General features: G+C 37.2%; 9 protein-coding genes, 2 non-coding genes and 1 pseudogene across 12 annotated transcripts; 8 read left to right on the forward strand and 4 right to left on the reverse strand.

The window, feature by feature from the left end:
* Nucleotides 1-4690: 4690 nt before the first annotated feature.
* Nucleotides 4691-9093, reverse strand: LOC125583672. The gene is made up of 2 exons (XM_048751030.1): nt 8732-9093; nt 4691-8593 (listed from the first exon to the last, which is right to left on the reverse strand). Exon 2 carries the CDS (start codon nt 7264-7266, stop codon nt 4696-4698), a length of 2571 nt encoding a protein of 856 aa, XP_048606987.1. The 5' UTR covers nt 7267-8593; nt 8732-9093; the 3' UTR covers nt 4691-4695.
* Nucleotides 6518-6624, forward strand: LOC125584734. Its single transcript, XR_007321643.1, has one exon. It is a non-coding gene; the product is annotated as a small nucleolar RNA R71 (small nucleolar RNA).
* A 7200-nt stretch (nt 9094-16293) lies between the features above and the next one.
* On the reverse strand, nt 16294-17857 carry LOC106375179. Its single transcript, XM_013815048.3, has 3 exons — nt 17302-17857; nt 17045-17206; nt 16294-16920 (listed from the first exon to the last, which is right to left on the reverse strand). The coding sequence occupies exons 1-3, from the start codon at nt 17692-17694 to the stop codon at nt 16711-16713; spliced, it is 765 nt and encodes a 254-aa protein (XP_013670502.2). The 5' UTR covers nt 17695-17857; the 3' UTR covers nt 16294-16710.
* A 2029-nt stretch (nt 17858-19886) lies between these two features.
* LOC106377578 (two pore calcium channel protein 1) lies at nt 19887-25082 on the reverse strand. Its single transcript, XM_013817852.3, has 23 exons — nt 24824-25082; nt 24477-24620; nt 24276-24383; nt 23865-23960; nt 23639-23769; nt 23429-23489; nt 23172-23338; nt 22981-23086; nt 22822-22899; nt 22645-22706; nt 22444-22516; nt 22294-22359; nt 22055-22198; nt 21916-21973; nt 21668-21775; nt 21513-21576; nt 21256-21424; nt 21068-21132; nt 20822-20912; nt 20605-20691; nt 20447-20518; nt 20287-20324; nt 19887-20177 (listed from the first exon to the last, which is right to left on the reverse strand). Exons 1-23 carry the CDS (start codon nt 24941-24943, stop codon nt 20078-20080), a joined length of 2208 nt encoding a protein of 735 aa, XP_013673306.1. The 5' UTR covers nt 24944-25082; the 3' UTR covers nt 19887-20077.
* A 1822-nt stretch (nt 25083-26904) lies between these two features.
* LOC106377579 (thioredoxin M2, chloroplastic) lies at nt 26905-28037 on the forward strand. 2 transcript variants are annotated; one of them, XM_013817853.2, is made up of 2 exons: nt 26905-27327; nt 27543-28037. In XM_013817853.2, the coding sequence occupies exons 1-2, from the start codon at nt 27102-27104 to the stop codon at nt 27860-27862; spliced, it is 546 nt and encodes a 181-aa protein (XP_013673307.1). In that variant the 5' UTR covers nt 26905-27101; the 3' UTR covers nt 27863-28037. The 2 variants fall into 2 exon arrangements, with proteins under 2 accessions (XP_013673307.1, XP_013673308.1); XM_013817854.3 differs by having other exon boundaries at nt 26961-27327; nt 27546-28037.
* Nucleotides 28038-32246: 4209 nt separating this feature from the next.
* LOC106374155 lies at nt 32247-33281 on the forward strand. The gene has a single exon (XM_022693843.2). The coding sequence runs from the start codon at nt 32247-32249 to the stop codon at nt 33279-33281; it is 1035 nt and encodes a 344-aa protein (XP_022549564.2).
* Nucleotides 33282-42786: 9505 nt separating this feature from the next.
* Nucleotides 42787-48612, forward strand: LOC106377580 (cyclin-A2-4). The gene is made up of 9 exons (XM_013817855.3): nt 42787-43879; nt 46589-46879; nt 46969-47118; nt 47188-47280; nt 47353-47486; nt 47588-47740; nt 47822-48008; nt 48102-48236; nt 48305-48612. Exons 2-9 carry the CDS (start codon nt 46652-46654, stop codon nt 48356-48358), a joined length of 1134 nt encoding a protein of 377 aa, XP_013673309.1. The 5' UTR covers nt 42787-43879; nt 46589-46651; the 3' UTR covers nt 48359-48612.
* Nucleotides 48613-55335: 6723 nt separating this feature from the next.
* On the forward strand, nt 55336-58692 carry LOC106374156 (annotated as a pseudogene).
* Nucleotides 58693-64049: 5357 nt separating this feature from the next.
* LOC125575137 (protein ACCELERATED CELL DEATH 6-like) lies at nt 64050-68929 on the forward strand. The gene is made up of 4 exons (XM_048751033.1): nt 64050-65598; nt 66640-66946; nt 67020-67567; nt 67793-68929. Exons 1-4 carry the CDS (start codon nt 65059-65061, stop codon nt 68510-68512), a joined length of 2115 nt encoding a protein of 704 aa, XP_048606990.1. The 5' UTR covers nt 64050-65058; the 3' UTR covers nt 68513-68929.
* A 2637-nt stretch (nt 68930-71566) lies between these two features.
* Nucleotides 71567-81211, forward strand: LOC125583673 (protein ACCELERATED CELL DEATH 6-like). The gene is made up of 4 exons (XM_048751031.1): nt 71567-72233; nt 78295-79029; nt 79401-79939; nt 80226-81211. Exons 2-4 carry the CDS (start codon nt 78309-78311, stop codon nt 80835-80837), a joined length of 1872 nt encoding a protein of 623 aa, XP_048606988.1. The 5' UTR covers nt 71567-72233; nt 78295-78308; the 3' UTR covers nt 80838-81211.
* A 4222-nt stretch (nt 81212-85433) lies between these two features.
* Nucleotides 85434-85539, reverse strand: LOC125584790. The gene has a single exon (XR_007321698.1). It is a non-coding gene; the product is annotated as a small nucleolar RNA R71 (small nucleolar RNA).
* Nucleotides 85540-87257: 1718 nt separating this feature from the next.
* Nucleotides 87258-93486, forward strand: LOC125582967. The gene is made up of 6 exons (XM_048749456.1): nt 87258-87804; nt 87837-87843; nt 87906-89375; nt 92803-92822; nt 92875-92972; nt 93075-93486. Exons 1-6 carry the CDS (start codon nt 87310-87312, stop codon nt 93484-93486), a joined length of 2502 nt encoding a protein of 833 aa, XP_048605413.1. The 5' UTR covers nt 87258-87309.
* Nucleotides 93487-101161: the final 7675 nt, after the last annotated feature.

Below are 101161 nucleotides of genomic sequence, written 5' to 3' on the forward strand. Positions count from 1 at the left end.
AATAAAAAAATCATAATGAATTCTCGCAAATTTGCCAATTGGTCCAAATCATTGGTTTGGTGAGAAAACAAGGCTTCATGTGAAGAATGAGAAGGGCCAAATACTTTTTGCTATGTGACTTACACTCAAGAATAGGAGCTTGATCATTATGCAAATTTATCTAAGAAAAAAGCAATTAATGCATACATAAATCGGTTTCTCTCATTCTAACCCTTTTTTCCTAGACAATTTTTTAAGTTCTACTAAAAACCTTCTTTCTTTTTCTTCATCTCAAATCCCAAATATACACCCATTTTTTCATCTCTTACCCAATGAACACTCTTTTCTTCTTCTGAACTTTTTCTTTCTTTTTTTTCTTTGTCTTAACAACTATGTATCTTAGCTCAAAATTTTCTTTTCCCCATTCTTTTTTTTTTTTTCTTTTTGGGGTTTTTATTGACACAATCTGAGCTATCTTCTTAATTTTTTTTTTTTTTTTTTTTAGTTGTTTTAGACACACTTTTTGATTCATTTCCTTTACATAATCTTTCCCAATTCAATCCCCAAGATCAAAATAATTAAAGCACATCATTCCAACCACCATCCTAGATGCTAGCCCAAAAGAGGTCCTAATGCTAGCAAGAGATGAGAACAAATCAATGTCGCTCCTAATACTTTCAAGATTTTGCACATGACAAGCTTTCACAAAAAGACCTCACTCAACAATTAATGATGGTTTGAAAGAAGGAAGGGTTTAGGGTATGGACTACCACTTGAGTTGTCAAAAAGATTGGTAAAACGGTTTATACAAGCTCAAGTGTGTGTAAAGCCATGATTTAGTACTCAAGAGACCATAAGCAAGAAGCATTAAGTTCATTTAAGTCAACTAAGATCGGAGTTGGTTTCAAAGAGTAAGATTCAATGAGTCTTAAGAGGAGTTTTCAAGGCTCGAAGTCTACAAGAAATTCAGAAGAAGCTCAAGCTACTTATTATGATTCAAAAGGGTATCAACAATGAGTTCATTGCATGAGTCCTTTGTAAGGATTTTACCTATGCATTCTATATGATCTAGACTCAAACCTAAAGATGCAAATGATATAACTAAATGTTTTTTTTTTTTGTAATTTTTGGAATTTTGCAAATTTTTATGGATTTTCTATGCAAATGGATATGCAATGCTTATGACAAGTAAACAAAACAGAAAACATGTGAGATAAGTAGACTCTCCCCCCCACACTTACTTCACACAGTCTCTTGTGTGAGAGCAAGGTGAAAGAAGAGGTCTAGAAGAAACAAACATGAAAACTATATATTTCCAATGGTTGTAGAGACACTTAGCTTGGAGTTGCTAGATGGAGTTGAATAATTTTAACACTTGTAGGTTTGCTGGATGGCCATCTTTCTTCTTTGATTAAGTGGAGAATCACCTGAAAATTTTAAACACACTTATCAAACACACAAAAGAAAAACCACACAAGTTAAACAGTAATATATATAGGGATAGATGTGGGACTTCCTCCCAAGTGAGCTTGTTTTAAGTCTCTAGCTTGACTACCCCTTTTTGGTTTAGGCTGGTTTGGGATCGGTAAGTGGAACCGAGGTTCCTTCCTTCTCAGGTGTGGCCGCCATGTACAGCTTGACTCTTTGGCCATTCACTGTAAAGTCCCCACCGGTCTTGTTCCAAAGCACAATTGCTCCATATGGCCTCACTTCTTTGATCTTGAAAGGGCCGGACCATCTTGACTTAAGTTTTCCAGGGAACAACTTCAATCGAGAGTTGAAGAGCAACACTTGATCTCCAATGTTGAACTCCCTCTTCAGGATCTTCTTGTCATGGAATGCCTTGGTCTTTTCTTTGTAAATCCTTGAGTTCTCAAAAGCATCAAGTCGAATCTCATCAAGCTCATGGAGTTGGAAAAGTCTTTTCTCTTTGGCACTCTTGATGTCAAAGTTCAGCATCTTAACAGCCCATAATGCCTTGTACTCAAGCTCCACTGGCAGATGGCAAGCTTTCCCATAGACAAGATTGAAGGGAGTGGTTCCCAAGGGTGTCTTGAAAGCAGTCCTATAGGCCCAAAGTGCATCATCAAGCTTTGTAGACCAATCCTTCCTTGTTGTCCCCACAGTCTTCTCCAAAATGGACTTTATCTCCCTGTTGGAAATCTCAACTTGGCCACTTGTTTGGGGATGATAAGCAGTTGCCACCTTGTGCTTGACACCATTCTTCTTAAGAAGGTTCTCAAAAAGTTTGTTGATGAAGTGGGTGCCTCCATCACTGATCACAACTCTTGGGACTCCAAACCTTGGGAAGATAATGCTCTTGAACATCTTGAGGACAACCTTAGCATCATTGGTTGGGCTGGCTATAGCTTCCACCCATTTGGAGACATAATCCACAGCAACAAGAATGTATTCATTACCATAGGAAGATGGGAATGGTCCCATGAAGTCAATGCCCCACACATCAAACACACTTCCACTTCCAAGATAGGATTTTGAGGCATCTCATTTCTCTTGGTGATGTTCCCTCTCCTTTGGCATGGGTCACACCTTGACACAAACTCTTGTGTGTCTTTGAACATATGGGCCACACCAAAATCCTGCTTGTAGCACCTTGGAGACAGTCTTGAAGGTGGCAAAGTGACCTCCATAGGCTGATCCATGGCAGTGTGTGAGGATTCCTTCCACCTCCTCTTGAGCTACTACTCTTCTATAGATTTGATCTTTGCAAAGAGTGTAGAGGTAAGGCTCGTCCCAGTAGTATCTCTTCACATCCTTGAAGAACTTCTTCCTTGCATAGCCTGTCAGATTCAATGGTTCCCTTCCACATGCCAAGTAGTTCACTAGATCAGCATACCATGGGCCTGTTTCATCAATTGCCTTCATTTCTTCAATCTTCCTTCCAGTCTCACAAGCTGTGACCATTGCTTCTATAGCCATAATCTGCTCTTCAGGGAGTCCCTCATCAATAGGAATCCCACACTCCACTCTTAATCTTGAAAGGTGATCAGCTACACCATTCTCCACTCCTGGCTTGTCCTTGATTTCGAGATCAAACTCTTGTAGTATTAATATCCATCTGAGCAGCCTTGGCTTGGCATCCTTCTTGGCTAGTAGATGTCGTAGTGCAGCATGATCAGTGTATACAATGACCTTAGACCCTACCAGGTAGCTCCTGAACTTCTCGAAGGCATAGACAATTGCCAACAGCTCCTTCTCAGTTGTGGCATACTTCATTTGGGCATCATCAAGTGTTCTACTAGCATAGTAGATCACATGTGTCTTCTTGTCCTTCTTTTGCCCCAAGACTGCCCCCACAGCATAGTCACTGGCGTCGCACATGATTTCGAAGGGTAGACTCCAATCTGGTGGTTGAACTATTGGGGCACTGGTGAGCTCCTCCTTCAGCTTCTTAAAGGCTTCTAGGCATTCTTCATCAAAGTTGAAGATGATCTCCTTGCACAGCAGCTTGGTCAATGGTCTAGCTATTTTGGAGAAGTCTTTGATGAACCTTCTGTAGAAACCAGCATGGCCAAGGAAGCTTCTTATATCCTTCACTGTTCTTGGTGGAGCTAGACCAACCATGACATCTATCTTGGCTTTGTCCACTTCAATTCCTTTCTCAGAAACTTTGTGTCCAAGAACAATCCCTTCCTTGACCATGAAGTGACACTTCTCCCAATTGAGCACCAGGTTAGTGTCCTCACATCTCTGTAATACCCTGCAAAGATTTGACAAACAAGTAGCAAACGAAGAACCGTATACAGAAAAATCATCCTTAAACACCTCCATTACATCCTCAATAAGATCAGAGAAAATCAACATCATTGCTCTTTGGAATGTTGCTGGTGCATTGCACAGTCCAAATGGCATCCTTCGATATGCAAAGGTACCATAAGGACAAGTGAATGTCGTTTTCTCTTGGTCATTTGGGTGTATAGGGATTTGGAAAAATCCAGAGTATCCATCAAGGAAACAATAATAGGGATGGTTAGCTAGCCTCTCTAACATCTGATCAATGAATGGTAAAGGGAAATGATCCTTTCTAGAGGCTGCATTCAGTTTTCGATAGTCAATGCACATCCTATGTCCAGTTATTGTTCTTGTTGGTATTAACTCATCATTTTCGTTCTTAACAACTGTTATGCCACCCTTTTAGGAACTACATGCACAGGTGAAACCCAATTGCTATCAGAGATAGGATAGATCACACCAGCATCTAACAATTTGATTATCTCTTTTTAACAACATCTTTCAAATTAGGATTTAATCTTCTTTGGTGTTCAATTGAAGTTTTAGATTCATCTTCTAGATGTATCCTATGCATGCACAAAGATGGTGAGATTCCTTTAATGTCATCAAGTGAGTATCCTAGTGCTTTTCTATACTTTTTAAGTTCATTTAAAGCATAGACAATTCATTCTCAGTCAGCTCACTACTCACAATGACAGGATATGTCTCATTAGGTCCAAGGAAAGCATACCTTACACCATCGGGAAGAGGTTTAAGCTCCACTTTTGGTGCCTTGAGCTCACTCCAATCAGCTTCATGGAGGTTCTCTTGAATGTCTGCTGAGGCAGCATGTTGAGTCACTTGTGGCAACTCCATGAACTCATCTTCTCCATCCTCCTCAAGGTGAACATCTAGCCTTCTTACTAGCTCATCACTCTCCTTGTTTTCAATCATTTGGGTCTCTCTTTCAATGGTCAGGGCATGTTAAAGAGAGTCCTCAATCGCTAACTCCTCAAGGAAATCATCAGCCAAGACATCCATCTCATCAATGTAGAATATTTCTCTTTGAGTTGTGGGCTTCTTCATCATCTCCTTGATATCAAAATGGAGAGTGTGATCTTTTTCAAGGTGGAGATCAATTGTGCCATCTCTCACATTCACCATTGCTCCAGCAGTTGCCAAAAAAGGTCTTCCAAAGATCAAAGGATCTCTAGGCTCTTCATCCATCTCAAGCACTACAAAGTCAGTAAGCACTTCACAATTTCCTATCTTGACAAGAAGATCTTCTAGGATGCCAATGGGGAGCTTGACAGATCGATCAGCTAGCACCAAAGAGATCTTGCACTTTTTATATTGTGTAAACCCAAGCTTCTTGGCAATGGATAGTGGCATGAGGCTGACACTTGCTCCCAAATCACATAGACATCTCTCAAATGTCAAAGGTCCAATGGCGCATGGCAGGGTGAAACTACCAGGGTCTTCTAGCTTCCTTGGGACAGTCAGTCTCTGAATAATGGCGCTGCACTCATGAGTAAGAATCACCATCCCTTCCATCTCTTTCTTCTTTTGTTCTACAGCATCTTTCAAGAACTTGCTGTATTGTGGAACCAGCATAAATGCATCAATTATGGGCATGGTGAGATGAACTTCACTCATTTGCTTGTCAAACAAGGCTTTGTACTTCTCTAGGAGTTGCTTCTTGAATCTTCCAGGAAAGGGAAGCTTTGGCTCATAGGGAGGAGGAGTGAACAATTTCTCCTTTGTTGATGTAGCAGCCTCATTTTTGTTCTCAACTTTCTCCTCTCCAATCTTTCTCTTGCCCTTAGCTTCAACTATCTTCTCCAAGATTTCCTCATTAGTCTTCTCATCCACAATCACCACATCATCATCTACATTGATGACCACCTCCCCACCTTGTTTCTCATTATCCTTAATGAGAACTTTAGGAGGCAACTCTCTTCCACTCCTTAGGGTGATTGCCTTTATTGTCTCCTTTGGGTTTTGTTCAGGCTTTCCAAGTAGGGAACCTTGTTGGCGACTTGAGCTGGCTGTCATAGAGACAAACTGGTTCTCCAAGGCTTTGAACTTGTTGTTTAGATCATGGTAATTCCCATCAATCTTGTTGTGGAGATTTTCCAGCTCATACCCTAATTGTTTCTCACTTCTTGCTTGTCCCTCCAATAATTGTTTCAGCATAGCTTCAGTACTACTCTCTTGTGGAGGTTGTGTTGATGATCCAGCTTGGTCTTGTGCAGGTTGACTTGGTTTTGGTGAGAATCCAGGAGGGAAGTTCTGTTTGGGTTGGTAACCACCTTGGTTGTTGTTGTAGAATGGCTTAGGCTGATTGTTGTAGAATGGTCTTGGCTGGTAGTTGTTGAATGGCTTCTGTTGGTTGTTGTAGAAGGGTTTCTGTTGGTAGTTGTTCTGGTATTGATAGTCAGGCTCCTTCTTGTACCATGTACCCTGAGCATTGACATAGTACATATCTTCTTGGCATTCTACTCTATCAACTTCAGCAACCATATGTAACTCCTCTTTCTTGGTCTTTTCTGATAGTAGCATGTCAATCTTGTCTTGAAGTGCTTTCAGCTCCCTCTTTGTGGTCATATCTTCTCCTCCACCACCTCTGTCTCTTCTATCATATTCATCATTGTAGACAGAGTCACTCTGTGTCATGTTCTCCAAGAGTTCTAAAGCATCTTCCACAGTCCTCCCCAAGAAGTTTCCATTGCTTGCAGTGTCAAGCTGGCTTTTGAATTTAGGCAAGACTCCTCTGTAGAAAGTGCTTAGCAAGCTCTCATTGTTGAAGCCATGGTGAGGACATTGAGACAGGTAGCTTCTGAATCTCTCCCATGCGTCTAAAAATCCTTCAAGTCCTCTTTGTTGAAAACCAGAGATCTGATTTCTAAGGTTGGCAGTCCTTGTAGCTGAGAAGAACTTGTTGAGGAAGGCCTTCTTGCATTCATCCCAAGTGGTGATAGTATCACTTGAGATGTTTTTCTCCCAAGTGTGAGCCTTGTCTCCCAAAGAGAAGGGAAACAATCTGAGCTTGAAAGCATCCTCTGAAACTCCATTTGTTTTTGACAAGCCACAGTACTTATCAAATCTGTCAAGGTGATCTAGTGGGTCTTCCAAGGCAAGTCCATGGTACTTGTTGTTTTCAATCATGTTGATGAGGCTTGACTTGATCTCGAAATTGTTGTTGGCAACTGGCGGTGCCCTAATGCCCAACCTATTCCCATTTATGTTAGGTTGATCATAAGTGCCAATGGATCTTCCCAGGCGTTGTTGATTTTGAGGCCTAAGGTTTGCAGCTCCTTGGCCATGTTCCTCTTGAGCAGCTCCAGGAGGAACTCCTTGGACATTTTGTCTATGATCATCAACTTCATAGACACCTTCCGGTTGATTCGGGTTTCTCTCCATCTCAAGCCCCAATCTATGTAAGTGGGCTTGTATTTCTCTTTCTCTTCTCTGTCTTCCCAACTCTCTTTCTAAGGCTTTGATGTTGTCCACTCTTGGTGCAAGATTTGTTGATCCTTTGCTTCTCAAGTTCATGCACCTGTCATCCAAATAGAGATGAAGATAGATAATTAGTAACTTAAAAATGAAAAATAAGACTTAGTCTCAAGTAATGACCAAATCCTAATGTCAAAATCAATCTAGAGAATGGCAACGGCGCCAAAACTTGATAAAGGATAAGTTTAATCCTTAAGTGTTGTAGTACTTAAGATGTCAATCCAATCTCTAGTGATTCTAAGCACTAAGAATGCAAGCCATTTATCTCAATCTAAGTGCAATCAAATGATGTTTGTTTGTAACAAGTAATAGTGCGAAATAACTTGAGTTTTAATTCAAATATAACAAAGAAGAACCAATGGGTATATAGGCAATTGATTTCAAGGTGATAGTTCTAAATCAAGGCGTCTAACTTCAAATAATCTTAACTTTCTATTGGTCTAGATTTCATTCAATTTAGATTAATCCACTCCCGTGGTAGAAACCCTTATGCAATTATGAACTAAACATCAACTTCCGTTCGTTTTGTTCACTCAAACATACATTAAGTTCTAGTCTACTAACCATCTAGCAATCCTAACAACAATTCCTTGGTTATTCAAGCTAGAGCTTTACTAGGTCCATTCAAGCATTATGCAAACACTTTCGATGCCCTACAAACACTTAGAATCTAAATTAAAATGGCCAAAATTAATCTAGCATTAAGAATACTTAGTAAGCATAGAAATCTAAGCATTTAACCATTAGAACACCTTAACTCTTCCCTAATCACCCATTAATCTACCTAACCCATTGATCCTAAGAGTGATTACTCACTAATCATCTTGTTTACACTTAATCCCATGATGGATAGAAGCATAACCAAGATGATATGATATATGAAAACAAAAAAAACAGAAATTAGATGAAGAGAATGGCTAAAGGAAAACAAGACTTTATAACATAAACTTCAAGAACACTCCAAGAACAAATGTTTTTTCTCAAACTCTCAAAATACAAAATATGAAACTATAAAACTTTCACTCTCTACTCTTTGTTGTATTGTACTCTGTGTATTGTGTCTTCCTCCTTCCCCTTGCAGTCTCTTTTATAGCCTAAGTAAAGGAGGATGACAACACATCCATCATGTGAAAGCATAAAGCATAAAACACACTCATAAAAGTTATTCTCCACTTTCTTCCATTATAGAACACCTTTTGCCCCTTCATATGGCCAAAGTAGTCTTGCCTCTTCAGAAAAGGTAGAGAAAGTTAGGCCAAAAGAGCCACCAAACTCATGATAGACAACCCATCCCCCATGTTGCAAGCTTTAAAGAGATAAAACTCACTCATTAAAGTTTTCTCCACTTTCTCCATGTTGCACACACCTTTAGAATACCAAAAATAAGAAGAATAATGAGTAGTAATGAGTTTTATAGGTTTTAAGTGAATAAAAATGAGTCTAAAGGCTTAAAATTCGAAGGCTATTGTTGATGTTGCTAGGGTGGCCGCTAGGAATGTCATACTGATATGTGTGTAGTATTTTGATCATAAATCCCTCAATACAGCTCCAAACGACTTGAAACCACCTCCATTGTAAAGCTAACTCAATTTACCATGTCTTCCCAAAAGACAAGTTTCAAAAGATATCTTTAAGACCTTCATCCATGCTTGTCTTTCACACGTTCGGTTCAAGACTCCTCGAAAGCTCCTTTTGTGCTCTAATCACCTCCAAAACTCCAAACAATTCATCCAACACCTACAAGATGCAAATGTACATGCAATAGACTCTAAATGCAAATAAATGTAAGGTTAATGCATGAATATATATGAAATAACAAAGCTAAAACTATGCAAAATCACAACACATCAAAGAACCGTTCGACAGTGTGAAGAATGTTGAAGGATCTGTTGTTGTTAGGTATGGAGAAATCAAAAGTCTGGATTTTAAGCTTGTTAAACTTAAATTTCTCATTTGTTTATGTCTTGGCTTGAGTTTGAGTTGTTTTAATTTGATAGAGATGAAAGAGGTGAAATTGAAAGTGCTGAAACCATGGTTGAAACAGAGAAAAAGGACTTCGAAGAAGGGTATGAAACTGAGTATGAGTACGAGGAAAAGAAAAAATCTGGGAAAAAAGATAAGGTGGATGAAGATGAGGAAACTCTTGGTCGATATGAATTTGAAATCGAAGAATCAGTCGCTGAATTTGAGGATGAGGAGCCAACTGAAAGAAACCAGATACCAGAGAGTTCAGATGACTCTTCTGAGGATGAGATTGATGTGTGTGAGAAGAGAATGAAAAGAAGAATAAGTCATGATAGATTAGCTTTGGGGAGTAGCTACTACACCTTGTATGAGTTTAAAGAAGTTATTTTGGAATATGCTTTGAGCAAGAGAAAAAACATTAAGCAAGACAGGTGGGATAAGACAAAAGTTTCATTTGTGTGTGGCATCGGTAAGAAGTGTAAATGGCGAATTTATTGCTCATATGATACTGAAAATCATAAATGGTTGTTGAAAACGAAGTACAAGTTTCATAGTTGCACTCCGGATGGAAAATGCAAGCTGTTGAAAAGTACGGTGATTGCAAGACTATTTTTGGATAAGCTGAGACAGAAAGCGGATTTGATGCCCGAGGGGAAGAAGATGAGGCTGAGTTGCTCATTATCGATGGATTCGTCTCTGTGTTCCTCGTCGTTGTCTCTCTCTCTCTCCCTGTTCCTCGTCATCGTCGTCGTGTCTCTATGTTCTCGTCGTCGTCGTCATTCTATGTTCCCGTCGTCGTCGTGTCTCTCTGTTCCCGTCGCCGTCGTTTCCCTCTGTTCTCGTCGTCGTGGTGTCTCTCCTTGCTCCTGTCGTCGTCTGTGTGTTCTTCGTCGTCTGTTCTTCGTGTTCAAACAATAAAGTCGAAACCCTAATTTAAATTGAGCCCCAATTCGATTTCATTTTGTAATTAACTTCTGTTGGGTCTTTTTTTTTATTCCGGGCCGGGTTTTCCTTTTAATTGGGCAATCGCAATTTACTAAATGCAATTAAGTTATTTCTAATTTCTATTTCAAAATTGATTAAGGAGGGGGATTAAAAAAGCTCGGGGGGAGATATGAAGAGAATTCGTATTTCTGGGTGGATTGTTCAAGAGCCAAGAAGTTTGGGGAGGAATAGATAGGGTGTGCAAGTCTACAGCGAGTTTTAGGCAGCCAACCCTTGTTTTTATATTGAAATAATATTAGAGTGATTAAGGTATGTGCCCCTTCATAAGGCCCAAATTGGAAAAGTATACATGACGTGATGGAACTGAGCTGTGTGATGCCTTTTTGGTGTTGGATTGCCAAAAATACTCTTCCGTGTCTGACACATGATTTGCTGCGGGACTGACACAACAGTTCGGGTCTGATGCATCAATTCAAAAAGGCACTATGCATAATGTTTTTTTTATAACTTCGACAGTTTTTTGGCAGTTTTTTTAATTTTTTTCTTCAAAATTTTTTTTTTGATGTAGGTCATACTTTTCTCTGACCACTTTTTACATAATCATAATCTTAATCAACATGTTTACATGGCATATTATGCTAATTGTTATCTATCGGTAATATGTTTTTTTAACGTAGATTAAACTTGGAATGCACACGTTATCATTAGTGTGTAACATCATTCATATCGGTTCGTAAATTTGTTTAGAGGTTAACATGCATAGTTATATGCTACGAATAAAAGAAATGTTAAATTATAGGCTAACTATTAACATAGACAATAACACCTTAAAAAGTAATTGCTAACGTAAACTGAAATCGGGGATTTTTACTGTCAGAAATGTAAGTTCGAAGTCATTCCTTGACAAACAAACTGATGTTTTGACGGTTAAAATAATTTGTTAGATGCTACTGATAAGCATAACGCTAACATGAGAGTGTCGCAACAGTCGAATAGGTTCATCACTTCTAGGGATGTTAAGATGGGTTTAGGTTAGCGGGTTTTTAATGGGTTCTGAAAAAAATAAATGCCCATTTAGACCCATTAAGCTAGTCGGGTTTTAAATGGGTAACCCACTTGAAACCCATTTATTAAATGGGTTTTTGCTAAAATAAACGGAAACCCGTTTAACCCACTAATGTTTTTTTTTAAACGTTGTCGTTTGGTTTCTTAAGGGCCTTTAGTTTTTTTTTTTTTTTCCATTTTCATCTTCTCTTCCGTTTAACCCTCGCGATATCTCTGACGAGATAGGCCGTATCCCGACCCTCGCGATATCTCTGAACCTGAGCTGCAACTCCTTCGCCGGAGCAATCCCGTCGCGGTTCTCTAGCCTCGTCAATCTCGGAACTCTCGACATCTCTCACAACAAACTCGCCGGAAACCTAAACGTCTTGGGCTCTTGGCTGGTCTTCAGAACCTCGTCTCACTGAACATCTCCTTCAACGAATTCTCCTGCGAGCTGCCCAACGTCTTGGCTGATCTTCAGAATCGAACAGAGGACTCTTTATCTCCACCCGACCCGATAACAATAACGTCTCTCTTCTCCTTCCAATTTTGAATTTGATTTGTTTTTTGAATTTGATTCGTTTTTGAATTTGATTCCGTTTCTGAAAACCCATTTGGCCTTTGTGAATCATCTCAATATGTAGTAATCATATATATATAGATAGTGCAAAGCTAAATATATAAAAGTCTAAAAGTAAAATCTAAATGTTAGTTTTATTGTGATTTGGAAGATTTATATTTATAGAGTTCTTTATGTTTATAGAATTCTGGAGGATTTATATGCTTTTAATTACAGGATGGATGAGTTTGTAGACATGAATGAAGAAGATGCTCTCGCTGAGATAAATTTGGAAGCTACACAACTAGAAGAACAGCAAAGTGAAACTCATTCTGGGGAATCAGCTCAAGCTCAACGCAAGAGACGTAAAACATCACGGGTTTGGGAAGATTTTGTATCAGTGGGGATAGAAAATGATGGCAAAAAAAGGGCCAGATGCTTGCATTGTTGTATGAAGTTGGTGACACGTAATGAAAAGAATGTGAGCTGTGGAACTCATCATCTACAACGCCACTTGGAAACTTGTCCAAAGAAGCCTCCAAAATAGTTTTACAAACATAATTAAAACGAAAAAATAAATAAAAGAATCTAATTTAAATGGGTCTAAATAGGTTTAAATGGGTACATGTAAATTTCGCGGGTTCTAAATGGGTATCTCTAATAGACCTATTTTTAAATGGGTCTAAACGGATATGGGTTCTAAATGGAGTGGGTTCTAAATGGGGTGGGTCTAAATGGGGTGGGTTGTACCATTTTAACATCTCTAATCACTTCGTTTTAACGGTTAACATGATTAGTGATATGCTACAAACAAACATAACTGTAGTGGTCCACTGACTTATCCAACGGCCGCTCCATCACTTTAGGGACCTCCATCATAACATTGTCGGTTTCAGTTTCTTTTTCTTTTTGCTTTTGCTTAATCCTCGTAAAAATCAAATGTGCGCTTTTGAATCTACCTTAAAAACATTTTCTTTCCAGAAAACATTATGGGAACAATGTTACCCACCAAACCATCTTCCTCTTCATCCAACCACCCAAAGTCTGTACCCCCTCCACCAACCTTCTTTTGTGTCATCCAAAATAGACTTCAGATCCATTTATGGGATCATCCAAAATATACTCCGTTGTGATAATATTTTGACAATAATCTAACAAGAACATATCAATATTATTAGTTAATAGACTAGCTACACTGCTACTGCTATTATTTGTTAACACAATATATAACGAGTAAACAAATTATGGTTGCGCTGAATAATGATATGAGCAGGTAAATGCAATTCTAGCAATCAAATGTTTCGTTGTAGACTAGAATTGTTAGAAAAGACAGGCATATCTAATAAGATGTTAATGGATCATAGGAGTGAGATACATACTACATCAAGTAAAATGTTTGATAGTGTGAAATCTCTATATATGACAAACTTCGAAGCTTCTTCATAGAGGAAACAAAGACCTTTTGCAGCACCTACTGCTATCTCATCCGAATACACCAAAAATGTGGCAACAACATTTAAAGAAATAAATTTTTAGAAAATGGTGAAAAAAAAGAAGGAAAAGAAGAACCTTTTGAAGCACCTACTGGAATCTTCATGCCTCCACATCACTTTTACTCTCTACAAATCCTAGGTCCATAACCACTGAGAAGTCGATAGGTACAAAGAGAACAACACCGGATAAGCGGAGGCAGCGAGGCAACACCTCGCCTACGGACCCTTGGACCAAGCTGACCTCGTCGGAGCTCCAGAGAAACCACATGCAGCCATGGTTTCCGAGTAGATTCGTCGTATAGAACAGACCAAAAATTCAGATGCACATACAAAGATGAGAGGAGGGGACGAAGCGGCTAGGGGCTGAGGCAATCGAACTAAACAGAAAAAAAAAGAGGTAGAAGATCCCATCTCGTCAAACACAAAGACTTTTTTTTGTTTCATTTTTGGGTTATGCGACAAAAAATATTCTCTCTTTCTCAATAAGAAACTCCACTTTCGAATCTGAAATGAAAAAGTAGGTTTTTTTGCATAGGTTAAATATTACTAGTCTGACATTTAAACTTATACACCTATAAAGTAACTTACACGGTACAAAGAAGCTGACACACTGACACACTACAAATCTAGGAAGATAAGGGTAAATGTGGAATGAAAAATATGTGGGATTGGGTATGGTTAAGGTGCCAATATGAAGTCCAATCAGGGGTACGTAAGTCAATTGTCTTATAATATTATCTCTATTTTTTCTAAACATTTCATAAATTTTGATAGTATTTAGTAAAATTATATTTAAAACCACAATTAGTTTTTATAGATCATATTTCATATACCGGAAACAATATAAGAAAAATAATATTAAAGTGGAATTTCAAAAACTTAATTAATGTATATACAGTAAAATTAATTATTTTCTCATTTCATATTAAAGATATACTCTAAAATAGAAAAATCTAAAAAGAAAACTTTTTGTAAATTAATAACTCTATAAATTAATAAAGTATTATAGTCCAAATATTATTAATTTATAGAGTCTTTACTGTATCCAAAAATAATATAAAATGATAATATTTTAGTACAAAAGTAAAATTTGATTTACCTTTTTAAATTCTAATAACTAGTATAATAAATTTAATAAATAAAAATATTGTAAAACTTATACAAAATATAATGGTTTAAATATATGTATGTATGCATATAATAGACCAGATAAATGTTTCTAAAAATATTAGTATTTGATGAAAAAAATATATTAGTATTTGTAATTTTTTTGTTTTTTACTGATATTGCATATTAGTATGTGTTTTCCTTCATATAGTTACGGATATCTGGTTTTTCGGTTCAAAATGAATAACGAATTGAATCAAAATTTACAAACATTTTGTCTAGCCGTACACGATCAAGAGCAGATCTACTTGCATGGAGTGTGGGGCACGTGCCCCATACTAACTTTGTAATTTTTTTTGTTTCTAACATAATTTTGAGCATGTAAATCTAGCATATTTTGTTAATTAAATGGTGTCACACACTCGTTTGACCATACTTTCTCCCATCTTTTATTTAATTTATTTTGTTAATGCCAAATTTAATGTGTCTAATTACTCGTTGTTCTTTAAATTTTTACCATTTCTTGTTCTCTTAAACTTTATTAAATTAGTTATATTTGTCTGATTTGGTCAGTATTGTTGTGTGAAATATCAATCCTGGATTTCAAATTTCTTATTTTATACACCCTTGTTTAAAAATAAATATTTTATATTTTATGATTAATACAAATATATTAAGAAATAATAATAGTAAATATATTATTTCCGCGATTAACTAACAACAATTCAATATACACAATTAATTGTTCAAAATTTACATTTTATCATTATTATCTTATATAAAATGTATTAAAATGTAAAATATATATCTTAGAAATAACATTTTGTATTTATCAGAAATACATATTTTAAAAGAACTTTTATCTAACGGAAAGAATATTTAATTAACTAAGTATTTATTGTAAGCGTATATTATTTATAATACTATAATAAAATTGTAAAAATATTTTAAATAATTTATTCATCATATTTCTTTGGAAGTGCAAGTAAAAAAAATTTGCAAAAAATCACATGGGTCATTTGACCCCCCCCCCCCCCCATATCACATTGGCTCCGCCATGGTCACACATGTGTATAAATATATGATATGAATAATTAATTTACCAATCTCATCAAATGTTTCCACTGAGCTTCTATATTTACCAATATCTCTTTGCTCGCTTGACTTTCTGACTTGTTTCTATGTCTTTGGATATGAGACTTGGCAAAAGGTGCATATCATCTGAATTTTAGTGATCTACTGGTTGTATCGTTTTTTAAAACGTATATATAATATGTGTCTGTTTATGTCTTGTGATCATGATTATTGACACTTCATCAATATGTAATGGATGGAATCTTTTTGTAGTGCCATATTATCCATTATTATATTGATAGAGATATACACGTACGATACACATTTTGGAGTCCCAAGAATCTTCTACCTATGTACTTAATTTCACTCCTTTGAGACAAGGATTACTGGATTAGCATTGATTTCGCATTATTTATTTTGTTAGTCATATTTGAGGGAGTGCTCCAGTTTATAATAAAAGTTTTTTTTCTTGAATAGACGGTTTTATCAAATCATGCATACACAATGTCATCAAATACTATAGAGCAAAAAGGAACCAGTAGTACGTAGTCTGTAAACGTCATAAAACAGTTGCGACATGTGCCAGATACACACCACTACAAAAACGCATATATAAACACAGCATGATCTCTCATGGAGAATATCACACTTACAATACATAGCCATTCCGAACTACAAAAGGCCACAACAACACAAATGTAAGAGTTTCTAAGAATTTCATGATCCATTTTTCTTATGTTTGATATTCATTTATAAATAAATTGATTAAATACGGAAGAACCAAAAAATATTCTTAATGAAAAGATTTATTGGAAGAAATTTATGCTCAAACAATTATAAACAACAAAATAAAACAAACCTGTATATTTTTCTTGTGTGAATACAAACTTTATATATAAGCCTGTGATAATGGATCAAACCAGATTTCCTATTACTTTTGTTCTGCTATCAATATTCCATGCAAGTCTCTACATTTGCTATCTTGTGTTTTGCATCTTTGCATACAAACGCTCCTCCTATATGGCTAAAGTAGAACTATAGACTATAGTTAGAGCTAACAAAAATTATGATTTTGGAATGCGATTGGTACTCTTCATAGCAACATTAGGTTGATGTTTTTAGCAAAAAAAAAAAAAAAAAACATTAGGTTGATGTATTGCATTGCACATCACAAATCATTATCAAGTAGCTTGGACCACGATCCATTTAAAAAAATTGAAAGCAAGAAGTACGAAATAAAGGCCATATGACCATCAATTCAAATTAGCCTTGAGTAAAGAACACTAACATTTATAACTACATATCCTGATCTTGCTTGGGACTTGGCCTGCAGAAGATGGGATAAGACTTGCGTCTTAATTTCTTGACAATCTTGGCTTGATACTCCACAAGATCAGTAGCTTCTTCTTCCTCAGACTCTCTTGCCATGAAAGTGATGTACGAAATCCATCTACCAGAAGACGCTTCGGTCACTCTCACAACATGATCCACTCTAACATTCGTTTTCTGAAAGAAAACATACCAACAAAAACGAAAAAAAATATTATATATACTGTAAAATGGTGATCGAACCATAAAAAAAATGTATTTTGACCAAAAAAAAAAAACCAAAAAAAAATGTATAATTTACGTTTAAAGCATTGTATTTGCGAAGAGAGAGTTTGGCCATGTCTTGTGCGTATTGGAGCTGAGTCCTTCCTTTGACTGGAGAACGTTCACTGTCCAAAGATTTAAGCAGGATTGAGCCACTCCATACTTGACGTGGGCGAATCCCTTTTTGCACCAGAAAACCCTATCAATTTCAACACAAATATAATATCATCTTTAACTCGTTTTATTATTATTATTAAAAACTAAGTTTTTGATCGAGAATATGAATATACGAACGTGGCTGAAGTGGAGATTCCGTCGATAAAGACGGGCTTTTCGTTCATCTTCTTCGTCTGACCAACCGTCTTCATAAGGCGAGCAATATTCTCTTTCGTCGTGGCTATCCACTCCCCATTCCGGTTGGCTGTCTGTTGAGTCTCCGTCGTCCACAATGCTATCTCCGTCGTCTTCGTTTTGATTGTGATCTCCGTCGCTTTTGCTATCTTCTTCTCCGTCGCTTACGTCAGAATCTTCATTGTGGTCGAAGGAATCATTCTCCTCTGGATCAGAATCTGATTGTTCGTTGTTCAGAGACAAAGAGACAACAGATTCAGTGATTTTCTCTCTGGGATCTGTTGTGGGAGCGGTTTCAGCCGCCTCGGGCACTGTCTTGCTTGACGCGGAAGCCATGATTGATAGAGACAGGAACCCTAGATTTTGCCTGAGCACAATATTTTAAGACCGATATATGGGTTGTATATGTTACTACCAATGTTTTTAAACCCGACCCGGACACTGAACCGGACGACTTACCGGGTTACTGGGTCACTAGGTCGACCGCGGGTGAACAGCGAATTAATAAAAATTAATTTTATTATATAATAATATATTAGCTATGAAAATAAACATATAAAAACCAAAGTTTAATATTTTCTAAAAGTTAAAAAAAAAAATAATAGTTTGGATATGTATATATTTTATGTTTAAAAAGTATTTAAAAAATACTTAACTTTAGTTTTTATATTTTTGTTTTCATTTGACATGCAAAATATCAAAAAATTGTTTAGAGTATTTAATATTTTGTGTAACAAAATAAGAGTTATGAAATCTTAAAAAATCAAGATATAAAATTCATAAATATTTAAATAGCTAATGTGAATAATAAATTAAATTTCAAATTCAAAATAAACCAAAAGTAAAAGATCATTGTAATAAATTGTCAATAACGGAAATAAACTAACACCAAATCACATCAACTAATTTTGATTCTCTCTACCATCGTTCATTTCATTTTCTTTAGGTGACATAATGAAATCTTCATCAAAATCTAAAAATCACAAATATAAAACTGAAAAGAAAAACCTAACTTTTTTTTTGTCAGTACCTAACTTCTTAATTGGAAACTTAGAATATAAAATATAATCTAAAAACTTAAAAAAAAATAAAAGTTATTTATTGGTTCAACCGATGGTTCAACCGGTGTCAGGTTCTAGGTTTTAGTGGATTTTTGCGGATTTCTAAATATTGGATTTTTCACAAAACCAAAACCATATTTTTTTGGGTTACCGGGTTTGCCGGTTCAACTGCGGGTCCCGGTCGGGTTTCAAAACGCTGGTTATTACTGTATTGTGGTTTGTTAATAAATATGTGGGCCTTTGAACTTTACTCCTTTCATTTTATTTTTAGGGAAATATTTCTTTGATATCAACTCATTGTTTCATTAATAAGTTTATTATTGTTTAATTAAATTTATAATTTGTTTCGATGCATCCTATACCCCTAAATCATTGGTCATTAAAAACTTATTTAAAGAAATGTAATTTATTGTAATTTCTAACACAACAAAACATCAAAAATAAAGATTTTGCCATAAAACACCTTGTTTCAACGAGTAAGGTCTCGATTGATAGGGTCGTTGACAAATAAGTACCAGTATGCTACATAAACAATATGTATTTAATATATTAATTGATAGAACAATAAATTATTTATATATAAAATTATCATAGAAAATTAGTATATGATATATAATTTGTTTATTTCTAAAAATATAGATATATTGATATTTAAATTATGTATTAATTTTCATATTTTTATTTACAATAATGAATCATATTTAATTATATTTTTATTGAGAAATATTATTCTTTTAAACAATTTTGAAATATTTAAATACTTATTTTAAAATTTTAAATTTAACTTTTAGATATAAAAATACTTTTATGATATTATTAAATAAATTAAATTAATTATATTACATTATTTGTAAATTTTTATAGATTCTTAATGCAAATAGTCTATGAAAAACTTCATATGAAAACATAGGCAAAAAACATTCAGTAAGCATATGAATCTTCAACTGCTATTCTAAATAGGGCTAAATATTTTCTAATAATTATTGATTAGATAATAAACAGCATAATACTTATATTAATAATGCTCTCTCAGTCAGTCCCTAAATCTACCGGATGAACCCACTTTTTGTAGATGGATTTGTTTTTTTTGAACAACTTAGATGGATTTGTTTGGCACTAAGTTTACTTAATTTTTTTCGGACTATTGATAGAATTCTTGTGTTATACTTTCTAACTTTTTAGATATTTGTGATAACGATGCTCTCGCTGCTATTTTGTTAATTTATATATACGGCTCTTGATCACTTCATTTTTATTTTGTTTTAATCAAGAAGTATACTTAATTAGTGTAATTTCAAACAAAATTATAAGAAACAAATATTTTGTTTATTGTTTTGGCAGAATTCTAGATACATGATTCTCCCATAGGAGTAGACTACTGTCACTACTCCGAGTAATGTTCTCTGTTTCCAGTTTCTAGTTCTTTTCGGACATTTTCAATTTTTTTTCTTCCAAAAAGTCAATACGTTTTACAAAAGGGTAAAAAATCATTAGTCCATCATATTGTCATGACACCAAAGAGTACACGAAGAGGCACAAAACCATATAAACACAATCGTATCTTTTTTTCTTCACAAGGACGCAATCGTTATACTGTTAAATCTTCAACAAACAATTACACAGTTTCAGTAGAATCAAGATTTTGACCTTTTTACGAGCTATATTACGGTATCAGGAGTAGAACACTCTGGTTTGCTGAGTTCATCACCCAACATGTGATGAAGAAGTGTATCAACTCTTTGACTCCGAGACTTCGACCTTTTAACCATTTCACAAACACGAACAAGAAAAAAGAAAGCTTTAGATTTTTCTAAGTGTCTGCTGTAAAACAAAAACAAAAGTCAAGATTTGATCTCTCTCTACATACCCGGCATATCGACGCCTGTTTCTTCTTTCTTTGGAATCCTGCAACAATAATTAACATCCATTATGTTATTACACTTTCGTAATCTCCATGTCATATGTTCATTTCCCTGAACGTGAAGTAACGTTATGGCAATTCGAATAGTACTAGAATAATAACTAACCTGTCCTTGGCATTTTTCTTCTTCTTCAAGATCCAGCTCAGTAAAGAACGCCTCCAAGACAAAGGCAACGATCTGAAACAAAGAACCATGCATAGTTAGTCAAGAAAGTTTGGTTTTCTTACAACAATCACAACTAGTTTAGTGTTAGTGAATCTCACCAAATTCAACAATAGTAAAACAGTGATGATGTAGAAACTGACGAAATAAGTAATGCTCCACCACGTCCCTGTCAAATCTTTGTAGCTCTGAGGAAAACATCATCAAGAGTAGATTAAAGAGTTGCAACGTAGTGATTTAATTTGCAATAAAAAGGAAGCTGTTTATAATCACATCTATTATGAGTTTGAAAAATTGGGACTAATAGAGTGGTATTACCTCCATCCAGGCTTGCCAGTTCCCCATCACTAGCAGGTTGAAGAGTGTGACCATTCCATTGGGATAGTCATTGAAGTTGAACAGTAGATAGCTGAGTTTCTCTAGTCAAGCAAAAACATCATATACTGGAATAGTTTTCTCCTAACAATCAAGACTCTCTAGCAAGCACAAGAACATTACACATGTACCAAGTAAATACTGGAGTTAGTACGTAAAAAAGTTTTCATAAAGCCAAAAAAAGGATACTCGTTCTCAGCCAACTCGGTTTCGAATAGTTTTTTGTTTCCCGCATTCACAAGCCCGCCAAATACCTATGAAAAATATGAAACGAATGAAGTTTTATTTTTTGTAAAGGGAAAAGAAGAGGAGCCTAAAAGGCTAAAACAATCAGAGGAACTATAATTTTTCAGAGGTAAAAAGGTAGTATGATTTACCTGTACACCAATGGAACAGTAGATACACAGCACACAGAAAATGGTGCCTAAGTATGGCATCAAACTTGGAATGAGAGTAATGAACGTCGCAATAAATGCTCGGTATTGTTGGACATGCATAAGAAGCCTTATCAGTCTTAACATTCTTGCAAGGAGAAGGTATCGGATCCTATAAATGACAGAAGAAAACAGAGTTAGGATTTTGTACAGATATATAAAAGAACCATTGTAACAAACATTTCATAGTTATTCCTCACCATTCTCCGTTTGAGAAGAAAGTGTTCTCATCTGGAGTTATGAAAGTAGCAGTTTCTCCAATAACTGCGCTTGCAAAAAGTATCAATCATCTATAGCATAGCCATCAATCAATCAACAAAAAAAAATGATGAAGTTGCTGCTTCAAAAGGTTTACCTATGACCCATGTGACTAGAAAATCAAACCGGTTTTGACCATCCCTCCAATAATTCTCAAATCCATATGAATAGATCTTCAGAGCCATCTCCATAACATATATCCAACCTGAGACAACATTAAAAAAATAATTAACTAATCACATTTACGAGTAACATAACCATAGATTGCACACTTCCTACAGCATCAAATATTAGAAACAAGCATAAAAAATGTAAGTGGAGAGAAGGTAATATTTAAGTTCTTACCAAAGACAAACTCTGCAACCTGCCAGGGCTTCTGAGCAGAGCTTTCTTCAATATCAAGCTACATACAAAAACATATGCTTGTGAAAAAAACTTAGAAATTTCATGTCAATGAGGTACACCTTATGGGGACAGGAGATACCGTTGTTTCAACAATGACAGCAATGAAGTTCAAAACAAGTATGAAAGAAATAGCGTAGCCAAAGTTTGGGCTTCGGACAAAAGCTCTTAGTTGTTGTGATAAGGCTGAATGGTAAATTTCCGGGAAATTTTCAAAGAGAGATGGCTGCAGTAAAAAACACAAAGGATGGTTAATGTAAACACATGATGGAGGTAAGTAAATTTCTAAAAGAAGAGTGAAATAGAGTTACGTAGACTTACAACTTCCTCCTTTTGGAATCTTAGAGCAATGGCTTGGCAGAGGTCAGCAAACTCATCCTTGTTTATCTACTCAACAGGAAACAAAAAGGATAAAGCAAAATTAATCTTTAAGGTTATCCTCTTATCACGAGTTCCTTGGTTGATTTATACCTTAAAATCACGAGTATCATCAAGCTCGTCAAATATTAATCCGAATTCTTCTTTTGATATCTTTGGTAACGTCCTGAATATTCAGAAAAGGAACGCATATCAGGTCTCACAAGTTAACAAAATTAAAAGGAAGAGACCACGAACAAAGTAGATAGATACTGCATATAGTAACATAGAAAAAAATACAGAAGATCATAATACCTGTAATTAGTCAACTGTTCAAAAAGCTTAATGCATTGCTCCTTATTAATCTCCCCGGTTCTCTGTTAAAACACACAAAATGGAAGATGACAAAAAGCACATATGCTCAGCTATGTCGTAAACTAACAAGGAACTTCCCTGTAGGAGAGATTTAATTATTTGCATGAATGAACTTACGTCTGTGTCTATAAGACCAAACGCTTTCTCCAACATTCTTCTTTTCATTTGATCCATACCAATTACTTGCTTTGCGAGCTACCAAAAGAACATATAAGTGTGGAAACTTGTTAGTGCTTTTGTTTTTCATTTTTCCATAAGAACCATGCAAACATCAACCTGTTCTTTGAAACTGTCATAAACAACGGCAAGAATCAAGTTCGTGACAAAGTAGACGCCAATTAGCACGTAGAGCACGAAGAACAACGAAGACCAGCGAGAAGACCTTACAAAAACATAACAAAATTAGTCTCCCATGCAACTCAAAAAAGTAAAACGAGAGACAAATGGACGTTTCACCATATACTTACTTGTAAGCACGAATCCAGACGTCAGGATTGTTGGATGTTGTGAACAAAATAAACATCTGATAAAGAGTTGCACCGTAAGAAGTGAAGACGGTGAGGCCTTGCTTCGTATCCTCAAACATAACAAAAGCAATCCAACTAGCAAATAAAAGGAACAACATCCATAGAGCCTGTGGAAATATTCAAAAAATTAAGCATAGAGTATTAGACTGACAATCAATACAATCTCTAAGTCAAACTTGAATAGGAAGGCCACTAACCAAGATATTTAAATATGTGCCAAGCATTCCAGAAAGAAGGATGAGGCTGTCTCGTAGTCCCCTGTACAGAAATTTAAAGAAACATATATATAGGTGAAACAAACAAACGTGGACTTTTATCTTACATGGCATGATCTACTCAATTCTTTGTCTATAGATGTATTTGCATTGAAACCATTTAATAGAAAAGAAATATAAATCAATTGTCACCTTATGCTAAGGATGAAGATGATAACTCTCACATATGGGGCGACTCTAAAAGGAAGAAAATCAAAAGCCAGTGGAGACAGGTATAGAAAATCAACCAGCACATCAACAATCAAAACTACTACGCAAGCAACCTGGAATCAAGAAGACAATCAATATTTTAGGTTCTGGCTAATTTTCAACAAATAGAAGCAAGAAACAGTGAAGAGGCTTGTAGGGGAATGATTACCTTCACTAGGTTCAAGCGGCTTGTCCAAAAGATTCGAGACCCTTCATAGGAGATTGGAAAAAACGTATGCACAAGTAGTATAAGCAGAGTAAGTACCTATTTTGACAACGTAAAGTAAAATAATTTCAGCACATTGAGAAAGGATCCTTGCCAGTCCCAACAAAAGACACCATGAAAGATAAACTAGTCTTGTCGGAATGTAAATAAAACATTACATGTCCCAACAATAGACACTATGCAAGATAAGCAGAGTAAGTACTTATTTTGATAAGTTAATACAAACAACTAAAGGATAAACTAGTCTTTACAGAATGTAAATAATACATTACAAGTCGTGAATTTTCAAGTGGATGCATATGTACCATCTATAGTGAAAATGAAAGGCCAAGAAGACATAAGTTCAGTACTTGCCTCAAAGATAATAGATTCTGCATTGGTCAAGTAGGGTAACTCTCCCAGGTAATAGTAATCTCTGTCTTTGCACGACGGCGTAGGCTTATTTTCACACCACAATGGTTGCTGCAAAAGATAAGAGTGTTACAGTTCATTTACTTCTTTTACAAGGTTGGTGTATATATAGCTCAAGACATTGCTTAATAAATAAGTGATGACCTCAAAGAAGTTTAACAAAATGAGAGCGAAATAGTTGAGTGACCAAATGAGATCCAGGCGTGTGAAGATAAAGTAGTACTTTGCAGCCTCTCCGAAGCTAGACTGGTCAAGTATTTGCTCAGGCAGACCAATACCATCTTCAGCCTACAAAACAAGCACATACATATGTACCACGTTCAATCCAAAAATCTCCTTTCGACACAAAACTAAAAAGGCTCACAAAAAGACAAAGAAACATGGTACGAAGTAAAACCGCATGATGTCACGGTCGGAGAAAGATGCATATATAGAAACTTATTCCAGAAGAAACCAGAACAGAACTAGGGTTTAAAGAGATAGAAGAGAACCAGATCGACGAGTGCAGCAGCTATCTGAAACGTGGAACCATGGGTGATAGCTTCTGAACGACGGACGATCCGATCCGTACCACCTCCACGACTCTGTCTACCAATCAAAGGGTCTTCCATTTTGTTTCTTGATTGAAATCGAAGCAAAGTCCAAGGACCTCGTAGTAGCTTTGTCTGAGTTATTATTTGACTCTTTAGGATTTAATTTAATGATAAGATCAGAAGAGTTGAGAAAGTAGAAGTGATGGCCCAGAAGTAGTTGAATTTTTTAATTGAATAAAACTTACGAACTTTTACCGTTAGATCAGTCGCAAATGATTGATAGATCTTGCAGACAAGACAAACACGTTGGGTCCTTGACGACTTCTTGACACGTGGCTTTAATTCATTTCAAGCTTTTCTCAATTTCTGTTTCTTTTTCTCTCTTTCAGTTCACATTGTTTTTTTTCCTATAACGGAGCCAAGAGGAAGAATGAAATCAGACAGAGTGGTGTTGTGGTCAAAATAAATATTCATTTAATTTTTTTTTTGTCGTCATATTCATTTAATTTATTTATGCAGAGACAGCTAAGAATTTTGGATCAGATCTGATGATAAACAATAAAAATAAACAAAAAGAGTTTGATATGGATAAGCATCTGAATACTGCTCACCAAAGTGTTGGATGCAAGGGGTTAGTTTCTCTTGTTTTGGGATTCAAATCACCATTAATACAAATTACTATTCTATAAATCTAAATTTTCAGGGACGGACTTCGTGCATATGAAAGATTTACACGAACGTAAGGTAGAGAACTTCCATAATAGTATAAAAAAAACTGGTCTCCAATCTTTGAAAAATATAAATAAACCTCCGCAATTGAGACATTAATTAGAAATGAAGTAAAATGCTCTAAAGCTCTACGATGAGATGAGAGAAAGAGAACAAATCATACACAAAAGCTTACTTACTACACAACATGCTGTAACTTTTCACTTTTCAGACAAAACCCCACAGAAGAATCAGTGTCACATTTTCACACTCTATATATTCACATTAACCGAACAACCAACTTCCAAATCCCATCACCGTATACAAACAACTTCAACTACCATTTACTTTACACAAGTTAAAAGCTTGCATTGGTGTTGGAACTCAGGATCCAAATAAACAGAACATACCAATGTTGTGTAGAGAGGACTCAGAGGAGCTTTACCTTATCTTAATGCTCTATTGGACCTATAAGTTAATTATTATATGGCAAAAATAATTAATCGGCACATGGGATTATAATCCATGAGATGGAATCTTCCTTTTCTTCTGACGCAACAAATGGTTGCATCAAACTTCAGTCAAAAATAAAAGTTCGCATGTAATATCATTATAAAAGTCGAATACACTGGGGTAGGACTTGGTGAAGCACATGCGACCAAACATTAGTATATTTGTCGACTAATTTGAGGCAACATTAACGTTTCGGCCCTTTGTACACATCGCCAAAAGAAAAAAGAAGTATCAAGAAAACATTAACACTACTGTGCCGATGACTGATAATCTTATTTTTATAAATTTCCATTCAGTACAGGCCAGTTCGGTATACTAGCTAAAATAAGTTGCAACACCACCACGCTACACTTAAAATTAAGGTGGTAGTTTACCACAAATTGACGAACTAGTTAACCAAATATGGGTAACATTATTAATGAAGGACACCATAATATTCAATTTATTAATTACTATTTACTCAATTTAAATGGATTAAACTCAATATTAACAGGAAAAAAAAACATTTAAAAGCTGGAAATTAGATATGAAAATCAGCTGACCATCCAAATTCTCCTTTCTGTGCATTATTTTCTTTCTTTATGAATAAAGCTATAATATATCAATTTCCATCTATTTTCTATTTTAAGCTCTAAATAAGCTTGTTGCCAAACAACAACTCAAGAGAGTCGTCATATGAACATGGGCTTATGTTACCACAGTTTTCTGGGCTTACATATTGTTAATCCATCTACAGCTCAATCTCATCTCAACGAATCAAAAAATTAAAGTATATTTTATTTGCCTACAATTTTTAATACATTTTAAAAGAAAAAAAACAATTCCCTAATTTTATGTATATTTTCAAGACGTGTAATTAGTTGGAGAGAAAAAATATAAAGAAGCATTTATTTGTTAAAAAAATAAAATCTGTTTCAGTTTCTGCCACCACACTCTCTCTTCCACAGTTTCGTTATCTAGATATTATTTTAGGAGGATCTCTCTCTCTCTGCTTCTCTCCATCTCTCTCTTAGCCATGGCTGCTTTCACTTGTACCTCTCGTCCTCCTGTTCCCCTCCGTTCGGAGTCGAGAATGGCATCCTCACCATCTGCTTCACTCTCTGCTCGGCGGATGTTCGCCGTCTCGCCTGACTCAGCAGGATTGAGAATCCGTCTTTCCCAGTCTTCGTCCTTGTTGACCTCGAAGGTTCCTCGACCACGAAGAGGCATCGTCTGTGAGGCTCAGGAAACCACTACAGATAGTATGTCCACGCTCTACTCTATGTCTCTGGCTTTTATCTATGTGGTTCTTGATATCTTCTTGATCTGAAGCTTGATTCGTGTTGGCTGATAATGTATTTTGGTAGTTTTTATGAACTGATTTGGTGTTGATGATTGATTTCGGATCACCTGTTTGAATTCACACTTTGCTCGTCATTCATATTTTAAAGGGTTTTGTTTATTTGATGAACAATAGTAGTTTCAATAGTCAACGACACAACATGGGACTCTCTAGTTCTCAAGGCGGACGGGCCTGTTCTTGTCGACTTTTGGGCTCCATGGTGTGGACCTTGCAAAATGATTGACCCGCTCGTGAATGAACTAGCAAAAGATTACACCGGGAAGGTCAAGTTCTACAAACTGAACACCGATGACTCTCCTTCAACCCCAAGCAAGTACAATGTTAGAAGCATCCCAACGATCATGATCTTTGTCAATGGGGAGAAGAAGGATGCAATCATAGGTGCAGTGCCCAGATCTACGCTCGCGTCTAGCATTGATAAATTCTTGCAATGAGATTAGACTGGTGAGTCTGTGAGATCTGTTTCTCCCCCCCCCCCTCTGTCTTGTGTTCTCATTCTCTCTTGTAATTTGTGCTTCTTTGTAGCTATCTGCTTCTTCTATTGTATCTTTTCTTCATCACTGAACATCTAGACATGGATAAATAAGATGATGTCGTGTTTTTATGTTATTTTTATTGTCGTTTAAAGACATTAAGAGATCGATCTTGGACTAGACTAACGGAATCAAGAAAACAATAGTGAAGTCTCTTTTAGGCCTGAGAAAGAGAGAGGTCTTAAGATGGTTCGGTTCTGCAACTTTTTTTTATGAAAACAAGCTAAGCTTTTGTCACATCTTCTAAAACTCTTTGTATTGTATCCGGTGAACGCTTGTTGTATGCAAAGGGAGTAAAGGTTATAATCTAAAACTGAAAATATCTTTTAGAGTTATATTACGTTTCAAAATATTTATCTAATTCAGCAGAGTTTATGTGTACCCAATTTATAGAAAAGGATGTCAATTAGGACAAAATGAATGAAAGCCAAAAGAATTGAACATTCTTGGACTGATCCACAGTTCCCGACAATGTTCTTGCACTGTTCTACTTCTTTGCATTATTGAGTTCACGCTCACTCTGTTCACAAGTTTCCGTTCAAGTATATGGCGGAGTTTTTTGTCAAGCTCAGATCGCGGATCTTCTCTCCTTCCATTCTGAATTTATTCCGATGAGTCCATAGATTAAGAAGAACGCCACTAGCATGTCTCAAGAACAATCGAGGAGATTTTATTCTTCATCTTGCTGCTACATGGAGTACTATTGAACTAGTGAGGAGCATTGTCTTTGAATGTCCGGGTCTTTTATTGGATCCAAAGTCAAAGGATCAGCTTCCAATCCATGTAGCCCTTGTGAAAGCAATGCTTAAAAACGATATAGCCCTGGAGGCTTGGTTCAAAATGGCGCATGGCGAGGTGAGGCGATGAGTGTCTCCCTTCTCGCCTTGCGACACAAAGCGAGCGCTTTGTGTGTGAAGGCAAAAACTATAGTGCAAAAATATAGGTATAGATAGAATACAAGTTTAGAACCAAAGTGCAAAACAGAGTACTTATTAGTGAACAAAAAGATCAGGAGAAACATCAAACATCAAAGTCGTGAAATAGAGAGAAGAACAATAGCACATGGAACCCTAACTTTAAACTTAGGTTACGGTATATAAGACTAACTTAGGGTTTGAAAAGAGCTTTTATGTGACGCCAAAGATGTGTTACAAATCTAACTCGGTTTAGCAGTTTAAATTTGGCAAACCGGTTTGACTTAAAATCAATTAAGGCGTTGCTTTAGGAGCCTTAGGTTTAGTAAGAAAGCATAGAAAGCGCTCGCTTTGTGTAAGTAGCCACGCCTTGAGGTGCTGAGGCGATGAAGACATCGCCAGGCCTCGCCTAGCGCCATGGCGCCAAAAGCGAGCGCTTTTTTAAACCAAGCCTGGAGGGGGAAGTCGAACTGAGATTCACAGTCGGAAGGGAGAGAATATCTTTGCACACACAGCTTTAAAGACTTTCGAATTGATTCAAAGCAAGAAAAAGGTTAGAACATTGTTCACATTGCTACTAAAAAGTTGGAAAATTGAAATATTACAACACTTACGACATAATAAACAAACAAACTATCTTGTTAACGAGCAAGATTTGGATGGGAATAGGCCTCTACACCTAGACACCACAATGTGGCGCCCTAGAGCTGCTCCTTGCCTTACTGGACAAAAACCTGTTCATAAAGAACTATAGTAGCTCAAGCTTCCCTGGATATTGCCAAGCTGAATCACTACATCTTTCGGGAGGTATGTCTAAGTTCTAGTCATAACATTACTTTTTAAAAAAAATCTACACATCGTTATTTACCCTTATGTTTGAGTAAAAAAGTTGACACTGATAGTCTCAGTATACGGCCATGTTCAAATAGATGTTAAACTCATGAAGATCATGAAGCTAACAAGACCATCAATGCCATTGCCCATTGGACAGTGGCAAAAACAAAGAGTACATCAATGCTCATAGTGTTGGCTGTTCTTGTAGCAACCGTAACATTTTTACAATAACAGATAGATATAAAAGCTGTGCACAAATGGCTATGACAACGAGAGCATTTCAGTATCGCATAGGAAGGTTATCAGTCTTAGGGTTGCTGAGTTCGAACAAATTTTCGAACTCTACATTTTTTTTACGTTAAGTTTACTTTTACAGAGTAGTGGTAATTGAAAGTATGCATGAAAATGAAGTTCATGTGTGTTAAGATCACATTACTTTTCACAGAAACAGGATCGTTGACCATGATAGAAAATGGACATTCTTGACCATGAAGTATCAAGTAAACGCTATTAGAAATAGAACTAACAATCATATCAAATGTACATTTCAATTTCCCACACCAAGGTTTACTACCCTGATCTTAGAGGGTTGCCGTGCTCGAACAATTTATCATGTACGGTTCTGTTATAGTGATGGTAAATGTTTGGTACTTTAATTTGGTATACATGAAGTTCTTGATCTAGTGATGGTGTCTTCCATCAGTTGTCACAAGTTTGTCTTACTGTTCACTTTCTTGAGTGTAAAGAAAGATAGTCAAAGGTCGTTCAAAAAAGAAAGATAGTCAAAGAAATGTACATTTTTGTTTGTTGGGTTCTAATAGAACCGTTCTATCTTTGCTGGAGGACTATCTTTTATCATGTACCACGTGTGAGTAATGTGGAGGCTGATGCTGTGGCAAAATCAGCCGTTTCGTTGCTTAACATGTCCTCCGATCATGGAGTGTAGACTTTATTGAATGAATGAATGAATGAACTTGTTTGATAAAAAAAAATAGACATTGTTATAAACCATTTAGTGATCGACCCATTTATCAGCCCGTGTAGCAAGACGGGCTAAGCCCATCCGCAGGATCATACTGGCGCCTATCTACTCTTGTGTTTATCTACATTATAGTTGGTGTTTATCTTACGTATTGCTAGTCATTATCTAGTTAAGGATAAGTACGATCTCATGTCGATCCAGTACTTAGACTGCCATTACCATATGTATATAAAGACCAGTTGGTCGACCTAATAATACACACAAGTTCCCCTCTTCATTCACAACACGTTATCAGCACGACCTTGTTTCTAAACCCTTCCAAAAATCCACCACCCATAAATCAGAAACCAAACGATCTCTTGCTATTTTCCGGCGACTCCTAAAGCTCTTCCAGTCGCCTCCTTTTCTCTCTATCAGCAACCAGCAGCAGCTCTCTCTCCTCACAGACCGTTCAACTCATCACAAAAGGTTCATGTATCTTCAGAAAACTCAAAACAAAACAAAAAAAAAAGGATTTAAACCCTCAGCCGCATACATACAGCTACATCTAGCCGTATGTCTTTGCAGAATAAAATTTAAAACCCTTATCTATTTTCAAAGCTTAAATCTCGTCTTGTTTCACCCTGTTTAAGCTTGTTTGATTTTTTTTTAATCTTCCTGATGTAAGTTAATTGCTAGAACCTTTTAGGTTGACAATTACACCAATTTTTTTTACATATCCGACTGCTGCATCAACTTAATCTGATTGTTTGCTTGCATTAGAAACTTGTTCTTGAAAGTTTAAAGTCTTTCTCTGATATGTTGATATCGACTAGAACCTGTCTCAAATTTGAAAGAATTTTTTTTTAATATTTTTAAGATAAATCCGATTTTTCTTATATATAAATCTGAAATTTTAAAGATAAATCCAATTTTTTTGATAAATCCAACTGAAACAATATATTATATATTTTAATTCGATTTTCCTATTTTTTTAAAAAACTTTATATCTTTATCTTAAAAAAAAAAGATTTTGAGCATTTATCAGAAAAATATCGATTTATTTTTTTTCCTAATCCTACTAGGAATAGAAATTGCTAGTATTTATCTGAAAATAAATAAATTTCGGATTATTACTGATATACTAGCATTATCAAATCATTATATTTAATCTGATAAATATCGAAAACAAATAAAAGTAAGAAATGATTGTATTTTTTGAAAATGTATACTAATCTGATTTCATGCATGGATTTAACTTTATCTCGATTTTGTATAGGTTTAACTTTACCTTCCTGCATATCACATGAAATCACCTGATTAGGATAGATCATTCATACTGATTAGTTTACTTTCATGTCGAAAATTGATAAAACTGATCAGATTTCATGCAATGGATTTAACTTTATCCTAGATGTATAGGTTTAACTTTACCTTCCTGCATATACATGAAATCGTTTGGATCATTGAAAAAAAATATTGTTATTTACTTGCATTGCTTGTATCCGACTGAAAGAGTATGTGAATGATCCGATTATTTTCTTACTAATGGGGATAAACTACAAATATTTTTCAGATGTCAAAGATTGCGAATCTTGATTTCAGTGCTTTGAAAAGCAATGGTGACAACTACCTGGAATGGGCGCTTGATGCAAAGATCATGCTGCGATCAAAAGATCTTGGTGACACAATCACCAAAGACAACAATTCCAGTGACAAAGACAAGTATAGAGCTATCTACATGATACGCCACCATCTCCAAGAGAACTTGAAAACTCAGTACATGACCATGGAAAATCCATATGACCTTTGGATCGCTTTACAGCGAAGATATGACCACCAGAAAACGGTGTTGCTTCCAAAGGCTCAATATGATTGGAAACACATAAGGTTCTTGGACTACAAATCAGTAGACGAGTACAACTCAGTCCTGTTCAGAATTGTGTCCTTGTTAAGGTTATGTGGTGAAAAAGTAACCGAGGAAGAGATGCTTAATAAAACTCTCTCCACGTTTCCTCAAACCAACATGGTATTGCAACAGCAGTACAGAGAGAGGAATTTCGCCACATATACTGAGTTGATAGAATGTCTCTTGTTGGCTGAAGCTAACAACGAACTGTTATTGAAAAACAGTGAGATGAGACCTCCTGGTACAGCTCCATTACCCGACATCTCTAAGCTGGCTATAGAGCCAAAGAAAGAGAGTAACCTTGTCCAACACAATGACCATCCCGGTCCAAACCGTGGAAGAAGTCAAGGACGAGGTCGTGGTTCTTTTAAAGCACACGGGCGAGGACGTGGTCGCGGTACCACACCCGGCTTTAGCCGTGGTCGTGGCCGAGGCCGTAGTGTGTCTTTTAAACCACAGATCAAAGCTGATCGATGCCACAGATGTGGTATGGGTAATCATTGGGCAAAGAATTGCCGAACTCCTAAGCATTTGTGTGAGCTTTACATGGAGAGCTTAAAAAGAAACCCGGAAGCTAACATGGTTCGAGACCCGGGATATGATGGTGATGATGATGATGACTTGGAAGACGTCCAGGATCACCAGCACGAGTCAGACAAAGTTGATCACATGGAGTTTGAAACTTCAGACATACTGAAATAAGGAATTAAAATTCCATATCGTTTTTTTTTATTGTTTTCCCCTGGATTTGGTGTTCTTTAAGATTGTTTATCAGTGTTTGGCTTTGGATTTAACTTTATCCTTATGAATGAATAATTTTTTTTTTCATTTCTCATATGCCTAAGAATTAGATCATTAAAGATACCATCTCTGAAAATTGTATTACTGTTCATTAACTTTATGATTATTATTTTTGAAGAATGAAAAGTGGAATGGATACAATCGTGGTGGACAGTGGCAGCCACACCATTTTGAGAGACAAACGATTTTTCATACATCTCACACATAAGGTAGCTAACATCACCACTATAGCTGGCACGACTAGCTTAATTGAAGGCTATGGCCACGCCAATATCTTATTGCCAAAAGGTACACATCTTGAGATTGAAGATGCTTTGTACTCACCTAGCTCAAACAGAAGTCTATTGAGCTTTAAAGACATAAGACTGAATGGTTTACACATCGAAACAATGGGTGAAGGAAGTCAAGAATTCCTACAGATTAATAAAATCACCCAAGGCAATAAGAAAGTCTTTGAGACTATACCTGTGTGTGGGACTGGTCTTTATTATGCCCAGACCAGTCTTGTTGAGGCTAATGCCGTCTTGAATAAAGAATTCAAAGAAGAGTTCACTCTTTGGCACAATCGGCTGGGACACCCCGGTTCGAACATGATGCGAAAACTCATATCAAATTCAAATGGTCACAGTTTGAAAACAAAAAGAGTTATCCCTAAGAATATCACATGTGAAGCATGCTCACAAGGGAAACTAATTACTAAGCCATCACGTACCAAAGTGAATAAGGAAGTGACAAATTTCCTAGAAAGAATACAAGTTGATATTTGTGGACCAATACACCCACCCTGTGGGACATTTAGATATTTTATGGTCCTGATTGATGCATCCACAAGATGGTCACATGTTTGTCTCCTATCAACTCGTAATCTAGCACTTGCAAGATTGCTGGCTCAGATAATAAGACTGAGAGCACATTTTCCAGATTTTCCATTAAAGACTATACGTCTAGACAATGCAAGTGAATTCACTTCCCAAGCTTTTAATGACTATTGTATGTCCATGGGGGTAAGTGTGGAGCATTCTGTAGCACATGTCCATACTCAGAATGGCCTGGCTGAATCCTTTATAAAACGGATCCAGCTGATTGCCCGGCCACTCTTAATGAATACCAAACTCCCAGTATCAGCTTGGGGACATGCAGTACTACATGCAGCTGAGCTAATTCGCATCAGGCCATCTAGTGAGCACAAATACTCGCCATCCCAACTACTAACGGGTCATGAGCCAGATATATCCCATCTAAGAGTTTTTGGATGTGCCGTCCAAGTGCCTATAGCACCACCACAGAGAACAAAGATGGGACCTCAGAGGAGGATGGGAGTATATGTTGGATACGATTCCCCTTCTATTATTAAGTACCTAGAGCCAACAACAGGTGATTTGTTTAAGGCCAGGTTCGCGGATTGTCATTTTGATGAATCCCAGTATCCAGCATTAGGGGGAGATTATGGTAAGCTGGTACAGGATATAAAATGGAATCAAACATCCTTAACATGGCAGGATCCTCGGACTAGAGATTGTGATCTAGAAGTCCGGAAGATTATACATCTTCAAGAGCTAGCTAACAGATTGCCAGATTCCTTTGCTGACCCAAATAGAGTAACCAAGTCATACATACCAGCTGCAAATGCACCAATAAGACTTGATGTCCGTGATGGACATAATCAGGCTGCTACTACGTCTAAACCACAATTGAAACGTGGTAGACCAGTAGGTTCCAAAGACAAAGAAGTTCGGAAAAGAAAGAGTGCAAAGAAATCCGACAAAGTGGAAACTCTAGACATGGAAAAGGAAACTCATGTACCACCAAAAGATACTTGGGACGCTAAGAATCAAGGTAATGAAGTTCCTGACAATAATGAGATCTCAATAAATTATGTCATGTCTGGAAGGAAATGGAACAGAAAACATGTCGACATGAGTGATATATTTGCTTATAATGTAGCAGTCGAATTGATGGATAATAAGGATCTAGAACCCACATCTATACTAGAATGTATGCAACGACCAGATTGGTTGAAATGGAAAGAAGCCATTAATGTGGAGTTAGAATCACTGAAAAAGAGAGGAGTGTTTGGACAGATCATCCGGACACCTCACAACATAAAACCAGTGGGATACAAATGGGTTTTTGTGAGAAAAAGAAATGAGAAAGGAGAAGTTGTGAGATATAAAGCACGACTTGTTGCACAAGGATTCTCACAAAGACCAGGAATAGATTATGAGGAAACTTATTCCCCTGTGGTGGATGCTACGACCTTAAGATTTCTAATAAGTCTGGCTGTAAGAGAAGGTCTTGATATGCGGTTAATGGATGTTGTAACTGCCTACTTATATGGTCCACTGGATAATGAGATATACATGAAAATTCCAGATGGTATTGAATTGAAAAACAAAGAGAGTTCTCGAGAACAACATTGTATCAGATTGAACAAGTCTCTTTATGGATTAAAGCAATCAGGTCGAATGTGGTACAATAGACTGTCCGAATATCTCCTGAAAGAAGGATACAAAAACGACCAGATCTGCCCATGCATATTCATAAAGAAGTTCAATAAGGGTTTTGTAATCATTGCAGTATATGTAGATGATTTAAATATCCTAGGAACCTCTGGAGAAATTTCCCAAACTGTTGAATATCTCAAGAAAGAATTCGAGATGAAAGATCTTGGAAAAACAAAGTTTTGTTTGGGATTGCAACTTGAGTATATGAAAGATGGAATTCTTGTGCATCAAAAGGCATATACAGAAAAAGTACTCAAAAGATTTAATATGGACCAGTCTCACCCATTGACTAGCCCCATGGTCGTGAGAAGTCTTGGTCCGGACACTGACCCATTTGGTCCGAAGAAGAAAAATGAGGAAGTCCTTGGTCCCGAAGTGCCTTATCTCAGTGCCATAGGAGCTCTGATGTATTTAGCTGGCCACACACGACCAGACATCAGCTTTGCTGTGAACTTACTTTCTAGGTTCAGCTCCTGTCCGACCCAAAGGCACTGGAACGGGATTAAACATATACTTCGTTACCTACAAGGAACGAAAGACTTGGGTCTTATGTTTACTGACAAATCTAAGGAAGATTTAGTTGGTTTTGCTGATGCAGGTTATCTCTCTGATCCACATTATGCTAGATCTCAGACTGGTTATGTTTTTACACACGGTGGGACAGCTATATCCTGGCGGTCCATGAAGCAGACCATGGCAGCCACATCCTCTAACCACGCAGAAATATTAGCCATGCATGAAGCCAGCCGTGAGAGTGTATGGATGAGATCCATGACACAGCATATTCGTACCACTTGTGGTATGATCAAAGGAAAGGATCCACCGACCATCCTATACGAGGATAACACAGCATGCATCGCACAGCTTAAGGATGGATACATTAAAGGAGATAGGACGAAACATATTCTTCCTAAGTTCTTTTTACACACGAGCTTCAGAAGGCAGGAGAGGTCCAAGTATTGCAAGTCCGTTCGAGTGAGAATTCAGCCGACCTCTTCACCAAGTCACTACCAACCTCAACGTTCAAGAAGCTCATATGGAAGATAGGCATGCGTCGACTGAAGGATCTTCGGTGATGCATTCATCAGGGGGAGTTCATGTGTTGTACTCTTTTTCCTGTCTTGTTTTCCCTTTTACCACATTGGGTTTTGGGTTTGTCAAGAGAGGTTTTAATGAGGCAACATCCAAAGCATGAATGAACCTTGACCGGATGTGTCGATCAAGGGGGTGTGTTATAAACCATTTAGTGATCGACCCATTTATCAGCCCGTGTAGCAAGACGGGCCAAGCTCATCCGCAGGATCATACTGGCGCCTATCTACTCTTTTGTTTATCTACATTATAGTTGATGTTTATCTTACGTATTGCTAGTCATTATCTAGTTAAGGATAAGTACGATCTCATGTCGATCCAGTACTTAGACCGTCATTACCATATGTATATAAAGACCAGTTGGTCGACCTAATATTACACACAAGTTCCCCTCTTCATTGCACAACAATTTAAATGTGAGAGTCTGGTTTAGCATGATCGGAAAATAACGTTAATTAAGTTTTAATTTAAGGTAAAATGAAAAAGAATTAAAACAGAGTTATAATAGTAACCGTGAGCCTACTAATTAGCAAATACGATTTTCTCTCCATTATATAAACCATTTGCCTTTGTTTCAATGAAATAAGTAACCACTGCTTGATCTCATTCCCTATCCTCCAAATTACAAATCTGTCATCATCACCTTCTCGTTGTCGATGGAGCCAATGCAATCTCCGTCGGAGGTTCACTCTGGCGAGGACTTCGTTCACATGGAAGACTCCAAGCCTACAGGCGTTATGTCGTTAAGCGACAGCATAGTCAATGTGGAGAAGGCGGACCTGCTCGACAAGGCTGTGGAGGAGGAAGAAGGAAACAAAGTCTCCGATTCCGTGGTTAGCGACGGAAATGGAGCGGATGTTGGCGAGTGTTCACCGGAGACGAGGAGAGTGGACCTCCCCGAGGATCTGACGAAAAGCCTTGTGATCTTAACGTGCGAGTCCATAGGGAATAATGGATCTTGCGATGTGTATCTCATCGGGACTGATCATGCATCAAAGGTATTCTTTTAAAAAACAAATGATTAGAAGGTTATGGGCTCTAAGGTCCGTTCAGTACAGTGGGGTAACATCCATACTATGTTATGTTTCATTAATTCTCTTTAGTAAAGCAGATCCTCCCAATGAAAATCGAATATATAATCATAATAGATTTCTTAGACTTTAGGGTTCGAAGATAGGACGAAACATATTCTTCCTAAGTTCTTCTTTACACACGAGTTTCAGAAGGCAGGAGAGGTCCAAGTATTGCAAGTCCGTTCGAGTGAGAATTCAGCCGACCTCTTCACAAAGTCACTACCAACCTCAACGTTCAAGAAGCTCATATGGAAGATAGGCATGCGTCGACTGAAGGATCTTCGGTGATGCATTCATCAGGGGGAGTTCATGTGTTCTACTCTTTTTCCTGTCTTGTTTTCCCTTTTACCACATTGGGTTTTGGATTTGTCAAGAGAGGTTTTAATGAGGCAACATCCAAAGCATGAATGAACATTGGCCGGATGTGTCGATCAAGGGGGAGTGTTATAAACCATTTAGTGATCGACCCATTTATCAGTCCGTGTAGCAAGACGGGCCAAGCCCATCCGCAGGATCATACTGGCGCCTATCTACTCTTGTGTTTATCTACATTATAGTTGGTGTTTATCTTACGTATTGCTAGTCATTATCTAGTTAAGGATAAATACGATCTTATGTCGATCCAGTACTTAGACCGTCATTACCATATGTATATAAAAACCAGTTGGTCGACCTAATAATACACATAAGTTCCCCTCTTCATTCACAAGACTTCATTCACAACAGACATGATTTGCATGTGAATAATTCAACCCATGGGTAGAAAATTTACTTTTTTTGTAGAAATTTTTATGGTGGAGAAATCTCTCCCATAACAAGCGAGTAACAACTTTATTATGCACATTTGTCAAAGTAACCGTTGACAAAGTTAGCTATAAGTTCTGTTCTACCACTACAACAAATATGGCTTTTAATAGCATACGGATAACGCTATTATATGGTATCCATAGCGGTTTTACAAATGCTATGAAAACGACCGCTATAATAGAGTCCCTATATACGATAGCGTTTTCGGATGACGCTATCGTAGAGTAGCCTTTAATAGCGTTATGTTTTCGCTGTGTTACGGTTATTTATTACACACAATTTATGCTATAGGAAATTGTATAACAGCTATATTTATCTGCTGTATTAAACCTATTAATAGCTATTATTTTGTGCTGTTCTAAATTATGTAATAACTTTTTTATGTTGCTATATATTTTTGTAAAATAGCTATATTCTGTAGCCATCAATTACGTTGTAGTAGCTTTACATTGGTGCTACTTTATGATGTGTTGCAGCAGTGGTATTGAGTTATGTTCATATGATTTATAGCATTTTTTTCGTGATATCAAGTGAGTGTATCATAACTTATTTTATATGCTATTTCACCCATTAAAATATGCTATTTCGCCCAATAAATGGTTCACTATAAATACACAAAATGCTCAAAAAGAAGTAAACAAAGTCTGAAATTTCATAATAGAAATACCATATCATAATTAAGTTCAAAAGTAAGAACACAAGTGTCATTTGCACTAAGTACCATAAGTTCATAAGTTCTAAAGCAATGAAAATAGAAGACCATACGTTCTTATTCATCCTCACACGATGACAACCTTGTCTTCAGGCCATGCTATAGTGGTACCAATAGCATCCTCCATACACTCGATTGCAGATGTAGGCCTCCAAACCATGGCATCATCCACCTTGACTACATCAACCCACACACGAACTGCATTTTTTCCCAAAGGAACAAAATGCACTAACTGTTCTGGGTTGTTTGAAGACCAGCGTCCTTCTGCAACAACAACTTTCTGACCGGTAATGTCGAGCAGTTTGCACTTCTGACCTTCTTTCACAATCTGTGTATGAGAATGATGTCCATTAGTGTAACACATATGAAAGCATTACCAACTTTATTAGATATATCAACACAACCTACACTACTACTTACCTTCCGAGAGCTTGAAGGAGTTTGTGCCACTGGTTTTAAAATATTAGCAGGAGCCGGTGGAGTGTGTACTTGTGACTGCGTAATAGGAGATTCTGTAGCTGGTGACTCAGAGTTTAAACTGTCGAATGAAACTCTGCTGAGAGGCCATGCTACATACGACTTCAAACAATCACCGAGGGTTGAGTGTTTTTCTGTTGGCCTCCAAAGAAAAGTCTGAGGTAACGTCACCGCATCTACATATACTTTCACAGCATTTGGTCCAAGAGGAAGGCCATCCACCAAGGCTTTGGGATCACGACTCTCCCAACGACCTTCAGCAACTGTTTCTTCATCCTGTGTTAACCAATGTAGAAGTTTGCAGTTGTTCTTCTCTACTGTCTCAGGGCTCTGTCAAAACAATAAATTCAACACGTGAAATACATTACTAGATTTTAGAAAACAGAAACTTAGACACCAAAGTGAGATGAGGACTGAAAACCTTACTTTACCAATCCCATCTGTTGAAAGCCCAAGTCGCAAATTCCTCTCCTCCGCTGCAAACGACGGATACTTGTCATTCATTGACTGCCAAGTAACAGAGTCTACTGGATGTCGGAGTTTCCCATCTGTGCTCTTGTTATTGAAATGCCATCGTAAATCCATTGCAAGTTTCTCCGATCTGAACATCCTTTTCAGACGAGGTATCACCGGAAAATATCTCAAAACCTTCTGTGGAACACCCTTCTTGATTTCACCAGTATGCATGTTGGTCTTCCATCTAGACGCTTTACATGTTGGGCAACTCTCAGCCGTCTTCAGCTTCTTTCTAAATAAGCAGCAGTCGTTAACACAAGCATGAATCTTTAGATATCCCATATCAAAAGTTTTCAAAAACTTCTTGACATCATAAGTTGATGTGTGCAGCACATTGTCTTCAGGTAACATATTTGGCAATGTTTGCAGCAAGTCATCAAAGCTCTTGTCTGACCACCCATTCTGAGACTTAATCCTAAACAAAGAAACTACAGCTGATAGCTTGCTATGACTAGAACACGTCGGATACAAGGGGGTTTCAGCCTCTGCAAGTTTTGCTAAAAACTCATCTTCTTTCCTGTCCTCACCCTCAACTGACTCACGTAACTGTGAACCCCGGTTGGCTAAATCCTCATCTACAAAGTTTGCAGCTTCATATAAACTAAGAATCTCAGCATTCCAGCATCTATCTTTAACATCCACTACATCAACAGAGCTACCATCTCCATGGTGAAACCAATCCGTCCGTACCTTGTAAGCATCATCCATTCCATTTATAACCAAATGAGAGACAACCTCCTCACTTGTATGGCGATACAGATTACGACATCGGGCGCATGGACATACAATCTTCCCATTAACTCCTAACTTATCAGTAACACCATTGACAAAAGCTCGGGCAGCTCTCTCGTATGCAGAATCAACTCTTAAGTTCATGAAAAAAAAAAGTTATGACGCGAATTTTTGGAATTCTATAACCTGAACACTTAGGGAAATGTACATACCTACTTATATGAACCCACGACTTGTCCAACATTATTAGGACCCTTGCCAAAATTCCAAAAAGTGTACATGGTTCAAGCAACAATGACAATATAAATTTTGCTTCAATGTCTAAACCGCAAACAACTAGATAAATGTCTACAAAAGTATACAAACTATTAGATAATGTGAATAAGTGATCGATGTGTCTAACCTCGACAGAATATAGAAGACGCAAGCTTGTGAAGTCACGAACCCGCACCTGCAAAACAAAAAAAGAACTGATTAATGGAAACAAATATGAACCGATAACAATGAAATTAATCAGAACTTGAATCAATCGAATCTAACACCTATTTACTTTCACAACTTCAATCAATCAAAACTAAGACCTATATACATGCACAACTTGGATCAATTGAATTTAAGACCTCACTCTTAAATTAGAGTCTCGGATTTGAAATTGGAGATGATGATGGCTGAATCCAATTGTATACTCTGTTAGGATGAGCGACGAGATTACGGATGGTGAAAGATGAGAGATCGAGGCGGAGATGGTGGAGAGAGGTTGTGGAGAGGAATGGAAGATGGAGAAAACGCGGCGGAGATGGTGGAGAGATGATGTGGGGAGGAAGGGTTGGTGGGCGATGGAGTCGTAGATGGTGGAGAGAGGATGTAGAGAGGAAGGGAAGATGGAGAAACGAGTCGGAGATGGTGGATAGAGCTTTGAGCTCGATGGAGGTGGAGAAGAAAGGGAAGACGGAGAGAACGAGGTAAGTAAATCCGATCCCTTTCTTTTTTTTTTTTAATGCTATGAAAAGTATATGTTCTTAAAACATACCGCCTAAATCCATTTTTTTCACTAAGTGTTGGCGCTTATTCTAAAAACTTGGGTGATTAGTGAGTTTTTTTTTTCACTTTACCGAATTTTCGGCATAGCATAAGTAAAGTGCTATAACTTTGCGAGGCAGACTTCCAAATACCTTTCCATAGCAGTTAGGAAAATTGTGCTATCTTAATCTGCTATGAATACCTATATTTGTTGTAGTGTACATGAGAAATAAAAATGTTGATCACATAATGTTATCTTTTAATCAGTACATAGAGGGTCCCAATACATAGACCACGACAAACTCGAAGTACACTTTTAAAAGGAAGCAAATCCAATAGAAATAAAAGTACAAAACAGATTCTTTAATCCCTACCAATTAGCATATGCATGGTGTCCAAATAAGTTTAAGCTTCAAGGATAATAAAAGAAATGTAGAAGGCGGGGGGGGGGGGGGGGGGGGGGGGGGGGGGGGTAATTGTATCATTTCAGCATTTGGTCTTTGTTTTTATATCACTAGTTCGGCTTTTTATATTTTAAAAGCCTAAAAAAAATCAAAAGCCTAAACTCTACTGTTTAAAAATAACTGGTTGAATCTTTCTTCAAATTTTCAAATTATGAACATACAGTACTTCTAACAATAACTAACAAAAATATATAAAAGTATGTAAAATGGTTAAGTTAATTTAATTAGTGGTAATACATTAATATGAACTATTGCCTATTTCCCAACAATAAACCATTATTGTTACAAGATTCAACACTCCAAGTACACTATTTTACTCACTATCTTTTTAACTTTAAAACAACATGATGTTTTATAGTCACTTTTATCTACCTCTGGATGAATAACCAAGCTGTCTAACAGTGACACCTTGGTTTAAAAAATGAGTAACAGCGCATTCCTTGGAAAACGTAAGCTATTCCACGATCGATCTTTTGCTTCTTCTTTTGTCAAACATCATTTACTTTAGCTGGGTTTAGGTAAAAAAAATACTAACAGAAATAATAAGAAAACATTCCAAAAAATAAATCCTTATTAATTACAAATTTACAATAGGTTAGTGGAGAAATGAAAATGACACAGAACCTACAAATTATAAAATACCAAAGGTGATTAAGATGAAAAGGTAAATGATAAGTTACCAAAATGTAAACAAAAATTTATCATGTTCAGTCACATATATAGTGAATTTGAAAAAAAAAACCACTAATCACTTGATCGAAATTTCATTTTAGTGTTTAGATCTGTTGTTTCTCCCTTATATAGTGGAGTCAAACTAGTCAAACGAGTTTCGTTGGAAGCACATAAACAAACATTTTTCTTCTTTCCCCTAAAACAAAGTTTCTATTACAAATGAATATTTAATTATAACAAAAAGAAAAGAAAAGAAATAGTATTATCTTTAAACTCTCTCTCTATCCCGCTCTCTTCCACAGACGGTCCCTTTGCACAGAAGCGAATTGACTATACATTTACTCTCTCGATCTGTCTTAAGCTTCCCTTTTCTTCCTCTTCCAAAAGGTCATCTTTAAAAGTTTTTTTTTGAAGAATTTTCTGGAGCGTGGTAAGTTCTCTGCGTACTCTGTCTTCATCTTCTTGGTTTTAGGTTTTCTTTCTGAAATGTGATGTTATTATGCATCTGCAATGTTTAATTTTTTTTTTTTTGCTGAATGCAATGTTTAATGTTAGGATTGTAAATATAATCTATAGGTCTTGAAGCTTTTGCGTTATGGGTCACTCGGATATAGTTTTTTTTTTTTTTTTGGTGTAAATGTTGAATCACTCGGATATAGTTCTTCATAAATATTTGTGTCTTCTCTTTTACGAATGGATCCGTACGGTTTCCTTTGAATATTTTAGTTTTGGAGATCTTGCAGCTCTAAATCACAGATCTGTTTGTTTCTTGGATGAAATAATTTTTTTGTCCAAAAAGAAAATCAAATTAACTTAAGGTTCAAAAGAAAAAATTAAGTTGTAAATTTGACCTTTGAAACTGACTGATTTTGAAAAAGTTTGAACCTTTGGAACTTAAATGTAACCTCTTTGGTTTGGAGATCCAATTTCCCTGGAGCAATACTTGCAAAAAAGAAAAGGTCTATGTAACAATAAATTATCATAGTTTCTCATAATTAGATGAAACCTTTTTTTAAAGAATAATAATCATATTAACTTCTTTTCTTAGGACTCCAGTGGCTCTGAAATGAATTTTTATAAACTAATCTACATTTCCACTATTGTTTTTATAAATTAATGTTTTATAATTTTTTTGTTTCAGTTAGATAATTATTTTATATTTATAATGTTAAATTTATTTTTTTTATAACCATTTGTATTTTTCCGAAAATTTAATTATTGATTGAATTATTTGACTAGGTAATTAATATGTTTTATGTTTAGAAAAAGTCAAAAATTAAATGTACTCTTAATTTGTAAATAAATAAAAACTTTTGGAATATTGTTTTTACCATAAAAGAAACTATGCATTTCCATTCATCTCTTGTTTTTACTATATACTTCGTATTTTTTAATATGAAACTCATATGCATGGTTCCAATAAAACTTTGTATTTTTCAGTTTGAATCAAAACAAATAACGAATCAAAAGCTAAACTATATGTGTATGTATATATATTATTTTTATTTTTTACGGATAAAGTTGGGCAAAGTATTTATAAATTTTGATTTGATTCGTTATCCGTTTTGATTTGAACCAAAAAATATGGATATCCGTAACTCTATGAATCAAATCAAATGCTAAAATGCAATATATAAAAAAACAAATCACAAATACCAATATTTTTAGGAATGAATATCTAATTCGATCTGTTTTATGCATATACATATATGTACATAATTATATATATATATATATATATATTATAGTTTATATAAGTTTTACAATATTTTTATGAATTAAATTTATTATATTATGTATTAAAATTTAAAAGCTAAATAATATTTTATTTTTGTAATAAAATGTTATTATTAAAATTTTCAATTATTTAAAAAATTTTATTTTATTTACGGATCAAATCGGATATTCTTTAAAATTCTAAATCATTTCGGATATCAAAGTCACCGACTACCTAGGTGGCTAAAGATTGAATCGACATGAATGCCTCCAAATACCCGGATATTCGATCTGTGCCCACCTCTATTTACGGATATAATTTATTTTTCTTTATATGAAAAAATTCACTAATGTCAAGGCCTTTTTAATTTTTAATTTATTTTAATTTTATTTTTCATGTATAATTTTGAACAAAAATATCATTTAATATTAATTAATAATATCTTTATATATTTGTCAACTATTTTTATATACTTTACATACATATACATGTGCACTTTGATGTGAGCACCTTGTAACTAAGTATTTACCACAAGTGAAATATCTTTTTTTTTGGGAAGTTGAAATATTTTTTTTCTTAATGCTTCTTCAATACCGACCAAATTATAGTGAAATGATTTGTCTTAATAATTTTTTTTTTCTTTTTCTTGAACTATTACCCGTTTACAAACTATGATATGAAACCATTGGTTTGACATGACGATTATCTAAAATTCATAACATAAAAAAACATATAATAGTAATTTTTGGTTTTTACTGAAAAAACTAAAAAATCAAACATTCTAACCGAATAAACCATAATAAATAATAATTTAAAATAATAGTTATATTTTAGGAGATTAAAAACAAAAAAATAACTTAAAACCGAACAGATATCCATATTAAACAGATTTAATGTATTTTTATTAAAAATAACGAAACTAATAATCACATTATTACTTAGTTCTCCCTTATTTCATGGAATCATCAAATTAATCAACGAGTTTAGTTGGAAGTACATAAATAGAAACACTGTCTTTCTAAAAACAAAGACTGTCCATGTTTAAGCAGTATATAAATCTCTTTTCGTCTGCGTAGATACTACTGTATTTTCTATGTGCTTTCGCTGGACATCGATCTCTAAGTTCTGTCTTAAATTGTAAGCTTTTTTGTTAGATCATTCTTTCTTCCTTATTTCATGGAATCATCAAATTAGTCAACGAGTTTAATTGGAAGCACATAAAAAAAACATTGGTTCTTTGTATAAACAAACCATGTCCATGTTTAAATCTCTAAATAGACACCTCTGTATTTAAGTTGAATATAAATCTCTTTTCATCTGCATAGTTACTAGTTTGTATGCTTTGGCTAAATATTGATCTCTAAGTTCTGTCTTAAACTTTAAGCTTTTTTTTACCATTGATATTGACTTTAAATTCCACAGATCCAGTGATGATGATGTGGTACTGAGGAGGGGTTGGAAACTGAATCATTTCAAAGGGCAATCATGAAGGAAGAGAATGCTGTTTCTGGCATCACCATACCGCTCCATGCTCGCCCTCTCACTCGTGCTTACTCTAAGATGATAACATCATCAGAAGTGGATGCTACAACACAGAGTCTAGGACATGTCGCGAGAGCAAACACAAAGAGAGCAGCCTTGGATGAGAAGAAAGCTAGTGCACCTAAGAAGCTAGCTGTTCTTAAGGATATCACAAACGAGATCTCACCTAAGGTTCATGTCGTTAAACACACACAATACTTCTTGCTTCTTATACTCCTAGTTTATATCAAATAATATGTTTCTGGTTGCTGTCCATATAGTTGGAGAACATCAAGCAGATAGAGAAGGTGGACGCTGTATCCACTGTGGCAAATATTCTGAAAGTCATTGACATTGATTCAAATGAGAAAGATCCTCTATTGTGTAGCCTTTATGCACCTGAAATCTACCACAATCTGCGAGTTGCCGAGGTAATAAAAAATCTTACAATGTTGCATTTGAGGCATCTGATTCCTAAAGACTTTTCCTACCCCTAACAGCTTCAACGCAGACCATTTCCGGATTATTTGGAAAGAACACAAAGAGATCTGACTCAGACAATGAGAGGAATACTAGTTGATTGGCTTGTAGAGGTTAGTCTTTTAGATCCCTTTTTTTTTAAACTTGTTGCTAAGATTTAAAGTTCTGTTACATATAATTTTCAGGTCTCAGAGGAATACAAACTTGTACCGGACACACTCTACCTCACAGTGTATCTCATAGATTGGTTTCTCCATGGGAACTACATTGAAAGGCAGAGGCTTCAATTGCTCGGCGTCACCTGTATGTTCATTGCTTCGTAAGTTTATAGACTCTCCCCTCCTTTAAAATCAAACAATGCTGGTAAGGAAGGCATCATCTGAAAAAGAGTTTGGTGTTGTTTCTTGAAATATTTTAAAGAAAATACGAGGAGATCTTTGCGCCACGCATTGAGGAGTTCTGCTTCATCACTGATAGCACTTACACAAAGGATCAGGTCCTGGAGATGGAGAGCCAAGTACTAAAGCATTTTAGCTTCCAGATTTACACACCAACTCCAAAGACATTCCTCAGGTAATCTCATAAGACAGTGTCAACACTTCATATGTTGTTCTTTGTTTCTAGTCTTTTTGATGATTCCATTTTTTTTTGCAGGAGGTTTCTCCGAGCAGCTCATGCTTCTGATCTGGAGAAACCAAGTGTTGAGATGGAGTTTCTTGCAAACTATCTCATGGAACTGACATTAATAGACTATGAGTTCTTGAAGTTCCTTCCTTCGGTCATCGCTGCTTCAGCTGTTTTTCTTGCCAAGTGGACACTGAACCAATCAAGCCACCCTTGGGTCTGTTCTCTCTCTTTTTTTTGTTTAGACAAATCTTGATTCTTGAATCTTGAACCTCATACAGTTTTTATTCTTCCATTTTTTTGGGTCCAGAATCCAACTCTTGAGCATTACACAACTTTCAAAGCCTCAGACCTTAAAGCATCTGTTCACGCCTTGCAAGATCTGCAGCTTAACATCAAAGGGTGCTCCTTGGCATCTATACGCATGAAGTATAAGCAAGAGAAGGTAAAAAAAATAATTCAAGTTAGTAGTTCAGTAGATTTTTGTTACTTTACATATTTTTGTTACTACAGTTCAAATCCTTGGCGGTTTTGTCTTCTCCGGAGCTACCTGACAGGCTATTCTGAATAGAGATTAAACCAAGCGGTTCATCTCCTAACCGAAGCATATGCAACTTAGAAACTGATGGTCTGGATCGTCCCTCTCTCATTTATCTGTTACTGTCAAATAAAACGATAACCTTTCCACGGTCTGGATTTTATTTAATACCCAGTAACCGGATTAGTTAGTGTTCGTTTATTCCGGTTTAGTGTAGACTTGTTTGGTTCTTCCAAACCAAGATTATTTTAGTTGAAACGGATGTACATTTTTTCTCGTTCTATCAGGCCGTTTCTGGTTACATTATTTTGTTCTGCCTTTGTTATAACCTTACAAAAGATCTCTTGCCGTATACACCGATCAAAATCTGTGTTTAAAAAGTTGATTTTTTTTTTATCATATTACTCGGTATCTAATTTTTTTGTTCAACATTAGATGTAATATATACTCAATAATACGTCCTCTTAACTGATGCAGAATGACAATTTGAGGGTATATATATTTATTATTTTTTTTTTTGACATCAAACATTTATCTTTGACTCTGTAAACTTATATATATTTATATATTTTTTATAGATATTTATCTATGTTGTTAGGTTTAAGTATTCATGTCATCTTTTGCATCAAATATTTCAATGAAATATGAGAAATTTTATGAAATAACCAAGATCTCAATAACCATTAAAAATATAGCATATATAATTGTGAAATGAAGTCAATAACTAAAATCACCATTTTTTTTCGTTTTATCTTTCTCATTGTAACAGAAGGTTGTTATACCATTTGAATATTATTATGATTTCTTTATATAGTATATTAATCTGCGCCATACGCGGGATGAGATTATGTATACAGATGATCTTTACATATTAAAATTTATTTTGTGTTTATTTATATATTATTTACATAATTAAATTAGTGTAAGCACATAAATCAAAATAATACCTCTTGTTTATTGACAATATTGTTTTGGTAAGTAAATCAAAACTACTTTTTATTTTATTTTATATGGTATATAATTAAATTTCAATGATATTTTTTATTTTTTAAATTATATTAATATTAAAAGGCCTTAAACCGGCCAACGGTTAATGGTTACATAAAAAATCTTTAACCGAAAAACGAAACCGGATTAAACCGGAGATAAGCAAGGAAAATCCTAGAAAGGATGGCTTTGATCGTCCCCAAATCGCAGCCACCGCTCTCGCCGGAAACTTGTTCATCGTCTTTAACAGCGGGTCATACCGATCTCTCCCGGCCAGTTGAAACCACTCCGACGGCAACCACACGCCGACGTTGAGGAGCGCGACCCATAGAAGCCTCTGTGGACCTCGCCGGAGTTGTGGATCTCGCCGGGGCAAGCGCTATCCGCCGGCCAATCTTGACTTGCCGTGTTTCCCTCCAAGCCGATCTATACCCGGAGCTGCTTGATTCGACCACTGCCGTTTCTGCTCGAAACAGATCTAAGAAACCACCGCTTCGATCTCGCTGTCCTCTAGCAAAACCATGAAGAGGAGAGAACCAGATCTGTGCCCGCTTCCATTGCTTCAGCCGTTTCATACGCAGCTCCGTCGGACTCCACACCACACACGGCCGGAGAAGGAGAGGGGGTTTCGGAGAAGACATGCAACCAAAAACTTCAGTTCAGCACCGCCGAAATACACAGAAAAAAAACGAGGAAGACAATCCCTCTCACACCGCGGCGGAAGCTGACGGCGGAGAGGCAAACATGGTGCCTGTTGAAGAGAGAGGTTAGAGAAAAAAGTTTTGAGAAAGAGAGAAAGAGAGTGATTTTACAAATTTCAATGATATTGAGATAGATATATAGTATATATTAATATAAATATTTATTATTGAGACTCTCTACTCATATGATTTTATTAACATTTGTATATTTGTTGTAACAAAAAATTTAAACTATTAATCACAAAATTTTCAATGTGAGATTTTTCAATGCAAATTTCAAAATCAAAATATTAATCTCTCAATAAGTTTTCAATGCAATTCCAAATTAACATATTTGCGTATTTTTATATGGTACATTGTTTAATTTAAACCATATTAAAATAGACATATATATATATATTTATTTATTTATTTATTTATTTATTTTTTAATACGAATATCTATAAATAAGAATTCATACAATTTCATGATCATTGGTGTCTTGTTATAACAAAAAGGGTTAAACCATTCATCACAAAATTTTCAATGTGGGACTTTAAACATTTTTAGTAATTTATAGTCGTTTTAAAAAATTCAAAATATAACATAAAAAAAAAATCTAAACTTTTTATTACATGGTTCATGTGACTGTTTAATTTCTTTTAAGTAATATAAAATTAAACAAAAAGGAGAAGATACAAAAATTGTTATCAAATTTTTATTATTCATAATCATTAATTGTCATAAATATGTTAATCATATTAGGTAATTATGTAGCTTTTATTTAAGGAAAGAATGGAGAATATTCTTTTGTACATAACTAATCAATTTGATAGTTAACTTAATAAAATATATAATATATGTTTATATAGACCAACTTATTTTCTAATGATTCTAAGAATCATCTTAATGATAACACGTGGTTACAAAAAAAAATTGTAATGTTTCTCAATTAATATATAAAAGATGTACATAATATAATACTATAAGGTGTATGATATTATAAATTGATAGTTTTAAATATAACTAAACTACATGTTAAGGATACACACACTTAACTAATGTATAGATTCTATTGAAGTAAAAGCCTCTTATAAATAATGTAACCATTGGCATATATAATGTGATATATCATTTCTTTTAAATCTCATCTAGATGCCCCACTTTTCTTTTTGTCCCTGCATATGTAGCCTATGTTTTGTATTTTCTCCTTCTCTGTTCTACATTGCATCACATCATGCCAAACTCAAAAACCAACTTCCTTATTCCTACTGCAACTGAAACTGTCTTGGTTTACTTCATTAATCAAAATAGCTCTCTTGCTAATATGTCTGTATCTAAAGTTTTAGTTTGATTAACAAGATTGATTTATTTTGTGTATGTGGCTAAAACACACAGAAAAATAACGGGACAGTGTAAGACTACACTGAAGAACTTCTCAGCTTGGTTAACCACGATGTTCGATTGGCAGTGGGTGATTTACTGTGTCGACTCCCTCTTCATGTTATACAGCTCATGGTGGAACTAAAACCGGACTCCGAGATCGATATTGACCAAGAATGTTTTTCCAGGGTGGGTGAAGAATATAAACGGACAACATATGCTTCTTGGATCAAACACAAGGTACTAGTTTTATCACAGTTAGTAACAATGAACTTTTAGAAAGACAAAATTTTGTTAAATTTTTATTTGGTCTGGATTGTAGCTGATTATCCCAGATATTTTGAGAAACATGAACTGGAATGAGATAATAGGTACACTCAGAGATCAAAAGGACCATTGTAAGTTTGAGTACAAAACGATTCTTTCTTCTGATAAATATTTGTCAAAATATTTGCTGGTGAATCTTTTGTTATTGAGATTTTATTAGTGGTATGTTGGGCAATCATAGCCACTGAGCTTATGCAGGCTGTGAGACGTATCTATAGACGTGATACAGACCCACCACACTGTACTGTCCACATGAATTAATTGATTTTGCATGTCTAGAGAAAAGAATGCTATGCAAGAAGAAGCACTTATGTTATCTCTATAGTACATTATTAGCCCTGGTGTATGTAGTCGATAATGAGATCTCCAAAGAAGAAGACATGTCATTTACATGATGTTTTTCGGATATTCCTGGACGCATTAAAAAAACGTGCTTATATCCGAGACTTTGTCACATGTGACCAAAACAGCTAGCCCAGAAACCAATTGGAGCCATGATAAAAAATGGTAAATGACTTGTATATTAACATCAATATGTGTTATGTAATCTAATGTTAATTTGTTTTTTTTTCAACTGATATACCGTGGACCTACTTCCCTTGGTTCTTGTTTGTGTTCTTTCCATGTAGTCTCTCTAGTGGTTGAATGTGTTGATTAGAATAGTGAGAGGTATATACTAGTAAGATCAAGCCATGTAGATGATTTTGGCAATGATGGATGCATCAAAGTGTCATTTGACACTGTGATCTTTGGTTTGGAAACCGGTCACTATCCTGATTCATACTATTATAAGAGGTTCTCCCAACATTATCCCTCCTCTTTTAACTTTATATATCTGAGACTATTAAGAAAGGATGGAGAAAATGATGTGAAAAGGAGAAAATTGAGTGAAATCAAGTAATTATATTGATATCTTGGTATTATGATCACTTTTGGTCCATTCAAAATTTGTACATTTAGTGATTTGGAAATTGATACAGGCATGCATCAGCTTCTATTGTCTCGGTTTTATTTACTTCTTGTATTATCTGAGGTAGCTCTGGACATGTAGAGGCGTAGTGACCAAGGTTATCACATCGCAAACAAATTATTTTGGATATATCCTTCTTCTCTTTGGAATGATCGGCTCGATTTGTTGTCCTTCCTTTACCTCGTCATCTACCTCGTGATGATGTAAAAGCCTTGTTGTTGATTGTTTACGTATAGAAGTTTCCCTTGTGTTTCTATGTTACTATCATCATCCTCAATTATTTCTTCGTATGCTTTTAATCTTCCAATAATATCTTCAAATCTCATAGTTTTCAAGTCTAGGAATTATTCAAGAGAAGATATTATGTGAATTTTTTTTGGCAAGCTATTGAGAAAATTTCTTACAAGTTTGGATTCTTCTATTGCTTGTCCGAGTGAAGCATATTTTGATGCTAGCTCCGATAACTTTTCCGCAACGCTATCGATTGTTTTTGAATCCTTCGTCTTAATTCTTTCAAAGTTAGACCTTAGGGTTTGAAGTCTTGCTTCATTGACATGATAAGCTCCTAGGTTTCTAGATTTGATTCTGTCCCATATCCCTTTAAGTGTGTCTTGTTTGTCGACTTGTAGAATAAGACCTTCTGGAATTGCTTGAAACAATAATCCTATCGCGATATTGTTTTATCAGAATCATCCGTATCTTGTTCAATCATATCCCATACTGTGTAGTTCGTTGTGCTTAACATAGGACATTGGATCGTTGTGGTGAAAACTCTTTTGAACGCGTTGTGTTGTTGCCTCCTATAGCTCTAGATTAACAACAGTAGGTCTTCAAGATCGTTTTAAAACCATAAAACTCTGATACCAAATATATATTTTTAGAACAGACTTAGCAATGGTATAAAGACAACCTTCTTTATTAATGTTTAGAAATTATCTCAAAACTAAACACTCAAAAGCTCTTGTATTCTTATTATCAAAGTCACAACTCAACTTTGATATTTATAGGAATGTTAGACCCCTTTTGCTAATCGTATTCCTAATTTAAATAGAAAATTTTCTTTTTCCTATTTCTAATACATGTAGATAGTTTTCTTTTATCCGTAACCGACTTGTTAAGAATCACTTGAGCTGCAAGTTATTGAAGCTTATTCAACAAGACAAACCCATACACCATTCAAGTAATGCAGACAGGAAAGCAATAAAATGAATAACCTGTGGGGGTAGGGTAGCTCAGATGTGAGCAGACTGAACATATGAAGATTGCATATTCAATTCACCCTTACCGCATATTATCTTTCAATTTCCCTAACAATGATTATAAACGATGTCGTATAAGTAATAACTTAGGCTTTAACAAGAACGGGTCCTAAAAGCCGATTTTCAAGCTAATTATCCTACCGACCTTGAATATAAACCGACTATTTCATCCCTTTATAATTTGTTATCTGTATTATTATCCTTGACGTGAGAATATCGACTTAGGCCCTGTTCGTTTGATTATCCAGATGATCCATCTGGGCGAAGATGCAAATCGATGTTCGTTTTGTGCATTATAATGTTACATCCAGATGGATCACCCAACTGAATTTTTAAAAATTCATCTCAAATTCTCACCCAAATGAAGGTGAATCTTGATGGTGCATCTGGATGCAAATGCATTTAGTTCAGTCCAAAATGATTAATGACAAAAATGAATTTTTAAAATCAAAATATTATTTTCAAACCCTAAACTCTATTTTTTTTTTGCATATACATTTTTCTGCTATAACCAAAAAATGCATTTTCTCGCAAAAACTGAAAAACACATTTTCTCGCCAAAACCGCAAGATGCGTTTTTCCGCAAAAAAACGCAAAACACACATTTCCATAAAAACACATTTTTCGGCCAAACCAGTAAAACCACACTTTTCGACCAAAACTGAAAAACGTATTTTCCCGTCAAAACAAAAAAAAACACATTTTCCCGCCAAAACCCAAAAAATACATTTTCCCGCCAAATTCCAAAAAGCATTTTCCGGCCAAAATCACAAAAAGTATTTTCCCGCTAAAACTGGAAAAACACAATTTTCCCGCCCAAACTGGAAAAACGCAATTTTCTCGCCAAAACCGGAAAAACGTATTTTCCCGCCAAAACTGGAAAACGAAATTTTCCCGCCAAAACCGGAAAATGAAATTTTCCCGCCAAAACCAGAAAAACGCGTTTTCCCGCTAAAACTGGAAAAACGCATTTTTCGCCAAAATCGGAAAAACACATTTTCCCGCCAAAATCGGAAAAATGTATTTTCCCACCCAAAACCGGAAAAATGTATTTTCCCGTCGAAACCGCAAAAATGCTTTTCCTGCCAAAATCATGAAAAAACTTTTCCCGCCAAAATCGCGAAAAAACTTATCCCGCCAAAATCGTGAAAAAAACTTTTCCCGTCAAAAACATATTTTCCGCCAAAACCGCAAACACACACTTTTCCCGTCCAAACCATAAAAACGTATTTCCCCCAAAACCACAAAAACGTATTTTCCCCCAAAACCACAAAAATGCATTTTTCCGCCAAAAACACATTTTCCCTCAAAAACCGCCAAAATATTTTGTGCCAAATTCGTAAAAATGCTATTTTTCTGCCGAAACGTAAAAAAATATATTTTAATCATTTTATTAACTAGTCCACCTGGATGTAGATAGAAGTTAAAAAAATGAAAAACAAACGAACATAGTTGCATTGAGATGATTCATCTGGATGCATGGACTAAATGAAGAAACAAACAACACCCAGATGGAGCATCTGGATAAGACATCTAGATGGATCATCCGGATACATTTTCCAGATGTACAAACGAACAGGGGTTTAGACTAAAGATGGTGTTTATTTCGATCCCCAATGCAACGACTCTGTCGATCGATGTAAACCCTAACACAACCACCATCTCAGCCTTTGAACAAATCGTTCAGCAACGTACCAACGTTCCTCAGCCTCTCCTTCGCTACTCGCTCCGTGCTCAAAACCCTAGCCGCGTGTTCCACGACTCCCTCCTATTATCAGATCTAAGTGTTTGTCGTTTCTCTACTGTGATTATCCACGTTCCTCTTTTGGGTGGGGACGAGGGAGCGCTTCCGCCGCGGTTCCCCGAGGAACCAGTTATTTGGATCACCGTTGCTAGGCTCGAGGAAGCTGATGGGCACACGGCTATGGTGTGGAACACTATTGAGATGTGTGTAGAGACTCTTCAGAGAGGTGGTGTTGTTATTGACAGAGAATATTGGATCAATGCGGCTAGGGTTTGTGAGAGAGGTAGGTATGTCGTAACGTGCAAGGCAATCATCAAGAACTTTATCGGTATTGGAGTTGATGAGGAGGATAGAAAGAGAACTTGGCTTGCTGATGCGGAGATGAGCAAGAAGAGAGGTTTCATTGAGACGGCAAGAGCGATATATGAACATTCTCTTACTGTCTTCTTGAACAAGAAAAGTATATGGCTTAAAGCTGCTCTTCTTGAGAAGAGCCATGGGAGTAGGGCATCTCTTGATGCCTTTTTGCGCAAGGCAGTGACAAATGTCCCTCAGGCTGAGATTCTCTGGCTCATGGGTGCTAAAGAGAAGTTGCTTGCTGGAGAGGTTACAGCCGGTCGTGCTACAAGAGGCTTATGCTGTGATTCCTAGCTCTGAGGAAATCTGGCTTGCTGCTTTCAAGCTGGAGTATGAGAACAAGGAGATGGAGCGGGCGAGGATGCTTCTCGCAAAAGCAAGGGAAAGAGTAGAGAGTGAGAGGGTATGGATGAAGTCAGCTATTGTTGAGAGAGAGCTTAGCCACGTAGAGGAGGAGAGGAGATTGATTGATGAAGGGTTGAAGCAGTTCCCAACATTCTTCAAGTTTTGGTTGATGCTTGTGCAGCTAGAGGAACGGTTTAATAATCTGGAACAGGCCAAGAAAGCTTGTGAATCTGGTTTGAAGCACTGTCCTAACTGCATACCACTGTGGATCTCATACGCCAATCTTGAAGAGAGAGTGAATGAGCTGAACAAAGCTCGTGAGATTCTCATCACGGCAAGGAAGAAGAATCCTTATGTGGCAGACCTATGGTTAGCTGCTGTTCGAGTTGAACTGAGGCATGACAACAGGGGAGAAGCAGAGAACTTGTTGTCAAAGGCTCTTCAAGAGTGTCCCAAGAGTGGTATCCTCTTGGCTGCGGACATTGAGATGGCGACACGTTCTCAACGTAAAACAAATAGTATGGATGCTATGAAGAAGTGTTTTCGTGACCCGCATGTCACTGCAGCTGTGGCCAAGCTCTTCTGGCAAGAAAAGAAGGTGGAGAAAGCTAGAGCGTGGTTAAAACGGGCTGTGACCTTGAACCAAGACATTGGCGATCACTGGGCCTTGTATTACAAATTTGAACTTCAACATGGAACTAAAGTGAGGCAGAAGGCGATCCTTGCCAAATGTGTAGCTCGTGAGCCGAAGCGTGGTGAGAAGTGGCAAGCTATCTCTAAAGCCGTGGAGAATGCACACTAGCCTATTGAGGCCATCTTGAATAAAGTCTTGATTGCATTGAGCAAGGAAGAGAAAGCTACTTGAGAGTAACAAGTTCCTTTTGTTTTCCATGATCATACTATTCTCATAGCACATTACATTTTCGATCTTGTTTTCTCTTTGCAGGCTCAACTTTTAGCAGTTGATGTTTTTCTTCAGTAGAAACAACCCTTCAGCCTTATTTGTGAGTTTCTGCGTTTAAACTTTTTTGTGAGTTTCAGCGTTTTAATTTTTTTGTGTGCGTGTATTTCTGATCAAATGTTGTTTCTTTAATATGCCCTGGCCGTCCTTCTAACTAAGGAGATTTTGTCTTCCTGGTGTCTAAGATTGGCGTGTTATGTACGAGTCATGACATCCACTTCAAAGCTTGTTTAGACAGTGTAAGCAACTAATAAATCCAAACATAGTTTCTGGAGTTATTTTTTAACGCTATTGATAACACTAATTGCGATATAGTAAATCCCTGGTAAATATATTAAACCTCTTGCATGTTTAATTCAACCAACTTGTTTCTTGCTAACCTCTCACAATTTTGTTTGCCTTCTCTACACCCTGCTTCTTTTGGAGAGCTGGTTCTCAAAAAATAAAGACGAGCTCTTATATCAGCTGTAGTATACCCCTGACTTTGAGTCTTGGGTTGCTCAGCCTTTGTAAGTTAACTACAATATGTGTTAGTCTTGGGTAACTTGTTTATTAGTGCCAACGTTTCGCTAGAGACCTTTTTTGCTTGTAGATATACTTGTGGAAAGGAAGATAGAGAGTCTCCATCTGCCGTAATTGATGGAGAGATATTTGGATATATTCCAAATATTTTTATTATCTTGATTATAGTTATTTTAGTATTCATCTTAATTAGTTAGAATTATCTTAAGGATTTTTAATAGTTTTATTGTTATTTAGTTTCTATATAAATAAGCGTCTTATCCATAGAGTTGTATTAAGTTTATGATTGGATTAATAAAAGTTAAAAGATTTCTCTTTATTCCTTTAAGAAGACATTGATCTTAGGCATTTTTAGACTAAAATCTCTATTTCTATCGCTTTCACTTCACTGCATCAGTAATGCATGAGCACGTTCGCAGTCAATAGTTGTGATAGAGGTTACGAAATTAAGATAATTATGTTACGAAAGTCAGAAGAAAAAATGAGCCGCTTTCGTTGAAAATATAAAAGATGTGGGGTCCACTGCATTATTTGCACGGTAAATTTCCTTCTATATATACGAACGTTTGCGTTCGTTTGTAAATACACTGAAAACTCTTATCTTCCCTTTAATAAGAAACACTCTCTCTCTATATAAGTGTTATCTTCTCCTACGAGTATAAATTTTTACTCTTATTTAAATTTCTCAATACTATAAAATCATAAGTTATTTTATAACACGTTATCAGCACGATCACTCTGCGATTCGGTAAAATTTATTTGTATCATTTATACCCTGTTATAATGGTCGGTATACCACCTCTACTATTATTTATATTATGTTATAATGGCCGGAATACCGCCTATATTATTTACTAGTAATTTAATTTATTTATTGGTCGGCCGAGCCGCCTTATATCCTGTTTATTATTTATTGGTCGGCCGAGCCGCCTTATATCATGTTTATTATTTATTGGTCGGCTGAGCCGCCTTATATTCTGGTTATTATTAATTGGTCGGCCGAGCCACCGTATAATTTATTTATTATTCTGCATTGATCGGCTGAGCCGTCGCATGATTTGTTGTCATATATCATAAATATTTCATTGTCATAATTTTTCACTTTTATGAAATTTTATAGATTTGATTGACCGTTTAATACGATATTTTCAGACTAATTTTTGGTGTACTCGATTTAACCCCAACGGTCACAAAGAAAATTTTTCAAAAATTTCCCCTTTCTCCAACAGTCATGAACATTAATTTTCATCTATAAATACAACTCATTTTCACTCCATTTCATCATCTAAAACATTTCATCTTCTCTCAAAAATTTCAAATCGCTCTCCTCCGATTTTTCATTTCAAGAATGATGATTCGCGCACTTTTGTTTTTATGTGCCATTTTTATTAGTGTTTCTATTTATGGTTTACTCGTTGGAGAATTTACTCCGAGTGAATTTAAGATGAATATCAGTTTAATTTTCTTTACATCGCTTCTCCTTGTAATTGCTTGCATGATTAATGTAAACGGTTTTTAAATTATGAGTTCTAATAAAATATTTTATTTTGTGTTTTTAGAAATACAAATGGCAAACATCGAGAAACTCCAGTTCCCGGCCCTAAAAATAACTGGCGAAAATTACGTCGGATGGGTCACAAACGTGAAACCATATCTGGTGATGAAAAAGATAACCGAAACAATTGTAATCGGTAACAAATCACCACCCGAGCATATAGCCGAAGCGATAATCTTCCTGAAGAAGCATTTAGATGAAAGTCTAACGCACGACTATGCAAACGTCGAGGACCCAGCTGAACTGTGGCAAACTTTAAAAGAAAGGTTCGATAACCAGAGACAAATCAACCTCCCTCACGCTCTAGAAGAGTGGAAAAATCTGAGGTTCCAAGATTTTCAAAAGGTTGAGGATTACAATTCCGCTGTCCTGAGGATAGTTGCACTCCTGAAGTATTGTGGTAATCCTGTCTCTGAGGGAGAAATGATGAATAAAACATATATCACTTTCCACAAACAGCTTCACTTCTTGCCCGAAATTTACAGAAAATGCGGGTACACGAGATTTTCTGAATTGATGGTGGCGCTCATGTTAGCTGAAAAGAACAATGAGCTCTTAATCAAAAACCACAATTCCCGACCTACGGGGGCCAAAGCATTCCCTGAAGTGAATGCTACAACGATAGAAAATTCGGAAAGGAGAAACCAGGCCAATCGAGGTCATGGCCGCCGTTTCAACAACAAACGTGGAAAAACTTACAATCCCAAATGGAGGGGATCTAACAAGTGGGTTAGACCTGGGCAAGTTTCCAAGGGTAAAGAAACTCAAGAGGATACCACCCAGAAGCGTGAGACAGTGTGTTACAGATGTGGTTGTAAAGGACATTGGTCCCGTACCTGTCGTAGTCCTTCACATCTCTGTAAGTTATATCAAGAGTCCACGAAAGGAAAGGCTAAAGAGGTGAACCTCACGGAAAATGTTGAAGGGACCTCATACCTTGAATCCTCCGACTTCGCTAATGAGCTGGACTAGATTACTCCTGAAGAGAATCGAAATGCCTATGATAAGAGTATTGAATAGTTTTCAGTATTACCATGTATAATTATTATATTTCATGTTTTAAACAAATAGTGATGTTTTTAACATCATCTTATTGTATAATTATTATGTGTTTCCTTATATGAATGAATTTTATGTTTTTCTTTTATTAATATTTATGACAATTTCAGAAATGGATCAGAATGGTAATGAAGCAAAATCCAAGAAACGGATTCGTGAAATATGCATACCAGATAGTGGAACAACGCACACTATTCTGAGACAAAAGAGATATTTCTCTGATATAAAACCGACAAGAATTGTCGTCAATACAATATCAGGTCCTGCAGACGTGATTGAAGGAACTGGTAAAGCAAACTTTACTTTACCGAATGGAACAAAATTTTCCATAAATAATGCTCTATATTCTCCAAGTTTTAAAAGGAATTTGTTGAGTTTTAAAGACATATATCTTCACGGATATGATACTCAGTCTGCAACTGAGGATGGAAAGAAATACATGTATGTAACTTCTGAGAAATGTGGCAGAAAACACATATTGGAAAAGTTTCCAGAACTTCCTTCGGGGTTACATCATACTTATATCGATGAGATCGAATCAAATCTTGTAGTAGAACGGAACCCAGAAGAGTTCACGTTATGGCATGATCGCCTTGGCCACCCAGGAACTACAATGATGCGTAAAATCATAGAAAGTTCACATGGTCATCCACTAAAAATCCAGGAGATTTCTCAAGGGAATAAAATGACATGTGTTGCATGTTCTCTAGGAAAATTGATCGTAAGGCCATCGCCAACCAAAATCGATAAAGAATCACCAAAGTTCCTTGAAAGAATTCAAGGCGATATATGTGGACCTATACACCCACCTTGTGGACCATTCCACTATTTTATGGTATTAATTGACGCATCCAGTAGATGGTCACACGTTTGTCTATTATCATCTCGAAATGTTGCATTTGCGAGATTTCTAACTCAGATAATCAAACTGCGAGCACAGTTTCCTGATTATACTATTAAAAGAGTTAGACTAGACAACGCTGGTGAATTCACATCCCAAGCATTCAATGACTATTGTATGGTAATGGGAATTGAAGTTGAACATTCGGTTGCTCATGTTCATACGCAAAATGGTTTGGCTGAATCTTTAATTAAGCGTCTGCAATTGATTGCAAGACCATTGATCATGAGATCAAAACTTCCAACCTCTGTATGGGGACATGCCATTTTGCATGCAGAAGCACTCATTCGGATCAGACCGAGTGCATACCATAAGTATTCCCCACTACAGTTAGCGTTTGGTCGAGAACCAAACATTTCCCACTTTAGAATCTTTGGTTGTGCGGTATATGTGCCTGTAGCACCACCACAACGTACAAAGATGGGACCACAAAGAAGATTGGAATATATGTTGGTTTTGATTCCCCATCAATTATAAGATACCTAGAACCACAGACTGGTGACGTCTTTACAGCACGTTTTGCTGATTGTCATTTTGACGAAAATGTATTCCCAGTTCTAGGGGGAGAAAACAAAAATGTTGGAAGTGATATAAAATGGAGTGTACCATCATTGTTATATCTTGATCCTCCCACTAAAGAGTCAGAACTAGAAGTTCGACGAATTATGCATTTACAGAGTATAGCTAACCAGCTACCTGATGCATTTGTAGATACCAAGACGGTAACTAAATCTCATATACCAGCTGCAAATGCTCCTGCTCGTATCAAAATGCCAAATGAACAAGAAAAGGAGGATGACACACGAGAGCCAAAAACACGCCTGAAGCGTGGTAGACCTGTTGGTTCTAAGGATAAGAATCCTAGGAAACAGAAGAAAGCTGAAATATATGATGCACCCAAAATAGCAGAAAATATTTTGGAAGAAATAAATGATAAGGATTCTGATGAATCAGAGCATCATGAATCAGAGCATCATGAATCGAAAGATAATCATGAGATTTCTATTAATTACATCCATAATAAAAGGATATGGAATAGAAATGAACAAAATGACCTTGATGATGCTTTCTCATATATTGTGTCAAGTGAAATAAATGAAGAAATCGATGATCCAGAACCAAAATCTGTCTATGAATGTCAAAAGAGACATGATTGGGAACAATGGAAAAATGCAATACAAGCTGAACTTGATTCGCTTAATAAACGAAAAGTATTTGGATCTATTGTGCTCACACCTGCAGATGTGAGACCAGTTGGGTACAAATGGGTTTTCGTTCGAAAGCGAAATGAGAAAAATGAGATTACGAGATACAAAGCTCGTCTAGTGGCTCAAGGTTTTTCTCAAAGACCTGGAATCGATTATGAAGAAACGTATTCTCCAGTTATGGATGCCATTACATTTAGATTCCTGATGAGTCTAGCAGCTGATAAAAATCTAGAGATGCGTCTCATGGATGTTGTTACAGCTTATCTATATGGATCATTAGATACTGATATCTACATGAAAGTTCCTGATGGATTTAAAATGCCAGAAGCATTAAGTTCCAAACCTAAAGAGTTATGTGCAATAAAATTGCAAAGATCATTATATGGGTTAAAGCAATCTGGACGTATGTGGTATAATCGTCTCAGTGATCATTTAACAAAAGAAGGATATGTGAATGATCCTATATGCCCATGTGTTTTCATCAAGAAAACAATATCCGGATTTGTAATAATCGCGGTATATGTTGATGATCTTAACATTATCGGAACTCAAAAGGAAATACAAAAGGCATCAGACTATTTCAAAGGAGAATTTGAGATGAAAGATCTTGGACAGACACAATATTGTCTTGGCCTACAAATAGAACATTCAAAAAATGGTATATTTGTACATCAATCTACATACACCAAAAGAGTGTTGAAACGCTTTAATATGGATAAATCTAATCCACTTAGTACTCCGATGGTCGTCAGATTACTTAACATTGAAAGTGATCCATTTCGACCACCTGAGGAGAAAGAAGAGATACTTGGTCCGGAAGTACCATATCTAAGTGCAATTGGAGCGCTGATGTACCTTGCAAATTGTACACGGCCTGATATATCATTTGCTGTGAATCTTTTGGCAAGATTCAGCTCATCTCCAACTCGAAGACATTGGAATGGGATTAAACATGTTTTTCGTTACCTCCAAGGGACCATTGATTTAGGCTTGTTTTATCCTAAAAGTTCAAAAGGTCAAATGGTTGGTTTTGCAGATGCAGGATATCTTTCAGATCCACACAAAGCCCGATCGCAAACAGGATACGTTTTTACGATCGGAGGCACTGCTATATCTTGGCGTTCTCAGAAACAAACGCTCGTGGCTACTTCTTCAAATCATGCTGAGATCATTGCACTCCATGAAGCAAGTAGAGAATGTGTATGGCTGAGATCAATGAGCCGACACATCTGTTCAAGCTGCGGGATTGGCGAAAATACGGAGCCAACTATTATATATGAAGATAACGCGGCATGTGTTGCTCAAACGAAGGAAGGATATATCAAAAGCGATAGAACCAAACATATACCTCCGAAGTTCTTCTCATACACTCAAGAGCTCGAGAAGAATAAAGAGATTGAAGTAAGATATGTTCGATCATGCGACAATGCAACCGACCTCTTCACAAAATCACTACCTACCTCGGTATTCAGAAAACACATCCATAACATTGGGATGCGCCATCAGAAGGATCTATGACTGTTCATTCGAGAGGGAGCTTACGTAGTTGTACTCTTTTTACCTTACTATGGTTTTTCCCATTGGGTTTTCCTGGAAAGGTTTTTAACGAGACAACAAAGACGTTAAGCGAGAGCGGATAGTGACACCGGCCCCCAAGGGAGAGTGTTACGAAAGTCAGAAGAAAAAATGAGCCGCTTTCGTTGAAAATATAAAAGATGTGGGGCCCGCTGCACTATTTGCACAGTAAATTTCATAAGAACGTTTGCGTTCGTTTGTAAATACACTGAAAACTCTTCTCTTCCCTTTAATAAGAAACACTCTCTCTCTATATCAGTGTTATCTTCTCCTACAGGTATAAATTTTTACTCTTATTTAAATTTCTCAATACTATAAAATCATAAGTTATTTTATAACAAATTAAACGTTTTCGTAAATGGATTTGAATAAGTTCCTTGAGGATCAAATCCATCAGAGCACAGCTGACTTGTTAGTTACTTGGACGTCACGTCCTGCCAACAGACTATATGAACTAGTAGGACGAGACGACTTCAATAAAATTTGACGAGTAAGTCTTCAGTTTAACTTTCTGGATCTAATGTTAGACCTTAAAATGAAACGGAATTTGTTTTGGCCTTTATTATTATAATACTAACTATTAGGTGTCACATAAGACATCAATTAATAATTTACTCATATCTTCCGTCTTCGGGTATTACATTGTCATAATAACATTCTCTATCTCGGTTGGCGTGTTAAGACATATTTGGTTTGAAGCTGAAGGAAGACGACAACAATGGCTTTCTGCGTTGACTTTTTTCTGTAACTATACGGGATGACCGGCATTCACATGCTGAAACATCATAACATACTATTGCATCTCTGATTGGTATGTTGATTGGCTGTGTCTTTCTTTTCTTCAGGGAACTTAAAATTGCGTTTTCAAACTATTTGTGTGATGTTTTAGGCTTTAGATGGATTGTTCTGAAGCACGTACAGATAAAATTGAGGCACAGCGGTTAACGGGTGTGTCTCATGACATTGAATCTGTCCCAGATTTTCTTACCAATCTCAGGTTGTCAGATCTTTACAATCTCCCGGGTGAATATGTGGAGATGCATCCGGAAATCTTTAGTGCAATGAGAGCTGGGAACATAGAATATTTGGAGAGGATGAAAAGCTACGGAACACCAATGGCATGTCTCAAGAGTGATTTAGGAGACTCAGTTCTTCACCTTGCTGCGGCTTGGGGTCATCTTGAGCTAGTTAAGAGCTTAGTCTCTGAATGCCCATCTCTTCTGTTGGAGTCAAATGGCAAGGGACAGCTTCCTCTTCATGTGGCGGCTCGTGCTGGCCATTCAGCAGTTGTTGAGGCTCTTATTTTGTCCATAACATTTTTTGCTGATAGATTCTCTGAAGAAGGTAGAGAAAAATTGAATCTATTTGTTCTGAAGGACGAATATGGAGATACTCCTCTGCATTTAGCCTTCAAAGACCTTTATGAAAAAACAGAGGTATTGCATATTTTTGTTGAGATTTTGGGTTTGTGGCCCAGAACTGAATTTAGGGTATAAGAGCACACACTAGTAAAAACATGGATATAGCCACTGTTTATGTAAACATTTCCTGAGCTTTTTGTTTTAGCCAGAAAACAAAAACAGCGAATTTTATTTGTATGTAGCAAAATGGTAGTTAAAATAGCCACAACTTAGCCAAAAAGTTAAAAAAAATTATTCAGGGTATAACAGTATAACAACTAAAACGGAAGGGCAATTCTAATCCTAGACCATTTTCAATTTTTTATCGCAAAAATAGATGATAAAGAAGAAAATGACCAAAATGTTTCAATTAATAGGTAAATGACTTTAATACCTTAAATATATAAATACAAAAAAATATATAGTTTCAGATTATATGTTTTCAAATTCGAACTTTTTTATAATTTTTTTTCTTTTTATACCCTTAATACCCTAAATGACCTTAATACCCTAAATACAAATGTTTTTTTTTTTCTTTTTATTTTTTTTCAAATTTTCTTTTGTAATTCGAAATAATTTTTGAAACTATTTTCATTTTGAAATTTTAATATTTATTTTTTGTTTTATAAAATTTTAAAATTTAATACCAAATTTCCACTCTTTAACTCTAAACTCTTAGAATTTGAATTAGTTAATCTTAAGGGTATAAGTGTATATTTATCTCAAAACAGAATCTATACTGATTTTTTTACTACTGACTAGATTCACTCCAGAAGTTTGTTATACAGTTTTGTATATGACAAATTCAAAAGTATCTCTGAGGAGAAAGCCTTCTGTAATGTTATATGGGTAGATTATTATTGCGTCAATTTCTCTATGCTTAATCCAAACTGGACTGATACTATTTTCACTCCATGTTTATATGTAATGTTGTATTGCTTTACGATTCCATACATAACCTCTCTGCTAAGTGAAATCTATTTACATACAAATTATTTCTATATTTCCAAGAACTGGTGTCTTCTCAAACACATCTGACGCATTGATAAATTCCTTTCCTTGCTTTTGAAGTATCAGCAACGCTCCACAAAATCATCCTTGTCTCATCTTATTATGCATTGCTTCAGATCCATTTCAATTTCTGATCCATCAACACACCTGATGGAAACAGCTGCCTGTCTGGTGAGTGCTGACCAGCGAGCTTCGTTCCTTGCGAATAAAAATGGAATATCTCCTTTGTATTTGGCAATTGAAGCTGGTAATGTATCCCTTGTGAATGCAATGTTAAACCGTTCTGGTAATAACGTCCAAAGCAAGAACTTGACCTCAGAATTAGAAGGGAGAAAATCGCTTGTGCATGCCGCCCTAATGGCCAAGAGTACAGGTGTATATCCAGATGAAGTTATTCAGATTTCATTGCCAGAAAAACTAATCCAAGTTCCTACTTGTTTGGACAGATGTTCTTGACGTTATTCTCAGTGAAGACACGGATCTTCTAAACGAGCGAGACGAAGAAGGAAGAACTTGCCTTTCTGTTGGAGCATCCATGGGGTATTACAAAGGAATATGTAAGGTATTAGATCGATCAACAAATAGTGTTTATGAGCGCGACGAAGATGGTTCCTTTCCTATCCATATGGCAGTAGAGAAAGGTCATGAGAAAGTTGTTAGGGAGATTCTAAAACGTTGTCCAGATTCTGTAGTGCTGATTAACAAACAAGGTCAGAACATTCTTCACATTGCAGCAAAGAGTGGGAAAGCTGTATCTTTTCTTTTGGGCTATATAAGGAGACTTTATACAAAGTATCATCTAATCAACGAGCAAGATGTAGATGGGAATACACCTTTGCACCTGGCCACCATAAATTGGCGCCCTCGGACTGTTGATAGTCTAACTAGCTTTGCTTCAACCACAACAAACATTCTGAATATTCAGAACAAAGATGGGTTGAGACCTCTTGATCTCGCAGAGTTAAATCTACAGTCTGATTACTATCTGCGGGAGGTGTGTAAATTTATCTTTCCATACAGTCATTTATGTTTCCGTATCATACTAGATAAAAATATCACATCGAAAATTGGAAGAGATCTTAATAATGTATAAGATAAATGGGAAAATTCACTTTATCACCAATTGGTTTTAGGTTGAAAATCCATCAAAATTCATATATCAAACCATATAGTCATATAGAGCTAATTGCCTTTGCTTTCATCTTACTTTGAATGACAGAGATTGACATTAATGGTATTGCTGTGCGTTTGTGCGCCTAGAGGTGTTGCTTGGCTTCCGACAAGTGGGATGACGCTAAGAAGTAGATCAGAGCATCATCTAGATGCAAACAAATACAAAGACCATATCAACGCTCTTCTACTGGTGGCAGCTCTTGTAGCCACTGTTACATTTGCTGCGGGATTTACAATACCAGGTGGCTTTAACAGTTCTGCTCCAGACATGGGTATGGCCGTTCTGGCCTATGACTCCACCCTCTTCTTTTTCCTAGTATTGGATACATTGGCGATGCAGAGCTCAGTTGTAGCAATAGTTGCTCTTATCTGGGCGCTGTTGGGGGATCCTGCAATCGTTCACAGAGCATTTCATTTGGCTTTGCCATCACTCTTCCTTGCTCTTCTCTCCATGTCATGGGCATTTGTTGCTGCCTTGCAGGCTACAATAAAGCAAAACAGCGTGCTTATAAACGTCATTTCAATTACTTCTATGGTCTTCTATGGTTTGATAATATTCCTCCTTACCCCTTACGTTATCCCTCAGGTTCCTGGCTTTCCTTTTCTTCAAAGATTGACTCGTATATATCTTATCCTTCTTTTGATCTTTGTTAATGAAGACGATTCTGGAAGACATTACACCTCTGGCTCTGATAATATGTGTGTGAAGAGTGTGGCAGAGTCTGTGGGATCCTCAGGCGCGGACCAAGTGGGAAAGTCTGCTTGAAAACTGATTGTAGTAATAACTCCATCTCCATGCCTGATCACTTAAATAACTTGAGTTATCGTGGTCCCACATGCAGTGTTTTTCCTTGTTTCTTACGTTATCCCACATGTTCCTATAATTTTCCTCTTCTAAAAGGCTTCACTAGGACATATGTCTATCTTTGTTTGTCGTTTTTAATGAATATGTTGATGATGGGAAACATTAGAGCTCAAAGGTGGGGTTTGTGGGATCTTAAGGTGCAGGATCATGCTAGAAGCTTGAAATCGTTTTTGATATGATGTTTGGTTTCAATTTTTGAGTCAATCAAATGTGTAAATGAGTTAATTATTGTTTGAACAGTGTGTAATACGTGGTTGTAGTAATAATCACATATTTAATTTACAAGAGTTATTCAATCAGTTCTGTTGCAGCACTTTGTAAACGAAGCTCTTCATGAGCATATGGAAAGAAGTCGTTTGGATGGCAGGCTTTGTCAAACTGGACTCTGGTCATCGGTGTTGAATTTTATAGCCAAGTATATCCCTTCCAACGAAAATTGAACACATAACCTTTTAGATCCTGTTCCTATCAGATAATCCAATAGTTTTAATCGGTAGCTAGGTCAACTAATCGCTGGTGATCATGCCTTGCTTTCTTTGGAATAAAGAAAAAAAGTTGACTTTTAGGAACAATTTTATATAACAAACATATATAATAAAACTTTATTGTGTGTTTAATCATTATTGTAAAAGATATTGCACTATTCATTATTCACTCCGTTTCATAATAAATGATGTTTCGAAGAGTTACTGATGTTTCAAAATACATATGTTTGGATGGCACGCTTTGTCAAACTGGACTCTGGTCATCGGTGTTGAATTTTATAGCCAAGTATATCCCTTCCAACGAAAATTGAACACATAACCTTTTAGATCCTGTTCCTATCAGATAATCCAATAGTTTTAATCGGTAGCTAGGTCAACTAATCGCTGGTGATTATGCCTTGCTTTCTTTGGAATAAAGAAAAAAAGTTGACTTTTAGGAACAATTTTATATAACAAACATATATAATAAAACTTTATTGTGTGTTTAATCATTATTGTAAAAGATATTGCACTATTCATTATTCACTCCGTTTCATAATAAATGATGTTTCTAAGAGTTACTGATGTTTCAAAATACATATGTTTGGATGGCACGCTTTGTCAAACTGGACTCTGGTCATCGGTGTTGAATTTTATAGCCAAGTATATCCCTTCCAACGAAAATTGAACACATAACCTTTTAGATCCTGTTCCTATCAGATAATCCAATAGTTTTAATCGGTAGCTAGGTCAACTAATCGCTGGTGATTATGCCTTGCTTTCTTTGGAATAAAGAAAAAAAGTTGACTTTTAGGAACAATTTTATATAACAAACATATATAATAAAACTTTATTGTGTGTTTAATCATTATTGTAAAAGATATTGCACTATTCATTATTCACTCCGTTTCATAATAAATGATGTTTCGAAGAGTTACTGATGTTTCAAAATACATGATGTTTGATATTTTTTAATTAGTTTAAATTTCATTGAAAACTGTGTGAGCAATGATGTTTTATAGTATTTTTTATGATTGGCTAGATTAGATTTATTTAATATTTTTATTGTTACTTTTTAGGAAAATATGTATGTTTTAATTCTTTTGCCTTCATCCAAAACATCAATTATTTTAAAACAGATGGAGTATTAGTTACAGTATATATGCTTTATAGAATACAAAATCATTTAAAATAAATACCAATTGTGGCGTTTTAATTTACCAAATATGTAGTTCTAATTGATTTGTCGCACAAAACTAATCACCTTTCAACAATATGTTCAAACTTTTATATTAGACAAACTTAAAATTATACAGTTAAAAACGATGCACCCATTGTTTGTTTTTGCACAAGACTTTGTCCATTAATTATATATCTTTAACTGGTCCATTAACTCAATGCATGTATTTAGTTTGTCCAAATATTTTCTTACAGCAATTGATATTTCAGTTTTATATTGCAACAACAAATTCCCTGTTTGATTTTACAGTATTTAACAAAATATTTTATCCAATTTTTTATCATGCGCAGATCTCTACCTAATTAGATATTATTTGATAAATACAACATTTGAAATATGTCATGTGTTATCATCATAATAATTTTTAGATTTTTTAACTAAATAGGTTAATCCATCTAACATATACTATAGTTCTCATTAAATTAACCATAAAATTAATTCCTAATGTAAAAACAATATTCTTCATTATTTCCTTAAGAATAAGCTACGGAATTTCCTAATGGATCAAGATATATATGATAATGAATGATTTTGAATAATAAATATTTGATAAAAATTTGTGTATCCTCTATCACTTTTTGTTTAATTTTTATATAAATAAATTAAATAATCACATTAAATATATAATTAAAATTTTAGACTTTTCCAAATATGTTATATTTTGATTTTGTAAAAACGATTATAAATTACTAAAATTGTTAAGTCACACATTGAAAATTTTTTGATTAGTGGTTTAAATTTTTTGTTATAACAAGATACAAATAATCATAAAACCATATTATTAAGAAGTCTTATTTACTAGATTTTCAAATTAAAACATAAATCTATTTTAGTATCGTTTAAATTAAACTATATATCACATAAAAATACATAATATTTTTAATTTCAAAATTTTCATTGAACAAGTATTGAGAACTTTATATATATATTATAAATTTTTTTACTGAATTTAAAAAAACAATTATAAATTACTAAAATTATAAAAGTTTCACACTGAAAATTTTGTTATTAATAGTTTTTTTGAAAACACAATGATCATGATCATAAAATTATATGAGTATAAAGCCTTACATAATAGATAACAATATTAAAATATTATATATATATATATATATAATTTTTTTAATATCATTTAAATTTAGTTATATATCATATAAAACAAATAAAAGTGATTATTTCAATTTATTTACCATGATTGTAAATAAACAAGAATAATTATTTTGTGTTCATGCCAATTTAAAAATACATAATAGTTGCTTATTTTCAATTATTTAATATATATTTATTATTTTATTAATGTAAAATAAATAATGCGTAAAAAGTTATTTTTATATACATTATCCTTATAATTGGGTCCAAGGCAGATCATAAACTGTTTTAATATTTTAATGCTTACATGATATTAGATGACTGTTTCTTTCTTTTTTTGTTTTTTTTTTTTTGATTAACCTGGAGGTATCTCAGATCCATAGAGAGGCCCAGACTAATCCCAAAAGGGAGGTGCAGCCCATGGATAGACCATCTCTCCGGATATTCAAATGGACCCTAAAGCATAGGGTTATATCCGTGTTAGGTGACTAGGATAATTGTGACTTAGTTTCGCGCAGCAGGTAGATCGAACCTGAAACGTGTTGGCGTCTTAGTCCCGTATCCTTACCACTTGACCACAATCGACCACAATCACCCGGTCAAAACTTTTTTGTTTTTTTGAAAAGACTGTTTCTTTCTTATTCGAAGGAAAAAGAAGAAAGGTACGTACGTGTTTGTTTCCTTTTCATTTAGACCTTCGACTTTCCTCGAAAGATTAAAGGTGGATTTATTTTCTATATCTTCAGCATCGTGGGGTTGGTTCTGGAAACACGGGGGTTTATTGAAAGTTGGGCATCACGGCGCGACGTTGCTTCGATAGAGTAAAACGGTGAGAAATAACCTCAAGCTTTCCTTGATTTCATTCTTTTCATTCTTGCAAGTTTCCATTTTACATTTCTCTTATCTAAAGTTTAGGGATTTATATATATATGATAAAGTATGATAATCAAGAACCATATGATATTCTATAATTTTATGGATCAGTAAGAAGATTCCTTATTTTAGAGTTTAATCTCAGGCTCTCAGCTTGGTTGGAATCGCAAGGAACCTCTTTCTTTTCTTTACAACCACAATATTACTTTGTCATTATTGTAGAGTTTCTGTTTTGTCTAATCTAATTCTATCAAGACTTCCTTGTAAGAAATCTTGATGAACATAAAACAAACGTAAACTTTTCAAGCTTGAGATAGGTTTTATGTCAACTCAGAAAAATGCGTTTTATTTTCCTTATTAAACAAAAGAAATGAATGCTTTGATCTATATCTGCATGTGGCTCCAAAGTCAAACGAATAGTTTAGGACACGGTGACTATGAAACTATCATCATCTATTTCTGCACTTGGTCATAGAGGTATTGAGTTTGTATTATTAGATACTTAATAGTATCGTTACATGTCTGGCTTTATACAGAGAGCTCTACCTACATACATGGTAAGCAAATATACAGGACTTAATGTAGCGTAATTACAGAGAGGGAATATATATGTTTCTATATCTTATCACGCCCCCTCAAGACGGACGGGCGTCAGTGGAGGCCGATCTTGATAGAGAGACTGTCAAAGCGAGCACGAGGTAGTGGCTTAGTAAGGGCATCAGCTAGTTGATCAGCTGTGTTGATATGAGAGACGCGCAGTGTGCCACTTTGAATGTATCCGCGAACAAAATGATAATCAAGTGCGATATGTTTCATACGAGAATGGAATACCGGATTTGCAGCAAGGTAGTTGGCACCTATATTATCGCAGTAGATGATTGGTGTTGTGGAAACTGTGATCCCGAGCTCCATGAGTAAGGCTATGGTCCAGGAAACTTCAGCTGCGGTGTTTGCAAGAGACCGATATTCAGCTTCAGTGGAAGAGCGAGCCACCCCCGTTTGTTTCTTTGAAGACCATGCCACTGGATGTCGTCCCACGTAAACAATATAAGCTCCTGTGGAGGTGTAGTCGTCCTTATTTCCAGCCCAATCCGCATCAGTGAAGGCATGAAGAGTTGGAGTGTTGTTGGCGTGGAAGAAGACACCTCGGTTTTGTGTGCCAGAGAGATAGCGCAGGATCCGTTTCACTGCCGTCCAATGTTCATTTGTAGGTCGGTGCATGAACTGAGACATTTTGTTCACCGAGAATGAGATGTCCGGCCTCGTTAAGGAAAGATATTGCAAACTGCCCACGACTGATCTATATTCGCTGGCGTCATCTAGAGGAGTGCCTGTGAGAAGTGTCAGATTAGACGTGGAACAGAGTGGCGTTGCTACTGATTTCGCATTCTTCATGTTTGTGCGATGAAGGAGATCTGCAATATAACGTTCTTGAGTAAGATGGAGTCCAGAAGCAGTACGAGTGCATTCAATACCAAGAAAATATGTAAGATCACCCAAGTCTTTTAATGAAAAGCGATGAGATAAAGAAGCGATAAACCGTGTTATGTGTTGTTGGCTGTTGCCAGTGATGATGATATCATCGACGTATACGAGCATGTATAGGAGGATGCCACCGTTGTTGAAGATGAAGAGAGATGCATCTGCCAAAGAGTTCTTAAAACCAGATTCAAGGAGAAATGTGCGTAGCTCATTGTACCAGGCACGAGGTGCTTGTTTAAGACCATAGATGGCCTTGCGTAACTTGCAGACAGCTGTTGGATTGTCTTTATCCTGGAACCCAGTTGGCTGCATCATATATACTTCATCATCGAGACGTCCTTGAAGAAAGGCTGTGGTGACATCGAGCTGTTTTAAAGACCAGTTACGGGTTACTGCTGTGCTGAGAACAAGACGAATAGTTGCTGGTTTAACCACCGGACTGAATGTGTCATTATAGTCAATGCCGGGACGTTGATTATATCCTTTCGCAACTAGTCGAGCCTTGTAGCGTTCTATGGTACCATCAGCCCGTCTTTTTATTGTAAACACCCACCTGCAACCAACAACATTGGTAATATCAGGACAGTTAACAAGATCCCAAGTACGGTTTTGAAGCTGAGAATTAATTTCATCGATCATGGCTTTGCGCCAATATGGGTTTTTGAGAGCTTCTGCTACTGAAGTGGGAATTGTTGTAGGTGGTGATGGAGACACTTCAGTATGGAGATTGAGTTTTTGAATCGGCTTGGGAGTTCTATTGCTTGTGCGCCGTGGTGGGAGCACTTGAGTTGCCAGTGGTGGTGCAGGCTGTCTTATTTGATCGGTGGCTTGTTGTTGTTCCAGAGAAGGAAGGTTTGTGGCAGCAGGAGGTATTGTGGTCTCTGTTGAAGTCGTGGCAGTGGGCATTCCAGCAACGTTTGGTGGTGGTGCTTGCTGTTGTTGCAGAACTGGCTGATGTGGTGGTTCTGGAGCTGTCTGATGTTGTAGCGATGAATCAGATGGTGCTGGTGGTGCTGGAGGCGTGGTACCTGCAAGAGGAACAACAGAGACAACAGGAAAAGTAGACACTGGAGGATCCAGTTCATTAGTGGTTTTGTGAGACATAGCAGAAGTTGGTGTTGCAAATGGGAAAACAGATTCATGAAAAACTACATGCCTTGATGTGTAGACTCGAGATGTTTCTCTATCTAGGCAGAAATAAGCACTTTGAGTAATGGAATAGCCTAAGAATACACATGGTTTTGATCGAGCATCTAATTTGTGAGATGTATAAGGCTTGAGCCACGGAAAACACAAACATCCAAAAATACGAAGCTTTTGAAAATTCGGTGGTTGACAGTGTAAAGACTGATAGGGGTTTTGAAAATGCAATGGTTGAGAGGGCATCCTATTTATTAGATAGACAGCAGCCGCAAAGGCAAATGGCCAGTACGTCCGAGGCATAGATGCATGAGATAATAGGGCGAGGCCCGTTTCGACAATATGTCGATGTTTACGTTCTGCAACACCGTTATGCTCGGGCGTATGAGGCGGACTGGTCATATGAGAAATGCCATTGGACGATAAGAAGGAAGCAAGACCAATGTACTCGCCCCCATTGTCCGTATAAAGAGTTCGAAGCTTTTGACAAAATTGATTTTCGACCAAAACTTTGAACCTTCTAAAAACTTCAAAAACATCAGATTTTCTTTTTAAAGGGCACAACCAAGTGTATCGAGTGAAATGATCAACAAAAATAACGTAGTATTTAAAACCGTCTAGAGAAAGTATCGGAGAAGTCCAGACATCCGAGAAAACAACATGGAGAGGATGAGAGGTTTGTAAAGTAGAATTTGCAAAAGGTAACTTGTGCATTTTATTAATAGAGCAAGCATTGCAAGGGTGAGCAAGCAAAACATTTGAAGAAACTGGTAAATCAAATTGAGAAATAACTTTTTGAAGAATAGAAAACGCAGGATGACCCAAACGTGAGTGCCAATCCGTCATAGTAGTTTTAAGAACTGAAGCAAATGAAAGAGAAGGAGACTGCGAAGTATGAAGTTTTGGCCATTCGTAAGTGCCAGCTTTAGGCTTGCCTTCCAGACGAAGAGCCCCCGTTTGCAAATCTCTCACCTGGAAGTATGTAGGGGTAAATGTAACAGCAACACCATTAGTTTTGCACAATTGAAAAACAGATATCAAATTCTTATCTAGCGATGGAACACATAAAACTTGATTAAGGAAGAAAGGTTTAGTATAAGATGGTAGAGAAGAAGAACCAGAATGAGATATGTGAAGGCCTGAACCATCGCCTAAAAGGACATCATCACCTCCACTGTATGGATTGTGCAGAGAGAGATTGGCTAGGTCAGATGTCATGTGATGTGACGCGCCAGAATCCAAGAGCCAAGTAGAGTTGTCGGACATCATTGCTGGGTTTGCACGAGGCTGCCAGTGGGAGTTTGTTGGTGCTGCTAACCACTGTGATTGTGGCGTAGATGATTGTGACCACTGTGGTGCTGGAGTACTTCCTTTGACAATACGAAATTCAGGGCAGTACCTAGCACTGTGCCCTTGTACCCCACATGCTTGGCAACGACCCAAGTAAGGCTTTGAGAAGCGCTGCTGCTGACGGTTATTGTTGGTGGTGTTGCGTTGTGGCTGATTGCGGTTATGATTCTGGTGTTGAGATCGTGGACGAGTGTCTGTAGCATTGGCTACGATGGGAAGAGGAGTAGTAGACTGAGTGGTGAGTATGATGGCTTCCCGATTCAACAGCCGTTCATGAAGTTCTTGAAAGGAGATGGGGCGATCTCTAGCATTGACAGCATCAACTTCAGGTTTATAATCTTCACCAAGTCCAGCTAGGATCTGTTCAGTAAGGTCTTCCTGATCTATTGGTGCTCCAAGTTGCGCAAGTTCATCTGATTTGGTCTTGATGCCACGAAGATACTCACTGATTGTTTGTGTGCCTTTAACACATGCTCGAATCTTCAGCCGGAGTTGACGAAGATGACCTCGCGTTGGATTACCGAATGTTGCAGCAAGGAGATCCCAAACTTCTTTAGAGGTGGTGGCACTGGTAACAACCGGTTGAACGTTGAGAGAGATCGAACCGATGAGAGCAGAATACAGCAGGCGATCTTGTCTACGCCAAGGAGCGAAGGCTGGATTTGGGACTGCGACACCTTCATTCATGACTGTTGCGGGTGGGGCATCACTGGTGGAGTCGATGAACTGGTGAAGTTCATGGCCTTCAAGCAAAGCACGGACTTGGCGACTCCACATGAGATAATTCTCATTGGAAAGTTTTGTAACACTCGTCATATTGACAGAAAGCAGAGTATTTTCTGGGTTTTGAGCATTAAAAACTGATGTTCTCTCAGCTGTAGCTTCAGAACTCATTGTTTATGGTGATAAGAAATAGATCGTGAGAAGAAGAAGACGATAGAAGAAGAGATGACGGCTATAGAGAAAAAAAAAATAAAAAAAAAAATAAAAGAGGTGTTAACCTAGGTATTGCTCTGATACCATATTGAGTTTGTATTATTAGATACTTAATAGTATCGTTACATGTCTGGCTTTATACAGAGAGCTCTACCTACATACATGGTAAGCAAAATATACAGGACTTAATGTAGCGTAATTACAGAGAGGGAATATATATGTTTCTATATCTTATCAAGAGGAATATTCAAGTTGGGGTTATAAATTTGTAATCATCAAGTCTCGATGTGGTTAAGCATATTTGATTCTACACTTGTATTGTATTAAGCCATGTTCGTATTTGTATGTGGACGCAGCATCTAAATACGATATTTTGATGTTGCATCCAAACATTGTTAGTTCTTATAGTTAGTATTTTCATCCAAGTACAACATCCAAACTTTAAGTTATTCGTTAAAAAAAATAAAATAGCACTTAAGTGCTAGTTTGTGTTAAAAAAAAAGAGAATGTTACTAGTTAAAAGAGACCAATAGGACAACTTGATTTTATAATAGAATTTAAACTGATTTTACCGTTTGGCGGGAAAACTCGACTTTATGGTTTCACGAAAAAATTCAATTTCATGATTTTGACGAGAAAATTCGATTTTGTCGTTTTGTGGAAACTCGATTTTGTAATTTTGGTGAGAAAACTCAAATTTTGATTTTGGTGGAAAACCCATTTTTTTTGTTTTAATGAAAAATTTTGATTTTGCAATTTTGGCGGGATAACATGACTTTATATTTTAAAAATATTGTCTAATAATTACAATAACTAATCTAATTTTTTATATATTTGTATTGAGGGCATTTAAATCTTTTGGATTTTAAAATGCAAATTTTACATTCAAACTCTCTATCTTTGCATCTTAAATATCTAAATATTATAAATTTTGTATTTGGATTTCACATCTAGATACCGATGCAATAGTATTCTGCATTAGATACAACGTGTCAAAAACGAACATGACCTAACTATTCATATATAGTTTTTTTTGCTGCATTCCCCATCCCTAAGTTCAAATAGAATTAATGATATTCTCAATTGGTTCACTACAAATATTTTTCTAGGTGTCGAGTTACCAATGGGGCGATCTGATGTGCGATATGATGGACAGAAGAAATACATAAGTTCTCGGATGTATCTGGCACATGAAACCGACTTTCTCAATTTGCCAACTCTCTTCAGTGACACCGGTACCACTGTGCCAATGAGTCCAAAGACCATTGCTGCAGTAAGAGCAGGTGATGAAATTTACGTGAGAGATATGACAATTGATGTTGAGCTTGCTCTAAGCTCAGTGAACGATCATGGAAATACAATGCTTCATCTTGCAGCGGCCGCGGGTCACACCAGCCTTGTGTGTTATATACTCTACGCGTACCCAGGTCTTCTAATGAAGTCAAACCTAATGGGCGAAGTCGCTCTCCATGTTGCAGCAGGCGCAGGGCATCTTGATGTTGTTGAGGCTCTGGTTAGTTACATTAATGATAAAATCACACGTGCTGTTGCCAAAAAGATATATTTTGCTAAGAATAGAAACGAAGACAATGCTTTACATGTTGCCTTAAAAAGGAAACATGTTAAGGTGGCTTCCTGTTTGGTTTCTGCAGAGCAATGTTTGTCTTTTGTTCCAAACAATGATGGGTTTTCTCCCTTGTATTTAGCCATTGAAGCTGGACAGGCAGATCTTGCGAAACATATGTGGAAACATTCAAATAATGGATCAAGTAGCACATATTGTTTAGCTTCAAAGGTAGGAGGAAGATCCATAGTTCATGGCGCTATGAAGGCTAAGAGAAAAGGTTTGTTCGTTCTTCCGACAAACCTAGACTATATTATCAACAATAAAAACCCCTCAAAAAGTCTCGTCTTATATAATAATAATATATTTAAATTTTATTGGTAAGTTTAAATATATAAAAAATTGAATCAATAAGAGAGTGACATAAGCAGGAATTTCTTTAAAAAAAATAAATGAGCAAGGAATTTAAAAAATAAATAAAGTCAATTAGTTTTAAAATCATTATTTCTCAAACTTTGTTACTCTCTCCTCTTTTATCATTTATTTTCATTATCTTTAACTTGAGAGACTGGGTCAGATAACCTCACTAATCATGCCTTAAAGTTTCTTGTTCAAGTTATTAATAATGCTTAAAATACCATTTACTGGCAGATCTCATTGCTGCTATACTTAATGAAGATGCAAGTCTTATTAACTTGAGATATGAAGGAAGAACTTGTCTTTCTTTTGGTGCATCCATTGGATATTATGAAGGGGTTTACTATCTGTTAGACAAATCTATAGACAGTGTTTATGTCAGCGATGATGATGGCTCCTTTCCGATTCATATGGCCGCGAAGTATGGACATGTCAAAATTCTTAAGGCAATCCTTAAGCGTTGTCCAGATGCACTTGAGTTGCTTGACATAGACGGTCAAAACATTCTTCATGTTGCAGCAAAAAATGGAAAAGCCGAAGTCATCAAGTTTATCTTAAGATGTTATAAGGATAAGAACAAGGAAAAGTTGATTAACGAAGAAGATGTGAATGGAAACACTCCATTGCACTTGGCCACCAAAAATTGGCACCCTAAAGTTGTCAGTATGCTTACTTGGGATAACAGAGTTGACTTGGAAACACTGAACCATAACGGTCTCACAGCTATAGATGTCGCTGAGGGGAACATGGATTCGAGCTACACATTTTTTCAGGTATGGGTGTGTAACTTTTTCATTATAAACCGGTAATTCTGCTTTGTTAGTTTGCATGTCGCTGCGATTTGCGACCAAGGCCTACAACCGAATGTTGTTCGCTTACAGATTAGGCATTTAGTCCCTGCAGACATTAAGTCACTAAAAATTTAAGCTATAAAAATTAATGATTTGCGACTAGTTTCCATCAGTCACACAACAGCAAAACAAACAACAAGCTGCGGCATCAAATGAACAAGACCTTCTAATGTGTGTATACAAATTTGATTTATTTGGAATTCTTCAGAGGTTGACTTGGATGGCACTGATATCTGCTGGTGCACCAAGTGGTCCCAACCCAATAATATCCACTCCCGTAACAGACAATCCAGACGGTGGGAAGCACAAAGATCGGATCAATACTCTTCTTTTGGTGGCCACTCTTGTAGCCACAATGACTTTCACTGCAGGGTTTACACTTCCAGGGGGTTACAACGGTTCTGCTCCCAACTTGGGGATGGCAACTTTGGCCAAGAAAACAGCTTTCCAAGTGTTTCTTCTATTTGACACCTTGGCGATGTACTGTTCTATCGTAGCGGTAGTTGCTCTCATTTGGGCACATTTGGGAGATATTTCCCTCATAATGAAAGCGTTCAATCTTGCATTGCCACTTCTCGGGTTTGCGCTTATATCTATGTCGATAGCATTTATGGCTGGAACTCATGCTTCAATAAGCCACCTCCCCTTTCTTGCATATTTCATATTAGGCATCGGCCTGTTCTTCCTATTGGCTTTACTGCTGATCATTATTCCTTATGTGTCCCCGCATTATACTACGAAACTCTTTCTTCGACACATGTTTTACTGCCCCTATTTCCTTATGCTTTTAGCCGCTGGTGACAACCGCAACAATGATTGAAAGAATCCGGAAATCACTTCCCACTTTTTTTTTCCTTTTAACAAGATACAATTTCGTCAATGTACATTGCGTCAGATAAATGAATAAAACGTTAGAGTTTTGAGTTTGAAGTCTCGGTGGCTTGGCTTGGCATTTTGTAAAATCTTGAGCTCTATTTCTAGAGGTCTCTTCTCAATTCAGTAGATAATTTGTTGCTATGTGAAAATGATACATGTTTATTTCTGATATGTGGAAACACTTTGGTTATTGGTTTGTGAATTTTAATAGATTTAAAAATTCAAATTAAATTCAGTGTTATTCGATTTATGATTTTAAACATATGTTGTAGTCGTCTGTTATTCACTTATGATATATATATATATATATATAGGGTCGGCCCGTCCTACGGGCAGATCAGTATATGAAAGAATTGCATAAATTTATCATCAGTTCTAGTAAATATTTCAAAATAATTAGCTTATTTTAATTTAAATTCTTCTTAAATTTCACAACGTATATTTGTTATTTTTATTATAGTATATTTATCTTAATATTAAAAGGAATGAATTACAATTTCATTCATATATAAATAAAAATTTCAATTATTTCAATAGTTAATTTTATTTATTATATTTTATAATATTTTGTTTCTAAATTACTTTTAAAAAATATATTAAAATTAAGTTATTCCTCTGTTTTATAATATTTTGTTAGTTTATCATAATTTTTGTAGTTTGCACCGAATATTGGTTTTGTACAATACATTGTTATTTTAAAATAATTTTTTATATTATTGAAAATTATTTTATAAGTTTTTTACAATTTTTTTGTATTGTTTACAATTAGGTTATTCATTATTTTTAGAATCATATTTTTGTTAGAAATATTTTCACGACCGTGACTAAGAAATTGTATGTTGTTAATTTTTAATTTTAAGAGTAGTTAACCAATATGGTGTTCTGATATGTTTTAAGTTTGATGTATATTTTTATTGGATTTGTTTTATGTTAGCTTATTCTTTATTGTGTAGAATTATTATTTTTTTCATCTTAAAAAAAATGCATTGGTCCTAAAATATTTTTTATTTTAGTATATATTTCATTATTACCTTTTCACTATTTTTGTGTATAAAAGCATAATGAAAACATTTGTAATTTGATATATTAAAATTAAGTGTGATATATAATTATATAATGGTTTGAAGATACATTATGTGTTATACTATTAATTCATCATAAAAGATGTTAGTAACCATTTCTGAGACTGGAAAATATGTATCACAGATCTGCAATATACAAATCGTTAAGGTTTTATTCAACATATTTAACTCTTTGTTTTTTCTTTTGTGCAACACTCAAAATATTTAACTTTGTTTGATAATATTTTGACAGCAAATTTTTATATACAATGTAATTCTAACTTATATGATTTAATGTATATATATTTGTCATTTGGGCATCATGTGTGTTGTTCTGTTGTGTCAAGTTGTGTCAATTACCACTTGATGAGTCTTTCTCTGCAAATGTTTTGGATTCGTTGTATTCAATATACGCAATGTGTATCTAAATTCAAAACAATCCAGTTTTTTTTTGGATCATGCATGGTTGAAGTTTACAATCTTCGTTGAAGTTTACAATCTTCGTTGAAGTTAAATATCGATTAGTATTTTTCTTGTTGCAATAAGAAATAACTCTATTCTGTGTTGAAATACTGGACAATGTTGAGTCACTACTGGGTCAATGTTTTGGTAAAGTTACTGCAAAAAGTGTTGTTGCTATGCTGGTTAGTTTCGGCGAGGTTATTTCTAATAGAAAGAGATCACCAGAGATTTTTTTGTTCTTTTAGATATTTATGAAACAGTGAGAGGGTCAACCTAACCAAATGTTTTCTGTCTCTCAGAATGTTTGTTCTGTTAGAAATTAACATGTCACATTCAGATGTATCAAATTCAAAGACTAACAATAACATTAACTGAAAATATAAATTGAATCCCGGTGAAAATTTACCATAGCAAATCATCCCAATCCTCATTACTCATAACTCATAAGCACATGATACATATGGATATGGTTTTTCATGTATTAGTGACATTCCTATTGTGTTGACTAAGTGTCCGAACCTAAATGCCATTTTTTGCCTTGGCCCCTTCCGCTCTGGATACGTCTTTTGGTGGTCTGTGCTTGCAGGTGGTAGAGAATCGTCTCTCCTCTATTTCCTTTTTCTGCTCGAAAACCCTAAAAATTTTGATTGGCGCCTCTCAGCCGGTGACGGCCTCCGACGAATCCGTCACTGTCGTTATCGGCTCTCTCTCCCTTCCTCTTCTCCTTTCACTTCTCTGTCTCACCTCCTTCTCCCTCTCTTTGATTTGCCGATATACTTTCTATTGTGGTCTCCTTCTCTCCTCTGGTGTCGCTGCTCGGTGGTTTAGGGTTCTGGAGCGGTGGTGAGGTACGTCTGTGAGAGTGGGGCTTGGTGGTTTCTCCGAGGGTTAACTTTGAGGCATGGCTCAGATCCAGCCAGATCTGGTTTCAATGGAGGACTGATATTCCGTGTTTTTAACGGTTTTAAACTCGTTTTGGAGCAATTAAATGGTCGGTTTTAATTAATGTTTTGGTCTATTTGATGCGTTTTGGTGTTCTTAAGTGTAATATGCAGGTTACTAGATAGCTTGAAAGAAAAGAACGCATTCGGGATTTATTCAGAAGCAAGATGGACCGAACAATGGACCGAACGAGAAGTATTGATCGCACAGAGCCACAGATCGACCGATCCGTTCCATGTGGATCGACCGATCCACGGTTTCAGCCACAGATCGACCGATCCGGTCTATGTGGATCGACCGATCTCAGGCGCTACGGGCTCCACACGCACAAACGAGCTTTTCACTCCTTTTTACCCACTCCCCTCAATAATTCACGAGAGCACTCGACTTTGGAGACTCAGAAAAGACCAGGGGCGACCAAGGAGGAGATTTACAAGTTCTAGAGAGAGATTTGAGTGTTTTGTACTTGTTTTGGTGTGATTTGTGAAGATTTGTAAAGGAGTTCATCTCAAAACCATTTGGAGAAGATCTTCTGAACCTTTACTCTGTTTTAATACAATCTTATCATGTTTTCTTCATCAAAATCGTTTTGTTCTTGCTTAGTTATGTGTGAGTAGTCATCTAGTTGGGTTTAGGGGTTCTCATAGGGATTTCTTGATGTTTTGATCCATAAAACGTGTGTAGACTAAGGGATTACGTTTTGGTTCTTCATCTAATGGATTTCTTACTGCTTGAACTGAATTGATCACTTAGTTCATGATATTAGATTGTTTGATGCACCGAAAGTGATTGTTTGAACTTCCGAAAATACTTTAGATGAGCAAAGTGTCCTTAACCCTCGGAAGTTGATGTTATTGCGCTTTGTGAACATATTGAACCTGTTCTTAATGCTTGTTTAGAAATTGAAACTCAGCGGAAGTTAGTGTGGAGATTTCTATAACATAGAGAATTAGCGCTACGGAAGTAGGTTAATTCTAATATCGTGTTTGAGTTCTAGACGGTTCTTAATATATCCCTGTGTCTTCCATTAATTGTATCTTGATTAAAAAGAAATCCCTGAGAATTCCCAATGCCCAACGTTTGTTTTAAAATAGTTTTCAAATCGTTTAAATCATCTTTTTACAACTTGTTTATGCTTTGTGACACTAGAGAAAATTAAATAAAAACCAACAAAAATATATCTTGTTTCGCTGTAGCTATTAACTTGTCTGCAACTCTACGTGTGATCATCGGTCCCTGTGGATTCGATCCCGTATTACTACTGCGTACTTTACTGTGCACTTGCAGTTAGATAATCGGGTTAAAACTCGAGACATCAAGTTTTTGGCGCCGTTGCCGGGGACCATTTGGTCACCCTAGAGTTAATGATCAGTTTAAGACTATAGCATTTTCTTTATTTTGTCTAATGTTTCTGTCTTTCTCTTTTTGTTTGTGTTTTCAGGTGAATGAGCGGATTTCATACTAGAAGCAAAGGATCATCGAATTTAATACCTTTGGAGTTAGAGCTCGGCCGCCTAGAGAGACAAGTGAAAAAGAAAAGACTTGAGTCCGCTGAAGAGGTTGAAATGGCTGAACACCAAGAAGACCAATTTCAGGACAACCCGCAAAATCCAATTCCTGTAAATGAACGAGAAGGCAACAATGCCGGTGATAATCAGCAGGCTGGTGTAGCTGCAAGACAACAAGCTGGAGACTATGGCATGCCTAGGATGACGCTTGCACATTATGATACACCAGATGCATTCTATGCCGATCGTTCTGGGATTCGCCCACCTCCCATTGAGAGAAGAGACTTTGAGATCAAGACTGGTCTCATTAATTTGGTGGAGAAAAATCCGTTTCATGGAAACCCGTCTGAGGACCCGATGTATCACTTGGAGCATTTTGAGCGAGTCTGTGACACCAGCAGACATAATGGAGTTCCTCAAGGCGCTTTGAAATGCAGGTTGTTCCCGTTTTCCTTAGCTGATAAAGCTATCAGATGGTTAAAGTCCATCCCTCCAGGATCTCTTACTACATGGGAAGAGACAAGAGCTGCTTTTCTACAGCATTTCTTCACCAAGTCAAGGTCCACATATCTGAGAGCAGAATTGGAAGCTTTCAGCAACTTGATTCAGAAAGCTTTCATGAGGCTTGGGAGCGTTTCAAGGAGTACACACAGGACTGCCCTCACCATGGTTACACCGATGTGAGTTTGCTGAACATTTTCTATAATGGAGTTCATGAAGAGAGTCAAGATGCCATGGACACAGCAAGTAATGGTGATTTCATGACCAAGACTGTTGAAGAAGCTTACACCTTGTTGAACAACCTGTCATCCAGCAAAGCAAACCGCAAGTCAAGGTTTGATACCAGCCAGAAGGGTGTTGGTTATGAATCCAAGAAGATAGATGAGCTGAATGCCAAGATTGAGATGCTTCTCAAGAGAGATCAGAAATCTGTGAAATTTGTGGAGGAGCAAGGCTATCGTTCCTCACAAGAAGCTGTTGGTGATGATTCAAGTGATATGCAGGCTGATGTGAACTACATTGGTGGTCAAGGAAACTACAACAGAGGCTACAATCAGAACCTTGGGTGGAATCAAAATCAGCAAAATAATCTGTCTTACCGGAGCAACAATGTGGAGAATCCACAACATCAGTCCTACCCTCAGGCAGGAAACAGGCAGAACCAGAATCAGAACCAGAGTGTGTTCAACCAAGGATTTCAGAACAGAAATCAATATCAGGGGAACAACTCGGCAACTCAGGATTTCAGCAAAGGCAGCAGTACAACAACTATCAGAATCAAGGAAATGCCTCTTCGTCACAGCCTTCTCAGGATAACGAAATTAAGAAGATGCTGCAAATGGTGCTAGAAGGTCAGAAGAATAGCACTGCAGAGATAAACACCAAGGTGGATAACATGTATGGAGAGCTTAATGGGAAGTTCGAAGCTTTGAACACCCATTTGAAAGTTTTGGAAAAGCAAGTTGCTCAAACCGCCTCTAGCAGCAGAACAGCACCTGGATTTCTACCAGGGAAGTCAGAGACGAATCCCAAGGAGTTTGTGAATGCTATAACACTTAGGAGTGGAAAAACGATTGAGGAATCGAAAGAGAAAGAGATCGACCGATCTCAAGAACAGATCGACCGATCCAAGGGGAAGGAGATCGACCGATCCGGTCCATCTGGATCGACCGATCCCGTGTCGACAGAGCCAAATTCCTCTGAGCCTGAAGAGGTGTATGTGGCGCCTCCTGCTTATGTTCCTAAGGCTCCATACCCATCCAGACCAAGGCAGAAGATCAAAGAACGTGAGTACGAGAAGCTAAAGAACCTTGTTGGGGAGTTACATGTGAGATTGCCATTTGTTGAAGCGGTGAAGATGGTACCTTCTCTTAAAAGGTACATGAAGGAGATTCTTACCGATAAGATGAGCCTAGAGCGGGGTGTGTTGATGCTCAATGAGGAGTGTAGCGCAGTTCTACAAAATGTCATGCCTAAAAAGCGTGAAGATCCCGGAGCATTTGTTCTACCATGCCGCATTGGATCACTTACTTTTGAGAAGAGTCTCTGCGATCTGGGTTCAGGAGTGAGCCTAATGCCTTTCTCTGTCTCTGAGAGGCTAGGCATGACGAACTACAAACCTACAAGGATCTCCTTGGTCCTTGCTGACCGATCAGTGCGAAGACCAGTCGGTGTACTAGAGAACATCCCTGTTGGTGTTGGAAAGGGATACGTGCTTACCGATTTTGTAGTTCTGGAGCTGGAAGAGGAACCTAAAGATCCTCTCATTTTGGGCAGACCATTTTTAGCTACTGCTGGAGCCATGATTGATGTACAGAATGGGCATATAGACTTACGTCTAGGAGACATGGCGATGAGATACAATGTGGAGAAGGTGCTGAAAAATCCGACTATTGATGGACAGACTTTCTGGGTTGATACATTGACTGAACTGGTGGAGGAAATGGATGAAGAGTTACACACTGATGATCCTCTACAAGTCGCATTGACCCAAAAGGAGAGTGAGTTCGGGTTCATGAACCAAGAAGTGGTTGGATTTTCTGAGATTTTAGATTCAGCCCCACCGATTGAGAAGCATGTCGCCTATGTCAGCCTTGAAGACTCAGGCACCGATAAAACCGTCAAACCGTCATCCTCCCAACCAGATTGGAGTGAGGAGAATGCTCCAAAGGTGGAACTTAAAGCCCTCCCAGCTGGGCTGAGGTATGCATTCTTGGGACCGAATTCCACATATCCTGTTATTATTTGTGCTAACCTGAATAATGTGGAGACCGCTTTGCTTCTTTCAAAATTGCGAAAGTATAGAAAAGCATTGGGGTACTCTTTGGATGATATTACAGGTATTTCTCCAGATCTTTGCATGCACAAGATTCACTTGGAGGATGAGTCAAAGACGTCCATAGAGCACCAGCGAAGACTGAATCCCAAACTGATGGAAGTTGTGAAAAAGGAGATTCTAAAGCTGTTGAGTGCAGGGGTGATCTACCCAATTTCAGACAGCACTTGGGTGAGCCCGGTTCATGTGGTTCCTAAAAAAAGGTGGCATCACTGTCATCACAAATGAGAAGGATGAGCTGATTCCTACCAGAACAGTCACAGGGCATAGGATGTGCATTGACTACAGGAAGCTAAACTCAGCCACAAGGAAGGACCACTTCCCACTTCCTTTCATTGACCAGATGCTGGAAAGACTAGCCAACCACCCCTACTACTGTTTTCTCGATGGCTACTCCGGGTTCTTTCAGATACCCATTCATCCAGACGACCAAGAGAAGACAACATTCACCTGCCCATACGGTACTTTTGCCTACAGGAGAATGCCTTTCGGATTGTGCAATGCTCCTGCCACTTTCCAGAGATGCATGATGTCGATCTTTACAGATCTTATTGAGGACATCATGGAGGTTTTTATGGACGATTTCTCAGTCTACGGTTCTTCATTTAGCGACTGCCTTGCTAATCTGTGCAAGGTGCTGGAAAGATGTGAGGAGAAGAACTTGGTGTTAAATTGGGAGAAGTGTCATTTCATGGTGAAAGATGGCATTGTTTTGGGTCACAGGATATCAGAGCAAGGTATCGAGGTTGACAAAGCAAAGATTGAAGTTATGACCAGCCTACAGCCTCCCAGGACAGTGAGGGATATTCGGAGTTTTCTGGGACATGCCGGTTTCTACAGGAGGTTTATCAAAGACTTCTCTATGATAGCGAGGCCACTCACCCGTCTGCTGTGCAAAGAAGCGAAGTTTGTTTTTGATGCTGACTGCCTCGCTGCGTTTCAGATTCTCAAGAAGTCTCTAGTCAGTGCTCCCATTGTGCAGCCACCAGATTGGGACTTGCCATTTGAAATAATGTGTGACGCAAGTGATTACGCGATTGGAGCTGTTTTGGGGCAGAGAAAGGACAAGAAACTCCATGTTATCTATTATGCCAGCCGAACGCTTGATGATGCTCAAATCAAGTATGCTACCACAGAGAAGGAGTTGCTGGCAGTAGTTTATGCTTTCGAGAAGTTCAGGTCCTATTTGGTGGGCTCGAAAGTAATTGTGCACACAGACCATGCAGCCTTGAAGTACTTGATGACGAAAAAAGATGCTAAACCGAGACTCTTAAGGTGGATCTTACTGCTACAGGAGTTTGATATTGAGATCAGAGACAAGAGAGGAGCAGAAAATGGAGTGGCAGATCATCTTTCCCGTATGAGAGTGGAAGCTGAAACACCACTGGATGATACATTACCCGAGGAGAATGTCTATGTGATCACCTTGCTGGAGGATGAGTATTTAGATCAGGCTGATTGTTGTGTCATGAGACAAATTCAGGATGATCTCCCATGGTTTGCAGACTTTGCAAACTACCTATGTGCTGGAATTGAACCACCGAACCTGAAGGGGTATGAGAGGAAGAAGTTCATGAGAGATGTGAACCACTACTACTGGGATGATCCCTTCCTCTACAAAAGATGCTCAGATGGTTTATTCAGGAGATGTGTTCTGGAGAATGAGATGCAAGGGATTCTTTTCCACTGCCACGGTTCAGAATACGCAGGCCATTTTGCAACATTCAAGACGGTTTCTAAGGTCCTGCAGGCTGGTTACTGGTGGCCTACACTTTTCAGAGACGCCCATGAGTTTGTCTCAAAGTGTGATGCATGTCAGCGGAAGGGTAACATCAGTAAGAGAAATGAGATGCTCCAAAATTTCATCCTTGAAGTTGAAGTTTTTGATGTATGGGGAATTGATTTTATGGGCCCTTTCCCATCTTCTTATGGAAATGAGTACATCTTGGTTGCGGTTGATTATGTCTCCAAGTGGGTGGAAGCGGTAGCCAGCAAGACAAATGACTCTAGTGTTGTCAAGAAAATGTTCAAGACAATCATTTTTCCAAGATTTGGGATCCCGCGAGTGGTTAGATGATTTTCAGGCATGTATCACGATCAGGCAGAGATCGATCGATCCTAAAGAAACAGAACGGGCGATCCCTGTAAGAGATCGGTCGATCCTACACGTATGGATCGGTCGATCTAAGGCGCTCACGACACCGCTGCTGGACCTGAGGCAGCGGAGGACTCTGACGATGATGGAGCCTTGGAGAGGCGCTCCAAGAGGCGCACTGACCGCAACGCCTGATCGGTAATCTCTCTTGGAATTATTTTCACCCCGAGACGGTGTGAAGTAAGTCTGGGGGAGGATGCTACTTATGTACCATATTGCTTTTATTTCTTTTATTTTCTTTGTGTTTTTAAAAAAAAAACTCTCTACGTATTTTTCTCAGACCCTGTGATGATTATTAGACTATTTCCTTGTGTGTTGTGCATTACATTTCATATTGACCATTTTTCAGGACTGTTAGCGCAGACAAACCGAGGAACCACTTGACCAAGCAACCTCTCTTTAAATCTTTTATCAAGTCTCGGTGAATTGTAATCGATTCAACTATTTTTGACCATTAATGAATTTAATTTCTTTTGACCAGGAATCAACATCAGGAAACGGTATACAATATACACATTCAGGATTTTCTTTACCACATTTTACCATTCTTTGCTAATCCTGAATGGCCAGACTCATCAATAGTTTGGTACCTCACCTACACCTTACCCTTTTATTTCATCTCCATGCATTCTTACACACTGATCATATGTGCATACATGTGCAAAAACAATGGAGAGATTAGGGTAGACATGGTTCATCCGACTGCTTAGGTAGGATCGGAACATTTAGGTGGTTAGACACGGACCTGTGTGTCTAGAGGTGTAAATAGAAAAATTGGGTGTTGTAAGTGTGTGATTGCATCGCAGTGTATATATTCGATTTCGGTTTGTATAAGTTTTCGTTCTAAAAAAAAAAAAAAAAAAAAAAAAAAAAATGAAAAAAAAAAAAAAAAAAAAAAAAAAAAAAATGAGTTCATGTTTATATCTCATTCAGTAGATTTGATTTAGACATTTTATTTTTTATTTTGTGTACTAGAGATGATGCTTTGTTTTAATCTGGGGTTAGAGTTTGAGATTTGTTGGGTTTTGATCATTTGAGACTTGAGCAGTTCGAAAACATGGTTATCAATATACTCGGTCTCTCCAGCGATTTTGCATAATGTTTTGCATTTTTTTTTGATATCGCTGATACCCACAAACACTTGAGCCTCACCTAATTAAACACTAAAACAGCCTCCCAACACCGAGCCCGTTAAACCTGATGGAGATATCTTTGGTGGAAAGGTCACGCACTTTTTAATGAATGTAAAGAGTTGATTACTTGAAACTGAGACTTGCAGGTCTGAAATATGGAAAGGTTTGCGCGGTCTTGGTGGGGATTTGGAATGAATGCCTTGACAGTCTCTGATTTAAGTGGTTAGCGAAATCACAAGGTAAGGTCTACTGAGGGTTAGTGAGCTCCCAAATTTTCATCCTCTTTACTTGAGGACAAGCAAAGATTCAAGTCTGGGGGAGTTGATATTCCGTGTTTTTAACGGTTTTAAACTCGTTTTGGAGCAATTAAATGGTCGGTTTTAATTAATGTTTTGGTCTATTTGATGCGTTTTGGTGTTCTTAAGTGTAATATGCAGGTTACTAGATAGCTTGAAAGAAAAGAACGCATTCGGGATTTATTCAGAAGCAAGATGGACCGAACAATGGACCGAACGAGAAGTATTGATCGCACAGAGCCACAGATCGACCGATCCGTTCCATGTGGATCGACCGATCCACGGTTTCAGCCACAGATCGACCGATCCGGTCTATGTGGATCGACCGATCTCAGGCGCTACGGGCTCCACACGCACAAACGAGCTTTTCACTCCTTTTTACCCACTCCCCTCAATAATTCACGAGAGCACTCGACTTTGGAGACTCAGAAAAGACCAGGGGGCGACCAAGGAGGAGATTTACAAGTTCTAGAGAGAGATTTGAGTGTTTTGTACTTGTTTTGGTGTGATTTGTGAAGATTTGTAAAGGAGTTCATCTCAAAACCATTTGGAGAAGATCTTCTGAACCTTTACTCTGTTTTAATACAATCTTATCATGTTTTCTTCATCAAAATCGTTTTGTTCTTGCTTAGTTATGTGTGAGTAGTCATCTAGTTGGGTTTAGGGGTTCTCATAAGGGATTTCTTGATGTTTTGATCCATAAAACGTGTGTAGACTAAGGGATTACGTTTTGGTTCTTCATCTAATGGATTTCTTACTGCTTGAACTGAATTGATCACTTAGTTCATGATATTAGATTGTTTGATGCACCGAAAGTGATTGTTTGAACTTCCGAAAATACTTTAGATGAGCAAAGTGTCCTTAACCCTCGGAAGTTGATGTTATTGCGCTTTGTGAACATATTGAACCTGTTCTTAATGCTTGTTTAGAAATTGAAACTCAGCGGAAGTTAGTGTGGAGATTTCTATAACATAGAGAATTAGCGCTACGGAAGTAGGTTAATTCTAATATCGTGTTTGAGTTCTAGACGGTTCTTAATATATCCCTGTGTCTTCCATTAATTGTATCTTGATTAAAAAGAAATCCCTGAGAATTCCCAATGCCCAACGTTTGTTTTAAAATAGTTTTCAAATCATTTAAATCATCTTTTTACAACTTGTTTATGCTTTGTGACACTAGAGAAAATTAAATAAAAACCAACAAAAATATATCTTGTTTCGCTGTAGCTATTAACTTGTCTGCAACTCTACGTGTGATCATCGGTCCCTGTGGATTCGATCCCGTATTACTACTGCGTACTTTACTGTGCACTTGCAGTTAGATAATCGGGTTAAAACTCGAGACATCAAGGACGGCTGTGCTCTGGTGGTGGTGCTCTGGTCACCGTCGTTTCCTCCTGTGTCAGCTTGTGTTGATGATTGGTTCCCTCGTTCTCGGTTGGAGGGCCCTCTTCTTTGAGATCTCAGCTTCAGTTTCTTCTCTTTTTCTCACCACCAATGAGAACTTGTTGAATCAGGAGTCGATTTTGGGTCTATGGCGAGCTCCCTGGCGGTGGTGGTGACTCTCTGCTTGTGGTTTCTTCTTGTAGGTTGGTGTGGGGCGATCCTTGTGGCTAGAAGGTGTCGTTGGCTTGCTTATGAGGAGGGCTGAGTTATTCTTATCATCTAAGCCAGAGGTGGCGGTCTGGTGAAGTGGTTAGATTGAGCTTCCATGTTCCATAATTGGTCAGTCTCTGCTTCTCAGAGGCAGTCGCTCGTGCGGGTCAATGTTGTTCTTTGGTTGTTGTAGTCTATCTCCGACTTCATTCCCGGTGACAGCGTGTGTTGCCAGCATCTCTGCAGTAAGGTTATGGTTCTTCGGTCCTGACCCTGTGGTGTTAGCTTCCTTTTATAGTGCATGGTCTGGTGGATGTGGCGGGTCAATCATTGTTTCGTCTCTCCAAATAAGAGCGGTTATTGGGCTCGTTGTTGGGGTGTTGGTTGTTCCGGTGGGAGACTTTGGGTTGTTGGAGTATACTGGTACTTCTGAACTTCAGAAAGGAGGAGTAGAGGTGGCTGTTTGCGGTGATTGGTGGCTGGTGCTTCGACAGGCTCTGTTTCGTCGGTTTTGCCGTCTCGATGTAGCCCCATTGTCGTCTACTGCAAGTTCCAAGTTCTGGATGGTGTATGTGCTTTCTGCAGGTGGTGGGGCTTTGTGGTAAGGCCATTTTTTGGAGACGAGTGCCTGGGCAAGCCATATATACCGGCTCGTGACTCATATTATAACTTCTACCTTACTATGGAGTCCTTGATCTTGCGCGTGGTGCGCTCTCCGCAACGCGTTAAGTTCTTCTCGAGCATTCTCTCCTTTGCCTCATATCAGTTCTTAATCGTGTTTTCCTTACTGTATTTTGTTGTTGTGGTAGTAGTTTCTATTTGGTGTTTGTTTTCTGCTACTAGTATCTCTATGTAACTTCTATCACAAACTTGAAAATTGGTAATGCAATCTTAACATGTTTACCAAAAAAATAAAGGTGGTAGAGAATCGACCGAGGTTTCGAGCTTCATCTTTCGCTTCGTGAGCAAGATCCATAGGCGAACAACTCCACATCACCCCCTCCAACTTTCCGATTTCGCCCTCCATATTTCCGATTTTGCGAAAACTCTTTCGAATTTTCCAGAAGACGAGATCAGCTTTGAGGATGGAAAATCGGAGACGCTTTAGGTTTTTTTGTTTCTTCCATTCTGGTCATCAAAGTTTCACTAAAAGCCCAAACTATGGCAAATTAATAGGTAGAAGAAAGATAAAATGATGTAGATTATGAAAAGTATAAATTAGGATGTTGAATTTTTGCCACCATGTTCATAGTCTTAGTTGAATGAACATGACAAAAGCATCTGAGAATGTTGGGAGGGAAGCCATTTTTCCTCATGTTGACTACAGAACCTGAACATGATGAGCATGTCCTACTCCTAGTTCATGGAGACCACTCTTAGAGCTCCCAAAATAGGTTATTCTTTATCTCAACACCTACCTACACTCATCAACTATTTCATCCATAGCAGACATCCCCAGTTAATGCATAATGGGTTGACATTCTATTTCCCTCTGAGAAGTATCATATATCACTAGATACACACAGACTTTTGACCCCGTTCTATTTCCCCATAAAATAGAAGTTCAAATCTTATATCCCCCAATTAGAAATATCGAACTCTTTTTCCCCATACCGTGTAAGTTAAACACCGAAATACACATAGGTTTGGATTAACGCAGGTTTACTGTTTATCATTAAACCGCAATCTATTGTTACCCAATAAAAACCGCGATTTAACCGAAAAGATCCATTTAAGATCCGATTAAAACCTGATTAAAACCTGATTATAACCCAATTGTTACTGGTTTAACCCGAATACAGAAACCCCCAAATCCCCAGTGTTCTTCATCGACAAACAAACCCTAGAAAGCTTTACCGACCGATTTTAGTTGTAGAAACAATGGAGACGGTCGGGGAAAACACGATTCCTTCACTTAGGGATGAATCAGACGACGAAGAAGAGATGGAGAGACACGCTTTCCGGGTTGAAGAAGATGTCGCTGCATTCATCAGCAAACCTCCCATCCGGCATAACATCTATCCCGATAGCGAGACTGATAGGGATACAAATGAGGAGAAATATGGTGAAGAGCAACAAATGAACCGACAGAGGACAAGAGAGCGTTATCGAATTAGAAGAGGTGATGGGAATCTCTTCGAGGGCCAAGTATTCTTCAATGCAGCTGCATTCGAAGAGGCGGTATTGGACTACTGTCTAAAGTCTGGTGACAATATTAAGCAGTATAGGTATGATAAACAATACTTGGTTTTAGTTGTGCTGGTCGAAATGTAGATTCACACTGTCAGTGGCGTGTTTATTGCTCGAGTAAAGGAGAACCAGAGAGATGGTATGTTAAAGTGTACAAGAATGCACACAGCTGTGTTCCAAATGGAGAATGTGAGATGCTTAAGGTCCCTGTGATAGCTAGGTTGTTTGTTGATAAGATAAGAGAAGAACCAAAATATTTCATGCCAATGAAGATAGAAGAACTGATCAGGAAGAGGTGGAAGATCACGGTTTCTAGAGCACAATGTCAAGCTGCCCGAAATAAAGCAATGAGGTGGATTGAGAAGGAGTATGATACTCAGTTTGGTCGAATCCGATACTATGCTGCCGAGATTCTCGAGTCAAATATCAACTCTTCGGTTGAAGTCGAGACCAAAAGAAATGAGGAAGGAAAAGATGTGTTTGACCGTTTCTATGTGTGTTTCGATGTCCTTAGGGGATCATGGAAAGCTACTTGTAGACTTCTTATTGGGATGGATGGCACATTCTTAAGAGGGAAAACTAAAGGACAATTGTTAGTGGCTCTTGGTCGATATTCGGATAATTCAATCTACCCCATTGCTTGAGCAGTTGTTCAAGTGGAAAACACTCCAAATTGGGTGTGGTTTGTGAAGCATATCAAGACAGACTTGGGTTTAGGAGATGGTGATGGATATATTATGGTCTCCGATTGTCAGAAGGTAAGCTTAATGATTGTCATGTAATTTTTTCTAAAAATAAAATTTTCTTATGTTTGTGTGTGGTCGGTTTCTGGGACTGATCAAGGCAGTTCAGTTGGAGCTTCCGAAGATGGAGCATAGAATGTGTGTTAGACACATTTATGGAAACATGAAAGCTAAACATGGAAACAAGAGTGACATGAAGCCATATATTTGGCAACTTGCTTGGAGCTACAATGAGGCGGAGTACAAGGAGAATCTAAATAGGCTGTTCAACTACGACTCAGAGGAGTATGCAGATGTGATAAAGACTAATCCAATGACTTGGGTAATAGTTTTTCTCAAGTTGGGGAACTATTGTGAGGACGTTGAGAACAACTCAACCGAATCTTTCAACGCCTCCATTGTTTGTGCCCGTGAAAAGCCAATGGTACCGATGTTGGATACCATTGCACGTCTTGCAACGGTGTGTATCGCTTCTAGATATTTGATTGCTCAAATCCACAAGAGCATATGCACACCTTACGTGGTTGATATACTCACTTTGGAGCACAAAAAAAGCATCACAATGTACTGTTTATAGAAGCACAAATGGTATGTGGTTGGTGAATGTTGACTCATGTTCTTACCGTGTCAATTTGGAGACGCGAACATGCACGTGTATGAAGTGGGATATCACTGGGATCCCTTGTGAACATGGATATGGTGTCATCTTGGATAAGAAACTAGAGGCTGAGGATTTTTTGTGTCACTGGTTTCGGACGACAGTGTGGAGGAGGACATACGAAGAGGGGATAAAACCATTGAGAGGAGCACGATTTTGGCCAACTTCTTCAGCCCCTGAAGTGCATCCAGCTCCTGAGCCAGGCCAGCCTGGTCGTAAAAAGAAGAAAGACAACAAAAGGAAAAAGGGCAAAAATGAGTCCCCTGTGAAGAAGAAACCGAAGGCGTTGAAGCGCATTATGCATTGTGGACTTTGTAGTGCGCCTAACCACAATATTCGTTTTCATAAGGAGGGACCCCATAAGAAGGTATGATTCATTATTCATATCCTCTATATGGTTCTCCTTTCATAACTTACATAAGACTTGTTTTTTTAATCTTTATAGGCTCCACAAGCTGAACCATCTCAAATCTTTGCCAGTCAAGGTGAATCCTCCCAAGCTTGATGACATTTATCGGTAGCTAGAGTAGGAGAGGAAGAGCAAGAAGTATTTTTTGGGTTGTGTCTTCTCTCTTTTTCGGCTTATTTTGTTATTGTCATCTTCATGTATGATAAACAAGAATCCTTCTACTTATTTTGGTGTTTTCTTCCTTATGTATGGACATGAATCGATCATGTAGGTTATAACCAAGAATTTTTAGGATTTGTTTGTGTTGTCATCATGTTTTGGTATCATTCTCATGTATGAAAATACCAACAATTTCATTAAACAACATAAAAAGTCAAGTACAAGAACATACTACTTCATAGCATTAAACAACATTTATCGAAATGAAATCCATTACACAAGCTTAATGATGACAAACCCAACAATACAAGCTATTACAACACCAGCACACATCTTCTTCATGCTCCATTTCGCTTCCATTAACACTTCATCCATCCTGTCAAAAACCTCTTTCTCTAGCTTCATTTCCATCTTCTCAAATACTTTCTTCTCACCTTCTCCTTGTTTCATCATAAATTCTTTCACCAATTCTACAAGATTACTCATTTTGTTCTTCAAAACATTAATCTCTTCTAACAATGCCTCATCCACCCACTTGAAGAAATGATTATCATTCTCAAGCTAAAATCGATCAAGTTAGAATCTGAGTTATTACACAATCAAATCAATAAGAGTAAGCATTACCTTCTTTGAAACAGCATAAGAACACCTATGGTAACGACGATACGGATTATTGTCTGATCTTGAAATCAAAGTCGATATTTCATATCCGCACCAACACTATTTTGGGACACCCACTGTAACACCCCCGAACCGTCCTAGGCATAGGTCAACCCACCGGCCAACAATCAAACAAGAACATGACCGACGTACGACCCACACCAAGGGTTGGAGATGAAAGGCCAACCGGCCAGCCAACAATCAAACAAGAACATGACTGACCGTCCAACCCAACACCATGGTCCGGAAGCGCTACGTGACGGGTTAGGGACGATCCGGCCAGAGTCACAAAATTTACTCCACGACCTCGACCAGTTCGTCCACTAACACGTCCCGCTGCGTCAAGGCACAAGGCTTGGCAACCCGTACCTAGAGTTAGCATTTTCCGTTAGATCGAGGCCTAAGGCTTTTCAACCCGTACCACGACCTAACGTTGTGTTAGACCGGACTAGTCAAATATCAGAGTACTCATGAAGCGCATATAAAACAATTACTGTTATTGATTTAAGAAATATTCATACATTGAATAATTCAAGACTGGGTCCGGCCTAATGCCAAATCGAGTCAATATAACACAATTCACAATACCGTTTACAAAAGGCATGAAAATCTACACCGGCGGTCCTAACGTCCAGCACCATGCTATCCAATCATCCTTACCTAAAGCGACCTGCAAAAAGGACAACGGAGTTGGATGAGTAATCTAGTATTACTCAGTGAGCTGGCGGCCTCTACCCGCAAACTAGACTCTAACCCAAACAACCCAAAATAACAATCAATCTAGCCCTAGCATGCAATATAAGCTAAGGCTAAGCAAACCGTTACTAAGTTAGACTTGGCCTCCTGCCATGATCTAGCTTCAAGTAACGGGAACCTGCATTTAAAACAAGTCAACAACAAATCCTTAGTTAACCATATATACGCATGAGTTCAGTACTCATGTAGTGTTAGACACTTAGACTACACAAGTATCATGAGCCGGTCGACCAACAATCAAACAAGAACATGATCGGCCAACCAATGATACCGCATAGCTTCAATATCCACCACCCTTCACAAGCAATCCGTCAAACACATACAGGCCAACGTCAGGCCTACACTAACAAAATACACATCAAGCCTAATCCGGTACCTAAACCAGACTTAGGACTTAATGTCAGAACCTGCAAACAAAGCAATCAACAACCACAACCACAACAATAATAAGATAGTAACTACCAATGACTCGATCTTACTCGTAACACCGTATATCGGTGCTACATTAACTCGAGGGTTCCATAACCCTCTACAACACACAATACTCTAACCTGGGCCCTGGCGACTTCGTGTTCCTCCTCTCTATCGGCAATATCCTATCTCCCTACCACAAAGGCCAAAAGAAGGAACTTTCAACCGACCGCGGCCCACAGTCCTTTGGGTCACCGCGCGGCAGCCCACAGTCCTTCGGGTCACTGCCACATTACACCGTCGTGTAATCACTCAGCCATAGGCCATGACCCCGTCTATCTGAGTCTTCCCGATCCAGCGAATAAGGGGTTTCCTTGAACCCGCTGAATACGAGGGCGAGGAAACACTAGTCCACCCCAAAACATGCCTAGCATGGGCGGGTTTCGCACCTGCTTTCAGCATAACACACATTCGACTCAATTATCCCTAGGAAAGACCTAAGGGACAAGACTCCAACCCAAAACTAAACAACTCAACCAGTTAGTCACTCCCTTACCAAGAGATGACTAACCTCAATCAACAAGATTAATTAAGCGAGCAAGCATTTAATCAATCTACTCAATCAAACCGTTACCCAGATAGTTTGGCTTCCTACTACGACACTATCTTTAAAGATAACGGGAACCTGCACTCAATCATATCAACACACAAGAATAGAAAACATGATGCATCCTAGCCCTAGTCCTAGTCAGGTTATCAACTCAGTCTTAATTCCATTCATCTCAGCTTAGCCCTTGCTAAACTGAGTCCAGTTCCATAAATAAATAACCCTAAGGACTCTACCATTCAATAGATTGATCATTCCAATCCATATGCTACTCGATCTACCCTAAATTCCAAATGGAATTCACACAAAACCAACTCACAGTGTTCTAGGCGAGAAGTAGCTGGTTGATCGGAGAGGACTTGGCCAAAACCCAAGGGACGACTTGACTGGACTGGACTGAACTGATCTCGACTTGGACAGAACCTCGGCTTCACCATGAAGAAACTGACAAGCCTCGACAGACTGATCTGGACTCGGACAGAACCTCCTTTAGCTTCTGGACAGTTCTTCGGACTTCCCGGCGGAGTATCGAGCAGAACTTCGACTGATCTGAACCCATAGAACTGAACTAACTCCGGACAGCATCTCAACATGATCATAAAAGGAACTGAGTGCCCTGGACGAATTCAGTTGGACAGAACCGTCCCTAGGCGCTGACTCGAAATCAGTAGAGAACTGACCTCGAAAACTCTCTAAAATTCTCGAAATAGCTCGGAATCACTTCCTTTCTTTTTCTACTTCTCTCTCACGTTTTTAACTTGGTTTGGACAGGTCTGGATGTGAAGAAATGAGCTGGGGTCGTGGGGTATTTATAGGAGACACCAGCCAATCAGCTTCAGGTTGGTGGCAGCCCGTGTGTCGCTTCGCATGGCTCCGGACGCATGCGCGGCGGCACCTCGTGCTCCACATGTCAGGCTGCATGTCCAGGACACATGCAGGACGCCACCACTCCTACCACATGTCAGGATGCATGCCTGGAGTGCATGCAAGAAGCCACACCAGTACACACATGTCGATCAGCATGCTTCGGTTGCATGCGCGGAGACACCTCGTGCTTGGTCGATCCACCTCGTGCTTCTACATGTCAGGCTGCATGTACAGCTTCCATGCATGGCGACACCTCGAGCTTCTGGAGACACTCAGCTTGGTAGATGCTTGACACCACGTTCTGAACCCATGCAATGACCCACCTCGAGCTTCTCGGTCCATTCATCTGATTTCGGTCCTTCCGGTAAATTTCTGATCCGCGATTAACCCCAAATATTTTTCCACTCCCATTCTGATGCTCTAAATATTTTTAATAGACTCCAGATGAATTCTGATATCCTGTAAAAATATTTCCCGAGCCTCCGGCTTCCTCGAAGAATTCCATAATACCGAAATTAGGGTTTTCGCCCAACTTCGGGTTTTCCCGTCGTGCTTCAATCCCGTCGTGCTTGCTTCCCGTCCTGCTTAATTCCCGTCCTGCTTCCGACTTATAATGTCTTCAGAATAATATTTTACTGATACGAAGATATTCCGAGAAAACTTCGCGATGAAGAAACGTCAATCTTCAAAAATGTCGAGCTTCTAAACCGTCGTGCTTCCAAAATTGTTATGCTTCCAAAACATCCGTCTGATCAATCTAAGACATCTTCTAACTATGGTCGAGCAACTTATTCGACTCATAGTTCACCCATGATCACTT

The sequence above is a fragment of the Brassica napus genome, chromosome C3 (assembly GCF_020379485.1).
Source record: "Brassica napus cultivar Da-Ae chromosome C3, Da-Ae, whole genome shotgun sequence".
Taxonomy (NCBI): Eukaryota; Viridiplantae; Streptophyta; class Magnoliopsida; order Brassicales; family Brassicaceae; genus Brassica; species Brassica napus.

Bases quoted from the DNA above. Each gene is read 5' to 3' on its own strand.
- LOC125583672 (XM_048751030.1), bottom strand. From the start codon at position 7,266: ATGAACTTGAGAAGCAAAGGATCAACAAATCTTGCACCAAGAGTGGAC.
- LOC106375179 (XM_013815048.3), bottom strand. From the start codon at position 17,694: ATGGCTTCCGCGTCAAGCAAGACAGTGCCCGAGGCGGCTGAAACCGCT. The intron at 17,207-17,301 runs GTTCGTATATTC...TGAAATTGATAG, and splicing joins GGAATCTCCACTTCAGCCAC to GGTTTTCTGGTGCAAAAAGG. The intron at 16,921-17,044 runs GTAAATTATACA...GTTTTCTTTCAG, and splicing joins GCAAATACAATGCTTTAAAC to AAAACGAATGTTAGAGTGGA.
- LOC106377578 (XM_013817852.3), bottom strand. From the start codon at position 24,943: ATGGAAGACCCTTTGATTGGTAGACAGAGTCGTGGAGGTGGTACGGAT. The intron at 23,339-23,428 runs GTTAGTGGCCTT...ATATTTCCACAG, and splicing joins GCACATATTTAAATATCTTG to GCTCTATGGATGTTGTTCCT. The intron at 22,707-22,821 runs GTAAGTTCATTC...GTGTTTTAACAG, and splicing joins TTGGTCTTATAGACACAGAC to AGAACCGGGGAGATTAATAA.
- LOC106377579 (XM_013817853.2), top strand. From the start codon at position 27,102: ATGGCTGCTTTCACTTGTACCTCTCGTCCTCCTGTTCCCCTCCGTTCG. The intron at 27,328-27,542 runs GTATGTCCACGC...GATGAACAATAG, and splicing joins TCAGGAAACCACTACAGATA to TAGTTTCAATAGTCAACGAC.
- LOC106374155 (XM_022693843.2), top strand. From the start codon at position 32,247: ATGTCAAAGATTGCGAATCTTGATTTCAGTGCTTTGAAAAGCAATGGT.
- LOC106377580 (XM_013817855.3), top strand. From the start codon at position 46,652: ATGAAGGAAGAGAATGCTGTTTCTGGCATCACCATACCGCTCCATGCT. The intron at 47,119-47,187 runs GTAATAAAAAAT...TACCCCTAACAG, and splicing joins ACAATCTGCGAGTTGCCGAG to CTTCAACGCAGACCATTTCC. The intron at 48,237-48,304 runs GTAAAAAAAATA...TTGTTACTACAG, and splicing joins TGAAGTATAAGCAAGAGAAG to TTCAAATCCTTGGCGGTTTT.
- LOC125575137 (XM_048751033.1), top strand. From the start codon at position 65,059: ATGGATTGTTCTGAAGCACGTACAGATAAAATTGAGGCACAGCGGTTA. The intron at 65,599-66,639 runs GTATTGCATATT...TTGAAGTATCAG, and splicing joins ACCTTTATGAAAAAACAGAG to CAACGCTCCACAAAATCATC. The intron at 67,568-67,792 runs GTGTGTAAATTT...TTTGAATGACAG, and splicing joins CTGATTACTATCTGCGGGAG to AGATTGACATTAATGGTATT.
- LOC125583673 (XM_048751031.1), top strand. From the start codon at position 78,309: ATGGGGCGATCTGATGTGCGATATGATGGACAGAAGAAATACATAAGT. The intron at 79,030-79,400 runs GTTTGTTCGTTC...ATTTACTGGCAG, and splicing joins TATGAAGGCTAAGAGAAAAG to ATCTCATTGCTGCTATACTT. The intron at 79,940-80,225 runs GTATGGGTGTGT...GGAATTCTTCAG, and splicing joins CGAGCTACACATTTTTTCAG to AGGTTGACTTGGATGGCACT.
- LOC125582967 (XM_048749456.1), top strand. From the start codon at position 87,310: ATGGATGAAGAGTTACACACTGATGATCCTCTACAAGTCGCATTGACC. The intron at 89,376-92,802 runs GGATTCTTTTCC...TTGTTGAATCAG, and splicing joins TCTGGAGAATGAGATGCAAG to GAGTCGATTTTGGGTCTATG. The intron at 92,823-92,874 runs GCGAGCTCCCTG...TTCTTCTTGTAG, and splicing joins GAGTCGATTTTGGGTCTATG to GTTGGTGTGGGGCGATCCTT.